This window comes from Panthera pardus, unplaced genomic scaffold (genome assembly GCF_024362965.1).
Source record: "Panthera pardus isolate Hobbes unplaced genomic scaffold, ASM2436296v1 HiC_scaffold_2, whole genome shotgun sequence".
Taxonomy (NCBI): domain Eukaryota; kingdom Metazoa; phylum Chordata; class Mammalia; order Carnivora; family Felidae; genus Panthera; species Panthera pardus.
Genome location: NW_026526765.1, coordinates 43998494 through 44142672, shown reverse-complemented (window position 1 = coordinate 44142672; position 144179 = coordinate 43998494). Strand labels below are relative to the sequence as shown.

The following is a 144179-nucleotide window of genomic DNA, read 5'->3' as shown; positions in this document are numbered from 1 at the left end:
TTACCTTTGCTTTATCTTTATAGGGAAGGAAAGAAATGCTGGCACAGAGACTGGAGGGAGCTTGTCCAAGGTTGCACAGTAAATTGGTACCAAATTGTAACTCAACTCACTGTCTCTGACATCTTATTTAACCTTTCTTTTTCTAAAATTTTCCAAGATTGTTTTCTCAGACCTGCTACTTTCTGAGTTCAGGCAGGCCCTGTGTGTCCACCTTCTTTTGTGTCACCCCCACGGAGAGCCTTTAGCATGGTTTCACTTGGTAGAAATGCACTTGTGACTTGGAATTAACTTTGAACTCTTGAAAACCTTTTCATAAGGACCAGGTGATTTCTTTCCTGTCATTCAAGCCAGAGGCTCTGGAAATAAAAGCAGAGGAGAGACCAAAAGGGCATATGCCTAAATGACCTGCCTGTGACACTCTGACATTCTGATGTGTGTTTGGAGGCTGGGTCAGTGAACTGGCTCTCACTGTACCACTGGGGGAAAGGAAACCCTAGAATGAGTAGGCTAGACATAGCCTTAAAAATCTCCCAGTCCCATGATTCTCCAAAAACTAGTCCTTGAGTCTGCCATAAGGAAATGTTTAATGATGTGTGTGTGTATGTAGACACCTTTCCTGACAAAGACCATCCTTTATTCTGAGACCATGTTCTTCTTTCTTTTCTAGTCACTACGTATCTCTTCTTTTATAAAATGGTGGTGACAGTAGATGGTTTGGGGTTTTGTTTTTAATATTCTTACCATCAAAATGAAAACTGATAATAAAGTTGACAACTCTGTGTTTGGTACCCCAATTTTTTGGAAATTTTAGAAAACCATGAAGTCTAGAAACCACTGACCTAAACCAGCCTTCTCTTTTTGACAGTTGTGGGACCAAAGGGCCATAGAAATATATAAATATTTCGTGTTCTGTGAAATAAAATTCCTAGGGGTCCTGGGTGTCTCAGTTGGTTGAGCATCTGACTCTTGATTTGGGTTCAAGTCTTGATCCTAGGGCTGTGGGATCCCAAACCTGGCCCCGAACCTGGCTCTGCACTGAGCACAGAACCTGCTTAAGACTCTCTCTCTCCCCACCCCCCGCCCCTCTCCCCTGCTCATGCTCTCTCTCTCTCTCCCTCTGCCCCTCTCCCCTGCTCATGCTCTCTCTCTGAAAGAAAGAAAGAAAGAAAGAAAGAAAGAAAGAAAGAAAGAAAGAAAGAAAGAGGAAAGGAAAGGAAAGGAAAGGAAAGGAAAGGAAAGGAAAGGAAAGGAAAGGAAAGGAAAGGAAAGGAAAGGAAATTCCTAAAACGAAGTTAGACATGTTAAGGGGCCATAAAACAGAGCTGGGAGCCATTGGGAAAGTGAGCACATCCTCACCCAGATGGAACCTGAACCTATGGACTGTGCAAACATCATCCTAAAAAACATCCATGCACTTTGGCCACAGGGCCAGAACGCCCCCCCCCCTTTTTTTTATTTGAGAGAGAGCGCATGTGAGAAGGAGAGGGGCAGAGGTAGGGAGCAAGGGGGGGTGGAGAGAGAGAGAGAGAGACAGAGAGAGAGAGAGAGAGAGAGAGAGAGAGAGAATCTTAAGCATGATCCACACCCAGCATGGAGCCCAGCACAGCCCAACACAGGACTCCATCCCACCACCCTGTAATCATGACCTAAGCCGAAATCAAGAATTGGCCACTCAATTGACTAAGCCACCCAGGCGCCTCCTAGAAAAACTCTTCTGCAACCATTGCATTTCACTATCCAATTGCATTTTAACAGCTCAGCATTATTATAACACAGTCACATTTTGTTCAAAACAACTCGCATACATTTCTCCTCTTTCCTCTTTAAAAACTTAACCTCCTTTGTCTTTTCAGAGCACTCTTTGGATTTCGGTTGACTCTGTATCTCCTGGTTTGCAATGCCTAAGACCCCAGGTAAACACATACACTTATTTTCGGTTTTCCCATGGTCAACGGTTTTCATAGTCTCTTACAAACCAAATCCAATCTTGAGCATCCATTAAACTAGTCCTACCTCAGCACTGAAGGGCTAGATGGTCAAGAGGGCAAGTGGCTTAACTTTGGGCCTCTATTTCTCCATCTGGAAAATGGACACAAGTAATTCCTGTCCTGACTTCTTCACAGGTGGAGATCAACATATGTGAAAGTGTTTTGAATGTAAGGGGTTATTATAATGAGCTCTGTGCAAACAGCTACAAACTCCAATACCTGCAGTGCAGGCAGACAGTAGAAACAAGTGAAGGAGGCCAAGTGTGAGTGAACAGATGACCGTTCCGTCTCGGTGTTGGGAATGCAATGAGGCATGGTAGGGAGTGGGGATAATTGGCAAGTTTGGCATCTGAAGGGAGGGGAGTGGCCACCCTAGCTAATTGTTGCTATACAGCAATATAAGCTTAGATTAACCAGATATTCTCATTTTCAAGGACATTGGGACTTAAATTTTTATGCTCTATCTTTTGATTTTTAAATATTGACCACAAATTCAAACTTGGAAAATTGTGAGAGACAAACAAAATAATGTTATATGTGGGCTACTTCTATGTCAACCTCTGGTCTCAATGACTCCATTTCTCCCCTTTTCTGGAAGCCCTGTAGGCAGGTTGTATCAGAGAGTGCCCTTTATTGCCCAATGACAAGAACACAGCTCAAGACAACTTGAACAATACAAACGTGCAGCCAAGACTGGCCCCTGAGGATCTGTATACACGTTTCAGAGTTGGGCAAGAGATAAAGCTGGCTAAGAAAACACCTCATGAATTAGGGTGACACTCTCTGTACAGGCTCTCCTCTCTAATGCTCTGAACCATTTCTCTGAACTCTCTCACCAACTTGAAACACAACTACCTCATCCCCAAAATGGAAGCAATTATACGTGTCTTACCTGCCTAAATAAGATATTGGGCATAATGTGAGTAAAACAAAGAAATATACAGCAAGACTGTTTTGTCCCCAACAGTGAAGATGATGTTGTTAATGAACAGCATGCCAGGCACTGTTGTATATTAGGTATATTAATTAATTTAGTCCCCATGACAATCCAATGAGGTAGGTACTAACAGTATTTTGTGAAACTGAAAACTAAGGCACAGAAAGGTTAAGTCATTGCCCAGTGCCACACAGCTGCATAGCGGCAGAAATGGGAGCCAACTGATTACAATCTTCCTTCCTGCTGAGATTCAGAATCCTTGTTGATAGAGTGACCCAAGAAAGCCTACCAACGGACCAAGCTGGCATGCAGATTTTTTAATTTTTTTAAATATTTGTTTATTTTTGAGAGAGAGAGAGAGCATGCGTATACACAAGCAGGGGAGGAGCAGAGAGAGAAAGAGGGAGGCACAGAATCGGAAGTAGTCTCCAGGCTCTAAGCTGTCAGCACAGAGCCCAACATAGGGCTCGAACCTACTAACAGTGAGATCATGACCTGAGCTGAAGTTGGAAGTTTAACCTACTGAGCCACCCAGGCATCACATGACATGCAGATTAAAATCTATTTTCCCTACTCTCACCTAACTCAATGCCTGGCACAAAAGAGGTCCCATTACCCTTATTATACATCCTTCCTCTCGGACTTCTCAAGTTGTTATGAAGATCAAATCATAGGATGGGTATCAGGAAGGGTATCTCAACCTCAGCGCTACGGACATTTTGGATCAGATAATTCTTTGCTGTGAGGAGCTGCTAGATGCCAGTGGCACACTCAACCGCCCCCCTTTTGCCAGCTGCAACAGCAAAAAAATGTCCTCAGACATTGCCAAATGTCCCCTGGGGGACAAAGCTGTCCCTTTTTGAGCTCTACGTGTGTCAACTATGATCAGTCAAATTCCTCTTCCTGGACCTCTGGTGATTCCCCCTGCTTCCCTGTTGCCTCTCACTTGCGGAGCCCCACCCTATGCCGGGAGGGGTCTCGGCTACTGACTCTGGAATAAGAGACATCTCTCCAGGAGCTGCCTCTCCTCTGTTCTAAAACCCATCCCCAAGAACTTCTCATGTTAAGGGTTTCATTGTTCATTCCTGCAGGAAACAGATGAAGTGTTAGAAGCAACAAACAAGACAGGAATGGGGAATAACAGAAGTTCCAGAGTTCTCCGGACAGTAGAGACATACAGAAAAAGCTTGGATCGCGAGTAACTTGCTCTGCGAGTGTTCCGCAAGACAAGCAAACGTTTCTAATAAATTTTAACTTGATAAACAAGCGATGTCTTGCAATACGAGTAGTACATGATGCTGAATGTCACATGATCACAACTGAGCCAATGGTGGTGGTGGTGGTGGTGGTGGTTCTTCTTCTTCTTCTTCGTCGTCGTTTTCTTCTTCTTCTTCTTCTTCTTCTTCTTCTTCTTCTTCTTCTTCTCTCTCTCTCTCTCTCTCTCTGTCTCTCACTGTGGGATTGTGGGTTATCATCTCCCATGCACAGATGCTGGGTCTCAGGCCACAATGTTTGGCAGAAATCAGTGATTTTTCAGAAGGTTGGAAGGTGCCCCCAACTGGCACTAGTGTGTTTTTTGTCCCTTCAAAGCACCTATGGACAGCCCTCCACTGTTCCATACAAGAGTGAGCTTAGGAATGCTCTGCTTCATTCTGGGTCAGGCTGCCTGCAGATCGAGACCCTCTCCTCGGCTGCCTTGTTGCCAGTTACATTCGATACAGTCTATGACAAGAGTTTATTAATACTGTACTGTAGTCAACATCCCTGCGAGTGTATACAATGGCCCCCATGCAGAAGAAGATTCCACTGAGCCAATAGAGAGCAGTGATTCCGTTAGTGATAGTGAAAGTCGCCCTACACAATAACCTTCCTCTCTCTTGTCTCCCTCACACCGGCCACAAAGGTTTTCAAAGGTAAGTGCAGGTTAATTTATTTGTCTTTATATTTTGTATTTTCTTTATTACTTTGTATTATATTACAGTATTGTAATCATTTTTATATGAATATTTTTGGGTTGTGAAGTGAATCATCTGAGTTACCATCATTTCTTATGGAGAAATTCGCTTTGATACACAAGTGCTTTGGATTACAAGTGTGTTTCCAGAATGAACTATGCTCACAAACCAAGGTTTTACTGTATTACAATACCTACCTCATAGGATTGTCTGGGAGAACTGAGCAGGGCCTGGCCCACAGGAACCACTCAGATAAATAAATGATAAGCACATAATAAGCACCTTACATGATTAGTCCTTCATTCCACAAATACTCTTTTATGCAGACCAGACATTGGCAAGTTTGTTACAGCTTTGCGTACAGGATTCTACCCCTAAAACTTACAAGGAAGGAACTATCACCACACTGGAATTCATGGATCAAAACACTGAGCCTCAGTGCACTCAACAACTTTCCAAGGGCAGGCTAGCGGGTGGAGGGAACACGATCGAAGCCTTCTGCGGCATAGCAAACAAACACAGCTTGGTACAGCAGGAAGAGATTCAGGTCCTGGCGGCTCTGCCATTTACTCTGTGGCAGCCTGGAGTCCATAACTCAACCTCCCTGAGGCCCGATTTCCTCATCTGTAGGACGAGGGGCTGGATGAGAGTCCTGTCTAGCTCTAAAATTCCTTAACACTTACCTGTTACCCCTCTCAAACCTGCCTCTGAGACAAGGGATGGTAATTTGTCATTAAATTAGGATTAAGAAAAAAATGTTTGAGGGGGGAAAGAAAGAAGATTAACTCTCAAAGTGAGTGTTTCCCATTATAAAACCCCATTTTCTCGCTAAACACCGGATTAATGTTGCTGCAATTGTGTTGCTGGAATGAGTGGGGGAGGGGGAGCGGTAATGAACTTCTGCTGAGCAAAAATTTTCATCAGCGGGGGAAGAAGATCTAAATTAATGAGGAAGAAACGCTAAAAAAAAAACAATCACGTCAGGCCAGCTTTCACTGGAATTACATTATTAACAAAATGCAATGAAACAACAATTGGTTCAAAGTGGAGGACAGAGAGGAAGCAGTGGCCTATTTATTCATAGAATCCCAGAATCGTGGAGCAGGAAGGAAGCCCTGGTGAGCACAACATTCTCCACAAGTAACCAAAATCATAGTAACAGCGACTGTTAAGGGCTTTATACATATTATCTCATTTAATCCTCACAATCCAGGAATATAAGTATGATCTCCTCTTTTTTTTTTTTTTCTTTTGCTAAGGAAACTATATCCAGAGAGTCTTATTTCCTTACCCAGCTAATAAATTGCACAGCCACGATTTGAACGCGGATCTGATGCCAAATCTTGTTCTCGAAACTCTACATCATACAGCTTCACTCTGGCTGGCCTCTGCTGGAATGTCTCTGTTGCCTGGGTATGTACCACCTCATAAGGGAGCCGTATTCCACGGCAGACGTCTCTCCACTACAAGGCATCTTCTTAAATTGAGCTGAATATACCTCCTTGTGACTTTGTCCAAAAGACACCGACTCTGCCACCCCCCTCATTCCCAAGCTTGTGACCCGACGTCCCACAGAACCCAACATCTATCCCTTTTCCGCACAGTAGCCCTTCAGAGATTTAAAGTCCATGATCACCCTGACATTTCTCTAGGATAAAAATCCCCAGCTCTTTTCTTCGTACCCCACTTGGCAAGGTCTCCAGACCCTTCCGATCTCAACCACCTTGTGCAGGACAAACTCGAATATGACAAGAGTCTCTCAGAGGGCTAAACCCATATTTCTAAGTGTATCCTAAGTGTATCCAAGTTTATCTCCTCCCTCGTTCTAGGCGTGCTACTTCTGTTAATGTACTCCAAGAGCCTATTATCTGTATTGGCAGCCAGATCACAGATTGGCTCATGATGGGCTTGCTCCCAAAGGGCTAAGATGTCTCTGCGTCTTTTCCAAAATGGCCTTCTTTAGCCAGTGTATGACTCAGCGCCATAGTTCAACAATTAGTTGCTTCATAGGAGAATGCCCAAACAGATCCCACCAGACAAAAACACCAAAAAAGCTCACGTCCCATTCATAATCGCTTTTCCTTTGCGAGGAAACTAATTGGTATCAGTTGGTCCCACAGCAACAGATTATCCTGTTAACCAATAAAATAATCACCACCCCTCATACGCCCTTCAGTCTGTTTTATAAAGCATTTCACCTCAATAACAAAAACTACCATTTTGAGCACTTAGGTGGACACCAGGCAAGTTGAGTATCCTAACACAGGAGAATCTGGAAAGTTTGGCATGATTCTTTCCTTTTTCCAGATGGAGAGACTGGAGCACAGAGTTTAGTGACCTGCCCAAGGTTTTCACAACCACCTTACCACTTTCTCTCCTACAAGTGCCAGGACTGGTGTTCAAATCCAGTCTGCTGCTGGATCCATTTTTTTCCACCACAGCACAATGGCTTCCGAGTTCAAACTTCCTACCTGGTCCATCCCAAGAAGCCGAGTTTGTCTACTTGTCTAACTTCTCAGTTAACCTTAGGATCCTAAGAAGGGAGAGACCAAGGGATTTACCTACATCCCAAAGACTGGTGGTCTTCTTTCTGAGTCTTCAACAGCTAGTCTCTCTGTCCTGGATCCCGGCACAGAGGACGCCCCTTCCACCATCCCGCCTTATTAATCCATGCTCTTCTTTCTAGCTGAGTCTCTCAGATCTCAGAGGACCTCTGCAGGTCAGAAGGTTGGAGAGGACAAAGTCACATCCCCTGCAGAGAAAACCAATCAATCCCATCAGCCCACCTGCTCTCAAAAAGAGCAGCTGATCAGTCACAGCTGATAAGAGAGAGGTAATTTAAAGGTCAAAGGAAGGCTGGATGTCTATCTGTGCTTCCTTCATGACAAATGTGTCTGAGATGTGAGCACAGTGAGATGATGATATTTTAAGATGGGTAGCTTATCAGGAACACTGAATTTACCCAGCCTGTGTCAGTCCCATTTTATAAAATGTAGTGCCTAGGGTTTCAAAAGGCAAAGCAATGGGCTGAAATGAGCACTAGAATAGGGGCAGGGAGCCCAGAATACATATGGAGACTTGGCATCAGCTGCTGGTCTTTGGACCCATTGCTTGAACCCTTTGAGTTTCACTTTGCTCATTTTTCAAATGAGGAATTATCACATGTGGAATTTAAGAAGCAAAACAGATGAACCTATGGGAGAGAGGGGGGAAGAAAAAAGAGGGAAACAAACCATGAGAGACTCTTAGAGAACAAACGGGGGGTTGTGGGAGGGAGATGGGCGGGGGGATAGGCTGGATGGATGATGGGTATGAAGGAGGGCACTTGGGATGAGCACTGAGTGATGAAATCACTGAATTCTACCCCTAAAACCAATATTGTACTGTATGTTAAGTAACTAAACTGAATTAAAATTTAAAAAGAAAAAAATGAATAAAAAATATAAATGAACGAATGAAGGAAATGAGGAGTTTTGTGAGCCACAGTCATAACAACGCTGTAATAAGAATATGTAGCAGGGTGCCTGGGTGGCTCAGTCAGTTAAGCGTCTGACTCTCAGTTTCGGCTCAGGTCATGATCTCACAGTTTCATGGGTTCAAGCCCCACATCAAGCTCTTCACTGATGGTGCAGACCCTGCTTGGGATTCTCTCTCTCTCTCTCTCTCTCTCTCTCTCTCTCTCTCTCTCTCTGCTCCTCTCCCACTCATGCTAGCTCTTTCAAAATAAACAAACTTAAAAAAAAAAAAAAAGATGGAATTTCCTTTACATTTCTAATCTCATGCTGTACAGGGCTAGAGCTCCAAGAACACTCAGAAAGCAATCAGTAACGCAAGTTAGAAGTAGTGGAACCCTATCCTCAAAAGGAATCTTATGTGGAACCCCAATATGTCAAACTGATAAACTTTGGACTACTGCTCTGGTTGTTACTGAGTTTGGGGGCATGGAACTCCCACCCCCAACCCCAGCAATCACCAGTACCTCTCTGAAACCTGGACACACTAGGGAACAATCCCAAGACCAGCCATCTAAGATCCCATTTTACAAATGGGGAGACTGAGGCCCAGAGAAGCCTCAATGTGAGCTTAGGCCAGAATCTCAGCTGAATTCAGAAACCACAAGTTTCAATTGAGTGCAGTTTCTACAGTATGCTGGGATGTTCATTCTTTTGCCTCTGTGTAACCCTATGTGTATCATATTAAACACAATGTTCTAGAAGGTAACAGCTCTTACCTCTGCTTCAGTCAAATTCCACCTTTGTCTCTACTCTCTGTTAATAGCACCAGCTAGTATTTATTGAGCACTTCCTATGTGTCAGGTGCTATGCTAAGCATTTTTATATACATTATCTCATTTAATACTCCCAATGAACCTATAAGACAGCTGTTATTTTCATTTCCAGTTTAGACATGAGGAAACTGGGGATTAAAAACATTAAGTGACTTGTCCAAATACATACAGCCAGCAAGAAGTAAAGCCAAAGTCAAATCCACAGGGCCTCTACTGACAAGCCCTATGCTTTCCTACCCAAGTATAACTTCCTTTGAACAAAGGGACCCACAGTCTGAAGGACCCACAGTCTGAGACAGAGGAGCAGCTGACTTCTCTCCAAGCTTCTCACCTGTGTCTTAGGTGAGTCAGTCAGCTAACAGGTCAACCACTATCTAGAAGTGAAACAAGGGGTCTTTTGCATGGCCACCAGTTGAGGGTCTCACCAAAACTATGCCCGCTATGAGCCTGACCCAAGCTAGTGACCTCATGGGTCTTCCACTGCCACTGAAGCCATCACCAAGTCCGGTCAGAACCCCTGACAGCCTGAAGCAAAAGGTGTTTCCCTTCACTCCCCCATTTCACCCGTAGCTGGTTCATCTGCAATGGTTCTACAAGGCACATGAGACGTGCACGCGACTTCTCTGGGGTCATGCTGAGTTACTGTCAAGCCTAAACCCAACCTCCAGCTTTGGAACAACCTACTTTCCACCAACAAATTCTTCCAGCTTTTACTTGTCCCTGATCTTTCTTGCCTGGACCCCAAAAATGCCAGCTCTGCACGAGGCTGCTGAGACAAAGGCTATATATAAATGCCTGGGCCCTGTCATTCCTATTTCAGAAGTAGTCGATACACTCCTGCTTAAAGGTCCCACTCAACTCACCAAGCTTGCTGGGGACCTGAGTGACTGGGTCCCATTGGGAAGAACCCAAAAAGGAGATGGTAGGTAGACATCTTCTGACCTGAAACACCGGTTAGCAGGGACAGCTGGGCAGCAGATCCCAATGCCAGCTCTATCCATGCTATCCAGCTCTCCAAAAGGAACTCAGGTATCCACTGGCTCATTCTACAACCATATAACTAAATACAGCCCCCAAATATACTTAATGACAAGGAATGGTGTTCATGATTTTTAAAAAAAAGCACATTTCATTATTATACTGTCAAAACATATATATTTGTGCATATGCAGATAAAATATACATATCTTTCAAAAATTAAAAATGGAGTGCTATTGTATGAACTTTTCTATCATGATTTTTTTCACTTGAAGTAGCATAAGCATCTTTCTGCACATGCGTACACATCTGCGTGTGTGAACCTCTTCGGTGTTAATTACCAGTGATTTTTGTTTTTTCTTGTTTCCATAGTTTTGGTGGGCAGCGGTTGGTTTAGCACACTCTCTTTCTCCTTTGGGGAACAACCCATCCTGCCCAAACGGTTGTGGCAGGGCAATCATAGTGCTCTTGTCCCCATGCTCATCACCACCACCCTACCCCCAAGACTGTCACATTAATTTAGGCTAGCCAAGCAGACCACTCTGTCTCCGTGAGCATAGTGAATGGTTCAGAGAAAGCTCATGGCCCAGCCTGAGCCTCTAAGACTTAATATCTGAGCACTGTAAGAGAGGCTTACCTTTCCTCTGGAATTTCAGGCTGAAAAGATCATAATAAGCCAAGAATTGCTGGGAGACGGATTATCCTGCTTTCATGATACGTAAGGCAGAAACCATGTCTTAAAATGAAGGCAAGACAGAGCAGAAAGTAGACCCAGAAAACAGATAAAGAACACTTATGACATGATTTGAGCTTCTGGATCCAATCATGCCTGAAGCTGGACTGATCCCTGAAATTCCTAGCTGTGTCATCTGATAGATCCTTTCTTAAATTAATGTAAACTGGATTTCTGTAATAGACCTAACATGGATGTTTTCTAATATGCAACCATATGTGTGGATATTACCTTTTGTGAACAAGGGTAAGTGAACCCAATCATTCTTGAAGTTATCAGTGTATTACTCAAAGCTCTCTTCTCTCATTTTATATCACCAATTTTGCATACCACATTCCCATATTGTCAATTAGTTCATTTTTCATATGTTAATCTAATTAAAAAGTGAGCAGAGGAACGAAATACACATTTATCCAAAGAAGACATCCAAATGGCTATAGGTACATGAAAAGATGCTCAACATTACTAATTATCAGGGAAATGCAAATCAAAACCACAATGAGATATCACCTCATACCTGTTCAAAAGGTTATCATCAAGGAGACAAAAGAGAAGTTTTGGTGAGGATGTGGAGAAAAGGGAAAACATGTACACAGCTGGTGGAAATGTGTATTAACCCAGCCACAAGGGAAAACAATATGGAGGTTCCTCAAAAAATTAAAAATAGAACTACCATATGGTCCAGCAATATTCAAAGGAAATGAAAACACAATATGGAGGAGATCCTGCATTCCTCCATGTTTACTGCAACATTATTCACAATAGTCAAGGTATGGAAACAACTTAAGTGCCTGAAAATGGATGAATGGATAAATAAGATAAATAAATATGTATACAATGGGATATTATTTAGCCATGAGAAAGACAGACATCCTACCATTTGCAGTAACATGGATGGATTTTGTAGCCATTACGCTAAGTGCTGTTAAGTCAGAGGAAGACAAATACTACGATATCACTTACACGTGGAATCTAAAAAAGCCAAACTTATAAAAACAGGAAGCAAATTGGTAGTTAGCATGAGCTGAGGGACGGGGAAGTGAGGGGGAATTGAGGAGATGTTTAAGGGTATAAACTTGCAATGAATAATAAACAAATCCCAGAAATCTAATGCACTGTAGAGTGAATATAGACAATAATGTATTATAAGCATCAAATGTGCTAAAAGACTAGACCATAATTATTCCAACCACAAAAAAAAAATGATAATTATGTGACATGGTAGAGGTTCTCATTACGCCTAAATGTCAACCATATTACCATACATAAATGTATCAAATCAACATGTTGTACACCTTACATTTTCACAGTATTATATGCCTAATATGTTTCAATCAAAAAAATAAAATGACCTCCCAAAAAAAAGCTCCTCAAAAGAGGGAGCTATGTCTACCTCATTCCATGATGCCAAGCACCACATGTATTGTAGGAATTCAGAAAGCCCTGTCCCTCCCCCCCACCCCTCACCAGCTGAGGAGTGAGCACTGAGGGCATTATCACTCTCTCATGAAGTTCATAAGAGCACTATCTGGGATTTAGGTCAGTGTTCATGTACAGAAGGATCAAATCCAGAATCCCTGAATGTCAGAGCACGAGGAAACCTCAGCCATCACTCAGTCCAGTGGTTTTCAAACTGGATCTACAAAGTCTAGAGCTGTGTGTGGATGTTGGCAGGCAAGAGTCTGAAAGTCTAATGAGAGAATCAGTTGCTTATGCTGAGTGAACTAACCCCTGTTTCCACCATTTAACCCATGGTAATTTTGAGAGTACAAAAACAGTCTAGTGCTTTAAAAAAATTAAATCACAGGTCCAACCAACTCCTTTATTTTACACATGGACAAGTTAGGCATGGGGAGAAGAAGTGCTTGGGATCACTGACAGAGCTAGGTTAGGGCATTGTCTTCTAACGTGCTCTAAATACATGCTCTAAACTTCTCTCTGCTCTTCCAGATGCCTTTGAGTCTCCAGTCTCCAAAGTTTCTTGAGGCCCCTCAAGTCACTGCGATGACTCTCCAAGGTTTGTGAGCCTCAAACATCAAAGTCATCTGGGAGCTTATTAAAAATGCCAACTCCTGGGCTCCACCCCAGACCTACTAACACCTATTATCAGGTGTGAGATCCCAGGATGTGCTTTTTAACAAGCTGGCTCTAAAGTTTAGGCAGCACCATTTCTGGAGGACTCCCTCCAGAAACTTGCTATTCTTATCTGGAAATCCTATCCATCCCTACCAGCTCCCTGCCTGGCTAACCTCTGCCCTCCTGGGGAGTAGTAATTGAATGTCACATGTTGAGCATAATCCTAGAAAATCCTCTGTCATCATGTCCAAGTCCCAGTAGCTCAGAGTAATTAGATCTAGACTGGGGAGAGGCACAAAGGAATCATATTAATGCGGTTTGAAGTTTCTGAGGTTCATGCAATGAGGGAGACCAGGATCAGCAGAGGAAAACACAACCACAGACTTCAAGGGAGAGGCAGCATGGGAGAGCCACAGTACCTCTGGAACTTTCCCAATTCATGTTAGCTTCTCTTGCCCTTTCTGTTCCCAATCTGGTGTCCTATCAAACAAGGGCATGCATACATGGTGGCAAACTTCATCCTTTGTAATGTTAAGTGGTGGTGAATTTAAAGCTCCCCTTCCCTGGACTGGCTACACGTTAACAACTTGGTTTACACATCTCCAAAGGCAAGGGAATAAAAGCAAAAACTATTGGGACCTCATCAAGATAAAAAGCTTCTGCACTGCAAAGGAAACAATCAACAGAACTAAAAGGCAACCAAAGGAATGGGAAAAGATATTTGCAAATGACATATCAGACAAAGGGCTAGTATCCAAAATCTATAAAGAACTTACCAAACTCCACACCTGAAATACAAATAATCCAGTGAAGAAATGGGAAGAAGACATGAATAGACACTTCTCTAAAGAAGACATTCAGATGGCCAACAAGCACATGAAAAGATGCTCAACGTCACTCCTCATCAGGGAAATACAAATCCAAACCACACTGAGATACCACCTCACACTAGTCAGAGTGGCTAAAATGAACAAATCAAGAGACTATAGATGCTGGAGAGGATGTGGAGAAACAGGAACCCTCTTGTACTGTTGGTGGGAATGCAAACTGGTGCAGCCACTCTGGAAAACAGTGTGGAGGTTCCTCAAAAAATTAAAAATAGATCTACCCTATGACCCAACAATAGTGCTGCTAGGAATTTACCCAAGGGATACAGGAGTGCTGATGCATAGGGGCACTTGTACCCCAATGTTTATAGCAGTACTTTCAACAATAGCCAAATTATGGAAAGAGCATAAATGTCCATCAACTGACAAATGGATAAAGAAGATGTGGTTTATATATACAATGGAGTACTACATGGCAATGAGAAAGAATGAAATATGCCTTTTGTAGCAACGTGGATGGAACTGGAGGCTATTATGCAAAGTGAAATACGTCAGGCAGAGAAAGACAGATACCATATGTTTTCACTCATATGTGGATCCTGAAGAAACTTAACAGAGAATCATGGGGGAAGGGAAGAAGGGGGAAAAAGTTACAGAGAGGGAGGGAGGCAAACTATAAGAGACTCTTAAATACTGAGAACAAACTGAGGGTAGATGGGAGTGGGAGAGAGGGGAAAGTGGGTGATGGGCATCGAGGAGGGCACCTGTTGGGATGAGCACTGGGTGTTGTATGGAAACCAATCTGACAATAAATTATATTTAATATTAAAAAAAAGACCTCTGGCCACCATGATAAGGATATTAAGGTTAGAACAGTAAATTGGGGATAGATTTTATTTTTTACTTTTTTTATGGAAAATATTTTTTTCATGTTACATTTGTCCCAACACAACATTCCACTAACATATCTGTATGGGTATGTGCATTTTACACAAGTGTATAAAAATGTATATTTACATTTTCTTATTTAAATTTTGGTTAGGGGGTGCCTGGGTGGCTCAGTAGATTAAGCATCCGACTTCAGCTCAGGTCATGATCTCACCCTTCATGAGTTCAAGCCCCACGTCAGGCTCTGTGCTGACAGCTCAGAGCCTGGAGCCTACTTAAGATTCTGTGACTCCCTCTCTCTCCACCCTCCCCTGCTCACACTCTGTCTCTCTCTCAAAAATAAACATTAAATTTTTTTTTTAACTTTAGTTAGTTAACATACAGAGTAATATTAGTTTCAGCAGTAGAATTCAGTGATTTGTCACTTCATACAACACCCAGTGATCATCCCAACACTTGGGGATAGATTTTAGAGGGGACTTAAAGTTTGAATGTTGTACTGAAAGCCATTTGGAAACACTGAAATAAAAAGCTTAAACAATTAAAATATATAAATAAATAAATGTGTATATAAATAAATAAATACTAAAACTTAAGAACACTTCCTTGTCTTTCTCCAGACCTTTGGAGTCAGAAACTACAGTAGTGGAACAATGGCATTGGCATCTTTATAAAGATCCCCATTGATTTTTACGTAGCCAGCCCAACTCCAACCTATTAACTCAATTCGGGAACTCCACCCCCATCCGTGTCCACATTTGAAGGTTGCTAGATGCACTTGCAAAGATTAGAGTAGGGAAAGGATATAACCAGAGGGTCTACAAGGAATGAAAGAAGTAGAAAGTCACCATTTGCAACCACTAATGAAAAGATGGGGCTAGATAAGATGATCAGTGGATGCTAAACCCACTAGGTGAAAAGTTGATGGACAATGTTGTCATGGTGTGGCCAGGCTGACGTCGTGGGGACTAGGACAGCCCGACATGACACACCCAGGATGTGGCAGAAAAGGGAGGACACTGTCACCATGCCTACAAGGTCATCTAGCCTAAAAAACTGAGCTGAGTATAATTATATTATCGACTTCATATCATTTTACAGGAAATACTAGGGATAAAAGAATAATGTGAACACCACCAAGAAGTAATCAACTGAATCCATAATGTGGGATAATCAACTAAAAACCCAGTTTCTCTAGTAAATGATATTAAAAGTCAGGGAGAAGAGGACCCTATTAGAAAAGAAAAGAGACATAAGAGATGTAATTACCAAATACAAAGTGTGAGCTTTATTTAAATCCTGATTTCAATAAATCAACTATTAAAGGGCAATTTTTGAGACAATCTGTGAAATTTAAATATGATTTCCTATAGGTGATATTAAGGGGTTATTATAAATGTTGCTAGGCACAATAATTAAGTCCTTATCAGTAAAAGCTGGATATGAAGTAATTTACAGCAAAAAAGACATGACTCTGGTGTTTACTTTAAAATGTTCCAGTGTAGGGGCGCCTGGGTGGCTCAGTCGGTTGAGCGACCGACTTCGGCTCAGGTCATGATCTCGCGGTCTGTAAGTTCGAGCCCTGCGTCAGGCTCCGTGCTGACAGCTCAGAGCCTGGAGCCTGTTTCAGAATCTGTGACTCCCTCTCTCTCTGACCCTCCCCCGTTCATGCTGTCTCTCCCTGTCTCAAAAATAAATAAACGTTAAAAATAAATAAATAAATAAATAAATAAATAAATAAATAAATAAAAATAAAATGTTCCAGTGTTAAAAAAAAAAAAAAAAATGGAGGGATAGTTAAAACAAGATTACCAAAATATCACTAACTTCAGAACTGGGTAATGAGTTTATTATATCACTCTCTCCACTTTTTTTCTACTTTTAAACATCTCCATTACAAACAAACAAACAAAAAAAATTTTTAATTCCTGGCAAGTACTATTTGTCCCTGGTAGGAAATGAGTCCATGATTGGTCAGTGGGTGGGTAAAAGTGAAAAAGTGAACAAGCAAATAAAAATATAACTGATTAAAGCATAGAAGGCTAATGGCTAACTGAGTTCCTGCTCAGATTGCCCAATATAAATACAAAAACACCTCTTTAGACATTCACTCATTTCTGCATCATACTGTATTTCAGGCCTGGTATTGGGTTCTGTGAGGTAAGAAGTTCCTTGAAGAGATTAGAGTCTAGTAAAGCCATCAAAATTAAAGCAAAATAGAATGCCCAGAATATTAGTCTAGTAAAGCAACCAAAATTAAAGCAAAATAGAATGCCCAGAATAATAATTAAGCAAAGCTAGCTTGTTTACACTCTTATTCTAGAAACTGTCCACTTAATAATACTTCACTGAATCCTCACAACCTTTAAAGGTAGCTGCTATTACCTCCATTTATAAAGAAACTGAGTCTCAATAAAATCATGCAGATAGCAACTGGGGGAGTCAGGCAACCCAAGGGCCATCACAGGACACAGGGAGAATGTACTTGGGAAGATGGAACCATTTCTTGCCTGTTCCTCTACAGGAATAAGTTTAATGATGGAGAAGTTAATGCCCTTGCTTTGAACAAATGGGCAGCCTGGAAGGCCCAGGCGCCATGAGATTATGTTGGTACCAGTTTTCTTTTATCTTTGGAATACGAAGGAAGCTTGAAACATTTAGGAAAGTACAAACCTCTGAACATGCTTAACCCATGAGAATCCTTCCTCCCTGGCCCTGCCTGGTCTTCAATTTCCAGAAAAGCCAAGTCTTTAAGGATTGAGGCCTTCGAGTCAAGTAGACGTGGCGTTCAGTCTCAGCCCTGCTACATACAAGCAGTGAGCTGTGGGGAAGGGGGAGGGGAGGGTTCTTAGACTCTCTTTGCCTTTGATCCACCTATAAAATGGGATGATAGTTTTCCCCACAGCGTGTTTCACACCATCCAGGTGATGAATTACTATTAGTTGCCATTAGATGATGAGACTTTGTACCCTGCTGAGACTTTTCCTTCTTCCAGATCCCTGGAGCTCATTGACCGGAGAATTTCAACCATAATAAGCCAATGCCTGGCATGTAATAGGCAGTCAGTAAACAGTTACACTATGGAGTGATAGGCTACCTGGTGAGGTCTCTCCCACAGGCTTGTAACATTAACTTTGATACATGCCTCTCAACCAGGATGTAAACGAAGGTCAGAAGTTGTCTTTCAACTCTGTATCCCCCCATTTCATGCAGTAGGAGACTACAGCCTCAACAAATGCTTGCTGCATTAGCTAAATGCACAGCCAAGTGTTGGCTGTGTGCATGGGACAGAGTGTCCAGGGCCCCAGGCATGTTCACAACCCAGCCTCCAGTTGAGTCCATTCCTATAAGAAACGCTGCAAAACCTGACTCCTCTGGGGGGCCATTCAAGCCCCAAGTGACCCGAAGCAATTTCTCCCGACTCTGCAACACCCACCTCTTCTCTCTGCTCTGCCAGGCCAGAGGGTGGACACGTCCCTCTCGGTGATTTGTGACGCCTCCATTGGGACAGAGGGAATGCAGCAGCCGCGACATTGTCTACACGGGGACGCATGCAGCAGGCTGGCCTGCTGGAGAGACGCAGGCTGGCCAAGGAGCTGAGGGCTGACTCCCCTGGGCACAGCGCGCGGCCGCGGCTGACCACGGCAATTCATCATGTTTAAAAACCTGCCCGAGGGAGGGGCCCTGAAAGGAGGCAGGGGAGCCAAAGCCTCGGGTTCTCAGGGAAATTCAGGGCTTGTGATCATTTTTTTTCTTTTTTCCCCAAGCCTAAAAGGCTGGTGAGAAACCTCCAATCCGCAGGAGTCTACCAGCATGATCCGCAAGGAACACCCATTCTAGCCTGAACGTCAAAATAATCCAGGAAAAATTGACCTCACCTCTGTGACAACTTCCTCTTTTTCCTACAAAGCATCTCCTACTACCAAGAGCTTTGGACACCATTCTCTGTGCAATGAGTGGAGCTCAGATTTGAGATCCGAGTGACCTTGGGCAAGTCACCTCTGCCCTCTTAACCTCAGTTTCCTCACCTCTAAAAAGAAAACTATGAGCTAGATCAGGGTGCACGCATTGAAATGGTGTGGTGTAGGGGACTACACCACAGACACATAGACACACAACAAGTGGGCAGATGGCAATGATGTTAAGCAGCTTATACTGTCACCTGACAAAGGGTGAGAGGGGAACAACAAAACACAGCAAAACAAACTCTCACGTGTCCACCTGTTTGTGATCCACACTAAGGAGCCACTTAGGACCTTCCTAATTCTGCAGAATTCTCCTTCCACTGTTGCAGTGGGTATCTGCCACTTTCTCCCACGGCACCATCTTCTTGGCACCCGCCACAGCTGGCAACCAGATGTGCTCACGGGAGGTGCTGTAGCAGCGGTCCCGGAGATTTCCTTCTCCCAGAGAGCGAATGGGGTCGGGGGGAGGGAAGAGATTTCTTCACTTAAGTCATTTCCCAGTATCCCTACAAGTGAGAAAACAGAGACTCGAGGAGGTTAAATAATTCAGCTCAAAGTCCCTCTCCCAGCGAGAAGCAGAGCCAGGATTCAAACCCAGACCCGTGTGAATGAGAAGCCCTTGCCCTCTTCCTCCTCCACATCTCTCACAGTGAGGTCAGGAAGAACCCAGCCCTGACTGAGCAAAACAAAAAGTCACCCCCCACCCCAACACACACACACACACACACACACACACACACACACACACACACACTCACACAGGCTCCAGAAGCAGAGATACACTCAACAACTTAGCATTTCAGAACTAGATTTCCCTCTGGGGCTTCGTCCCCTCTCCACCACCACCGCCATTTCCATTTTTTGGCATTTGGCCTCACCCTTGTCCTCACCCAGAATTGTCCTCTAGCCAGGCTCCAAGAACTGGTGACAGCCTCCCTCCTTCAGGCAGTCTTCCTAAATTCATCCCTCTCTGCCCCCACTTGAATCCACTCTATACATAGTCTGCACCCCCCACTAACAATAGAACTATGAATACAGCCTCGGCAATAATGGGTTTTATGGAATTTTTACTCTATGCCAGGCTCAGCTCTCAATGTTTCACTGACGTGACATGTCATCCTTACAACAGCCCTATGAGCACCAGAAGCACCTCCCTACAACAGCAAGGTCAGGCAACTCTTCCCAGGTCACATGCTCAAGACACAGGGACAGGACCCAAACTCAGGCAGTCAGTCCCAGTCAGTGCCCCATCCCTCACAGCCTACTGCCCTGCCTTATGCTTGCATGCTGCTTTATGAACGGCCTGCTCACCTTCCAGCTCATGTTCAGACCCTCAGATGTAAAGGACGAGTCTTACAAGAGAGCAACAAAGCTGTCAGGGGACTCACCAAAGCAACACACTCAGAATGCGATCACTCCAGCACCCATCTGACACTGGGGCATCTGGGTGGCTCAGTTGGCTAAGCGTCTGACTTTGGCTCAGATCATTATCTCATGGCTTATGACTTCGAGGCCTACATCGGGCTGTCTGCTGTCAGTGTGGAGTCTGCTTCAGACCCTCGGTCCCCCTTTCTCTATGCCCCTCCCCTGTATGCTCACTCGCTCTCTCTCTCTCTCTCTCAAAAATAAACATTTTGGGGCACCTGATTGGCTCAGTTCGTTGAGCATCCAACTTTGGCTCAGGTCATGACCTCACGGTTCATGAATTCAAGCCCCACATTGGGCTCGCTGCTGTTAGCTCAGAGCCCATTTCGGATCCTCTGTCCTCCTCTCTCTGCCCCTCCACGGCTTGCACTCTCTCTCTAAAATAAAAATAAACATTTGAAAATAAACAATCATTTAGAAGGAGGAGGAGGGGGAGAAGAAAAGAAAGGACTCCAGTCAGACAGACCCCTCAGCCAGGCTTGTAAGAGAGACACCAGGATGTCTCCCAGAGGTATGACCAGTACCAAAGAACTGTAGTTATGGGCCATTAGCAGGGACCAGGGAGGAGACCAGAGTGTGCCCGGGAAACTGAAGCCCAAAGTCAGGATCCAGGGAAGGGCAGGTGGCAGGTTCCAGGAGAGCAAACGCTGACAACTCTGTTCACCCCAGGGGAAGGCACGGGGTTGCTGTGCTTAGCTCAGAGCTGTACCTTCTAAGTACCTAATGAAAGACTCAGACTTAGTATGTGTGTTTCTCTTTTTCAGGATACTACGGTCCCAAAGAGCCAGTACAGTCATCCCTTTCTTAGAGAAAATAAAACTAAGGTCCAGAAAGGGGAAGGTGTTGACCAAACAACAGGGTGAATTAGCACCAAAAAAACAAAAAACAAAAAACAAAACAAAACAAACCCCTAAGATCCTCCTGTTAGCCTTTCTTCAGCAGAAACATCTTCTGCAGCACCCAGCAGCCCTGGACAGGGGACCATCGTTCACTGGACAGGCAGCCTGGGAAATCCCAGCCATCTGGCCTCTGCTCCGGCTTGTCCCCAACCTCTGCAGACAAACATGCCACATGCCACCATCTGCATGGAGGCTTGATGAGAGGACTGTGATTTCCTGGTGTCTTGGCCAAGCTGTTTGCCCGTCCCAGCAAGTGATCACCTCTGACCTAACCTAACATAGGCCGTTAGCCCCTGCATGACCTAAATAAATCACCTTGGACTCCTCTCATCTGCTCTGTAATAAATAGCCTCCTTGGTCAGGGAAATACTTTTTTAAAATCCTGACAGCAAGAGAAGAATGAGAGAAATCCTGTAGGGTTTACAAGGAAAACACTCCTAGCTTGGTCTGCCTTTATACAAAATGAGATTCTAAAGTGTCTGGTCTCCTGGGATCCCTTTGCTACAGAAGTTATGGGTGGTAGCCCCACTCTCAGGGTCTTTGATGAGATGTCCATGAAGAATAAGGTGTTTGAGGAAAGCAGAGAAGAGAGACTTCAGTGAAAGCCCACTAACAACTAATGTGCTTTGTCAGTAGAATGGTTTGACTCTACAGGACAAGGAGTCGAGGGGGGAGCTGAATCCATAGGGGACCCTGTAGCAGATCCTATGTGAGTAGAACATTAAACAGAGGCCTTAAAATCCCTTCCAAGTTGCAGGTTCTTTTCCCATGATTTGTGGAGGGCAGCAGTATAAACAGCAAAGATTTTAGAATCAGGACAGTGCAATTCAGTCCCGGCTTTTCTATTTAGAGGCTGGATGACCTTGGGTAAAGCATTCCTGATCGGTAACACATGGCTAACCTTTCCTCTACCTCTTTGGGGTATCACTGCGTGCCCCCTGTGGGGCACATAAGTACTCAGCAAACATTAGTTCCCTCCCTCTCTCCCTCTAAGGGAATATGCAGAATTCCAAGATCCCAACATTCCTAAAATCATTAAAAGTCTGTGATTCCAACAGAAACAGGGCAAACGAAACACGGATGTGCAAACCTCCTCTCCCGCCATTCTGTAACACGAAGGCAAGCTTCTCTCTAACCTTTCAGAGAACGCCCACGTTGATATTTACTTTCAAACTTGCAATTTGGCCCCCTGTTCTCGCCTTTTCCCACCTTTTTCTTCAAGTGACTTAGGCTGAGCTGTTGCTTGAGCCAAAAAGAAAAAGAAAAAAACACCAAGCTGAAGTCTGCACCCTTCCCTCCAGAAGATAAATTATGTTGGTTTTTGCAGTGAGTGAATTGGGGCAGGAGAGAGATTTCACGAGAATAAAATGTTCTGGGCTGAAGTAGATCTGCTTTGTTTGCAGAGGCTCCCGGACCCCCTCGATTTGCAGGCTCCAGCCTCGGATTGCAGCTGTCCCCCAGGCCCTCCCGCAGCGCCTGGGGGTGAGCCTCTGAAGACCTGAAGCACAGGTGGCCTGGGATGGAAGGGCCCTGAACACTGGCAGCCTGCCCTCTACCCTCTTCCCTGCCTTGGGACAGAGCTGTATGTGGAGACAGGAAGAAATAGACCACCCCGATTCTTTTCAGAAGGAAGAGCGCTTTTAGCAGAATCATCTAACATATCCCACTTGAGAAGAGAGAAGGCCTGCTTCCTGATTCAGCATTTCCCAATCAGGGTAACACTAACTTCACACGGTGCAGGAGATGATTTTAGGTAAGACGCAGACACAACATTCAATCACACTGACTCACGTAGTACGGAGGTCATTTCCTTCCCAACTCTCTTTAAATTCTTCTCATTATGAAGAAGAAAGCCTCACTTTGGCACCAGTGGGTCTTTAACCCTATTCTCCCACTCCTAATCTTCCTTTTCAACAAAACACAGGCCCTGCTTCGGGTCCTTCGGCCGACAACAGTACCTGCTAGGTAACTGCTTCTATTTCGGTTGTGTTTATTTTCACATCACCTGCTTTTTAAAGCAGATGGTAATAGCTTCCCATTTATTGGAATAGTATTGAAAACTCCCTTTTAAAAAAAATATATGTATGATTTTTTAAGTGGGCTGATTTGTTTAAATATTAAGCAAATAATATTATGACTGGTACATAGGTATGGCAAAAATCACAAAGATGGCATACAAAGGATTAAAATCGGGGGCGCCTGGAGGGCTCAGATCATGATCTTGCGGTTCGTGGGTTCGAGCCCCACGTCAGGCTCTGTGCTGACAGCTCAGAGTCTGGAGCCTGCTTCGGATTCTGTGTCTCCCTCTCGCTGCCCCTCCCCTGCTCACGTTCTGTCTCCATCTTGCTCTGTCTCCATCTTACTCAAAAAATGAATCAACTTTAAAAAATTTTTTAATTTTTAAAATTTTCAAATTAAAAAAAAACACCAAAAGATTAAGATTGAAAAAGCTCTGGATTAACTGGAAAGAAATACATGACATGAAGACTTTTTCCTCCTTTCTCAAATTAAATAATAATTAAACAATACATCTTGTCGCCTCATTTTTCCAACTGAAATGCAGACTTGGGCTCTCTCACTTCTTTTTTTCCTTTCTTTTCCCAAGGCTTCCTTAGCGACTGCAGAATTTGCAGCTGGTGAGCCCTATGAGTATATCATTTTCCTTCCCCTGAAGTTCCAGGTGAATGCTTCGAGCTATAAAAATGCTCATTATACTCATGTATTCATTCATCCATTTAGTAACCATTTGGGGGGCACCCGCTCTGTACCAGCCCTAGACCAGGTGCCATGATATAACAACGAGGTCTCTGCCTCCCTCAGGCTCATAGGCTAGATGGGCAGACAGAGTACCCCACAGCGACTGCAGTGTAGTGTCACAAGGACTGGAGGGGGACCATGTGACACTGGGAGCACCAATAGGAGTTCGGGGAGCGCTTGCCTGGCCTGCGTGGCAGCTCCCGTGTAGTTAGACGTGGAGACATCCCAGCACCACCTCTTTCCTGCTGGGAGACTTGGGCAAGTGACTTCAACCCTCAGCCTCATTTTCCCAGTCTATTAAGAAGGGATAATAACCTTATCTCCTGCTTAATATTATTGAGAGGATCGAGTGAGACAATGAGCGTAAAATGCTTCACCACGGTGCCCAGCACATAGTAAATGTTCAATAAGTGCCAAATAATTTTTTAGCATCTTTCATCCAAGTCCTATCTCTCTCTCTCTCTCTCTCTCTCTCTCTCTCTCTCTCTCTCTCTCTCACACACACACACACACACACACACACACCTGAAATTTCATTCAAATATCCCTACCTGACCAGAAAAAATTCTATTTGAAAAGCCAAAGAGAAGTCAGCATGCCCTTACAGCACACAGCAGATCTAGGACAATACTGAATAGAAAAATATGTTCTTGCTTCTGATCTGATGGTATTTCCTTAAGTACAGTTTGTTCTGGAGGAAGAATCCTGGGGTTGCAGTGGAATCAATTATAATGGCCAAGATGGGGAAGTTCAAAAGGAAAGGTGGGGAGGGAGGGGCTCCTGGTGGCTCAGGAGGTTGAACATCTGACTGTTGATTTCAGCTCAGGTCGTGATCTTGCAATTCGTGAGCTGAAGCCCCACATCAGGCTCTGCACTACATAGCACAGAGCCCACTTGGGATTTTCTGTCTCCCTCTCTCTCTCCCTCTCTGCCCCTCCCCTGCTCATATTCTCTCACTCTCAAAATAAATAAATAAATAAATAAATAAATAAATAAATGTTGAAGGAAGGAAGGAAGGAAGGAAGGAAGGAAGGAAGGAAGGAAGGAAAAGAAAAAAGGTGGGGGGACAGAATGCTTCTTAGTAACCAGTGGGGGAGGAGTGGAAAGCAATGTGGAAAATAGCAAGATAATGAACTTACGTTAGAAGCAGGAGAGAAAGGAGAGAATAGAAGAGGGACACCTGGGTGGCTCAGTCATTTGAGCATCTGACTCTTGATTTCTGTTCAAGTCATGAATCTCACAGTTCAGAAGTTCAAGCCCCACATCAGGTTCTGTGCTGACAGTGCAGAGCTTGCTTGGGATTCACTCTCTCTCTCTCTCTCTCTCTCTCAAAATAAACAAACTAAAAAAAAAAAAAATAGAAGAGATCTTCAGAATCTGTTAGAAAATATGAGGAACGGAGCTGGCATTTATGAGGCCACACTGTGTCTCACAAAACAAAGGTTAGAACTATTAAGGGAAATAAAAATATCTTGGTTTTCTAATGCTTGCACATTTATAAAGTGCGTTTGCACATATCCAATCCTCACATCAGCCCTATGAGGTAGGTACTATTATTAGCTCCATTTTATAAATGGAGACCTGAAGCTTGGAGAGAAGACTTGACTTGCCCAAGGTCACCGCATGACAGTCAAAAGTGCCAAGGGTGAAGCTCAGGTGTCCTGACTCCAGGCCCAAGGAGCCTCCAGAACAGAGGTCAGCAAGCTTATTTTGCAAAGGGATAACAGTAAACACTTTACTTTGTACGTCTCTGTCACAACCGGTCCACTCTGTCGTTGTGGCGTGAAAGTAGCCACAGACGATACGTAAACAAATGGGCATGGCGGTGTTTACAGAACTTTTTTGACAATGAAATTTGAGTTTCATGTTCATGAAATATTATTCTTTTCATTTCGTTTTCAACCTTTTAAAAATATAAGACCCATTCCTGGGATGGGGGGGCGGGGGGGGGGGCGGGTAGTGGACACCCAGAAATAGGCAGTGGGCCAGATTTGGCTATGGATGTTAGTTTGCCAACTCCTGTTCCAGATATCTCTATGATGAAGGAAGCACAGCGCCTCCCCTCACATACTTGAGAGGGAAAAAAAGGCATAACCAACACTCTTCCTGGAGAATTTGTTTCAGCTCAATTTCAATCACTACAGTACAACTTCAACAATACGGGCCATGTCTGTGAGGAAACTTATTTAATCCTTTTTTCCATCACCAACTCACTTTTTGACTTAAATAATTTTCTTTTTTAATGTTAAAATACTTTTATTAATGTGGGGTGCCTGGGTGGCTCAGTGGGTTAAGCATCTGACTCTTGATTTCAGCTCAGGTCATGAGCTTGTGATTCATAAGTTCGAGCCCCACGTCCGGCTCTGCACTGACAACACAGGATGGAGTCTGCTTGGGATTCTGTCTCCCTCTCTCTCTGCCCTTCCTCTGCTTGTGCTTTCCCTCTCTATATATCTCTCAAAAATAAAATAAACATTAAAAAAATACTTTTATTTGTGGAAAACCCATATTACTTACCAAAAATAGAAAGCAAACATAAACAAAAACAGTATAATTAAATGAACACTATTAATTCTAGCTACCTACAACCACTGTCAAAGACTCTGGGCCTGAGGACTGCTCTGCCCTCCGCCTTTATTTGAAAAAAAGAAAGTAAAACGGGCAAAAAGGTGTGAAAGACATAGCGTCAGCAACATGAGAGGCTCTTCTTGATGAAGTCAGAAATACCAAAAGGAGAACAACTTCTATACCACATTCTTCAATCTCAGATCTCCGTCTCTGTGAGACATCCTCTGGGCTTGTACTCCCATGCTCTGGGAGCTGCTGTAATACAAGCAAAGCGCTACAGGTTTGTACAAACAGGAGATAAACATGCAGGTGAAACACAGGAAAGGTGTTTCATGGTCTTTCAACTGGACTTTGAATAATGCCTGGGACTTCACTAGATCCAAATTCAGGAAGAGCAGTCCAGACTCACTGAATGAAGGAGTGAGTGGAGGAGGCACGTAGACAAGACATGGCTGCTACATTGTGAGTGGTCAGGAGAACCATGCTACGGGCTTTAGATACAACTTGCCTTGTTTCCTAAAATGTTCCCCAAGTCAACGATTGTATTTTTAGGCTCTTCTATGTGAGGGAGATAAAGAGATGTTGACCAGGCCCATGAGCATAGTGGGAATAAATTGGGACTGTTGGCTCTCGACTTTTGTACCCCGGAGGACCCGTTTCACATTCACCCTCGTGCACTCCTGGCTTCAAAATATTCCCATCTCAACAGCATGATTTAAGTCCTGATCATTGTTCTTCTGCATCCTTCACCAAGTCTCCCTAGTTGCCATGAGACTGATATTGACCACACTGAGTTGCTCTAATTCCAGCCAAAGTTAAGGAGGTCCTCTGACAGCAGGATTAACAGGCATGGTCTCCCTTGGGTGACTGTAGTGAAGAATCTCGCTGGTTCCACATCAAGTGCTTTCAACCCTGAACACCACTGCCCTGCTCTGATGCCACATACAGAATATCAATCAGGGCCACCAATTGTACTATAACACACAGAACTGGTTTGGGAACGGGAATGAGACAACCTTAATGGTAATTTTTTAAAAGAAAGAATGCTAAGTGTACATCAAGAGACAAAAGGGTAAAGATGTTTTATAAACACACACATACCTAATGGAATATTACTCGGCCATAAAAAGGAATCTTGCCATTCACAACAACCTGGATGGGTCTAGAGGGTATCACACCAAGTGAAATAAGTCAGAGAAAGTCATACCATATGACTTCACTTCTATGTGGAATCTAAAAATAACAAACAAGCAAACACACACACACACACACACAAATAGTTTCATAAATACATGATGGTCAGAGGGATGGGGGAATTGATGAAGTAGATGAAGGAAATTAAGAAGCACAATCTTCCAGTTATAAAATAAATAAGTCATGGGGATGAAAAGTACAACAATGGGAATGCGGTCAATGATATTGTAGTAACTTTGTATGGTAACTACACCCATCGTGGTAAGCACTGTTTAACTGTTTAATGTACACAATTGTCAAATCGCTAATTTGTCTGCCTGAAACTAATATAACATCGTAGGTCAACTATACTTCAATTTTTTTTAATATTTAATAAGTAGAAAGAGACAAAGAAAGAAAATAGAGCATCGTATGTTCAGTTGCTTGCTTTTACATCCCTCTGGAAACCCATACATAAATATTGGAACTGTCCTTCCTTACAGATGGCACTGTAATCATTGGGAAGCAAATGTAGTTTGTGGGAGCTGCCTCCCACCTGCAGTGCTCCCAGAGTGTTCAATAACTCGATAACCTCCTGATTGGCCGGTGGAATAGCAGCATAAGGCAATGTGGCTGCATTGCAGCTGCAGAAAATGCCCAGCAGGGCCTCTCCCAGGAGCTCTGCTGAGGTGGCCAGACTGGCCTCTGGCAGAATCAGCAGAGAAGCAAGGCCATCCTCACACCTCCTCCTCCCCCGTGAACACAGGGCTTTGGGGCTGGCAAAAAGCTCACCTTATCTCATTGCACACTCGCAATTTCCTGGAGGACAAGTGGGCCAGCTGAGTCCCATTACCTGATGTGAGATGATCCCCAAACTCCCACTGCCTCCAATGATCTTTCTGGCCCTGCCCACCTACCTGGCATGGAAGATCATCTCATAAAAAACAAAAGTGCTACAAATTTATCATAGCCTTCCCATGTTCCGGCAAATGCTTTCTAAGTGTGCAACCTCCCATAGGCCCAGGTCTGTGTTAATCTGTTTCTTTTTTTAAGTTTATTTACTTATTTTGAGAGAGGCAGAGAGAGCACGAGCAAGGGAGGAGCAAGAGAGAAAGAGAAGCTCAAGCAGGCTCTGCAGGGTCATCACAGAGCCTGACATGGGACTCGAATGCACAAAACTGTGAGATCATGACATGACCCCAAACCAAGAGTCAAATACTTAACTGACTGAGCCACCCAGGCACCCCAGGTCTGTGTGAATCTCTAAGGCAACATTGCCTACCTCATCTTCACCATCTTTAAATAGATCTACCCTATGACCCAGCAATAGCACTGCTAGGAATTTACCCAAGGGATAAAGGAGTGCTGATGCATAGGGGCACTTCTACCCCAATGTTTATAGCAGCACTTTCAACAATAGCCAAATTATGGAAAGAGCCTAAATGTCCATCAACTGATGAATGGATAAAGAAATTGTAGTTTATATACACAATGGAGTACTACGTGGCAATGAGAAAGAACGAAATATGGTCCTTTGTAGCAACGTGGATGGAACCGGAGAGAGTGTTATGCTAAGTGAAATAAGTCATACAGAGAAAGACAGATACCATATGTTTTCACTATTATGTGGATCCTGAGAAACTTAACAGAAGACCATGGGGGAAGGGAAAGAAAAAAAAAAAAGGTTAGAGATGGAGGGAGCCAAAACATAAGAGACTCTTAAAAACTGAGAATAAACTGAGGGTTGATGGGGGGTGGGAGTGTGGGGAGGGTGGGTGATGGGCATTGAGGAGGGCACCTGTTGGGATGAGCACTGGGTGTTGTATGGAAACCAATTTGACAATAAACTTCATATTAAAAAAATAATAAAAATAAATAAATAATAATAAAATAAAATAAAATAAAAATAAACTATTCTTCAGTGCTTTCAATTTGGACTCGAGGGTTCTCGTCGGCTTTATTCCCCACTGGTCACCTCCATCTGCTTGGCTGAGTCCACAGGCCATCTTCTTCTCCCACCCTTGTATCCCATTAAGCGTACTCTCTACAACACTCTCCTCTCATTGATCTACCATCGGCCTGCTCCCAAAGTTTGCCGTCCACCTCCTTCAGGAGGCAACAAGTCCCTCTGGAGTGTGTCCACAATCCCTGCATGAGTGCCCTCCCCAGGACTCTTGTCCTCCCCTCCCCATGTTAGAGGGGTCTGTTTCCCAGATGATGAATTCCTCATGGGCAGGAACTATGCCGTCCTCCCCACTTCATTCCCAGCTCTAGATCCGGGACATCCCCCAGTGAAGATACTCAAAGAAGGCTGCCTGAATGAATAAATTACTCATCAAATGAGCAAGTAAACACAGGCTTGGGAGTCAAATATAACCCACCTCAAACTCTGACTCTACTAGTCTTTAGAATAACCCATACGACAGTGGGTGAGCCACTTAAACTCTCCAAGTCTCAACTTCATCATCTGTAACACCTGTAAGAGAACCAGAATACCCTCCCCAGGGGTTGTTGGAAGGAATAAGTGAGGTGATACATGCTACACTCAGCACATGACTAGAGCAAGTAAACCATTCAATAGATGGTACCCACAGGTATAGACCTAGAACCTCGACATTATGCCAAGCCCTGAGATAGGCATTGGGGTTCTGCAGCCATTAAAATACACTCCCTGCTTTGTATTTTAATTCCTTTATTTATATGTTTTATCTACCCATTTATTCAGCACTTACTATACTAATAAAAGAGCACATGCTTTGTGCCAAACGGTTTATATTAATTATATCCTGTGATCTTCACAAGAACCTTATAAATTAGGCTCATTTAACAGATTAGGAAACAAGGCTGAAAAGAGTTAATTAACTTGCCCTAAAGTCACATGGCTAATGAGGGACCAAACAGACCCTTGAACACACATTTTCGGACTGATCTCTCAATACCAAGCTCTCTCTTATCTCCAAGCATTTATCATTGACCTTTTCCCACCCTCGCGCTGACCTCTGTTACACAAAAGTCACACTCAAGGTTACATAAACATCTATGAAATGCAATTTTGTTCTGAAGTCTGAGGTCCCTGGGGGGTAGGATAGGTACCAATAAATGGGGTTGGGGAAGTGAGTGGTGAAGCAGGATGACCGGTTTTCAGGTAAGCTATACCCTTGGCAACTACCTGATGTACGAGTGGACTGAATGCATGACTGGGAAGAGGAGACTCAAAGCAACACCAGACTGGAGCCGCTGAGTGGTCAAGAGAAAGTTCACAACTCAGGGAATTGGGAAGGCAGGCAGGAAAAAAACATGAAATGAAGGGGAACCAAAGCAGAGCTTCCTGTAAGTGTGAACGGCTGGTTCAAACCCATCTTGCTCCCTGGTGTCCTTGTTTGACATCAGGCAAACCTCCTGACCTCAGGCCCATCATTAATGAAACAGGGTACCTAAAGCCTGCCCTGCCAAGCTTGCTGAATCACTGAGGGACTCCAAAAGATTCCTTAATGTGCTTTGAAAAAAATGAAAGAAGGCATATTTGGAGCATGATGTTTTAAATGTATTTCTTATAGGGCGACAACCATGACATGATGGAAGATACATCCCCCAACTGCTCAAGAAGAAGGGTTCACGGGCACCTGGGTGGCTGAGTGGATTGAGCGTCCAACTTTGGCTCAGGTCATGATCTCACAGGTTGTGGGTTTGAGTGCCGCAGTGGGCTCTGTGCTGACAGTTCAGAGTCTGGAGCTTGTTTCGGATTCTGTGTCTCCCTCTCTCTCTCTCTCTCTCCCCCTCCCCTGCTCGTGCTCTGTCTCTCAAAAATAAATAAATGTAAAAGGAGAAGGAGAAGAAGAAGGGTTCGCATCCTAGCTTTGCTTCCTTGGGCAGACCCCATAACTTCTTGGCACCTGTTTTTCCTATCTATAAATCAAGAATAGGAACATCAGGGGCACCTGGGTGCTTCAACTGGTTGAGTGTCCCGCTTTGGCTCAGGTCATAATCTCCCAGTTCATGGGTTCAAGCCCCGCATCGGGCTCTGTGCTGACATCTCAGAGCCTGGAGCCTACTTCAGGTTCTGTGTCTCCCTCTTTCTCTCTCTGCCCCTCCCCCACTCGCGCTCTGTCTCTCTCTTTCTCTCTCTCTCTCTCTCTCAGAAACAAACATTAAAAAAAAGAATTGCTTAAATTTTTAAAAAAGAATTTAAAAAGAATAGAAACATCAAACTCTTGGGGTTGGTCTCACTGCTTAATGTGAAGAAGTACACATCAGCTCGTTGTACATGTTTGTTATCTTGTCTGACAGTTCTACAACTCTTTTGTTACTTTGTTTAATTTATTATACAAACAATTAGCCCTTGCCTGGGGTCCTCCTAGCCAAAGGCAGCATGGGTCACCATGAATGGCCCCAACTTTGGAGTCAAATAGATCTGCCTTAGTGTCTCAATTCTGTCCCTTATTAGCTAAGTGGGGGGGGAGGGGAGCGGGAACATGCCTGTGTTTATTTTAAAGCAGAAGTGAAAACACTACCTCATTTCTCTTCCTTAAAATGGAGATGATATTAAGTAGGTGAAACATACTCAAGTACCTGTGCGTGTAATAATTTATCAAGGAGCTTATACAAAAGAAGAATGTATGTAAGAGTCTTTGAATCCATTTTGTTCCACTTTTATTAAGTCTCAGAACTCGCAGGACAGAGAATTACTCTGGGAACAATTTTGCTCTCAACCAAGGGGTGGGCTGAGGACTTGAGATGTCCTCTTGCCATTCTCTAAAGGACCAAAGGACAAGAACAGATTTTCCATTCCCAGGGCACATGTTTTGTTGATGCACCAATAACCCAGGCACTGGAAATTCAGGTCAGGGGTTTGGGGGAAAACTGAAGAAACTGCCATCAATCTTTTGGGAACCCAGTGTTAGACTCTAAGCTTTTAAAACAAAAAAGGACCCCTTGCTTCTGAAATTCAGGAGAAAACTGCCTTTAATGAGTCCCGGCAGCCAGGATCCCAGAAGAGGTTGGAGAGATGATACCGTGTTTTTAACGTTGGCTTTGGCAAGCGGCCGGAGGACTCACAGGCTCAGCTCTCCAGTCTCACAATCAACTGTCAACTGACTGCTCAAGGGGCACAAACTCTGGGGTCCCTAGAGGACCTGCTCAGCCCTCTTCTGCCTGAGACCTGAGATAGGACCAGGAGGGAAGGACTGAGACAGTCCTTGGCAAGTGCAAGTCACAGACCTAGCCTGGGGATCACCATGGGAGAGGGAGGTGGTGGTAACAGTCACAACCAGGAGAGATGGGCACTTTGCCTGTGCCAGGCTGAATGTACTTTGTGCGTTCCTACACAGCATCCCACTGAGGTAGGTCTGTGCTGTTACCGCCATTTTACAGGTAAGGAAACTGAGGTTCAGAGATGTTAAGTAGTTTCGCCAATGTCACACATTAGTAAGTAGGGGAGCCAGATTTTGAACCCTGGAGCCTACACTCTTAGTCACTGTCACTACTGCCTGTGTGTATAAAATGACTGAGGATCTACCTCCTGAGTGTAAGCTTTGCTCCCAAGAGCATCCCACAGCCAACCATGCTGAAGATCTCTTGAATACTACTGAATGAATAGGGAGGGGGCCTTGAAGCCCAATCCCTCCTAAGATGCTTGGATCTGCTCTGCACTATCCTTGCCAAGTGATCACCCAATACTTGCTTTCATACCCTCAATGTGACAGACTTTAACTTACATGGTAGCCCTTTCACCTTTGAAGAGAGTTGGCTACAGGAAACCCTACATTGAGCTGAAATGCGTCTCACTGAAATCTCTACCCAACTGGTCTTATTTCTGCCCTTTGAGATGTTGCAGAACAAATTCCACTCTTTATCCCCCTAACAGCCCTCTGGGGTTGAAAACAATTCTGGGGGTGCCTGGGTGGCTCAGTTGGTTGAGTGACCGACTTCAGCTCAGGTCATGATCTCGCGGTCTGTGAGTTCGAGTCCCACGGCAGGCTCTGTGCTGATGGCTCAGAGCCTGGAGCCTGCTTCAGATTCTGTGTCTCCCCCTCTCTCTACCCCTCCCCTGCCCACGCTCTGTGTCTCAATAATAAATGTGCTCTCTCTCTCTGTTCTCTCTCTGTCTCTCAATAATAAATAAATGTTCATGAAAACAATTCTGGTTCCTTCAGATATTCCACCCTCCTCTCTCCCTACCACGCAGGGGAAAAAAAAATTAAGGCGTTTATTTACTTGTTCACACTCAGTAAACACTGTTTGAATACCGACCACAGATCAAACACTCTGCTATTTATGTGCCGAGGGAACGACGGAGCTTAAGTTCTAAGAGAGAAGATAAAAATACACACAAATGATTACATTACCAGATAGAAAATTATGAAACTGTAAGAATACCTGAAGGAGCGCTGCACGGATCCAGAAGGGAGATCTCTTCCCATTGAGGATGTGAAGATGGCACAAAGGAGATACTGTTGGAGCCTGGTCTTGAAGAATGAGAAATGTTACTGACCATCTGCTGTTGCAAAGAACTGGGTGGCCTGAGGGTCCTGGGCTGGTGTGAGAGCGAAAACATCGGGCCGGGAACGGATCTGCTACGCTGCGCCTGTCTCTCTGCCCCTCATTCCAGCCAGAATCTGTAAAATGGAAATAACAGCCACCTGCCCTGACTATCCCCAAGAGGCCATGAGTATCAGGTGCAACGGTTTTGAAAGAAGACACTAATGAGAGGAAAATGCTCTGAGTAGGCAAGGAATTAGTAAACCCAATTTTCTCATTTGAAGATTACTCTGACACTTTCACAATTTGGTGAGAGCTGGAAGAATCGGAAGACACATGCTTTGGTGAAAGCCCAAAGGGGGGGCTTCGAATCCAGAACAAGCAGAAGGAGAAGAAAGAAAACTGAAATTCAGAGAGAAGAAATGTGGCCCAAGTGTGAGGCAAGGTAACCAAATAACAGCCTCAGCTCCTCGGTACCATCTCATTACAGAATAATCCTATAAGGCATGATCAAAGAAGGGATCAACAGCTCAAACATATTATCAGCCACCTAAGCCTTGAGAGGAGAAGGCCCACTGAGAGATTAAGACACTTAGGACATGTCTGAGAGGTTTTCCTGCAGTTAGAGCTTCACTAATTGATATCCAAGCCTCGGCACCACTCTGCCTGGCTTGTTATTACCACCACCTGAGAAAGGAGAGCCCGCCCTCACGAAGAGTCAAGGGGCCAAAGCAGAGAGAGGTGCATGGTGAGATTTTCTGCAAGGATCCATGAGAGGCCCTTTGCCTCTAATCAAGCTACACAGATACACACTTGGGTTGGGTACAAGTTGCAAAGGCACATGGTCAATCAAACATCAAGAGGCGTATATTGAGCACTATATAAATCAGGGCTCTTTCAGGTGCAAAGGAAAAAGAAATCCAACTATAACTGGCTTCAAGCACAAAATCAATTAATTGGTCCGTTTAACTAAAAAAGCCAGAGGAGATCATGATTTGAGGCTGGCTGGATCAGGCGATCTAGCAATATCACTGGGAAACTGGCTCTCTCCTACTCTTGATTCTGATTTCCTCAGTATTGGCTTCATCCTTTTTGTTTTGTTTTGGCGAGGGGAAGAGAGTGTGGGCTCTCCTGTTTACATCCTCAAAGCATTAAGACTAAATAGCTGTGATTGGATAAATTTGGGTCATACGTTTATTCCTGAGCAAGTCCACACTCAGGAGCTGGAGTATATTGAGAATACAGTCCTGCCAGGCCCTCTCACCCCTGGATCTTTGGTTAACCCCACCCAAACTACCTGGACTGACAGTGGGTGAGGTAAGGGGTATTGGTATTCCTCAAGGAAAATCTAGGTGCTGTTACCAGAACAATGACAAATGGATGCCAGTTGGGCAAAAACAAAAGACATCTATTCGTAAAACTCTTCTGGTGGAAATCCAAAAAGGAAATCCACAAAAATGCTGTATTTTTTCATCAAGGAAACCATTCTTTAGTTGAGGGAAAGTTGTCACAGGTAAAATTGATAGAAAACCTAACTGATTATAACAAATAACCTAAAGTGCACACTATAGATCACAAGTCTGAAAAATGACATTAGCTGCTATCCTGAGCAAGACGCTTGATCTCTCTGTGCCTTAAACATCATTTCTCTGTAAAATGGGGACAATAATAGACTCTACTTCATAGAGTTATTGTGATAATCCAATAAGAGAGTTCTCAGGAGCATGAAGCACAACGCATGTCACATAGTAAATAAATCTTGTAGGACTTGATTCATTCATTAAATTTTACTATGTGCCAAGAACTACTATGTGTACTGGCAATACAGTGAAGAGGAAAGTTTTTACTATTGTGCTGCTTTAAATGAAATATTAAAATGAAAAAGTAAATGTATACATGAACAAAAACTTTTAGATAAAGATAAATGCTACGAAGAAAAATAAAACAAAATGGATGATAGGGATGGGAAAGAGGTACCTCAGGGAGAATCGTCACACAAGGCTTTGTTGAGAAGCAGCATTTGAACTGATATATGAATGACAAAAAGATCTGGGCTCAAAAACAAGTGAAAATATTCGTAGCTTGGTGAGATAAGGGGGGATGTGGCACAAGGTATGGTCACAGAGGGGAGGTCAGGGCTGATCATCTAAGTCTGTGGCGAGGAACTGTATTGCATTCTAAGTACAAAGGGAATTCAGTGCAAAGTCTTAATATATTAAATGTTTTTTTAATTTTAATTTTTATTTTTGATAGAGAAAGGAAGAGAGAGAATGAGCAGGAGAGGGGCAGAGAAAGAGGAAGAGAGGATCTGAACAGGGCTCTGTGCTGACAGCAAAGAACTCAATGTGGGGCTTGAACTCACAACCTGTGAGATCATGACCTGAGCTGAAGTCGGATGCCCACCCAACTGAGCCACACAGGTGCCCCTGAAAGTTTAATATTTTAAAGATTACTCTGACTCTTGAAGACAGAGAACAAACTGAAGGTTGATGGGGGCTGAGGGAGAGGGGAAAGTGGGTGATGGGCATTGAGGAGGACACTTGTTGGGATGAGCACTGGGTGTTGTATGGAAGCCAATTTGACAATAAATTATATTAAATAAATGAATTAAATAAATAAATAAATATTTAAAAAATAAAATTAAAAAAATTAAGATTACTCTGGCTACTGTGTAAAGAATGGACTATGGGTTGGGTGTAAAAGTAGAAGTGAGAGCTAGAGAAGAAAAAATGCTTGATGGAAGCATAGAAGTAAAAAAGTAACTTTCCCCGAGGAAAGCATAAGGTAAGACAGAGATAAAGAGGGTCCATAAATGAGCTAGCTGAGGGAGACATGAGCATAGTGCAGAGTAGTGGTGAGAACCCTTCAGTGGTTCTCTACTCTCTCCCTACTCCCTCCTTTCTTTACTATGAAGAAGTAATTTGTGCCTGAAAACTATCCCACTGAGAAAAACTATAAAAACTGGGTCAAAAATACAACTGAATGTTAAGTTGGAGCAACCAAGGTGGCCATGACTTGAAGGGCTGAATTAGTGCCTTCTCCACTCGGGGCATTTTCTGAATCTCACTGCAGAACAAAAAGGCAAAACAAAAAACAGTGCTTAGCAGTTCCCATGGGGTACAAGGCCCCTCAAAAATAGTTATAGGCAGCCAGAAATTGAAGAGCCACAACCCTAGAGAAAAAGGAACCACAGAGAAGTGAGACCAACATCCCGCATGCAATTTCTCATCAGTGCATTTGCCAAATTCTCAAATGCAGGTGTAGGTGGCGAGAGTGTAAGAAACCAAGCAAACATAGGGGATAACTTCCTCCAAGAGGTGGAGCTAATTTCCCTCTCCTTAAGTAAAAGCAGGACTTAAAAACACATGGAAAGAACACAGTGTGGGAATGGAAAAATAGTAACTCTGCCATGGAGAAACCTGTCGGACGCCACCTAAACTAAATGATCAAGGTCAACATCAACAGTGGTAAGTCAGGGAATATCATATACCCACTGTTACCACATGACAAGGAGGGCTCCTCACCTCCATGATACTCTTTCAAAAACTCATAACCCCAATCTAATCATGAAAAAAAAAATCAGACACACTAAAAGTGACTGGCATTCTCCAAAATACCTGACCAGCATTCCATGACTGCTCATGGTTAAGGTCATGAAGAACAAGGAAAGACTGAGGATCTGTCACAGTGCAGACGAGACTAAGGAGACGTGACAACTAAATGTCATGTGGTGTTCTGGATCGGAGTCCAGAACAGTAAAGGGACAAAAAAGGAAAAAGGGAGAGAAATTCAAATAAAATTTATAGTTTAACTAATAATAATATGCTAATGTTGCTTCCTTACTTTTGGAAAATATATCATTTTATGTAAAATGTTAACATTAGGGAAAACTAGGTAAAGGGTATTTGGGAACTTTTTTGTAAATTCCAAAATAAAACAAAAGTAATGATAGTGATGAGGGTAGTGCTTCAGGGAGGATGGTCAGGGAGGGATTCACTAAAAAACAGAATTTTAAAAGATGGTTTTTGAAAAAGCTGCTAAGAGGTGAAAATACTAAGTAAGGATTTGGGCAGCCCCAGAGAGGTGTGAAAACAAAAACTGGAGTTCAGGACCCACCAAAAAGAATGTACTGGCCTTTCAGTTGAGACCTGATGGGCCATGCCGAAGGGGCAAGGCAAATCAGAAATAGACCCCCCCTCCTGTGGTGACGGATAGTAACTAGCCCTTTGGTGGTGATTGCTTTATAGTGTATTCTGATGTCAATTACAATGTCGTACACTGAAATTTATACAATGTTACATATAATTTTATGCCCCAAAAAAAGTCACACTGAAAAAAAAAGAGGGGGGTAGGAAATAGACACTCCTTACAAAGCCTGAAACAGAGCTTGAAATCATCTCAATACATGGTTGAATCAAGGTGATCTGTCCACACTCTGCCAACCAGAAGGAAATTTAATCCTTTCTACAAGATAACATGATTCAGAGCCAGTGTAATTTTTCATATACAATTTAAAGTATTTACTACAAAAAATACCAGGCATGACAGTAAACAGAAATGATCAAAATCCAATTTTTAAATATGAGGCAATAGAAAGATACCCATAGATAGCTCAGATTCTAGAATTATCAGGCAGGAATTTTAAGGTAATTATGATGATTATGTTCCAGAAAATAAATGAAAAGATGGATAATTTCTCCAGGGAACTGCAATCTATTTTTTAAAGAAAAAAGGAGTGAAAATGCTAGCCTGGAAATTAAAACAAATGAAATTAATTCAGTATATAAGTGTAAAACTAGATTAAACTCAGCAGAAGAGATGATTATTGAAAAGAGTAGAAAAGATCCAGATAGATGCAGAGAAAGGGGGGGGGGGAGAATAGAAAATGCAGAAATAGGTATAAGTGACATAGAAACATCATGAAAAGGTCTTAGCATATGGATAATTGGGATTCTAGATGGAGAAGAGAAAATGAAGGAGCGATAATGGAAAAAATACTGACGACTGATGAAATACATCAAGACACAAATTCGAGGGAGAGGGGGACAGAGGACCCGAAGAGTTCTGTGAGTCTGAGCAGGATATTCACAAAGAAAACCGAGTCTCACCAGCCACTGTGGCCTGCTGGGGTGGAGGCCACGGTGGGCAAGAGGCACAGTCCACAGTCCGGGTATTGCCAGGACCAGGCAGAGGGTGGCACAGGATGGACTGGGAAGAGAACCTGGCCATATGTCTGCTTCCCTCCGAGTGTGTACTCCAGGAAGGAAAATTCCATCAACAGTGTTTGAAGGAAGGACACTCCAAGCTTTGAAATATTCATTCCTTGCATGTAAAATATCAATGTTGGATGCCAGATCAAGATTCAGAGGAAGAAAAGTTTATTGATACTATTATGTTTTACCAAGGTGAAAACAACAGAGAATTTTCTCTGGTCATTAAAACAGAGAACCAAAATGGAAAACCTATTTTCTACTAATACCTCTTTAGTTGAACCAGTTTCTTCCTCCATGGAACACTGGAGAAAATGGATGAGTTCTGTTTTTCAATACATATAAAGTAAATGATTCTCTTACTCCAAGTTATTTTTAGAAGAAACACTTAATTGAGCAATTATGGGCTGGGAGCAGAATAAATGTGTTTTGAGAATTGTTCTAAAAGCAAAAAGAATGGAAAGATTGTTATTTTCAAACTTGACTCTTCAAGCAAATCACACAATTTGTACATCTTTTGTGAATGGTATGAAGGTGGCTAATGGGACTGGTATAATCCATAACACAGAGCTCAATGAGAAAATGTCTATCAGGAAAGTTCAGCTTACAACTTCATTCAATCTTTCCTATTTAGTTCTAAAATAGTGTTGGATGGGGATGAAAGGCACAACACAGAGAATATAGTCAATGGCATTGTAAGTGTTGTATGGTGACTGATGGTCGCTGCACTTGTGAGCACAGCATAACATATGGACTTGTCGACTCACTCTGTTGTACACTTCAAACCAATGTAACATTGTGTGTCAACTATACTTCAATAATATATATATTGAACACACACACACACACACACACACACGCAAATAATAATTCCTTAAATTGTGTTTGACTCCAAGCAAACGTTCATAGGCACATGATATAAATGGATAAAACCAAAGTCTGTAAAATATTAAAAACTACAGGAAAAAAAATCCATTGCCTTTAAATGACAAAAACTAAGGCCTATAGCTGACTTTTCAAAGATATTATACTAGACAGAAAAGAATAGAGTGATATAATTAACAGTACACTTCCAAATACCTCTAAGGATCAAAATCTAAAGCAGGGAAGATACTAGAAAGTATTTTGAACTGAATAATAATGAAACCATAACTTGTGGGATGCATCTCAACTAAAGCTCAGGAGAAAAGACAAAGTCTTAAATATATATTAGAAAATAAGAAGGAGGGGCGCCTGGGTGGCTCCGTCAGTTAAGTGTCTGACTTCGGCTCAGGTCATGATCTCACGGTACGTGAGTTCCAGCCCCGCATCAGGCTCTGTGCTGACAGCTCAGAGCCTGGAGCCCATTTCGGATTCTGTGTCTCCCTCTCTCTCTCTCTGCCCCTCTCCTGCTCGCACTGTCTCTGTCTCTCTCAAAAATAAATAAAACGTTGAAAATTTTTAAATAAAAAAAAAGAAAAGAAGAGGGTTAAAAGTCAATGAAGCATCCATTTCAAGAAGCCAGAAGAGGGCCAAGCTGGGGCAAGCAGAAGCTGCGTCCAGACATCGGGACTGCACTGATACCTCTTCCAGAAAGCTGGGCCTGGGTACCTGACCCCCAGGAGCAGCCGCTGGCCCCTCAGGATCTCTGGCCTTGGCCCCGTGAGCCACCCCAGGCCTGGGCGAGGGTCCTGGCAGGCTAGCGCTGCCCTCCACTGGGACCCAAGAAATGGCATCCGGGCAATGTCCAGGTCCTCCCAGGCAGGAGTGTGAAGAGACTGCCCCATCTGCTACTTCGGAGGAGTAGGTAGCCTGGGACACCGAGGAGGTTTTCCGCAGCTATGTTTTTCACCGTTGGCAGCAGGAGCAGGAGGCTGAGGGGGCAGCTGTGCCTACTGACCCAGAAATGGTCACCTTGCCCCTAGAACCTAGCAGCACCATGGGGCAGGTGGGTCGGCAGCTCGCCATCACTGGGGACAACATCAACCAGCGCTACGATTCAGAGTTCCAGGCCATGCTACAGCGCCTGCAACCCACAGCAGAGAACGCCTATGATCTTTTCACCAAGATTGCCTCGAGTCGATTTGAGAGCAGCATCAACTGGGGCCGAGTGGTGGCTCTCCTGGGCTTTGGCTACCGCCTGGCCCTCGACATCTACCAGCACAGCCTGACTGGCTTCCTGGGCCGGGTGACCAAACTAGTGGTCGACATCATGCTGCGTCACTGCATTGCCGGGTGGACTGCGCAGAGGGGTGGCTGGGTAAGTGCCCAAGCGTAGGCAGCCTCCTCCCTGCTGCTGGGGCTGCCTCTCTCCCAGCCCCACCCCAGTCCTGGAGTGCCTGTATGTGCCGTCAGCCCCTCTATCTCTGTCTCTTGGCAGGTGACAGCCCTGAACTTGGGAAATGGCCCCATCCTGAAAGTGCTGATAGTTCTGTCTGTGGTTCTGTTGGGCCAGTTCGTGGTACGAAGATTCTTCAAATCATGACTCCCAGAGGGGCCCTTTGGGGTCCTAGCTGAGACCCTTGCCTGGGCTTCAGCCAAGCCTTCTCCCATCACCCCCCCTCCCTTACAGGGGTCCCCCTCAAGAATACAGAAGCTTTAGCAAGTGGGCACTCCAGCTTTGGGAGGGCCCTTGCCTGGGGGTCAGTCAGGCTGCCAGGGGTGCCCCAACATTGCATGGTGCTAATGGGCCCCCTCTCTGGGCCCCATCCTGTCAGAGAGGGGGTATAGCCTTCTTCCTCAGCTCTCTAGGACACCCTCAGCCCTATCTATTGGACACTGGGGAGATTCACAACTTGGGAAAGCAAGAGGCTGAGAGTCACTTCTCCCCTCAAAATTTTTAACGGTTATATCTTTATGTAATACCCTTGGAAGGACCCTCCCCCCACCCATTCCCACTGCTCTGCCCAAGCCAGGAAGTCTGGGGTGTGGGGGTTAGTAGACTACCCTGTGTTCCCCAGGATTCAGCTGTTCTAGAAGATCAGAGCTTGATTGCTAGGCCTGGAGCCCAGTCCTGGCCCTTCCTAAGCTCTCCCCCTGCTCCCACTCCCCCCCCCCACCCCATATCACATTTACAGTGGACTCGCAGGGATTCTGGGCCTCGGTATGGGGTAGAGATGAAGTTGGGGGCACGGACCAGGGCTGTCAGAACCTCATCAGCATCCCCCAAGCCCGCCTCCCAAGATCCTCAGTTCTCTCCCTTCCCCTCATCTATTACCACTTAAACCCAACCTATTCACTACAAGTGAAGCCCACCCTGCCCCCATCACTCCAAATAAGGAAGGAGGGGTCTTGGGTAAGTGGAGTGCTGAGGTTCCCTCCTTGCCCAGGTACAGAGTTTGGTTTGTTATTGTCAGGGAAAGAGGGTAAGGAACTCATCTTGAGGTTTCTGAGAAAAGAGCTGTTAACGCCACTAGGAACCCCAGGGTTGGGATCTTCCCTTACGGCCCGGGTACAGTGTAATCTGGGGGTGTGGATGGGGAAACTGTGAGTACTTGAACTCTACCATGACCCCCACTCTCCACACTCTTCACCTGCCTAAGCCCCTCCTGTGGGTGGGGTGGGAATGCCTTGTCTATCTTGCACAATCTAGAGGTTTGGGGGTAGATTAAGCCACATGCAGGGAGGGGATGCAGACAGAGCCCACTGGCCAGCCCCCACCTTCTGAGTGTGTCTGAAATAAACTGCAATCTCTGAAAAAAAAAAAAAAAAGAAGCCAGAAAAAAAAATTAAACAAACAAAAAAATGCGAGTTGAGAGCAAAAAGAAAAGGAGGGAAAAGAAAGAATAGAAAACAAAGATACATAATATAGAAAACATTTTAAAGCTGGTTATTTGAAGTGACCAAAAAAATGGCTGATCCCCTAGAAAGAACAATCAAGAAAAAAGAAGCACAAATTATTGTATGACAAACAGACAAGAAGACATCACTACAGATTCTAGAGACTAACAAAGTAGGAGGATTATGGCAATTTTATGCAAATAAATGTGAAAAATCATATTAAATGGACAAGTGCCTAGGAAAAAAATGCAACTTACTAAAACCACTACAATAAGTATCAATCTTAACAGCCCTATATCTATTAAATAAATTGAATCTGTAAATAAAAACTTTCCACTAAGAAACCTCCAGAAAAAAAAAAGTTAGAGAGGGGGAGAGCCAAACCATAAGAGACTCTTAAAAGCTGAGAATAAACTGAGGGTTGATGGGGAGTAGGAGGGAGGGAAGGGTGGGTGATGGGCATTGAGGAGGGCACCTGTTAGGATGAGCACTGGGTGTTGTATGGAAACCAATTTGACAATAAATTTCATATATATATAAAAAAGGAAACCTCCAGGCCCGTATGGCTTCATCAATGAACACTTCCAAACATTTAAAAAAGAACTAACACCAAATCTTCTATAGATGTTTCTAAGGAATAGAAAAGAGAAAACATTTGCAACTTGTGAAGAAGCTACCACAATCTTTATACCAAAACCTGAAAAAGACATTTTTAAAAAGGAAAGTTATAGGTTAATGCCCTCTCATGAACGAAGATGACCTCGTTTAGCCAAAAGCAAGCAAAATAAAAGTAATCGAAATTAGAACAGCAGCTACCTTTGGCATGCAATGACTGGGAGGGAATGTGAGGTAGGCTTCGAGGGTGCTGGTACCGTTCTGTATCATTGTATTGATAGCATCCATTTTATGAGTAACTTAACAAAACTTATGCACTAATACATGTGTATTTCCATTTTAAATGGTTTTTAAATACGTAATACAAGAATCACCTTCAACCAACACTGATCATGACCCATTTGCCATAATTCCTAGCACAGAGAAGGTAGTTAATCAATATTTGTTAAAAACCAAATGAACAACTCTTTTAGTAGAGATGCAAAACCTCAGCACAGTGTCTCACACACACAGTTCGTGTGCAAAATATGTGTACTTTTTAAACGAATGAACCTCTGAGTGAAGGTATATCCTCTGCCAAGCCTTTTTCATGCTAAAACTCCTTGTGGAGGCAGTGAGAGACCCAACAAGAGGAACTAACTGGATAAACATGAAATAGGAGTTAAGGACAGACAGAGCAGAAAGTAGGAAAAAAGAGACTGAGAACGTTTGATGGAAAGATAGGAAAACAGCACAAGGAGATGATGAAAAGTCTCACGTGGATGTCAAGCTGCTGGAACCCAGGATATACATATAGACTTGGCTGCAAAACTAAATTGGGGAGTCTCTGGTCAGAAAGCCAGGGGCTGATCAGTCTTGATATGAGGCCTTTCTTCTTCACTGATCCTACCTCCTCTTCCTTTATTTTAGGTCTCCAAATGAAGGGGTTAGGAGCCAGGACATGAGAGATGGGAGTCCTGAGTTCTAGATCCTGCTTTGTGGTGATACTTTAGGCCAGTCATTCCAATTTCCTGGCTTCTGTGTGACTAATCAGAAAAATGGAAGGAAAGGTCTCTCAATATTTTATGCATCCACTCCTTATGACTAAAAAATTCTCCCAGGGCCACTGAGATCTCCCAAGTACTTCTGAGGTCACTTCTTTAAAGCACAGAAAACATACTGTTGCTTTGCAATTCAGAAGAAGAAGAAGAAGAAGAAGAAGAAGAAGAAGAAGAAGAAGGAGGAGGAGGAGGAGGAGGAGGAGGAGGAGGAGGAGGAGGAGAAGGAGGAGGAGGAGGAGAAGGAGGAGGAGGAGGAGAAGGGGAAGAGGAAGAAGAAAAAGAAGGTACTAAGTTCATTCTCTAAGTTGGGTTGGGAAAGGCTGGCAGTAGCCTCCAGCTTCTTGGAGGAAAGGCTTTTCCATAGTACTATTTGAAGACCCATATTCATCATAATACTTCAGCACAATTAGGCAAGCTGCTTAGTTGCTCCAAATATCTGTCTCTCTTTACAAAGTATCATTGAGGCCTGTCAAAGAAGTCTTGAGATGCCCAGCCCTTTCCTCTGTGAATGTCATTATGGTCAGAGACTTGGCACTGTGTTAATTACATTAGCTGGTTCAGGCCTGCGTAATCTCACCTGATTAACACTATTCCTTCCTCTTTCTCTCTTCGGGCCCTCTGCCTAAATCTTTTTGTTCTTCTTTCACTTATTCGCTTATTCATCCTGGCAAGAAATATCTACTGAGCTCCTCCTATGTGCCAGGCACTGTGCAGGTGCTAAACATATCATCAAGAAGCCAGGTAAAGTCCCTTCCTTGTAGATTTCCTTTACCTACCCTTCCCATGCCCTTCATCTTCGTGGGAGCAAAAAATGGTGGAAAGACCCTTCAGCTATAATTAGGTACCTGTATTCTTGTCCTAACTCTGCTACTAGTCTAGGGGGTGAGTCACTGAACCTCTCTGGATATAATTTTCCTCTTCTGTAAATAAAACTGTTGAACAAGAACAGTCTCTAAGACTCTCTCACATGGACTTTTTTCAGTAGCTTCTAACTAGTATCCTTGTTTTCATTTTGCCCCCTCCCTCCCTACACATTTTATTCTAAGCACAGTAGCCAGACTAACCTTGTTAAAATGTTAAGTCAGAACTTGTTACTCCTCTGCTCGAAACCCTCCAATGGGTCTCACTCACAAGTGAACCCAAAGTCCTTACTATGCCCTGAAGGTAGTGTATGCCCCAGCCCCCGAGCCTTCTCTAACCTGGTCCTCTCAACTTCACTCACTCCACCCAGGCACAATGGCCTCCTTGCTATTTCTCGCACACTCTAAGCATATTTCCCTCTCAGACTCTTTACATTTGCTTTCTGCACTGCCTGGAAACCTCTCCTTTCCCTCCCCCCTCCCCGAGGTTCACATGGCTCATTCCCTCACTTCCTTCAGTCACTTGTTCAAATGTTTTTCTTCTTTTCAGAAAGCACGCCCTGGTCTAACCACCCTATATAAAATAGTGCCTCTGTATCACTCTCTGCCCTGAGACCACTTTCTTCTCTTTAATCCTTATGATTGCCTAATACATCATAAATTGCCTTTTTTTATCTTCTGTCTCCCTCCACTGGGAGATACACTCCATTAGAATGGGGGTCTCTACCTGTTTTGTTCCCTGCTATATCCCCATTCCCTAGCACAGTGACTAACACATAGTAAATGCTCAATAAATATTTTGTGTCATTAATGAAAGAATGAATTGACTCTAGTAATAAGTTCAGTATAGGTCAAAATGTATTCATACTTGGAAGGGTTCAAATCTGGCTACCTATAAGGGGCCACTCAAGTATTGGAATTAGGCTACACAGAATACTTATCATAACAAATGGACCATCTGCTGAAGCAAACTCACTCCATTCCATTGAGATCTCTGTTTCATAGCATGGTAGTCACAGTAAGATTAGATCTGAATGCCATTTCTTCTATGCAGTTTCTTGTGATGAGATTAAGGGATGTTACTCTCCCTGTTTGACTTAGGCCCAAAGAGATTTGGTCATTTACCCAACATCATCCAGCCTTTTTGAGGCAGAGATAAAACAAAAACATAAATCTCTGACCTCCAAGCCTGCAGGTAGTTTCGATAGTGACCTACAACAAGAGAGAAAGATCCGAGTATACCGCTTATGGGCATAAGAAATACACGAGATATGGGGTAAAAAGTGTAGATTCGCAACCATGAGGAGCTTTTCCCACTGAACCTCCAAAGTGATTTCATGTTCAGAAGTTCAAAGCACTGTTTCTCTTACATACTGTCATATCCCCAAGGCTCAGCACACTCTTACTTCATGTATGCTGATTAAATAAAAGTAAGGGCCTGCTAGAAAACAGGTGCCCCCAGGTAATAATTACTCTTATCTCCAGAACAGCCCAAAACCTTGGAGCCAGTCACACCCACTACAGCAGCAGCAGCAACAATAACAACAACAACAACAACAACAACAACACACACACACACACACACACACACACACACACACCACATCCCTTCAAGGAAAAGAAAAAGTAACTTCTACATGCTGCATCCCACCTGCCCACACAATCGCTTCCTAGCCAGGTAAGGAACAAGCACAAAGTTGTGACATCACAGTTTGTTTCAGTACCTTCAGGGGTACAAAAATGTCACAGATAGGTGCATACATATATGCCTTTGTGGACAGAGACCATTTACAAACACAAATGTGTAAATACACATATGCACCACACATTTGCTTCAGAATTAGGGTGGCTACGGATCACGAATCAATTTGTACACACAGAAATATACACGTTTGTCTTGCCCAAGCTACTTACAAATGTACACAAATGCATTCACAAGGATAATATTTACGTCAAGGTATTACTGTGAGAAGTAGATGACATTATGGGAAGTGCACACTAGTACCTGATACGTAAAAAGCATGCTAGTAAAGGTTAGTGATAGATATGGGTAGGTAGGTAGATAGATAGATAGATAGATAGATAGATAGATAATATAAATTTTTATCAGACTCCGATGAAAATCCACCTTTAAAGCAAAATTTCCTTTTCAGTCACTACTCAAACTCATGGAAATTCTAAGCAGCCCATTACTGTTCCAGTGTGTGGAAGCCAATAAAAGAGAATAATGTGGGATGTGTAACAGTGGTGTGGGGGATGGGGGTGGGGGAAATCCCTGTTGGTAGGAGGCTGGAGAACAAAGCTTTCCAGGCTTCTTCAGGGAGAAAGCCTGGGCTTGGAGAGACCTGAACTGCTAAGAACTATTCTAGGGAAAATCAACCTCCAAAAACTCAAAAGAAGGCATTCCTAACGCTGCTGAGAAAGAGGGAAGGGTTGTCCCCACTTGGTAGGCTAGGAGGGAGAGACCCCAGAGTCCCAGCCAGTTCAAATCAGCCAGAAAATCCTGCAAGGCTATTAATCCACTAAATTCTGGGAGCTTGGAGAAAATCTGATTAACTCCACCTCCCCAGCTGGGCTCTAGAGTGAACTCTATAGCTAGCTGGTTTCTGAGACTCAAATAAGATGGGAAAGAGAGAAGCAGGAGGAAGAGAAAAAAGGAAGCAGGAGTGGTTAAGTACTAGATACCTGTGTGTATAGCTTGGCTCAATCATTGTTTTGGAACAAGACACAGCTCTCTTAGGCTCTGTTGCCGTAGCTTGTGAAATGTAAACAAAACTGTCTCCTGTCCTGTTGGAAGACTGCATATCTTCCTTATCTCCCCTAAGGGCTCCAACAGTGAGGCCAGGACTGCTCCCTCTTGACGCTGGGAAGTACTCAAGGAATTTCTCCTGTATTTTCCCATTGCAGTGGCCCAGGGGAAGAGAAGCAGTCTTTTATGGACCAGACGTCTTTTTGAAACCTCTCCTTTACTTCTGTACCAAATATTAAAACTTCAGAGCTCTAAAGAAACTCGGGGATCCGGTTCAATTCTTCCCTTTTAAGATGGTATGCTGAGCCCAGAGGCAGGTCCGAACTGGGACCCGTGGTGTTTGTTTTCCTCACATACAACTACATTCTTTAAATATCGAGGCAATATTTTAAGAGACCTCCAGAGATTAACTCCATAATCTCCCCCACCCCACCGCCCGCTTGCAAAGGAAAGGGGAGTCAAGGATCTCGTCCAGCACTTTAAGCGTTAAACTCAACCTAGAGTCTAAAACGCGATTGGCCAAACACTGAGAAAAGATCTGGTTTTCGCAGCCGTGGGCCAATGAGCACCTCGAGTGGGAGGGTTTGAAGATACTAAGGAGTTTTTCCCCCCTTTTTTTCCTCTCCACCCCCTCCCATCGGCCTTCGCCCGCCCCCCTCCCAGCTCCCATGCCGCCAGTTTGTTAAATTAATGCAGTAAGAAAGTCTGAAGATCTGAGGGAGTCCTGGCCAAAGGAAGATGGGCGAGCTCAGAAAATCGAGATGCATCTGAAACCCTGAGCTCCTCAGCCCCGCGGGGTCGCCATGGACCCTGACAGCCCCTGAAACTTGCCCTGAGCTCTCTCATGCCTGCAGCCCTGAGCAATGGGACACCTTTCCTGCAGCGATCATAACTTATTCGGCGGGGACCAGAGAACAGGGATCGCAAGGCGACAACAGACTCGCACGCAGGCAGGGAAACGAGATTCCGGGACTCGGTCGCGATGCGCCAGCCTGGCACATTCTCCGGGATTTAACTGAAGGCAGCACCGTCAATCGCTTCCCCTGGCCCCTAGCCCCCTCAGGCCAGCCCAGGGGCATAAAGCCCTGCTCTCTCTACCCAAGATGCTCGCCCAATCTAACGGTCGGAGGCCAGCGCTCTGATCGCCACAGAAGATTTTTTTCCCTTGCATGGAGCTGGCCGTTTAAACAGAAAAACAGGGGTAAAAAAGAAAATATACCCACCCCCAAACGTGCCTCCCCAGCGCCGCAGGGAGCCAACAGACAAGCTGGAGTTTAACAAACAGCAATACTCTTCGCGCTCCTGAAAAGCAGGGCTGGACGCTCTCCGTGGTGCTGAAACGCTTCACGGCTGCCTCTGTCCGTGGTACCTACAGCCCCCTCGTTCCAATTTCCCCTGGGGCTCTCCCTCCGCGCCCCTGTTCTCCACCTCCCCTTAGCATCTGGATTATTTTTTCAATAGCGCTCGCTGGTTTTGTAAGTGCCAATTTGAAACATTTTTTACCCTCATAACTCGTGGACTACAAAGCACAAGGACCTGAAAAATGTACAGCTTCAATACTCTTCGACTCTACCTTTGGGAGACCATTGTATTCTTCAGGTATGCAATTTTCTACTGACCACATCGCTGTAATGGAAATGGGGGAAAGGAGCACTGAGGCTGACTCTGTCCGTTATCCCTTCATTTTGGGGGGAAGGGGCTGCTGTATACCGCTGCAATCGGGTCCTTCCATCCCCCGCTCCCCCACCCCACCCCTCCCGCAGGGTGTCTGGCTTGTGCGTGGAGGTCTGAGACAGTCGCTGCTCTAGCAGCTGTTTGCCTGTTTTTTTGTGATTTGTTTGTCCTTCCATCTGCTATACCCCCGCCCCATCACTGGCCCCCAGCCCCTCTGCATATTGGCTTTCACTGGGCTGAGGACTTTAAGGGGAAGCTTTTGGAGTTACTCAGTTTAATTAGGACTGCATTCTCTCTAACCGCAGTGCCGAAAACCTCAGCTCTCCCGTCTGGGAGCCAAGTGACAACTAGCGGTGACGGGGAAGGTTGCACTCGAGCTCAATGGACACAGAACATTTAATTTTCTCTCCTTTTTTGTTGTTGTTTTCTTTTTCTGCGTGGGGCGGGGGTGGGGGGGAGTAGGCTGAGGCTTAGTGCTTGGAAACAATAGTGTTATGACCTCAGGTTGTAAAGCCCTGAACTTGGGTGCAGAGTGGATCTACTTAGGAACACATTCTGGGAAAGATTTCCCTTTAGAAACTTTGACTCCCTCCTCTCACCCACTCACCTTTCCAAACTCTTACTTTGTTAGTTGCAGATCCTGAACTGATGGACAATTCTTGTTTGTTTTGTTTAATTTATGTCCGTCCCTGAATCTGTAGCTGAGTTCCCTCATCCGTTATCTCTTCAGGTTAAAATTTTCTGCCTACAGGCTTAGCATTCTATGTTAGTACAAGTGAAAAGTGAAAAATCACCCTCTTCAGGAAGCATTGAAATAGATAGTTCTTTTGTAAGTGGGTGAATCAGCCATCGTCAGAGATGGTTATGATAAATTCCATTTATATGAATTGAAAAAAATTATTCTTCCTCCATGACCCGCAGGGATCATTAATCTTCCTCATTTTAGATACCTGCCTCTCACGTTTTACCATGGCACTGTATTAACAGCCATTTGAAAAGCCCACTCTAAGTTATTTTTAAAAATAAGTAACCACCAAATATTATTCCCATAGTACTCCCATAATAAACCAGCAACTAATTATTGCTTTTCCTTTTAACATTGTGGAGAATTCTGCATATGAATTGTTGGTTTGACTAACCTGTCGGTTGGTTTATTAAATGAATGACTCCTCCCCCAACCCTGGATTATAAGGGTCTATATGTGAACCTCTCTTCATGTCTTTCTCTTGAGATGGAGAAAAGACCCCCTCCTTCCCTGAGATACCCAACGCTAAAGCTTCTAATCTCTAGTTCAAATAATTGTTTGATAGGCCATAGTCCTGCCCACAGCTCAGAATGCAAATAGTCAGGGAGTCAGATAGAATGAAAAAGTGCAACAATCCAGGGCCCTGTGAAATGTAGCTACTTTATGGAGGAAGGGGCAGGAAGTATCCTCTTAATATCAAATCCTTTCTCCCCTACATACATATAGAACTGTAAAATGCCGCGGAGGTGGGGTACTGGGTAACATTTGTATGCAAATTGATTCTCTGTTTGGCTTACCGAGACAGAACTGAACCAGAAAGATTAAAGAGCAAATTAATAGGACCAAGCACATCACCTCCCCCCACCCCGCCACCACACACACACACCCGACTCCTTTTTTATTGATGAACAGTATGTTTGATTTTCTTCTCCCCGACATTGTCTTTCACAAAAGGGAGACACGGTCTAAAAGGTTTGCATTGTAATCATTTCAAGAAGGTGATGAATCCACTGTGCTAATTCTTTAAGTAAACTGGTGGTAGCCCATCAGGAAACATCACTCTACATCTCCTTCCCCTACATGTGTCAAGGCATATCTGAGCTACAATGTGTATGGGATTCTGTGTTTATAAAGAAAGAAAAGTCATGACTCTGGAGAGCTGGGAAGGGATTGGTACCACTGCACTTTCAAAATATAGGAATGACTACATCATCTGAGGAGTCAATGTTGTTTCAGAACTGTTCTGAAACATAAAATAATGAAGCTAGGAATTGAACTCAGGAAATACCCTCAGCAATTTTTCAGAGAGATTGGGGAAAAAAAAGGTCAAAAGGAGGGAAAGTATTATCCTTGTGTCATTGGCACTTTCATTTCTAACTCTCTCATTTTTTAAATTTTAGGTCAAAATACAGAAGCATTAAAATCTGGGGACTCAATAGAATTGTATGTGGGGGTAAATGGAGACTGGCAGCCTAGCAGGTTCCATGTGAATAACCCTTTCTCCCCCAAGGGACAGGCACCGTGTTGGAATGAGCCAATCCAATCATCTCAGGCACCCAGGTACTACTTAGATTAAATGATGCCAGCTGCTCACCTTGTTGGGGGAAATCTGGGGGCTAGAAAAGGAAAGGCCATCAATAACAGAGGTGCTGCTGCATTAGTACATAACCAGCGAAATGGCCATAATGACAGTAAACAGTAAAACAAAACAGCAGTCGAAGTGAGGCAGAAATCTCGTATGGTGCCAACACAGAGAACGCATTCAGGCCTTCAAAAGAGCTGACAGGGAGAGAGACATAGGGTACTGGGACACAAACAGCATTGCAGTGCTCATCAACTGTGACCCCATAAGTAAAATGAGGTGATTTGGCTGAAGTTCCTGCTTTGGTATTTTAAAAGCCTATGGTTCTAAAACCATGAGTGACATCCTAGGATTCGATAACCTAAATTTTGTCTCTTTGTTTGCAGTTGGAGATGGGGCTTTATAGCCAGACTGGCCAAAAATAATAAGCAAAGATATGGTTTTTTGGGGGTTTTTTTAATGGTAGAAGCACATTCCTTTCAACCTCCTTTGCAAGCCAAAGGGAACTTGCTTTGATTCACAGAACGCTTACCTTCTAGCTTATGGCTGGAAAGGCCCAGGAAGACCCCAACATTTTTTATCTTCTGGGTAATTCGTAGCATATAACTGTGTTTCTCAGTCTCGGCACTACTGACATTTTGAACTGGATAATCTTTATTAGGAGGGCTGTCCTGTGCATTGTAAGATGTTCAGCAGTACCGTGGCCTCGGTGACATCCCCTCCCCCCAGTCATGACTATCAAAATGTCTCCAGACCCTGCCAAAAATCCCGGGGTAGGGAGTACAAAAATTGTCTGCAGTTGAGAACCACTGGTATCGAATGACCAAATTCTTAATCTGCTGTTCCGATGTCCTAATTACAATGGGGAGGAAAGTCTAGTTTCCTTGAGAACATGCCCCCCATGAACCACACAAATCACCCCAATGAAGCAAAAAGGGACCTAGCTCATGCTTGCAAAGGGAATAAAGGGAGAGGAGATAAACCAAGTCTAACCCATGGATGGTTTTGCCATGCTTCCTTGCACAGGGCTTTGTGCTGAATATGGCATTCATTTGTTAAGAAAGGTCACTAAAATCTTGAAGGAAAGATGTTTCTATTCACACAAGGGTCAAGAGGAACATGGCGGATAGACTGTTTCATATCTGGGTCCTGGAAACCCATCCAGTTGGAAGGTAAATGAGTTTTCTTTTGAGGTGCCCCCTCTGGATCTCTTCCTCCCAGTAGCATAGCTGTATTTTCCCTCAAATCTTACCCGCTGTGTTTTGGGCACTGCAGAAAGCATTTAAGAGCTTCTGAAATGGGCCAAGGACTTTTTTCCTGAGGAAAGAAGTTCCTTGGGCAAGCTTGCACCAGGCCCAATCAAATTGTCAGTCTACCCTCTTCTGGGGGCTTAGGAACCTTGAGTAAGAGAAAAGAAAACATCACATTTTTTATTCCCGAAGGATAGCTTAGATACGGCCCCTAGGCTGGTAAATAGAGTTATGAATTGGTGCATAACTTCTGTGTATTTGCAAAACTGGTGATGACCTATCAGGGGATATTTAGGGAATTTATCCCTGAGACCAACTTAACTACGAAAGAGGTTGCAAATGTGGTGCAGTGGAGAAAGCAGTTAGGCTAGGATTTGAAAGCCCCCTGTTCTAAAGTGAGATCTGCTCCCATCCTGCAGCATGGCTTTGATAAGACTCTGCATCATGGGGACTCAGTTTGCTTACCAATCAACTCAAATGACTGATTCCAACACCCCTATGTTGCCTCCAGCCCGGGATAAGGTCTTTGTGAAAGACAGAGGCCCACACCCACAAAGGCTCAGAATGAACTTGCTTCAACACTGACGCTGCCTTCATTTCTTCACTAGGCATTTATTTATCATGTATTTATGTGTCCAGTCCCAAACTCTGCACTCTATGGGGGACACGGAGGTAACAGATGCCACAGTCCCTGTCCTTGCAGAAAGAGGAGACACTGCTCCCTTTAAAGCTACATTAAAAACCTCTTTCCTTCTTCAGAGGGCCCGCAGAGCTCCTCTCCCGACAGCCTGTGTACGCGTCCTGCGACAGCATCGCATTTATGTGGGCGTCATTAACTTTATTTCCTTCATCAGCTGGCAGAAGCCAGAATGATTTTTAAGACGGATGGCACTGTCTCCCGCCTGGCCATCTTGACGCTATTCTGCAGGTTTTCTGCTGCTTTAGGCAAAGCGGACTTGGCCCAAAGGGCAGGAGACCTGGGATCCAGAATTTAGCTAGTGGCCTGACCTTGACAGGGTTCCATGACCTTTCTGGCCCTCAGTTTCCCCAGCTGTAAGATGAAGGGAATCAACACATCAATCTCTCTAAAATCATTTTTAACTGTGCCAGTTAAGAATTGTCCTCCTCCAATCTCCATGATAGAATGCTTTTGGTTAAAAATATTGCCTCATATTTCAATTGTTATATGAAGTAGTGACATTGCATTATATGCAGATTCAAAAGTCTGAAAGAACTGAGGACCTCATTAAGCAACTTCACTCTGGAGGGTTATCACATTCTAGATACGATTATTAACAAATTGCATGGCTATGTCTCTCTCCCCCAGGAAGTGCTTTGGACGATGAGAAAACATGGTGTTTGATTACTGTCCCCATAGATCTGAAGAGGAGCATGAAAAGAGACCAAAAGTTTCTATACTTTTACCAGGGATTCTATTTCGGTTTTTTTCCTCGCCCATAAAGTCTACGCTTTTAAAATTTTGTTAACCAAATCCTATACACCATTAACTTATTTTCCCCATTTTTATTAATCAAAGGCATCCATAACTGCCTTTGATAATGTTCAGAAATACTAAACATTTTGGTATAGACAGTGTCGCCACACTGAGTTGACCTAAGAAAAAAAACAAAAGCAAAGACACGTGATGCCTTTTAGTTAGTCCATAGAGCTTTGTCAGAAGTAAATATGCAATTTGTTAGAGTCTCTGAAATGTTTAAAATGGATTCCGAATCCTCATTACTATTTCATGAACCCCATAGGTATCCAGGGACCCCATTTGGGAAACATTAAATTTGATTTATTCTATATAGCTCCAAGAGAAGAACTGGAGCAAATTAATGGGTAATTATTTTACTGTACACACACACAAATTCTAGCTCAATGTAATTTGGAACTTTCTGGCAGATTTGTCAAGTGGTGCAATGGGCTGCCTCAGTGGTAGTAAGGGTCCCTGTCACCGGAGGAATGAAGGCAGAGAAACCCACCTCCCATGAGAGATGTAGAAGAAATCCAAGCTGCTTTTGAGGATTGAGATTTATAATTTACTGCAAAAAAAGTAAATGAATGCAGGTCAGGGACAAATCTTTACAATACTTATATTCCCTCCTTTCCTGATCCCCAAATTACCCTCCGATCTTTGTAAGCTCTCTGGGTACACCCTAAACACACATTCACTCATAACTTTTCCTTCTTTAAAATGGACTGGTGACGAATAAATTGGGCAATGAATACACACACACGATGCAACAAAGGATTATTAAAAGAAACCACCTGGTTATGTAAGAGGCTGGTTTTAAGAAATGAGAAGGACCTCAGACTAAGAAAATGTCAGAGCCAAAAAAAGACCCCTAGAAAATGCACTGGTCTACAGACAAGTCCACAGGCACGGCTCGTGTTCACAGGACCGATGGCCTGTATGGCTGAAGGCCTCTCAGCCCCGAACTCCCGCTGTCCCTTCTGAACCAACCCTCTGGTAAGCCCAACACACAACTAGCAAATGCATTCAGAAAGCACGTTAGAAGGGAACAATGCCCTGAGATGCTGAGGAGACGGACTTATCCGCACAGTGCCTATGTTTTGTAATGCAAGCTCTTATGAGGGGTGCTGAGGCCCCAAAGCCTTTGAAACTCCTTATAAAGGATCACTTTGTGGTTTTCTGAAGTTGATATTGTCCGAGTCTCCCGAGGCTGATTCAGTGCAATTAGATTACCACTCTCCGCCTTTGGATTCAGCTGTTTTTCAGTGTCCGTTGCTAAATGAGTTTACCGTCTTAACAGGAAGCTGCTGACAGTCATTAATCCCAGCCGTGAAATGGGCAGCGTTCTCTCTTGCTTCGGGTACTGGGCAACCCACAGGCACCTAGAGTATAAGCCTCTACTCCCTTCCTGGCAAGGTCCGTCCTCAATTTCCTTCCCATTCACCCCCAGAAAACCACACTTTCCCTTCAGTGAGTCTTAAGTACCAACAGAATCATGGAAACTTAAGGCAATTCTAGAATTCAACAGCTCTCCAATCTAGCAGTGAGGGGCTTGTCAAACGTAGAGTTTCCTACCACCGTACCAGACTACTGAAACAGGATCCTTCAGGCGGGGGACCCAGAAACCTATAATGTTACCAAGAGTCTCAAACTTTAGTGTGTGTATGAATCACCTGAGAATCTCAGTTAGATGCTGATTCAGGCTCAGAAGGTCTGGGCTGGGGGCGGTGAGAGTCTGCATTTCTAAGAACGCCCAGGTGATGCTGATGTTTCCATGGACCAACAGTTTGAGTAGTAAGGTTCTAAATGATCCTGGCTAGGGACCCCTGACATAGATCAACCCTTTTATTTTGCAGATGAAGAGAGGATAAATAACTTTCTTAAGGCTACAGCGTGAATGGCAGAGCTCCCAAGGTCCTGTGGGATTATGTTCATCCCCCAAACTTACTCCCCTGCATGTCATCTCTAAGGGCTGTGTGCCCTCGACTCTGCCACGGCACTTTCCTTCCTTTGGCAGTCTCACACGCCGTCCTCCCTCACAGACACAAACCTCAAACAGCTATCCCCATTCCCTAACTGGTGGGTGGCCTGGGCCCTGAAGTCCTAGCACACCAAAAGCGCCCATTTACGCAGCCGGGCACTCTAGCCATGTGATGCTGGATAAAGAGAAGGGGCACCTGAAGAATGGGCTTTAAATCCGGGCACCGGGGGTGGGGGGTGGGCGGCCTAGGACGTAGCACTGCGAGTCTCTCGGGACTGATAGAGGAAGTAGATCAAGGTGATGAGAGGAAGGAAATCTGGTTTCTTTCTCCAACGATGACCCAACATAACTAGAGTATTGTTTAGGACTCCCAGATGTTCAGACACCATTGCCCCATTCTACCATCTGTCTGACCTCGGGACCACGTCCTTCCTTCTTCTCTACCCACTTTGACCTCTTAACCTTTCCGCAAAGCACATTATGATCGTATACATCAAATAAAGTAACTGCTATGATCTTCGGCCTTTGTGAGCTGCGTGTTGATGGCGGTGTGCTCAGTTCTGCAACACTGCCCGGCTCCAGAGGAATGCGGCAAGTCCGCTGCAACCCTGGCTGCCGGGCAGACGTGCAGCCCTCTCTTACAAGAGCACTTCACAGTTTAAGGAGCGTTTCACGTTCACGATCCCATGGGAGCTTCCCAATCACCTTAAAAAACAGATATGAGACAGATATGGGTTACTATCCCCATTTTAGAGTTAAGAAAACTGAGGTTTGGAGAAGTGACTTGCCAAACACCCTGCTGTTACTCTCAGGGCAAATCCAGGATTCAAATATAGATCTCCTTTCTCCTAGCTCACCACACCGTCATATATATATGCAATATATATATATATATATATATATATATATATATATATATATATTCCTAAGCCACAGCCCTGGGGAGCCGGGGCGTTTATCAGGCTAACAGCCCTCACCCTCTGCCAGTGGGCTGCAGTGGGAGGGTGGCAGGAAGCACCTGACAGGAGAGCTGGGAATTTCCCATCAGGCCTTTAGTTCGACAGTCATATTCTTCTGATTCTGAGCCAGATACGGATTTCCCTTTCTCTGTTTCTGATCATTTTTAAATGTACAATATAGGCATATATTCTCTTTTTAAAAAAATCTAATACTAGACTTAAGCTTAAAACTCCCCCTTTGATATGATCTCCAGGTCCCTCCCAGCTTTATGTTTCCTTAAGGGGTATTGTACTTGATCATTTTTATTCATATATGGGTGTGCATGAGTAGACGTATACATACACACATGTGGGTATAACTATTGAAATATATACGTGTAGACTATCATTTCATGGAATTATATTGCCTATATAATTCTGCAATTCGTCTCGTTCGCATCTCCACAGGTCTTGGGAAGCTTTACCTGTTGAGGCACACAGCTCACCTCATTCTTTTAACTATTGCAAACCATTTCATGTTGTGTGTATTCCATTGTTTTCCAGCCATCCCCCCCACTGATGGGCATTTATACTTTTTTTTCTAAGTTTTCCACTGCCATCAGTGCTGCAATAATCACAGTGTACCTACATCTTTGTGAACACATGTGACATTTTTCCAGGAAGATAACAAGAACAAGCAATGGAACGGCTGGGGCACAGAACATGTGCATCTTTTATGCTAATAGATACTGCAGTCTGCCATTCCTTTCTTCCTGAATCTTCCCTCCTCGCTCTCTGGTGCTGCTCCCTCTCAGCCTGGGCTGTAACAATGCACTAATAATAGTTGTTACTATTTATTGAACATTTATCGAATGCCAGGTACTGTGCTAGCAACATCACGTGCCTCGTCTCGTAAGCCCACAAAAACCCTTAGACAGAAGTACTAGTATATTCCCATTTATAGGTGACAAAACTGAGGCATAAAGAAGTTATGTAATTTTCCCAAGCTAAGACCACTAGCAAGAGGCAAAATCAAGATTCAAAACCAGGCTGACTCCATAAAACACTCTTTTTTTTTTAATTTTTTTTAACGTTTATTTATTTTTGAGACAGGGAGAGACAGAGCATGAACAGGGGAGGGTCAGAGAGAGGGAGACACAGAATATGAAGCAGGCTCCAGGCTCTGAGCTATCAGCACAGAGCCCGACGCGGGGCTAGAACTCACGGACTGCAAGATCATGACCTGAGCCGAAGTCGGCCGCCCAACCGACTGAGCCACCCAGGCGCCCCCATAAAACACTCTTTTAACCACTGCACTGACACTGTTACTCCCAGAATGAACCAGGAGGGGGAGAGAGGGGACTGAACTGGATGAGAAAGACAGAGGTAGAAAAGAGATTAATTTCCCTCTCTAGATGATCAGGAGCTCATCTGTTTCCGAGGGCCCATCTCTTTCTAGATCATAATAAAGTTAACATACATCCGTAAGTAGATGAGTTTTCAATCTCCACCCTTCACACGGGAGGGGAATGGCACTAACTCCCACCCGCGTTCCAGAGGGTCGTGGTTGGGGCTCTAAGGGCAGACAGGTTGCTGCAGCCTTTTCTTCTTTATGCACCTGCACCTGCCTCGTGACAAAAAGCGCTCAGATAAAAGAGCTATCAAGGGTTCTGCGAGAGAATTTCTGACCTGGTGGGGAGGAAAAGGAGAAAGCCAGCACCAATCCTGGCCCTTTTGTTTTTTTTAATTGTTAATTGCTGGCCCTTAGTACTCAGAGCAAAGCCTCACATCCTAACCCACAAACACACAAGACCAAGAACACCAGTTTCCTTTTACCTTCCCTGAAGGAGGTTGGAGATACAGCCCGAGCTCCAGCCCTCACCACAGGCTCCAAATTTGCCTTTCCCAAAGCACACCCAATGATGGGCTTCTCAGAACATCCCTGGGAGGGGAGGGGCTGGGTTGCTCCGTCGGTTAAGTGTCCGACTTCAGCTCAGGTCATGATCTCACAGTTTGTGAGTTCGAGCCCCACATTGGGCTCTGTGCTGATGATTAGAGCCTGGATCCTGCTTCAGATTCTGTGTCTCCCTCTTTCTGCCCCTCCTCCACTCGTGCTCTGTCTCTCTATCTCAAAAATAAATAAACTTAAAAAAAAAAAAAGAATATCCCTAGGCAGGGGAAACCGCACCCAGGGCCACAGGAGGGTGGCGGGTGGTGGGAGCAGAACAGGGCCAGGAGGCAAGGACGGGGCCAGCTCTCCCATCATGAGCTGCACTCCAGACCTGGCCTGTGGGAAGCCCAAAACTGTTGCCTCAGACACCTGTTTTCAACAGCTCTCTGAGTGACACCAGAGACTTCTCCAAATGTATCCCTAGCAGGCCTGCTGCTAATAGCAGAAAAAAACACAATAAAAACAAAGTCTCCAAATATCAACCTTGAAATAAACTTGCTGGTTTGTTTACATTATAAGCATTCCATGTTTGCCATAAAATATTTAAATCACATGGGGAAATATGTTTAAAACTAAAATACACTGAAATCTTACCCCCCAGGGTAAATTACTCAACAGTTTGCTATTCATCCTTCCAGATGATTTTAATAACATAATGACCAAACCATGAGTGCTCGCTTTGTGCCTGACATCTTTCTAAAAGCTGAATATGTATTAACCCATGGAAGCTTCAGAACAATCCTGTAAAGCATTATTCATCCCATTTTATAGATGAGGTTACAGAGGAGGAAACAGAGAGGTTAAATAATTTTCCTAGGGTTACCCAGCTTGGAAACAGCAGTGCAAGATTGAAATCCAAGCAGTCTGGCTTCAGAGAGCCTTCAACTGCCATGTTCCACTAGTGAGCATTTCTGTTCTACAAAAATGGGATTATACTAAACACCGTGTTCTGCAACTTACTTTTTTTCACCCAGCAATAAGTTGTCAGTGTGCACACAGATGCGTCTCATTCCTTTTTGCATTTGCGCTGCCCTTTGCTGAGAATGCCAGGTTTGGGCAGGACATGGCTCTCAGCTTGTCGCTACAGAGCCCCTACCTCCACTTCCAGCTCCTTGCCTTCCCACAAACCAAATTCCAGCCCAAACTGAACTTCTCATTGGTCTCTGTAGTATGCCCACTCTTCTCATCCCTGTACTATTCTCACACTCTTCCCTATCCCTCCATAAATCGAGAAACTCCCCGCCCCCCCACCCTTCATTTCAGCCCTGAAAGGCACACCAGCCAGCCCCAGATTCAAGCTAATTTGATTTTGAATCCTGCCTCTGGCACTTCCTTGCTGTATGATCTTGGCAATTTACCCAACCTTTCTCATCTTAAAACTGTTCCTCATCTTAAAAACTGAAGACACAGTTGAGTGTCTGACTCTTGGTTTCAGGTCAGGTCCATGATCACATGGTTCGAGCCCCACATCAGGCATGGTGTGTTCGAACCCTGCATCTGGGTCTGCATGGACAGCGTGAAGCCTGCTTGGGATTCTCTCTCTCTCTCTCTCTCTCTCTCTCTGCCCTTCCCCTGCTCATGTTCTCTCGCTCTCTCTTGCTCTATGTTTCAAAATAAATAAATAAACTAAAATTAAAAAACTGAAGAGAACAACTTCACCAACAGATAAATGAAGTTACCTTTCAAGCACTTTTTCCGTGCAGAACTTAAGCCTTTAACAAAGGACAATCCCTTTTCCACTTCCCTAAGGTCTTGTCCATGCCTCAAGATCCACCTCTAGCCCCACTGCCTCTGTGAGGCAGCCCCTGGACTGCCACCAGCCCCCTAAATGGGTGTAGACCCTCCTTCCTGAATCCTCTTGGAGAAGTAGGCATTACCCTTGGTGCTCGGTTTACTCAAAGTGCCCTTACATACATTTGGGTGCCCTTCCGACTTCCCTACTGGACTGTGAGCCCTTCAAAGGCTAGGAATTGAATGAATTTTGTGGTACGTGTGGAAAGGGCAGCAAGAAAAAGAACCCATCCCCTGGTGCTTCCCAGAATTTTCACCTTGTTCTCCCTCTTCCTCATAGACAGCATCATCCCAGCGGTTCATATATATTAGGTGTTCGGTGCTTGTTAAGTTGAATTACTTTGTCCCCACGTGCCTGCTCCCATCATCTTCCTGTTGGTTCTACAGAAGCCCAGGACCGGAAGGCTTCCAACCAGCCAACCCCGAAGCACTGCTGTGTCTCACCGTAATCCCTTTTTCCTCTAAGAAATGAGTCACAGTGAGAGGGAGCTGGACTCGGCAGCTCAGCCCTGCCTCAGTAGCCATTGCGGTGAGCTTCTCAGTTTTATCCTCACCGTCTGGCTGAGCAGGTTCTAACTCCAGGCCCCGAAAAACACCTGAGGCACACAGCTAAAGTTGCTTCCCACCATGACCAAGGTCTGCAGAGAGGCCCCTTCCACAGGACAAGGCAAACTTTCTAAAACAGTTTTTAGTTGTGCCAAAAGCATGAACTTCGGTAGAGATAGTTTTCTTGATGTGACCTAAAACACTTAGTAGAAAAGAACAATTCTTGACAGGAGCCAAGAAAGGACTGCATCATATCCAGAGCAAAGGGGCTTGGAGGAATTCGTTGAATAGGCCTTGGAATATAGAAAGCTACACTTCCTGAAGAGGAGGGTGACATGTTTCAATAAAAGGGGTAACCCCATGCTGCCTCAAGTAAGACTGCACTAGGTAAAGACTATGGGTCTTTCCAGCATAATTCTTAAATTTTTTTTAAGTTTTATTTTTATTTTTTTTAGTGTTTATTTTTGAGACAGAGAGAGACAGAGCATGATCAGGGAAGGGGCAGAGAGAAAGGGAGACACAGAATGTGAAGCAGGCTCCAGGCTCTGAGCTGTCAGCACAGAGCCCGACGCAGGGCTCGAACTCATGAACTGTGAGATCATGACCTGAGCCAAAGTCGGATGCTTAACCAACTGAGCCACCCAGGTGCCCCTGCATAATTCTTAAATTAAGTTGGCTCATAGAACACCCAGAAGTTAAAAACTCTTGGGAATCAGTCAGATATATTCTAGAACCCTAGTTATATTACTTGATTCCTGTATGTCCTGGAGAAAGATTGTTTTTAGGACTCCTGAGCCTCAGTTTTCATCATCTGTAAAATGGCAATGATTAGTATCCACCCCCCACACTGAAAAATCACCTGAAGGATTAAATGGGAGAAGGCATGGAGAGTGTTGACGTGTGACACACAGAAATCGTGCAAAGCAGGAAACCATGATTACTATATTACAAGGGGAGAGGTGCAAAGCATTGTGGGAGCATAAAGAAGAGTGTAACTCTGCCTGGAGGTGGGAAGACAGCAAAAAGTCGAAGGAGCCAGGACACTTAAACTGGGCCACAAAAAATGACTAATTCACCAGGTGGCAATGAGTGCCAAGAGAGACTGTTGCAGGCAGAGAGGAAAGGCTTGCCGAACAGGCAGGCTGGAGGATGTGGAGATCAAGGGCACTGGATGGGCCAGCTGTCCACTGTTAACCAGGCTCAGTCCAGTCCTGCAATTCTTTGTTCTCTCCCAGTGGGCCTTTTGTCAACTGGAAGCCCAGCTGAGAGTAGACAATTTGCTCATTATCCAAAAAATATTTCTTGAATTCCTGCTATAAGTCAGTGATTGTTCTAAGTACTGGGGATAGACACAGTGATGAACAGAACAGACGTAGTCCTTACTCTCATGCAGCCTAACGTCTAGACGGGTCTACAAACAAACAGCTTGGGAAACCACAGACTTTCAGATCATGGGCAGTGCTACAAACCCAGTTAGTCAGATGATGGGACAGAGAATAATCCATTGGAGTCCACCCCAGGCTGCCTACACTTGCACACATCACCTCCCTTAAGACTTACATCCTAGGGAGATGGGCAGATGGGAAAAGTCCACTTCCTTTTACTGATGAGGAAACTGAAACCCTGAGAGGAGCAGTGATTCATCCAAAGTCTCGGCCAATAAGTGCCAAAGGCAGGTGACCTCATTCCATGCAGGAAAGTCAAAAATATCCGGGACAAAAGATGAAACGGGGGGCGGGGGGAGAAGTGTAGAGAGAGTAGCAAAATGGTGTTTACGATAAGATCCCATTTTTATTTTTTTAATGTTTTATTGTTCTCATATGGGAAAAAGAAGTCTAGAGAAATGGACCCGAAACTGTTCATAGTTGTTATTATCTCTTGAGAATGAGACTATGGGGGGCTTTTCTTTCCTACATTAAATATTTTGGTAATGCTTGAATGTTTCACAATAATGTATTACTTTTGAAGGCTGAAAAAATAGATTTTCTATAAAGAGATATCAGAGAGAATGGGAACACAATCAAACCTAGAGCCAACCTAAATAAAAGACACATGTACCAGGTAGGGAAAAAAGACTTTTGCAGTGGTCTGAACCAGTGCCCAGTTGATTGGTTTTCTCTGAATAAAAATGAACCTAGAGGCTGAGTCTGTTTGGTGTGTTTGGAAGAATTTTCTGAGCAAACAGAAGTAGGTTTTCCTACCGAAGTCACTGTTCTAGAAGTAAGATGTCATTGGAAAATGGAAGGCCAGAGTTACATTATAGACTTGGGTTTTTAGAACCAGTGATAGATGGAATATATTTTCATCGGCATGATTGAAGCCCTAACCAATTCATTTTGTAATTTCATAAAATCCTCATGGCCTTAAAAAAAAAAAAAGTTAGAGATGGAAAGAATTATCTGACCCAATCCCTTCAATTCCCAGGGAGGAAAAGAGGCCACAGGGAAAAGGATTTGTCTAAAGTCAACAGTGAATTGATGCCCAGCCCAGACAAGGACCAAGGACTCTAAGTCTCTTTTCACTATGACAATTTTCCCTTACACCTAAAGACTGTTCCACTGGTAGTGTGCATGACAAATTTCAGTGGTACAGGATAATTTTCTTTTATTTCACTAATCATGAATTTTATTTTACTAAGTACTAGAATTTATCCGTTTCATTATAATACTAGTAGTTTATATTACTAAAAACTCAAAGGTAAATTAGGGGCGCCTGGGTGGCTCAGTTGGTTAAGCATCTGACTCTTGATTTCGGCTCATGTCATGATCTCACGGTTTGTAAGTTCAAGACCCGCATTGGGCTGTTAGCACAGAGCCTGCTTGGGACTCTCTCTCTCCATGTCTCTCTGCCCCTCCCCACTCACACTCTCTCTCTCTTTCTCTCAAAATAAATAAATAAACTTTTTTTTAATGTTTATTTAAGAGAGGGGGGTAAGGAGCAGAGAGAGAGGGAGACACAGAATCCAAAGCAGGCTCCAGGCTCTGAAGTGTCAGGACAGAGCCCAACATGGGGCTTGAACCCAAGAACTGTGAGATCATGACCTGAGCTGAAGTTGGACACAGCCAACTGAGCCACTCAGGTGCCCCTTCACATGCTATTATTTAATTTACCTTTTTAAAAAGTTTATTTATTTGTTTTGATGGGGTACCTGGGTTATTTTGTTGGAGCGCCTGGGTGGCTCAGTCGGTTAAGCATCTGACTTCAGCTCATGATCTTGCAGTCTGTAGGTTCAAGCCCCACATCGGGCTCTGTGCTGACAGCTCAGAGCCTGGAGTCTGCTTCAGATTCCGTATCTCCCTCTCTCTCTCTCTCTCTCTCTCTCTCTGCTCTCCCCTGCTCAGGCTCTGTCTCTCTCTCTTTCAAACATAAATAAACATTAAAAAATAAAAATAAAATAACAGCATGTGAATTGGGCAAAATTGGTCATGTGCTATGCAAGCCATTTGGGTTTCAAGAATGCTGTTCTCCACCATTCCATCTTAAACACTGCCCTTGGATTGAATGGAAAATGCCAGAAGGACTTGTGAAACCCAGTCAGTTCTGAGCAAAGCCTAACTACCTTTAAGTCTCAAATGGCTTCTCAGTGTGAGTCATGGACATGGGCTGCTATTTGAATTTAAATAGTTGAAGGAAAGATGGCACTTTTGGGTAGTAAGTAGGCACACTCAGCAGACAGCGCATGCATAGCAGGGACAGGGTCACCAACAAGGACCTATTTAAACTACAGTTTTCTATTCCCTTCTCATGTTAAAACATCTGTGCTCCCACCCTTTGCCTTATGAACAGAAATTCCTCTAAATAATGTTTATAATATTATCTGATAACATGAATTTAGAATCTACTATATGCCAAGAACTTTTCTAAAAGCTCCAGATGCATCAACCATTTAATCTTTAAAGCAACTCTATTAGGTCGGTACTGTTACCATCCCCGTTTTGTGGACGAGTACACCAAAGCAGTGATTTTTACCAATCTAGGATACCTTGAGCCCAATCCATTTCAAAGTCTTCATAGGCGGGAAGACATTGCACAAACCTCTCCAGAGAGGTGTAGGGGGAGGGTGGAGAGAGCAGAGGAAGAAAACTGAGAGACTCATCCCAAGTCATAGCCCTTCCCATGAGGAAAGAGGTGGGGAGAACTTGACAACACATTTCCCCTCAGTTCTGCCACCGAAAGTCCTGATTTCCTTTCCATCCGTCACCATTTGTCTCATGAAGAGACAAAAGAGAATAAGAAATAATATGGCGCAAGACATAAAATGTGGGGAGGGGAGGGGTGTCAAAATGAGAGGGTGAAGAAAAGGAGAGACAAACAAAGTGATCAAGAGGGAAGAGCGCTAACTCAGGTCTCCTCCGGGTTCGGCCAAGAACTCCCTGTGTAAGTCTCCCTCCCTTTCTGGTCCACAGTAGTCTCATTTGTAAAATGGACGAGAGGACTGGACTAGCTGACTTTTAAGATCTCTCTCAGCGCCAACAGTCTAGGTTCAGAAACACATGAAGGAAAAGGAAGAAGGCAGAAGGCCAGAAGGGGAGAGAAAGGTAGGTAGGAAAAAGCAAATGCTAAGGAGGAATGATGAAAGGGGAAGGAAACAGGAGAAAGGAGAGAAGGTACTTCCCAAAGCAGATGGAGTCTGCTTTCTTGTTCAAAGAGGAGAAGAAAGACTCTTGTATCAAGAATTAAAGCAATAAAATCTTTATCCTCAGGCAGTCAGCTCCATGCCTCCCCCTGGTGGGGGCCATGACTGATGGTGGTGGAGGGTCTGAAGCAGCCCTGGGAGGCGGGAGGGGGCTGCCTGGTTCTGGACGTCTAGGAAGGAGGACAGCCCCTCCCATGTGGGCCTGACAATGGACAATGATGATTAGCATATTCCCAGGCTCTAGGGCATGTCCTGGGGAAAAGACTAGAGGATGTGCCCAAGGGAGCTACAGCTGCAACATTATCATCTTGTGCCTGCAAGGATGTGATCCTGGGAACCTCCAGAGGATATCCCAGGCCAGCAAGAGATCTTCCAAGGTCATCTTCTCCAACCTCCTGCCTCTAAGCATCTCTTCCCTAATAGCCCCATGCCAAAGAATTTAGCACAGAATGACACTTGGTCCTATTCTCTAGTTTTCATACTTGTCTGAACCATCCCAGGCCTTGAGGCTCTTGAAGACAAAGACATTGTCTCTGGTTGATTAAATGTACCCTTAATCCACAGGGCACAGTGCTGGGCACCCAGTGGGCTCTCCAAACCCGTCTGATAATTGGTCAGTAGGTGAAATGGCTCTAATCTCTCTCTCAACAATATCTAGCCTGCTGCTTAGCATTTCAGTCTAAACATTCTTCCTTTTGTTTATTCAAAAAAAAAGGAAGCATGCTTCAAAGTTCAACCTGTCATTTGCCTGAGAGGACAGAGCTGACAGATACCTGCCTCTGTAGAAGTAAGGTAGAATACCCACTCTGCTGGTGACATCTCCGAATCTGGAACTGACCCCAGTGAAGAAGTGAATAGACAGTGTCACTACATAAATGAGAACCACAGGTGCAAAGACAAAGACCATAGATCATTGTTGGCTTGACATACAATGAGCAACTTGTGTATACCAGGTATTTGGCTAAGCAACTTATCCGAATTTTTTATGCTTCCCAACAATCCTAACATTAGCATGGAATATTCCTAGTTTACAGGGGAAGAAACTAAGGCTCCGGAATGTTACATGACTTTCAAGGTCATAAAGTAAGTAGTGAAGTCACCATTCTAGCCCACTCCTCAGCTGGCTCATTTTCACACATTGCTCAAAGTTCAGCCTATCCAGGAACACTTCCAGCAACAAGAAACCACCTACTTGTGTTGCATCTTCCATTGTTGGGCATTGTTTGACCAGCTGATCAAAACAGCCTTTCCTCACACGTGTCGGGCAGCCACCTCCCTCTCTGAAAGGCCCATCCATCTTCTCTAGCCACCTGGAACAAGTCAGTGGGCTGTACAAGGTGCCTCAGCTATGGAATCAGAAAAATCTGGTTCTGTTCCTACCTACCACCTCCCAGCCACGTGACTTTCAACCAAGTCACTTCTGCCGTCTGGGCCTCGGTCTCTTCATCTGTGCCATAGGAACACAAATAGGTACCTCGCCTAGAGTTTGGGAGAAGAAAAAATAAATAATGCTTGCAAAGGGCTTACCTCAGTGCCAGGCAAACAGTAAATATTCAAGAACATTATTTTACCGAGTCCCTCTTCCCCATGACAACCCAACAGAGATTTGTAAAAAATGATCTCTCTGCCTAAATCTTCTCTGAGCCAAACACCCACAGAGTCTTTAATTATTCCTTACAGGTCAATTTCAAGTTTGTTTACCAGCCCTGTTGTTCCTTTCTGGACCTGCTCCAACCTGTTAATGTCCCTCTTAAAATGCAGGGCCTACAATGGAATATAATAAATTAGCCAAGATTTGAAGCACAACACACATCCCATGTTCCCTGCCATACCTGCCTCTTTTAGTCTTTATATTTTTCTGAAGTTCTTCAGAATGATTAGGTGTAACCTAGACTGGCATAAAAGTTTAGTGAAGAATGTTTGACTCTCACAAACAAAAACTTCAATTTTTATTTGTAATAATGGCTAACACTCGAAGTGGTTTCTATGTGTCTGGCACCACATCAGCATTTGACACACATTTTCTCTTTTAACCCCAACAATCCTAGGAGCACATTATTACCCTCCTTTTTCTGATAAAGAAATAGTTTTGGGGGCACCTGTGTGGCTCAATCGATTAAGCGTCTGACTTCAGCTCAGGTCATGATCTCACAGTTCATGGGATCGAGCCCTGCGTCAGGCTCTGTGCTCACAGCTCAGAGCCTGGAGCCTGCTTCGGATTCTGTGTCTCCCTCTCTCTCTGCTCCTCCCCTGTTTTCACTCTGTCTCTCTGTGTCTCTCAAAAATAATAAATAAACGCTAAAAAAAAAGTGACTAAAAAAAGAGGGAGAAAGAAACCGTTGTGAAGAGGTTAAGTGACTTGCCCAAGATCACACAGCTATGTGGCAGATTGGAATGTACCATGCTATACTACCTCTCATACCAAGCATTTAGGGGATGTTTATTATATATAAGTAGTTTCAGGCATAAAAAAAAAATGGATATGATACAGGCAGAAGACATAGGCCAGGGCAATTTAAATAACTTAAAAAAAAAAAGACATATTACACCTGCAACATGGGACTTCTGAACTATACTATCACAATGGTCTCTCTTCTCCCCTCATACTTGGGCAGTATGAGTATATGGAGAAAAAAGAAAAAGGTAGAAGCAGTCATCTCTCCTCTTTTAACCTTCACTGCCCCACCAATTCCTTCTGCCCTTGACCCTTTACCAGACTCCACCTTGTGAAGAGTTTTCAATGAGGAACATGCTGGTCCTGGGTTTGGAGGAGAAAGGAAGTCCCTTTACACTGGTGTACTCTCTCTGCCTTAGAAATAGTCATATTCTTTGACTCAGCACTTTTGCTTGTAGGACATGAACAGAGGTTTGTGACCAAGGGAGGCTTTCACAGCATAATTTATAACAGCTAAGAAGTGAAAATAATATGAACGCCCATCAATAGAAGGAAAGCTACATGAATGCTAACACAACCACACATCGACATAGGCAGTCATTAATAATAATGTTTCTAGAGGTTTAATAACAAGAGAAAATTTTCATTTAGAATCTTCAGTAAAAAAAAAAAGGCAGGAAACAAAACCAATTATAATCTGTACAGGAAAAAAGAAAACCCAGAAGAAATGTACTGATGTGTTAATAGTAGGTATCTAGATAATGGAATTTCCAGATGGGTTTTGTTTTGTTTTGTTTTTTCCTTGAACCTCATTGTATTATCCCAATGTGCATTTGTTGTTTTAACCATCAGAGAAAAATGTTGTTTTTTTAAATGGTTGAAAGAATCTGGCCTGAGGGCAGCCAGCCAGCTTGTAAAGAACAGTTTTGGCCACTGGACAGTTTCCATCCAAGCAGCACCAATTACTACTCTGTCACCATCAGATCATCTTAATCCCATTGATTGAAATGCCAAAGTAATGCTATTAATTTACCACTTAACAGATAAATTACTAACAGCATAGTAGAAGGATCCCCCGGGAGTGTTCCTTTAGGTGTGACCATGGGCGGTCCTTGAACATTCAAGTGCAAAGCACAAAGAAGCCTCCAGAAGTTCATCTGTTTATCCCTCATGATAGAGGCTAGATCAACCAATTCTCTCTGAATCAATACAAATTGCATTGGACATTCACAGTGTGCCAGGCACTAAAATAAGCATTGCTAAAGAATTATGTATTCTTTACACCCCCCATGAGCAACAATTACTATTACCCCCATTTTACAGATGCAGAAACAAACACAGGATAAGTTACTTGTCCAAGGCCACTCAGCCAGTAAATGGCAGAGCCTGAAATTGATGGCACAGTCCATGGAGCCTGCCCCTGTTTCAGTCCAGAAGTGAGTTTTTATTTGTGGAGTACCTTGTGCTTTCTTCAATGTGACTTCAAATAGTAAATATACAACTTAGCACAGAAGGTGACTATACTCTATGGATGAGTAAACTGATGCTTAAATATGATGCTTAAATATGAAAAAGGGCTTGCCCAAGATCACACAAGAAAGGAACAGGCACAAGTCAAACCCAGGATTTCTGACTCAACATCCACAGCTTACCCCATTTCCCTGAGCTGTTTCTCTTTGCCTCTGAGACACACAGCAAGAAGCAGGAAGCAATGGAATTTGGCCCCCTGTGGGGTCCCCCAATGAGCTACAAAGAGGTGACCCTGCTGCAAGATCCTGCAGGGTAGAATGGAAAGAAACCCCAGAAGGAAAAGAAAGATTCAGCAGCAACCCTCACGTTCCTTCTGCCATTAAACCTCCTTCATCTTAAAACCAGAAAGGACACCTTGTCCTTCCCTCATCATCCATCTACCTTCCTTATGTCTCATCGGGCACCACAGGCTTCACGGACACATCTTGTCCTGACTTCTCCTCAGTGAATATTTCTTACAGAAGCTTATACTAAATGGAACAGGAACTTAACACAGTGCATATTCCAGTGAAGTGAGCTGTTTTAGCACATGTGAACAGCTGCTCCAAAACTTATGCCCAAATCCCACCTCAGTTAGAGTCATGCATCAGTTCTGCCATCAAAGCACCTTGATTAGGTTATTTAGTCTCGCCAAGCCTCTGTTTCCTCATTTGAGAAATGGAGGAGAAACCAGTACCTACTTCATAGAGTTGCTGGATGAATTAGAAAGCACGTATGGAAAAGTTCTTGGCTCTGTGTGTGGCACCTAGAAAGTGTTCAAGCATTGGTGGCGATTGTTATTATTCTTAGCTAACCTCTGAGTCTGTTTCCTCTTCTCTAAGTTGGAGATGATCATCCCTACTGACTTTGCAGAGCCGCAAGATGCAGTCATTAACTTATAGCAGGTGCTCAATAAATAAATGGCTTTTTTTTTTAATGCCCAAGATGACCAGATCTCATAATTCTATGACTCTTTTGCCTTCTTCTTCCCCAAGATTTTGGAACCTGCTGAGTGAGACAAAGATGATCCACCCCACTGAGCATAGCTGCAGCTGTCTGTCTTAGAAGATTGGGGGAGGGGGAGTGGGGAATGAACAAGGGCTATTTAGAGCAGTCTCAGAACCCTGGAGCTTCCTGTAAAACTCTGTATTTACATACAAATACCCACTTCAACTAAACCCTCTCAACTCACAGTTAAGTGCTCTCTTTCTGCAAACCAGTCACTCAGTCTATTAAAAGGCAGCTTCAGATTTGAATCCAAGCTGCTCTTTCTACAATTTGAGGTCATTCTCCCTGAGAGCCCAGTGAGGGTTGTTTATTTTCTCAACATCCTTCTTTGAATCAGTCTCCCGGATGCTTAAGGGCCACACACCTTCAAACTCCCTCCACTCATGAAAACCTCTGTTGAGTCTGGGATAAATAGCTCCCTTTTTGTGGATGCATTTCCTGTGGCTTCATCAAACCTACTTTCCACTGTAGGTTTGAACTAATACGGACTTGGGAGGGAAAAGTGCTGTAGGTTTGAACTAATACGGACTTGGGAGGGAAAAGTGACAAGCTGTTTCTAATAGCCCCGGATATTCAAGCACTTCCGTGTCTTCACGTAGGTTTTCCTCTTTTAGTTTGGGAGTTCATGCAAAGCAAGGGCTATGGCATATTCACTATCTATACAGTTAATAGAGAAATTTGTCAGGTCAGAAGTACCTATAGAAGTTACTTAACCTCTGTGAAACTCAGTTTCCTCACCAGTAAAATGGGAGTCATGACCCCCTACCCATAGGATTATATTAAGGACTAAATATCAAAAGTAAAGCTCTTGGTGTAATGCCTGGCACTTTATAACTGCTCAACACAGGCCAGCTCTTATTATTAGATTATTTCTATTTTGCTTCACCACCCAGTATAATCTCTGATTTACAGTAGGCACTGCATAAATCATTTGATATAAATAAGTAAATAAATGAAGTAATAAATTAATACTATCTCAAATGAGATGATGATTACCTCAAAATGCCTGGTGAATGAAGAAGGCTGACTGACCTGAGAAGGGAAAGAACTTATTTTCACAGCTTCTGTAGAAGCACTGGGACCTTTGGCCATTCACACAACACCTGCAGTTGGTAAAGGCAGATTGTATTTTTTTTATGTTTATTTATTTTTGAGAGAGAGACAAAGCATGAGCGGGGGACCGGCAGAGAGAGAGGGAGACAACAGAAACCGAAGCAGGCTCCAGGCTCCGAGCTGTCAGCACAGACCCCGACGTGGGGCTCCAACTCACAAACTGTGAGATCATGACCTGAGCCGAAGTCAGACGCTCAGTCAACTAAGCCACCCAGGCGCCTCAGTTCATTCATTTTTAAAATACAATCTGCCTTGGGTGTCTGGGTGACTCAGTCAGTTGAGCGGCTGACTTTGACTCAGGTCATGATCTCCCAGCTCGTGGGTTCGAGCCCCACGTCAGGCTCTGTGCTGACAGCTCGGAGCCTGGAGCCTGCTTCAGATTCTCTCTCTCTCTCTCTCTCAAAAACAAATAAACATTAAGAAAATTTTAAGTAAAAGAAGTTTAAAAATGAGTGAACTGAAATGAAAAACATAAATAAAATGAAAACGTTAATGCCAGAAACATTCCGATAGAGAGAGAATTTAATGGTCAGGAAGGGTTTGCCCGTCCCCTTCCTGTCTTTTGGGAATGACCACATAGTCAAGAAGCCCCCAAGCACATCTGGAGATGCCAGTCATATTATGGCTCTGCCATCCGAGACCCAGAGCAGGTCTCTTCTTCTTTCAGTGGAGCCTCAATGTCGTCACCTGTACACAGAGATGCTGTGGCAGGAATGGCACAGGGAGCCAATGCAGTGATGGATTTGGAAGTGCCACGTAAACAGAAAGCATTATTTGTGTGACAGCGATCATCACACTGTTCTCAACCCACACTTTTCCAATTCCCAGAGTTCCAGGAATTCCCACTGGTAGTTCCGAGAGTCATGCAAACATTTCATCACAAAATCACGAACCAGAGCAGGTCCTCAGAGGGACTTTGCAATCGCTATCACTTAGAAGAGTCAACAGAGTACAGCAGTTAATACCACGGGTCTTACAGGCCAGTTGACTGGTGGCCTTGTCCCTCATAAGCCATCCAACCTTGCCTAAGTTTCTGAAATTCAAGCTTCCTCGTCTGTAATGATGTCATCTTCATAGGACTGTTGGGAAGTTAGATACAGCAACACGTGTAAAGTACCCAGCACATAATAAGCATGGAGTGAACGGGAGCTCTTACATGTCTTTGCCCTGAGCTCCGTTCTCTGCAAAGACAGACTTTTCCAGTGAGATTCATCTGATTAAAAAGAAAGCTGCCTCGGAGGTAATGAGAGCTATTTGCTCTCCTGTCCAGCTCGTGGGACGCATGCTGATTACACAGGGCCTGCTAAGAGCTTTCACTCTGGCACAGCAACCCCCATAGGCCTGTTCTCCAGCATCCACGTCTCTGAGGAATCCCCCTGGATTCCTCACACTGCAACTCAACTCGGGGGGACAGGTTGGGGCAGGGGAGTTGGGGGTGCTACTTGATGCACACAGGCTTAAGTCAAGTATTCTTTCACCGTGGAACCAGACAGCAGAATGGCACTGATGGTCAGAGGCGAGGAAAATTTCCCCAAGTGAGACATATAGGAACAGTCAGGGCAAAGTGAGATGGTAGCTGTAGAATTGTGACCAGGGACCTAAGTGGGCAGAAATGTGAGGTTTATGCGTGAACGTAGGTTTGACCTAGGCCCCTGGCCCGAGTCAACCCCGTGGGAGGGATGCTCCCAAAAGAAAAAGAGTGGCTTCTTCCCCTATTTTCCTGCCTTGGATTTTCCCAGAGGACAACAGTATTTTCCCTAGGGACTGACTAAAGGTTTTGGGGCCAGAATTTGGGACTTTTTTACACCATTCAAGTCACATCACAGAGGCCCAGTACCTGCACAGCTAAATTCTGCTCCCCCTGGAAAGCCAGCTGCTGGTCCCCCCATTTAACAAATATCTACTGGGCCCTGACCACATGCCAGGCTCTGTGCTCATGGAAATCATACTTATTAAGAGCGTGGATAGAAACGCGGGGGGAAAAAAAACATTCCTTCAAGGTCTTGCCTACATAACACCTTGATTGCCCCTATCCCGAGGACGAGGAAGGCCAGAGAGTGGAAGGTTGAGCTTGACCCAGAAAGCACCAAGGGCTGCTGTGATTCCAGCCTTAAAACAGACACAGGGAGTCAGGAGAAGAGAGGCAAGAGGAAGGAAAACACTGACGTAAGTTAGGCAAATGCAGCAAGGTGCCCTGCAGCTGGATCACCACGCAGTTCAGCCTTAATTGTCTCTTCTGTAAAATGGGACAGACATCTTACCTCTCAGGCTGTTGGCAGGATAAAATGAGATAAAACATACAGTACCATTTCTTGCCACCAGACAAGAAAAATAAAAACAAAGCTTTTTAGAAATCAAATGAGAGGCTGTCAGAAGTCTAGACTCCCTCTCCAGGTAAATGTATTCAATTACCTATAGGAAACCCTACCCGAGATGGACCGGGTTTGATGTTCTCTGATGCTGTACTGTAGCGGGACCAGGAAAGACTAGGGTGAGGCAAGTGAGACTCCCAAGACACAAAAGTTAAAAAGGTGCTCTGTCTCGGGCCCCTACACGGGCACAGTCGGCAAAGCCCTGACAGTGAGTGCCTCCTTCAGTCTCGCTAGGTGCCTTCTTCCCTGACCCTGCTGCTGCCTGCATTATGGAGATACATAAAATAGAGCAGAAGAGTTAGTGGACGGAAGGTTATTCAGAGGAACAGACCAGAAGCAACGATAAGGAGTATGAAAGATCCCTAGAGATTCCGACTTCCCTAGGGGCAGGGGAAGAGCCAGATGGAATCTCAATGTTCCTTCCAGCTCCAAGGATCCAAGATTTTATCTTACTGCACAAGAGAATCATATTCAAATACATGTGCTTTCTCACCCAGATAAGGGGTTTCGTTTTTGTTTTTTTTCCTAGGAAGCAGGTATAGCTGTGAGAGGTAGGACAGGAAGGGGGAAGGATGTCTTGTGCATCAGACTCTGGGGAGAACTGGGCTCAGAGCATGCCAACTCTGACATTCTGTTCCCAGGGGTGCTTAGCAGATCATGAAGTGAGAGTAATAAAATGTCAGGCACTCTCTGGCCAGCCTAAGCCCCTTACTGCAATCAAATAAAATTGGAATTGCACAGCTGGCCATGAGAAGCCAGATGTTGGCCTAAGGATGCAAGCCAGGAAAGCTGAGGGTGACCGACAGGATCCACGCTGTGCAATGACCCCCAAGTTCCCGGACGTCAGAGACAGGGACACGAAACTGGACCAGTCCATAAGGACAGAAAGTGCCAGCCCCATTTCTTCCCAGGAGCCTAGGACACAGAGCCAACCACACCACCTCTCCCCATTCCTATCCCGAGGAGGGCCCACCGGTGGAAGAAGGCTTTCCTCCACAGGCGCAACATGGGCAATGGCAAATGTTGGAGCTTTCTAAAGGTGCAGAGGCTAAAATTCATAAAACCCAGAAAAATTCTCTGATTCAAGTCCCCACCTCCCTCGAAATACTGCCTTCCTCCTCCGAACCACCACAGCAATCCGATTATGCCACCTACGCTGGGTGGCCACCTTTGATAATTGTTTATGTGCTTAATCTATTCCATCTGCTCAACAATGAACAACAAGAGGGCAAAGGCCAGTCATCAACAAATGATTATTGATTGCTACCACATGCCAAGCACTGAATAAGACAGACACAAACTCTGCCCACGTGGAGTGCTTTATCTGTAGGCAGTGACATGTTCACCTGCACCCCTCCATAGTACCTTACGCATATGGTGGGTGCTCAATTAATCAGAAGGGTCAGAGGAGTTCAGAGCAAGCGGGCCTGCGAAACTAAGACAACCTAGCACTCCACAGTCTAGTCCCTTGGCAGACAGATGACCCATCCTGCTACCTTCCCTGCTGGGTCAAGCCCCAGAGCTGTTCTCTGAGCAGCCACCACCAGTTGGATGGAGTGGGTACTCAACATACAACTGTTCGTTGTGCCTCATCTAATGCAAAACTGCCATTTCACAGATGAAGAAACTGAGGGCCATGTAAGACAAAGAATTAGCCCAAGATAACGTGGTTAGAGACGGAACTACGACTATACCCATGCTCCCCAGCTCTCACCTTACTGTTTTCCTCTGTTCCACAGTAACCTTTAAAACCCTGTAGTAAGTAAATGCCCATGGAAATACAGAACAGACTTTCCAACAACTTTTGATTAGTTGACCAGGTGCTTTCTGCACAGAATAAACAGCAGCTCATTGGTACCCTCCCTGCCAAAGCAAAGGAGATAGAATTCTGATCCAAGTCAGAGGACAAGTTGCCTGGAAACTAAGTCGGACACCCCTCATTCAGAGATGTTTTTGGAGGGCCCATTTCCCAAGCTTGGCCAGGCTGCAATTCAGTATAACCAGCTGAGAAATCAGGATGGATTATTTCTACTATAAAGGGATTAAGGGATGGTAATCTTCCCTAAACTTTTAAATCCACCTGTAAGCACACAGACCAGGGTGTCCAATCCCTACTATTCCCAACCTCCTCACCTCTTATCATTGTTCTCTCTCTCTCTCTCCCTCCCTCTCCCTCCTTCCCTCCCTTTCTCTCTCCCTCCCCCTCATTTCCTCCCTCACACACACTAAATGTCTTTCAGTTCTCCAAGTCCTCTCTCACCTCTAGACTGGATACATTCTGTTCCTTCTACTCAAAACACTCTTCCTCCCGTATTTCTTCTAGGCCAACTCTACACCCAGCCTTCAAGTTCTACTGTAAAAACTGCTTTCCCCAAAAAGCCTCTCGGAAAGCCCTCGCCTTGCATTAAGTGCGGTTGCGCGCCTGTCCCCTGTGTTCACTGAACCCCTCGCTCCTAGCGCTGGCCGCACCTCAGACACCTTTACTTGCACATTCTCCTCTCCCCATTTCACTCTCCTCCCCTCCCAGGCTGCACCTGCAACTTCTCCTCCAGCCCTGAGCACCTCTCCCTTGGCTGTCCTCTGCCCCTCGTCTTGTCCTTCCTCCCCTTATCCCACCCGTGACTTCCCGACCGACTCCTCTGTGCGTGTTGAACCAAGGAGACGGAATCTGTCGAGGGGGCTCCCTCTGCTAACCCAGAATGGTTCTTGGTGCTGTGGTGCCTCACAGGGTGAAATTGAAGTTGTTTCTCCCCAGTATGGCTGCCAACCCCAGCTCATTTGAAATTCAGATTGACAGCTCCCTATGGATTCCCTATGTCCAATTGATGTTGCAACAGGAGGAGGAGAACCTGAACATTGATCTGGCCTTTCTTCCAACAAATCCCTGAAAAATGAATTGTTCCACTGGAGAAAAATCTCGAGACTGGATTGGGAAGAACAAAGACACAAACACACTCATGTTCCCCCAAAAGATTCCAGACAAATGCAGATCCCAAGACCAGATGTGTATAAAAGGGGGGGGGGTGGAGGGAATATGACGGACTAATAAAATGATGCACTAGGGCCAGAAGGACTCTTAGAGATTATTCTAACACCCTTATTTTATAGTTTGGGAAACTGAAAGCCTCAAAGGGAAGTGACACCCTGAAGGTCACAGAGCCCCCACTTCACCGGGTCACTCTGCCTCCATTCCCCCCGACCCCCAGCTTGGACGCCTACTCCTGGATCTTTCCATGGTCCATTTCATTAGGAGTCAAAACTGAGGTCCTTTAAGTACCACAGTCTCCCAGTATGACGAATCCCCTGGCTAAAAGGTGATAGTTTAACGCTCTTTCCAGTCGGTGTGGCTTTTGCCATAAAGCCTTCTCAGAAAGGGGCAGAATACTTGGTCCCAGAAGACCTCACTGTCTTTCTGAAATTACTATTAATCAAATCTGTCTAAACTGAGTCTGATTCACTGCATTACATTGCAGTAAATCCCTGGAACAATTTGCATCATTTCCAAATACTCTTATAGGGTCAGCAAATCCTAACAATCAAATGTTTCATTTCTCGGATTCATTCCCAGCTTCTCTGTTCAGTAGCTCACAGTCTATAAGCAAAGGTTCAAGTTCACCAGGGGTAGTGGTTCTAAAGGTGCACCAAGGGCTTCTTGATGCGTGGATTTACTATACGGGGCCCTTGAACTAATTCTGTGCAAAATGTGCTTTCTAAATATAGACCGAAATGTCCATTGATTATCAAGTGGAGGGCATGGCTATTTTGACATTCAAATGGAGACTTTGTATTTGGAAAAGAATTAGGGAAATTTGGGTCTAGGGCAGTAAGAAAAGGGGGCGGTGCTTGAGGGTGGTTCACACATAATACGGGTGAATTGTTGTTGAGAAATTTTTCTTTCAGTTCTTCTCATTATCTCGAGAAGAAAGTCTCAATCAGGTGTTAACACGTCTCCAACCTTTTCCCAACATTCACTGGTCCTCCCTGAGGCTTGGGGCAAGCTCGGGCTCCGAATGTTGGTAAGCCACAGCATGTAGCTAGAATTTTAGACTTCTCTTTTGGTTTTGTTTTCACTGTTCTCACCATGGTGGTTGCGTCTATTATGGCAAACAATATTGCTTTTTCATCTGTAAGCCATGACTATATAAAGTTCTGTTTTTAAAAAGAGTAAGTTTGAAAGAAGCGAGGCAATTTAAGGAAACATTGTAACTGACTAGCAGAGGTGGTATAGAAACAAGGCAAAAAAAAAACAAACCCATATTTTTGATACCCAAAAGAACCCACTGGTACATGATACATGGTCAAGCTGGGACTCTCAAATCTCAAAATTTCAAAGAATTCCGCTGCGACTCACTTGACAAAACAGATGGTGTGGTGGTAATCCACGACTGTTTCTCCTCCATTTTTCAGTGTGGCAACCTCGGTTGTGGGTATCAGAATGGCTGGAAGTCAGACTCGTGTTTTGAAGTTTCTGCATGTCACAGAACGTAACAAGCTTCAAAAACAAATAGGAGTAATGGCAGCCATCACCCGTGGCACTCCTCCCAATTTATAAGCCTTTCCCATACACTGTAGACTTCAGATGAAGCGACCCTCAAAAAAAAATCTGAGTTCTAAACCCTTCTCTCATTAAAGTGCTGTGTGACCCGGGGCCAGTTACTTAACCTCTCGGAGTCTCCACGCCCTCGAGTTCAGGTCCGCATGCCAGGGCTTTTAGTGAGTCACCTGCCAGGTAGCCAGACTGAAATGCTGTACGGCAGACATGGGAGCTAGGAGAACCAGAAGACTCTTCAGCTTGGGGAGGATTCGGGTATTAAATGGCACATTTTGCTACCAGCAAATGGTAGGGGATAATTTGGGGCGAATCCATTCTTTCACTCTACGGCATAATAGGATTCAGGATTATGAAAGAGGCCTAAGGGCCAAGAGGGGTCTGGTGCTCTAGTAGCTGCTGGGAGGGAGTACTGTGTTCCCAAATCTTATTATCTGAGAGGAGGGGCAGGAGAGAGAACAGGAGCTTATGAAAGCTTCATAACCACCACTCCTAGAGAGGTTCTAGAAGTGAATTATAGCAGCAGAAAAGTCATAAATCACCAGTTGCGCGCCTGTGGTCCCCTTTGCTCACACCACAGCCACAGAGTATCCAGGAGTCTGGTGTTGAACGGAGAAAAGCCTGGGACTGTGGTACTGACCGAGGGCCACGGAAGGCATCTGGCAGGACTTCCCAGCCACGCGGGGCCTGTGGTGCGGCTGAAAGCGGCACTGAGACCAGAAGAAGCCCCTAGACTGACTCTGAACTGCTTCAAACACACACACACACACACACAGAGCAAGGCAAGAACAAGCCAATATATTGAGTGCCCACTATGTTCCAAGAACTGTCCTAGGTGTTTTTGAGCTATGCCTTCTCAGTTACTCCTTGTGTAAAACTAACGTGACCTGAGGCAACTGACTAAAGTTCCGAGAGGTTCAGTAACTTCCTCAAGGCCACACAGCTTATAAATAAGTGAGACAGAATAAATTCCAGTCATACGTTCTTTCCTCTTTTCTTGCACTATTCTGTACTATCTCTCACATTTCAGAAACACATACATGCACTGCACATGCCACATCTCTACATCCACTAAAGCATTCGACACATTCACACCCCATACCCCACATACACACAGACGAACGCCATGCTTAACACACTCTAACATGAACGTCAGTGTTCCTCTGGTTGCACACACATATCCATGTAACACAATCCACTGTGCACACACAGACACTTCTATCACACCCGAACCCCCACACACGTCCATGCACATCTCCCCACTTGTACACATCACATCCAGAAACCTGCCCACATCACACCAACTCACAAACATCCATGCACATAAAACCAGTAAAATGCATTTGTCTCTCACCCTGTCAATCAAAACTAGTTTCTTCAGTATATGGATGAGGGGATCTACTAAATAGGAGTGTCTAAATAATCCAGAAATACCCTCTGAACCTGCAAAGGAATACCAGATTGCTTTCAGTATTCTTCATCGCTGGAGATAATAGTCTAATGATTTTAAAGTTGTTAATCCATATATGAATATTTATGAATACCCTATTAGCCAGAATACTTGATTAATTAAAGTAGCATATTATTCATTCATTCATTCACTGTACAATTACTAGGTACCAATTATGCTTGAGACACCATGGTAGACACAGTAGGGGATTAAAAGAACAAATAAACGATAAATGAAAACACCATGATTCCCCGTCTTCAAAGACAAACACAAGTAACTATATTACAAGGTAACATGGTCCGGAACCTGACAAGGAAGGGGATGTGAGAGGAAAGGGCACAAGGAGATATGATGGCTCTGAAGCTTCTGGACCTGGAGAATGGGGAATTGCTGGTGCCGTCCGGAGAGCAGTGGTCTGGAGGAGCAAGTTCAGAGAGGAAGCTGTGGCATTGAGGTTGGAAGATGAATTTGCGGCACAGGCAGGACAGCTAGGTAGACGAGCCCTGCGGGTGTTTGCAAATGAGGAAAGGGGGCTTCCGGGACCAGCCAGGCAGAGACACAGATGTGAGAATCATCCATTAGAGGTGATCACTTAAACCGTTACAACTGTGAGATCAGAAACAAGCCAAGGCGAAGAACGAGAGAGGTTGAGTGCAGATCCTTGGGGAACGCAATGTCGTACTTGGCTGGGTGACAGAAGCTCCCATCTTACGCCACACACACACACACACACACACACACGTGCGTGCGCACGCTCATCTATGCGTTTACCTCCTCAACATACCTGCTCCCCAGCACTACACGATAGGGCTGCGTTTGCTCCCAGCTCTCTCCTGGTGTAATTTCAAGACTAGGAAAGCTCAGTTGCCCAAAGCAACCCAAGTGATTGTTCTTTAACCCTTCAGTTTCCAATCTTGACTTTTCTAGAAATCTGTACACCTTTGAGTGTGTGGCAGGGGGACAGCAGCCACTGTTGTCAGACGTCAGTAGTTCATGCTATGGCTTGAATGAGAACCTGAAACCACTTTGTCGCATAGGAATGGGGGTGGGGTGGGGACAGAAACACTGTGAAGCATCCCACAGTCTGATCTTAAATCCCCCAGTCTTGAGACACCGAGGCAGACTGACTTACTCTGAGACCTATGTCGGTCTCTTCCAGTAACTGTGCCTCAATTCTCCCAACCGAGCATTTTCTAAGGTGTATGTTTCATGAGATGGTAGTCCCATACGGATAGGCTTCTAAGCTTGTTAAAGCTTCTGAGAAGACTCCAGGTACAGATGCCTGATTATATTTCTGTTCCCAAATGCATTTGACTTGGGCAACATTATTTTTTAATTAGTGACTCTGACTCTGAAGAGAGACGCTGGGGAAAGGCTGGACTATTAGGTCTCTGAGATTCTGTCTGGTGGTGCTATTCCCCAGGAACACCTAGAAGGATGCAGGGGCCTAAAATACAGAGCTGGACCTGGTGGGAAGTTAACCCTTCAGTCTCCTCCCCAGGGAGGCCCGGCAGCCATGACTGCTCAAAACCTCAGCCTGAAGACAAGGCAGCTTCTCAGCAGCAATCAGACACCCAGCTGCCTGCCAGGATCCCACATTGGTGGATATCTGGCCGAGTAAACCACAGAAGCTGGCCTCTCCTCTTTAAGGACCCACACTGCCTATTTCCCAGGCTGAGAACACTCTGGTGGTTCTCGGGTCTGGGCAAGGCGGGGATAGGATCACAGGGCCATCATTAACCCACTGCTTTTCTCTCTCCCTTCTTAGCCTTGCTGCTTCGAAGGAGGCTGACGCTGCCCGCTCCGCGCCCAAGCCTATGTCACCCTCGGATTTCCTGGATAAGCTCATGGGGAGAACCTCTGGATACGATGCCAGGATCAGGCCCAACTTCAAAGGTAGAGAAAACTTTCCGTCCAGATCCTCAGGGGTCTGCTTTCCTAGATTACAGAAGCAAGCAGCATGGTATTATAAGCAGATGGTAAACACATGGTTTGAATCCCACGACTCTTTCCTCTCCCAGAGGCAGACATCATTAGTCAGTTCTGTCTTCTCCCCCCCAGGACCGAACAAAGCTGCAGAGAATCCAGCTCGACAGTACCCTGGTTTCCAGGAGTCAGTATGTGCATGAAAACCTGTTTGCTCCCTCTGGTTATGATGGACAATTGACAAACGCGGAGAAATGGGTTCACGTTTTGTTTCAGGCACAGACTTACACTCTGAACTTGGATAAGCCTCTTCCTGTCCCTGGGCCTCAGTTTCCTCATCTCTGCGGTGATAGAGTTGGCTGGATCTGTGGTTTTTATAAACTACGTTCCACGGAGCCCTCAGGCTTTTCCTGCCATGTGCCCCAAAAAGGAGCAGAGGGCATAGCAAGCAAGCCCACCCTTGCTTCCCCCCACAGGCAGCTCTAGTTTTATTTGTTTCAGAGAAGAAACTTCCAGCTAAAATGCATCTGCTGAAAGTTCCCAGGGATTGCTATATAATTTTGAGACGTTCTAGTCTAACTCAGAGTCATGATTTCAAATGGCCACAGGGACTGGGCAGGTTACTTAAATGAGTGAGGTGAGCCAAGAGGAAGGCCAAAGGGAGTTGTAGCGATTCTGGAGAAATAGAGGTGCAGGCCTCTCTGAAGCGGGCGGCCTCTCCCCAGCCCCAGCCCCAGCCCATAATTACCTGCAGGAATGAGGGAGGGCCCCATGTTGCCAGATCATCCAGTAGTCTAAGAAGAGCCAGAAATCAAGATTTATGCAAAATGTCCTGATTCCTAAAACATGTGAATTCAAACAAAACATGTTTGCAAGCCAGATACGCTTGGGGGGGGGGGGGGGGGGGGCAGGGGAGGGGGGTGTGCAATTTACAAATCCTCACCAAACTGATCTGGAAAGCTTCTTTTAACTCTCAGAGTCCTCTGAGATCTTAACGTCTGTTACAAGAGGAAACCAGCTCCCTTTGTCCATGGATGCCCTGGGAAGTTGTGGCCATCTCAAACTACTGAACAGAGTTCCGCAGGTGTGGTCCTTAAGGGGTTCCCTGTGCATGCCCGCCTTCCTCCCGGTACCCCTGCTGAAATCTTATTTCGAGGACCAACTGCCAGCCTCCTAATCAATTCTTGATTCCAAATGCCCTTCCGCACTGTTCCTTTTGGCTCAAGTGCAAGACCAAACAAGGGATGTGACAGCTGATAACAGCTTCCTAATATTTGCTCACTTCGCTCGCCATTCTCCAAGTACCCTTCTCACAGTGCTCTGCAAGTGGGGTTGGTTGTTTGGGGCCCACCTCCCACTCCTGTTTACCGTGAGGCTCCCCTGGCACCTTCTCTGAGGTCATACCTTCCAGCGTCATTTAGCATGACCTTGCCTCCCTCAGGGACAGGTAAGTCAGGACCAAGGTCGTGGCCACAGGGTCTGGGCCCAAGCCCTTCACCAGGGTCACAATTTCAAACGCCCAGGGGGATCAGGTATGGCACATGAGTAAAGCAGGATGGGGAGAAGGAAAGAAAACCAGTTAGCACAAGTTCACCTAAGAGCAGCCATTTCTCAGGTCCTAACAGTAGCTGCCAGGTAGGATTGCAGGCCCTGGGCAGCGGGCCTTCCAAGAGAAGACTTGAGGCTGGAGTTTGCTGTCAAATTGTCCAAGTTGGCAGCTAAATCACATCTTTTAGGAATACCATTGGCCAAACGGAATACATTACAGACCTGACCACCAGGTTGCCTCCGTCGCCGCTGGTGGTTTTCGGGAATTCCAGCCCAGCATGCCCCCTGGTGGGCTCTCTTGGAACTCCATCCTGAGTGCCCTGGGGTAGCTCTCCTAAGGAGGAAAGCGTGTGTTGGACGTGTATGCATCCAGAGTACAGGTGTTAGCTTTCCTCTATGCATAGCACTGTACGTGGCACGTAGATGGCCCTCGATAAAACTTTCAAAAATGAATGAATGAACTAAAATATATGCTAAGGCTTAGAGCATCCCAAGGGATGCTGTCAAGACTTTAACTCAGCTACGTTTACTCAATTCTTTGTCTAATGCTAGCAATTTATTTGTGTATTCATTCATTTATTTACTTATTTGCCTATCAATGGACATTTTTTTTGAATTTTTTTTAACGTTTATTTATTTTTGAGACAGAGAGAGACAGAGCATGAATGGGGGAGAGTCAGAGAGAGGGAGACACAGATTCCGAAACAGGCTCCAGGCTCTGAGCTGTCGGCACAGAGCCCAACACCAGGCTCAAACTCACGGGCCACAAGATCATGACCTGAGCCAAAGTCGGCCGCTTAACCAACTGAGCCACCCAGGCACCCCTATCAATGGACATTTTTTAAGGAGTAAAATTTCACACAGACTATAAAACTATTGAATCAGCTGAGAACAAACTGAGGGGTGATGGGGGGGAGGGGAAAGTGGGTGATGGGCATTGAGGAGGGCACCTGTTGGGATGAGCACTGGGTGTTGTATGGAAACCAATTTGACAATAGATTATATTAAAAAAAAAATTACTGAATCAAGCAGGGCCCTTCTCCTCCCCAGTCTGAGAACCTTACTTTGAATATCTGGGCCCCAAATCTACAGGACTAGAAAATGCTTTAGACTTTTTCCAAACCTGCAGTGTCTCTCCCCCCTTCAGTCTCCTCCAAGTTGGGCTCTGAGCAAGGTACATCCTTCCAGAACACCCCTCTCCCCACCTCCCCTTCCCAAGAACTAGGAGGCAAGATTTCTCCACTCTCCCTTGTGGTGAGAGCTGAAACATTGGCATGAAGTGTCCCCTGCCCCCGAGCCCCATGGTCCCTTCACACTCCCACTCAGGCACAAAGAAGATTCCCCACAGCCCCATACAAACTGCAGAGCTCCTGAAAAGGCCACGTAGATAAGGCCCCTGTGACCCTAACACAAGAGGAAGAGGCCTGCATTGTTTGAAAACTGCACAGAGTGATTAATCACTCAGCAGTTTCCTTCAAGCACCAGAAATTTTGCCTGCTCCTGAATCTCCTGAAGGCAGGGGTGGCTGGGAACAGCAGGCTGAGTCTGCAGAACACCGTGGCAATGCAAAGCGTTATATGGAAGTACAGAGCACTAATATCGGAATCCAGTCCTCCCACTACCGACCCGATAGCGTGACCCGGAGAAAATCACTTGACATGTCTGGGCCTCTGTTTCTGCATCTGTAAAATGATCCAGTAGGACCTAGGCCTTTCCAGCTCTGATGTTCTGTATCTTCTCTAAGACTCTGTGTAGGATAATGGCTCCCAGGATCAGGGGCACAGCCTAATACAAACACATACACAAAAGCAAAATTAAACTTTAATATTTAATGAAATATATACATTATCCTGCTGCCAAAGGCAGCCAGATCGTAATTTTCTCAAGGATAATTTAATTTCAGATTTATATCAATGAACCGCACCTCCCCCATGGGGTCCCTTCGGCTGGTACCCTCTCACACACATAAATCAGGATCTAATTTGTATGGGAGTCACAGCACCACACACTTGCACGGCCTGGGTGGGGGCTCTGGGTGTGTCATTTCAAGGCATGGGCAGTAACTTTTGGGGGCATCTTAATGGTATGAGACTGAATGAAAAGAAAAGCCCGGTCTGAGTCTAAATGAGGACCAAAAAAAAAAAAAAAAAAAAATTAATGGGTCTTCGTTGAAGTGGTAGTGACAAGGAGGCAGGCTTCCTCTCAGCATAAGGGAAATTTTTTAGCAGACAGAAGTACCCAACTATGGAAAGGGCTGCTCAAGACAAAATGAGTTCCCCAGTACTGGAAGTGTTCAAGTGCTCAGCCTTGAAAGGGTAGCTGGTGCCACCATAGCAATGGTTCCTAACCTTGGCTGTACATGGGAATCACCCAAGTTAGCTTGTTAAACAAGAGTGTCTGGGCTAATCTCCAGGGATTTGGGTTCACTGGATCTGGAGTCGGGCTGAGGAATCTGCAGTTTAACCAGTTCCCCAGGTGATTCTACTGCAGACAGCAGGCTGGGAAGGAATTGATTAGGTGACCTTTAAGAAACCTTCCAGGCCTGAAATCCTGTAACCTTGTCATTCAAATGGAGAGCTTCCTTAAAGGAATTCCAAACCAAACAAGCTCAGAGTGTCTACCCAGGTCAAGAGCTACTGTCCCAGACTGATGGGGAAATTGTTACCCAGAAACAGGAAAAGGCATGCCTAAATAAAGTAGCCAGTGCGTATTGGAGCTTTATCGAAAACCCAGGAGACTGGCACTCCCTTGGAGGGAAAACCTGGATTCCCACAAGACTGAGTCCCTTCCTACACACCGAGATTTCTGAAAAGAAGGAAACTTTGGCTGAGTTTGGGCAAAATGTTTGGGCTACTTTTTAAAGAGGGACAGAAGGGAGGGGGTAACAGAGGACACAAGGATTGTCTGCTTCCTTCTTTCCACAATCAGAAAACTTGGATTTGACCCCTGGCTCCACCACTTGCTGGCTAAATAAACCCAAGGAAGTTTATTAAAACTCTCTGCTCCACAGCAGGGATGATAAATTTTTTCCGGCTCCCACAGGACCTCATGGGGATCAAAAAGAAAGCAGACCTGAAAAAAATTCAAAGATTGCACATTGCAATCTTCACGTGAAGGATTATGAGTTCTCATCCAAGTATTACCATTTTCAAGGTCAGCTCAAGGTTTATCACCTTCCTGAAGTCTTTCCTAATGACTTGCTCCCCAGCACCTCTCTCATACCTAGACCCCTATTGCTTATGGCAATCTTAACCCATAGTCTCACATTCCTCTCTGGTTATTTTATACTGGTCCCCTTGTCAGCTCATGTGGAAGCCCAGTGCTTAAAATCCTGGATTCTGACACTCTGTAACCTTAAGCATGCCCCTTCCTTTCCTTGAACCTCTTTCCTCCAAGTATAGCGAGCCACCAGGTTTGGAATTAGATAAATCTGAACTCAAACCCTGGCTCCACCATTTACTAGCTGTGTGGTCATGAACAAATAACCTCTCTAAGCCTCTGTTTCCTCATCTGCAAAATGGAGGTAATAACCATGTCTTCTTACGGAGTTGTCAAGAGGATGTAATGAGACAATATCAGTAACACTCTTAACACAGCAGCGAACCCTGTAATGCTCAGTAAATGGTAACTGCTACAATTAATACTATAAAATGAAGAGATTGGGCTTCAACTGGACAGAGGTCCCCTAACAATGAGATCCCAAAGAGCAAATATCTCGCCATTTTGTCCTATCCTTTTCAGTAGAATTCAAAAGCTTGCCTAGCAAGTATTTAACAAAGACTTATGGACTTCCCTGGAGGTTCCCTCCGGATTCCTCAGCTGGTAATTCCCATCAACGCCCTTTCAGGCAATCATTCTTGGTTCATAAGTTCAAGGCGAGGAACTTGCTGTTCCTGGCGATTCCCAAGATGGCCTCCAAATGTTGTAGCCGTAAATGCATTTCAGCCACAAATTAGAAGACAGCCGATGGGGTTTGGGGAAGGGATTTCAACCATATGGCAGGATGATGAATCATCCTGTGTTAATGAAAGTACATCTCAGCTCAGCCTCTGGTGTTCTGTACCTGGTGCTCACTTGGGGACCAGGGAATCTGGCATAGCAATGTAGCTGGTAGTCCCAGCTGCTCAGGGGTGGGGTGGAGGGCAAGCAAGGGTCTCCACCACCAAGAGGGATCCATCCCTGGAGTCAGTGTCCCAACAATGTGTCCTATCCTGTGGGTTTCTTCCTGACCATGGAGCTAAGCAGCAATCTTTCTTGATTGGCAGGTCCCCCGGTGAATGTGAGCTGCAACATTTTCATCAACAGCTTCGGCTCCATTGCTGAGACAACCATGGTGAGTGAGTCAGAATACAGGCTGCTATTTCCCGCTGGGGGGTGTATCTCTTCCAGAAATATGTCATCCTCTGCGTTGCGCTTCCCCGAGGAGGCGGGGAATCTGGTGGGGTTTGGGGTTTTTTTGGTTTTTTGTTTTTTTCAGATCTCTAGTGTATATCAGACTTGGACATTTTTACTGTCCTATTCAATGTTTTGGGTGAAGACATGCATCTGAAAATGGTCAAAGAGCCGGCAAGGCTAGAACATGCCAAACACCCAGGATCACAGGAACAACATTATAGCAACAGGCTGAAGTTTTAGATGAAAAGAAAATATAAAGAGCTGCTTATAAGTTTACAGCTCAACTGTACAATAGCAGAAGACAGCTTATAGAAGCTGCAGTGGGTATACTGGGTTGATCTACTCATCTCTCTGCTTTTGTGTGTCTTTCAAAATTCACATGGTAACAAGTTTAGAATAAGTCAACTATAATGGGGTGCCTGGGTGGTTCAGTGGTGTTAAGTGTCCAGCTCTTGATTTCTGCTCAGTTCATAATCTCACAGTTCATAGGTTCGAGCCCCACATCGGGCTCTGCATTGACAGCTGCGGAGGGAATCCCGGCTTGGGATTCTCTCTCTCCCTCTCTCTCTCTGCCCCTCCTCCTTGTGCACACTCTAGCACATGTGCGCTCTCTCTCTCTCTCTCTCTCTCTCTCAAACTAAATAAATAAACAAAAATAAAATAAAACAAAATGAAATAAACCAGCTATACTGGAAAAAAAGACTAGAGGGGAAAATACCAAAATGTTAAGAGCAATTATCCCTGGATTGCAGATTTATGGATAATTTTCAATTTTCTTCTTTCAGTATTTCCCTACTTTCTGAATTTCTGCAAGGAGCAAACATTACATTTGTGATTATAAATAAATGCAGTGATGCTTTAAAAAATTTTTTCTCAATCCTTGGGGAAAAAAATCAATTGCACTTGTTTTGAAAGGAGTGATCTAACTCATGAGAAAAGAATTAAAGCAGCCTGAAGAGTCCTCTCTTTAGGAGCAGACTGAGAGCAGCCAGCCAATCACCAAGTCCTATAGACAGATGTTACTGCCAGGAAATCCTCTCAGCCACCCATTTCTGGACATCCCCATCCCCCTAGTCTCATTCAGGCTTCCATGGGGCTTGCTCACATTACTGCAAAAGAGTTTTAACTCTCATCCTGCCCTACGCCCATCCTTCTTTCTCACACACTGGCCCTTCTAAGACCACAGATTTGACCACACCACTGCCCTACTTCCACACCTCCCCTGTGGCTCCCCCCGGCTTCAGCATTAAGCCCCCTTCCCTTGCTGACTGCTATTCTCCTTTAAGTCTATACTTGAATTACCTGCAGAGGCAGACTTCACATTCTTAACACGGGTGTGCATGTGCAAGTTCACATGTGTGCTTGACCCAAGGCTACATTGAGTTCTTTCCACCCATTCTCGTGACACGTTGACAGTCCCCATACTAGCCCTTACCACTCACGCGTACCACCATTAAGAGTCTGCTTATTCGTCCCTGTTCTCCCTGTAACGCAAGTTATTCCGGGCTGGAAGATTGTCTCGTTTCCTGTGGTAACCTCAGCAGCTGGCACAGTGATTTAATAACGGGTACTCAATAACTTTTCAAAATAAATAAACCAACTCAAATATATTGTCAGTTGATTGACACAGTGATTCAGTCCTAAACATTTAGAGAGATTAGATCTAATCTTTCAGTCCCAGACTGGCAAAAATCACTGAGCTCTATAGATCATGGAGCAAATGGTCCAAAATCTGTCCTTTTGTAAAGAGGCCTGTCTTCATAGGATCACGGAGACCCTGCCCACATCCAAAGGACGAATGATCAAACTCCTTAAAATTGATAGGCGTCTTACCTCCAAATGGAGATGATCCCACCTGTTGACTAGGAACAAATCCAGCTGCTTTTCACTGGGTATCCAGGTCAAAAAGCCAGGTTTTCCCACACTTTGAATGGATGTCTTAAGAGCGCCTAAGGAGCCCCCCTGCTTTTCTTCTTGTCCTTCCCAAATCAGAAGATCATTGACATTTGCATTATTCAGTCTTTGTGTGGTGAGTATTGACACTTCTGCTCTTCTTCTGGAATAGTAAATAGTTATCAGATCAAGTCAGGGACCACCTAGCTATGTAAAGAACTTGGTTATTTGAGGACAGGTATACATATCTGCTCTCTACCCCCACCCCAACTTGTTTCTATATGATGGCCACAGATCTTGACACAGATTCCTAACGGAAGAGCAGTCTGCCTTTATTTTGTGTGGTGGTTAAAAGCCAGACTCCAGTGCCACATAGACCCAGGCTCATTCACTATATGTGAGGAGCTGATTTGTTTCATGTCTTTAAGCTTCAGTTTCCCCGTCTGTAAAATCCCAGTGGTGACTAACATACTGACTTCCTTGAGACATCATGGGTGGAAATTATGTGCAAGAGAGTGTTTAGCACAGTAAAGAGTTTTTGTAAGTGTTTTTCATGTTTCCCATGATAATGCTGATGGTGATGGTGATGATAATGGAGACCCCAAAGCTATCACTGATTAGCTATACGATCTTGAGCCTCAGTTTCCCCCTCCCCATGTCTCCTGTCCACCTTTCCAGACTTCACTCCTGCTGCAATTGGCCCTCTACAGAGACAGTGTAACAATTAGGACACAGCCCTCCATGGCCAGACCAAACCTGAGGTTCAGCTCTGTGACCTCGGGCAGAGTAGCCTGAGTCAGCCTTCCCATCTGTAGAGTGGGGTACCATCCGCCTTGTGACGTGTTATGAGGACTAAGAGACAAAGCATAGAAAATGCTAAGCACAGTGCTTGACACAAAGTACACACAATGAATGTCTGCCATTACTCTTAAACACTCCTCCTAATTTTGAACACATTTCACACTCACTCTCTCTTGTTACATTCCTTCACTAAATACTTGGTCCTGCAACCACTCTCTATACAGTAGACATGGTGGACACTATGTCTCCCAATTTGCAGCTGAGGAAACAGATTTGGGGGCATCACATCACAGAACCAGTGAGCTCCCAGGCAGGGATTAAGATCAGTTCTCGAAAGCCAGAGAAGGTGTCTGCTGTGCATCAAACCACCACAACATCAAAGGGCCAAGACATAGGAAATGGAGGGACCACAGACCCACACAGCACGCTTATGCAACCACCTAAGTGTCGTCAAACGTCGAAATCCAACCTCTTTTAAGTCAGCTATTGTTGAAAGTGCCAAATTAAAAGAGGTGGGATTTCTATGTTTGACAACACTTAGGTGGTTGCATGGAAACCAATTTGACAAGAAATTTCATATTTTAAAAAAATAGTAAAATAAAATAAAATAAAGAAATCCAGCCTCTTATGGTGCCAGGCTCAGTATGCCTCAGGAGGGAACAGTCAATAATGAAAATCGAGATAACCAACAAGGGAGGCCCTGGGGGCCATGGTCCCCTGGGGTGGAGATACATAATCTCTAGACAAAGAATGAGAAACTGGCAATGATGTGCCTCTTTGGGAGTGTTCCACAGGGGACAGAGTTTACTCCTTAGTAATTAACGTTAATCTAAAAGAGGAGTTACCATTTTCAGCTTGTACATTCCACAATACTGTGATTTTCCCCCCACTGGGTCCTTAATTATCTGTATGTGTTTAATTTACTTTGCAGATGAATTAGGAAAAACAAAACATAATACCTCAGAACTAGAAAAAAACCTTAAGAAATTGTCTAAGACAGGCCTTCATTTTACAGAGAGGGGATCTGATGGCTAGAGTGAGGACATCACTTGAGCAAGGTCACACAGCATGGAGCAGGTGGGACAGAAACCCAGGTCTAATGCTGTTTGCAGTAGCCAAGCCCTCCCCTCCCTCGCAACTTCTTTCTAATGTAGATCCCACCAACCAAACCCTTTGGACCACTTTCCCATTCAAGCCTCTCTCCTTGTCACTCAAAATATGTTTGCAGAGCAAGACTGGACCCATATTAACACAATAACAAGAGCAACAACCATGTCTAAATGCTACTATGTGCCAGGCAGTGTGCAGAGCACTTTTGCCAATATCATCTCATTCAGACCTCACAAAAGCCTCTGTGAGGCAGGAAATGTAATCCCCATTTTACAGATAAGTAAGCCAAGGCTCAGAAACATTAAGTCACTTGCATAAAGTCACACAGCAGATCAGTGGCAGAGGTGGAATTTGAACTGAGATCTGTCTCACCCCAAAGGCTGTCTTCTCCTGAGCCAAATATAAATATTTAATCCCTGGATGTTTGGAATTACCCAGCCCTTGCTTGTTTCCTCTCATCATAAGGAAATCAGAGATGAAAGGGAACTTCACTGAATAGACAGGCCCAAGGCCCCAGACTTCCAGCCCAGTACTCTGCCTCACCAAAAGCACACAGAGCTGACTGTGCTTCCTGGGCTCATGGTAATATGAGCATAGTCCCCATGCCAGAAACTTTCCAGCCTGTGTTTGTTCTCCAAGAGCAGCGGGAGTGCATAGCAGCTCTATAAACAGCTGGAGTCCCCAGGCCTGACTGTCTGCCTCCCAGGGCCTGGCTTTATTCACTGGAGCTAGCAGACCTGAGAGCAGAGAGAGGCAGCCAGGAAAGCAACAGGGGTCTCTATCCATTCCCGACGAGGGGAGGGCTGAAGTTGCCAGCCCTTCATCTGACCTTTCCAGGCAGTTTCATTGAGTCTACACAGAAAACGAAGGTAGAGATTGGAACAGGAATGGGAAAGAGAGAAGAGGGAGAGGGGTCCTGAACTAAACAGCCCCTTTGACAAGCCATGAAAGAAAGATCTGGAACTAGAACCCAGAGGGATCCATCCAGCTTGTCTGGACACATGTAAGTCCCTATACTGCAGCATCTATGTGTCCGTGTAGTATTTACACACATGTGTATATTGTGGGATTGTGCATTTGTGCAGATGTACAAAGAGGCATGTGTAAATGTGTATGCTAGCTTACAGAAAATGAAACAGGGAACATCAAAGAGAAATGTGTATGACCAAGCACAGATACGAACATAAGTCTGTTTCTGTGGTGATAAATGTACATGTAAATAAGTGTGGATGTGCACATATCTGTGTGCACACATATATGTAAAAGTACTTAAGAGTGAACACACATGAAGTATATTATCTTCAGCTATGCAATTATATATGGATATCTATGAATATATGAGCACATATTTAAGTACAAATCAGCATCTGAGTGAGCACATTTATGTGTGTATGTATGTACACATGAATATGTGTATGTACAATTACATGTGAATAAGTGAAAGAGAATTTAAATGTGTATCGGTATGTGAGTATGTCCATACACATACATGCGCAGGTACACGTGTGAGTGTGTATATGTGGGGACACATGGATAGCTGGAATTCATGTAGAATATATGTAAACAAACGTGAGAGAGAGAAGAGTGTATGGGTGTGTGTGTGTGTGTGTGTGTGTGTGTGTGTATGAGTATGTGTGTCTGTGTGTATGTGTATTGACACCGTCTGGGCACGAATCCCAGTGTTTCCATTATTAGGACATGTGCTCCAGGCTCTCTTGCCAAGTCTTGGGCTGGCCTGGCATAGAGACAGGCACACTGTGTCCATGACCCCCAGTGACTGGTGAAAGTCTATCCAACTCTAGTCTACAAGTTTGGTCTCCTTTGTAGATATTAAGGAGCAATGGACAGAGTCCTGAACCAGAAATCAAGAGACCAGGAGTTGAGTTCTAGCTCTGCCACAATTTAATGCCACTCAGACTCAGTCCCCTCTAGGTATCTGGCTTTAAGAATGGTGTGTAGGAACACATGAGTAATAGGTATGAAAGCCTTCTATGAATGCTACAGAAATACAAAGGATTATTAACTATTTTTTTAAATTTACTTATTTATTGAGAGAGAGAGAGAGAGAGAGAGAGAAAGCAGGTGAAGGGCAGAGAAAGAGGAAGGGAGGGAATCCCAAGCAGGCTCAAAGCTGTCAGTGCAGAGCCAGTCACAGGGCTAGATCCCACAAACCGTGTGATCATGACCTGAGCTAAAACCAAGAGTCAGACATCTAACCGACTGAGCCACCCAGGCACCCCTAAAGGATTGTTAACTATTGAACCAATCAACCAAGGACTCCAATACATAAGCCTAAGGAAACACCTTCTTAGGTTTATTTCTTCTGTTCCCTATTTTATTCATTTATTCTTTCCACCTCCGTTATTAACCACATCCTATACATGCTGAATATGGCATTAAGCTCTAGGAATAGAGTTCTGTTTTACTCATATTAGGCTAGGCTTTCCTGCAACAACAAACAATCCCCCAAATCTCAATATCTTCAAACAACAAAGATTGATTTATCACTCATCTAAAGTCTGCTATGGATATTTGTGAATATATGAGCGCATACTTAAGTATAAATCAGTATAAAGCAGATGTGGGAGACTCTCTAAGACCACTGCCCTCCATGTGGTGGCCAAGCGTTGCATTTCCACATCAATGTGTGATTTCACACTTGCCATGCAAGGGAAAAAGTCACCGAAGGCTTGAACACCGGCAAGTCGATGCTTTCCTCCCAGAAGTGACACAGACCACTTCCGCTCATATCTCACTATCCAAAGAAAGTCATGTGGCCCTGCCTGAAGAAAAGCATAATCCCCACCGCCCCCCCCCCCGACCCCATAGGTCTCTGCTTTCTCTATGGAGACAGTGAACAACAAAACCAAAGGTAACAACACAGTGTGATGAGTGAGATCACAGAGGTTTGCACAGGATACTATGGGATATAGCAAATAATGACCACCGATAGCAATATTAGCCCTCACTTACTCACACGTCTTATGTGTGGGGTGCTGTGAAAATGCCGCTGTGTGATTCTGAGCAGTTTTTCTAAAGAGGAAATCTGATCGTGGTACTCTCTCTGTTAACACCTTCCAGCAGAGAATGATGTCATGGAATGACCCAAAGGTTGGGAGGTGGGGGGAGAGGTTAAAAAAAACTCATGTATCCAGCAGTGCTAAAAGAGGGGGCAAGTCAAGTAAGAAAAGACAACAGCGTCTGATGGGTTTGGCGATGGTGGATGGGGAAGGGGAGGGTGTGTGAAATTCGGGAATGTGATATCAGGGGCATGAAGAAAGCAGAAGACAAAGTGGAACAAAGACAGTAGGAAGACAGTTCTTCCAATGAAGAGGTGAGGTGGCAGTGACTCTCACGTATTGACTGCTTTACTGAAAACCAGGCATCTGCGGTTGGCAACTTATGGGGATTAGTTCATGTAATCCAACCATCCCATTTCATAGATGAGGAAACTAAAGCTCAGAGGGGCTTAATTCACCCAAGCTTTTCCAACCAATAAATACCCTTGCTGGTTACTATCCCCAGGCTGCCTGACCTCTGGAGCCCTGATCTTGGCCATGTTCATCTGCTCAGCACTGGGCAGGAGGAAAGGTGGTGGAGCCAAGGAGACAATGGGCCATGGGTCTCCTGCACTGTGGTCTGGTTAATCAGTAGGATTTGTGTGATTCTATCAGAACTTTTATCACAGCAAGACCTTGGCCATCCATCCCTTCGGATATTTGCAAATGAGGCCTCAAGACACACGAAAACAGCTACCACTTAAGGAGATGAAATGCCCCTTAGCCCAACCCTAAATGTGACTCCATTGTTTGGGCAGCAGTATTTCACACGGCCAACCTACTTCTGGGGTCAACTGATTGAATGAAGTACATGCTTTGAATCATAGAAGATAAAACTAAATCCATATACTTTTCTCCAACTCTGCTGCTGTCAACTCCAGTTAAACTTGGCATCGTCTCTTTCCTATTTGGCTAAAACTACCTCCTAACTAGCCCCCATGCCTCCCTTTCTCACACCCTACACTGCTTCCCACAGTGGCTAGAGGAATTTTTTTAAGCCCTAAATCAGATCACAGCATCCTCCTGCTTCAAACCCCACAGCAGCTTCTCTTACTCTGTTCTGCTCCCTCTGTCCCCAGAGATCTCTGTGTGAATGACCTCCATCTCACCCTGCAGGTCTCAGCTCAGATAGCTCTTCAGAGGGCTCTTTCCTGACTCCCTATCTAAAAACGTTCCCCTCTCCAGTCACTATCACATCACTAGGTTCCAGTATCCTTGAAGCGATGTCTCAGATGTGAAAATTCACTGTTTGTTTATTGTCTTGTTTGCTCTTGTGTTGGGGGGCTTATCTCTCTCAATCATCTCCATATTTCCAGTGCCCAACACACTGCCTGAACCATAGGAGCCCAATCAATATTGGCGGGAAGAATTAACCTTGGGGCACTCTGGTTGAACCGCCGTCTGTTGTAAGAATCTCAGCCACAAACATTGTGGCCAAGTAGTTTCTGCTTGGATACCTCTAGAGACAGGGAGCTCCCTGTCTCCCAAGACAGCCAATCCCACCTTTGGACAACTCTGAAATCTCCATTTACCCATGGTTTTCATTCTGATTCTAGGGCCACAGAGAATCAATCTATTCACCTGACAGCCCTTCAAATAACTGAGGTCAGTCCTCTTGCCCCTTGCCCACACCTGGCTTCTTCAACCATTCCCCATGGTGCCCAGTCCTTTTACCATCCATGGTGCTCTCTCAGAGTACATCCAGTGCCATTGCCTTCCATCTTGAAATGAAAGGTCAAGAAATGAACCCCGGCCCCCCAGGACTGCTCAGAGCAGACCAAAGTGGAGTCATCACTATCCCACTTCTGGGTTAGTAGGCTTCAAAGCATTGTTTTTAATAGCAGCCCTACCACCACAGTTCATTTTAGGCTAAATCTTATGTAGCACTTTGACAAACTGATTTAAAAAAAAAAAAAAAAGGCTGTTCTGGATGAAGTGGAGCAGAGGCCAGGAATCTTACTCCTTTGGTTTTTCCCTCAATCCCTGCCTTCCCAAGGCGGCCTCAGGCAACCTCCTCAGAACGCTAAAATCACTTCTATGCATGCCACTTCAAAGACTTTCAGTTTGGGCATGCTGGGTGACTCAGTCAGCTGAGCGTCTGACTCTTGATTTCGGCTCAGGTCATGATCTCAGGTTTGGGGGTCAAGCCCTGCATTGGACTCCACACTGAGCATGGAGCCTGCTTAAGATTCTCTCTCACGCGCGCTCTCTCTCTCTCTCCCTCTGTCCCTCCCCCAGTCACATCCTCTCTCTCTCTCTCTCTCTCTCTCTCTCTCTCTAAAAAAAAGAGGCATTTCAGTTTAAGTAATCATGTCACAGTGTTCACTCACACTATGCCACAGACAAGAAAACACTGGAACATCTTTTTACGTACATGAGTAACAGATGAAAACAAGCTTTTGTAGTAAGTCCAATAAAAAAGAAAAGACAGAGGAAGAAAACAGGAATGCCCCTGAGTCCCACTGTCCTAGCCTGTGTTAACCACTACAGACGAGCAAGTTAGTGTATGTCCTACTACCTTCCCTGACCACACATACATGTATGCACATCGACGCGACCTTCATTTAAATAGGACTGTGCTCTTGTCATTTCCACTAACCCTTGGAATCTCTCCCATCACTGCATATGGGTCTAACTCATTCTTAGCTCTCTGCACACCACCAATGTGGAATATAAGAAGTGGCTTATTATTACTATATTCAAGATACGACAAATAGGGCACCTGTGTGGCTCAGTCAGTTTAGCGTCCAGTTTCGGCTCTGGTCATGATCTCACACTTTGTGAGTTGTAGCCCTAAACTGGGCTCACTGCTGTGAGCACGGAGCCTGTTTGGGATCATCTGTCCATCCCCCACCCCCCGCCCCACCCTGCTCTGCTCCTCCCCTGCTTGCGCTCTCTTTCTCAAAAATAAATATTTTAAAAAAGATATGACAAATAATTTTAATCTGTGTCCAAGCTTTATGGCCTGCCTAAACAATCCCATGCCATCATTTCATGGTATCGATCCACTCTTTTCGTGATGGATCGCGTAGCTTTTCACTAATACAAACAACACCCCAAAGGATAGTCGTGTCTACAACTCTGTGTGTTTCCTCAGGATATATTCCAGAAGTGGAATGCCTTTATCAAAGGACATGCACCTTTCTTGTTATTTCAACAGATGTTATTGTCCAGCTCACTTCCAAAACAGCTCCCAGTTTACTGTCCCCATAACAGTGTTCATTTCCCCTTATCCTTGCCAACCCACGATACTATCAAGCCTTTTCATTTTACCAAACGGGATTTTTTAAAATGGTACCTCATTGTCAGTTTTAATTTTCATTCCAGATTCCTAGTGAATTTGAGTATCTTTGCATATTTTTTTTTTTTTTGCATACTGGGCATTTTCAATAATAGTCTAGATTTCTCTTTTTACCTATACCTCCTTAATACAGTTAGGGTTTAGTCTTCTGCATAGTATTTGGTGGTGGTTTAACTCTATATTTCTCTGATTAGATAGTAATTTTTCTATCATCATGCCTAGGTCTGTTTCTAGTCTCAGTTTATTATTCCATTGCTCCTTTTGTCTGTTTCTGCACCAATACCACACTATTTTAATTACTAAGGCTTAACATTTTATTTCTACCTCTGCTAGAAAAGTTCTCTGTTGTTCTTCTTCTATAGGTTTTCCTAATGTTTCCAGTCCATTTTCTCTTCCATATAAACTTTAGAATCCATTTGTTGAGGCTGATAAAAATGGCCTCAAGTTTTTATTGACATTGCATTGAGTTTATAGATTAATTTGGTAAGAATTGACATCTTTACAATATTATGTAAACACGGTACATCCCTCCGTTTATCTAGGTATTCCTTTATGCCTTTTCAGTAAAGTTTTAGAATTGTTGGTGGTGGTGGTGGTGGTGGTGGTGGTGGTTTTTTGCTTTTTTTTTTTTTATTGTCTACAAGTCACACATTTCTTGTTAGGTTTATTCCTAGATATTTTGTGTGGTTTGTTGCTATTTGGGATGAAATCTTTTCTGTTGTTGCTTTTTTCCATTATACTTTCAGTCTTTCTACACAGCTAATGCTCGGTCGTTTTTTATACTCTTGGGTTTGGGGGATCCAAGAGAAAGTCTATTAAATGTCATCCAATTAGATACGGCTCAACACTCCACAAAGCCTTGGTAAACTGAATACTTAAAGAAGGCCAAGGATAGAACACTCAGAAATGCCATTAGAGTCTGTTACAGGCAGGAAATGGGGCTTCAGGCAGCTTTGGTATCCTCTGCTGAATGCTTCTCTCCCAGCACCCCACTGAGGGAGGCATCGCAATCGTGAATTTATGACAGCTCAGAGTTGGCTCTCCATCAGATCAGATTCAGGAAGGCTGACTCATGACAGTCAAACCCAGAAAAGACTAAAGTGGGTAAATAAGACTGCCAAGTTATTTAATTTACAGTGGGGCTCTCCATTTGAATAATAGGAATGCTCTTGTCCTCCGTGAAAACATTCCCTTGCTATTCTCTGAATACCAGGGAAGCCAATCAAAAGTTGCATTTGACATACGTGGAACTGGACAAAAAAGAAGGAAGAAGACCGACAGTCCTGAGGGAAATTTTGTCCATGCCAGAGAGAGGTCTAAGAAACCATCCCTGCCTTACCATTCAGAAACCCTCTTTCCAGGAATGAAAATGTTGATGTTCCCCCATCCCGATGATGCTAGATTACCAATTGCCAAATTCTTGTTCCTCAAATACCCTTTTCTCATACTACTGAGTGAATGTCTCCCATATGTTTATAAAATAGTTCTCTAAATGAGACACGATACAGTAAATTAGGGTTCCAGTTATTAAATTACAAGCACAGGCCTGTTCTAAATCATTGGGATTACATGTGGGACTTTGTGATTGATTCTGGGCGTTGCCAAGCTCTTCTGCTGCATATTCTTCTCTGCTGTAGTTTAACCCACACAGAGCAACCGGTTTTCCATTTTTCCAAATGGGCTAATGGCATGTCTCACTACTGTGCCCTGTACTGACAACACTGTCCTCTTGCCTTTTTCCAGGGTAACATCCGCCCTTCAATTTGCACTCCTTGACAACCAGTTATGAATCCACCTCACTGTTTAATATCCCAAACCAAAGTTCTCCACCTGATAATTGACTATAAAGGCATGTATGAGCCAACCAGTCACATAGGCTTAGTGGGGTCCCAGTATACTATATCTACCATATTTCTTTCACCTACCCACGTAGGAACTTGGTTTTTTAAAAAAAGGAAATAAAGAGGCCACATGTAATTGTCAAAATAATGTGAAATTGAGAGCCAGATAGTCCTGGGTTCGTGTCCATGCTCTAGTACCTACTAGCCATGGGAGTTTGGGCAAGACACTTGACCTCTACTGAATAATAGAATTATTATCAAATAATTTCTGAATTTCAGTCTCCTTCCCTGTAAAATGAATATAATACCCAGTGTGCTAGGTTGATGAAAGGCTAAGAGATACAATGCATATAATATTCTAGCAAATGCCAGAATCCCAATAAAAGCAGCTGCTATTAGCATTTTTATGTAATTATTAAACTCATGCTGTGTTTTAGTGATCCCCTAAAGATAAACAAAGATGCTCAGTTCCACTGGTCCAACCCACCTACAGTTCTTTACAACAAATGTATCTCTGATTGTGTGAGATCCAAATCAGAATGCACCAAGCAGGGTGGTGACTTGGGAGAGGTTCGAGGCACAGAGCAGGCATCTGGAACCAAGAAGACAATGGGTCAAGATCTGGGGATTCTGCCAGCACTGGACTTGAGTGTGGCACAGACAATGGGTCAAATTCAAGGGTCAGATCAGCAATGAAGTAGGAGCACTGGTGGACTGCGGGACCTGGGGCAGAAGCTTTTTGTTTCTTGCCCCTTTTAATACGTCCTGATAATTGTGGGTATCTACAAACCTACAGCTACATAACCACAGCCAGAGATAGTATCAGGTGGCATTAAAGTGTCATGAAACTGTCACTTGGGGCAATTCTAGGAGATCCTGGGCAGTGTAGTCTAGGAGTTAATTGCTTGGCATGAACATCTTAGGTCCAAATGTCAACTTTGGGACTTGCTAGATGTGTGATGTAGGAACAGTACTTTAACCTCTGTGTGCCTTGATGTAACTAACCATAACATGGGAATGAAAATAGAACCTACATCGCAAGATTACCATGAAGATAAAATAACACACATCATGCTCTTGGCATCATTCCTTACACGTGGTCAAGTCTCAAGCCTACATATCAGTATCATCAATCCTGGATCTACCAATAACTAGTGGTGGGAACTCAAGATTTTAGGGCTTTAGATTCCACATCTGTCCAAGGCAGAGAAGAATCTTCTCTTCATGCCAAACTTCACAGAACAAAATTAACATAAGGGTGCCCTGAAAACTAAAAAGCAGCAACCCCAAATCACGCATCATCAATAAAAGAAGCCAGTGCAGCATACTACTTAAAAGCAGACTTTGGAGTCAGCCAGTCATGGATTCAAGCTTCAGCCCTGTCACTAACTTTAGATGAAGCACGAGATAGCCCCCGGCCTCAGTTTATCTATAAAATGGTGTCACTGCGAGAATTTGGTGAGAGGGCTCACTAAAGCTCTTAGCACAGTCCCTGGCACTCAGTCAGGATTTAGTAAACTCTACGTGTGCCAATGAGCAAGGTCCTTACTGTGAAGAGCTGGGGCTGACTCATCTCACATTTGGAGACTTCATCTATGACTCTGGTTCCACGGTGCTTTTCAGAGGGCTGGGGAGGGCAGCTCCCTCCTGGGGTGGGAGAGGAAGAGGCAGCTCATATAGCAAGGCTAAGCGCCCTCTACTCAGATTCCAATCCTCCTGATTACTGTGTAAATTTGAACAAATTACTTAATCTCTCTGCCTCTCCTTCACCTATAACTTAGGTTGGCTATATCTATGCTATAGGGTTGTTTTAAAGATAAAACGAGCTGAGGGGTATCTGGGTGGCTTAGATGGCTAAGCATCCAACTCTTGATTTTGGCTCAGGTCATGATCTCACAGTTCATGGGATGGGGCCCCATATTGGGCTCTACACTAACAGCACAGATCCTGTTTGAGATTCTCTCTCCGCCCCTCTCCTGATCACACTTCTCTCTCTCTCTCAAAAAATACATAAATAATTTTTTTTTAATTTTTCATGTTTATTTTTAAGAGAGAAAGAGTGTGATCAGGGGAGGGGCAGAGAGAGAGGAAGACACAGAATCTGACGCAGGCGCCAGGCTCCGAGCTGTCACCACAGAGCCCGACGCAGGGTTCAAACTCATGAACCATGAGATCATGACCTGAGCCAAAGTTGAATGCTTAACCGACTGAGCCTCTCAGGTGACCCTAAATAAACATTAAAAAAGAAAAAAAAAAGATAAAAAGAGCCAAAATGCATGGCATGCTTAGCACAACACCTGGAACATAGTAGGTCCTCAGTAAGGGGGACCTTTTATTACTTATATGGCTAGTGGTTAAGCTAAGCTGAATGGTTTGAATGCCCCTACCTACACACCTCTGCTATTCCTTCTACACGAGATTCCTTTGACCTGCAGCTATATATATATATCCTAATCTAAATACACTGAGGCCACACCCTAGTCCTCAAGCCCTGTCCTGCTCTAAGCCTGACTCCCCACCCCTGGACTTCCTCCTCACACATCAGTGGCCTCCTTTCCAGCTGAAACTAGATATTGTTCCCATCTCAGAACAACACCAGACCTGGAGGTGCTAACATCGGGAGGCTGGAACAGACTGAAAGGGGCTATTTCCAAAGTCACCTTCCCTCTGAAAGCTTTTCCTGATTCACCCAAGCTGGCTGGAAGTCATCTCAAAGACTCGAGAGCAATATCTAATAGCAATTTTTTAGAACCTCTTTGACATTTGTCACTGCCAGTGTTGTGTGGTAGTTTTTGTGTCCATATCTTGCATCACCTGCCAGATAATTTGAACTCTCTGAGGGTAGAAACCAAGACCTTATGCCTCCACCCTCACTGTTCTTCCTCTAAGCCTAGCAAATATTTATAGAGTAGAATTGAGTTTAGACAGAAGACACCCCTTTGAGAGCTGGATACGGAGACCTAGGAAGGTATGAGAATCTGGCCTTTGTCCATGCCTTGGACACTGTCTCTTGGCTCTGATTGCAACAGGAGCACATCCTGTCTACCACATTCCCTTCTCACCACCACATTCATCCAGGCCCCTTCCTATTAAGATACTTCATGCTTCCTAATTGACCACAGTGCTGAGTTTAGGAGAGTTTAGTGGGAAAAATTGGAGCGTGAAGTTAGACACAGCGGGGATGGCAGTGGGGGGCAGATCCCACTGCAGTGGCACACAGGAAGCCCTCAATAGATGTTTGTTGAGTGATAGAATGAGTGAATGAAGGAATGAATGCTCTACCTTGGTCTTATAAGCAAGGTAGTTGCCCCATTACCAGAAAACAGACCATCAGCGACTCTCGGAGGCAGGATGGGTGAATTGATCCTAGAGACTACGGAGCGAGAGCTCAGGAAATCCCTCCCACCCCAGACTTAGATGGGCCAGCCATGAGAGCTCGAGACCTGGAAGCCAACTACCAGAGGCTTGCTACAGGTTTGCTTCCGGAGGCTTGCTCCAAGCCAACTACTGGAGGCCAACTACAGGTTCCTCAGGTAGAACCTGAGGTTCTAGGGTGGAGAATTCAAGTGTTGCTCCTCTGGCCCCTGACCCTGAACGGAGACCCCAAGCATGTCGAACGCTGACCATTGTGGTTGCAGGGCTAAGTAAGCAAAACAGCATCTAGCTTTCAGCCTATTACACCAATTACATTGATCTCTTCTGAACTGCATTTCCCACTGCTGTTTACCAACTAAGGAGGAGAAAATCAATGGCAACAGCTTGTTTGGGTAGCAGCCTCTGAAGGGAGGAGCAGGGGGCTGCTGGGAGGAGTCATGCTGCTTGCGGACACCAGATACATTCTCCAGGTCTCCCGCTTTCCCTTTGCACTGGTCATTTCCTAATGAGGCCCCACCGCTCTTGTTTTCTTTTCCTACTTTTAAGTGATGTACCTTTATCTTTTTTATGATCAACATGCATTTACTTTTCTTATAAGAAAAACTAACATATCTTTTTAAATATCAGTAATAACATGCAAATGTCATAATGCCCTCCCCTACTTAAAATTTTTCAAAGGCTCCGCATGACTCTCGGGATGAAGTCCAAATCCCTCAGGAGAGTTTGCAAGGCCCTGCAAGCACCTTCCCCTTAACACATCTACTTGCTGTTTTTTCCAAAGGACCATACCCTTCTTTTTTTTTTTTTTTTTAATGTTTACTTATTTTTGAGACAGAGACAGACCATGAGTGAGGGAAGGGCAGAGAGAGAGGGAGACACAGAATCCAAAGCAGGCAGGCTCTGATTTGTTAGCACAGAGCCCGATGCGGGGCTCAAACTCATGAACTGTGAGATCGTGACCTGAGCCAAAGTTGGACGCTTAACCGATGGAGCCACCCAGACGCCCCTAAAGTACCACATCCTTCCTTTGCCTCAAGACCTCCCCGTATGTGGCGACTACTGCCCAAAGTGCTTTTCCTCTCTGGCTCAATCTTATTTGGCCTCACCTTAAATATCGCTTCTTCTGGAGCCTTCCCTGACCAGATTTAGCCTCCTGCCCTAAATCTGGCTGGAGGGCCTGTCTTCTACATCTCCGTGGCACCCTGTATTTCATCCCCATCACAGCCCTTGTCTCCGTGTGGTGTAAACATTACACTTAGGCTCTGGGACTGCAAGAATATGTCTGTCTTTCTTGTTCTTGGTAGATTCTCCAGTGCCTAGAACTGTGCCTGGTCCTTAATAGAGGCTCAGTTAAATGGAAAAATAAAAATAAAATAAAACTAGTAACAATTAGCTGTTCGATTTGGAAGGGTTCTTAGAGACCATCTATCCTAACTTTTTTTTTTAGAGAGACATTGACAGTGCAAGTGGGGGGAGGGGCAGAGAGAGAGGGAGAGAGAATCCTAAGCAGGTGAGGTAGGCACTGTCAGCGCAGAGCCCGACGCAGGGCCTGAACCCATGAAACCATGAGATCGTGACCTGAGCCAAAACCAAGAGTCAGACGCTTAACTGACTGAGCCACCCAGGCTCCCCTATCCTAACTCGTGTTAACACTGAGGCCTAGAGAAGCAATTAGGTCCTTTACTGAACTGCTATGTGATCTTAGAAAAATGCCTTCCCTCTCAGGGTCTCAGTCTCTCCACTATAAAATGAGGAAAGCTCTTCCTACTCTAACTTTTTCTGGCTTTGCTTCCTCCTCCTTCTGGGTATTGGGTAGCTTGTAGGTGCACTGACTGCATGGGTAGGTGGGATGGTGCAGGAGAAATATAAGGTCAGACTCATCCTCTCAACTTGCTGCCAATCAAGTTGAGAAGATAAGGTGCACCCAGTGCTAAATGCAATGTTCCTGGTGATTCCGTCTTGCCAAGGAGATCAGAAAAGGAAGAGATGGTGGAAGTCTGGAGGCATCGAGACTCCTGCAGGAGACAGCACCTAAGCTGAGCAGACAGAATTTACCGAGGCAGTGAGGATGACAGAGCAGTATCTCTGGCACAGAACTGGCTAGTCACACCTGTGGGACATAACAAAGGGCTGGGCTGACGCATTCAGAGCCCAGCTCTGCCACTTGCTAGCTCTGGGCCTTGGGCAAGTTTCATAACCTTTACAAGCCTCAGTTTCTTTCCCCTCACTAAAGGAACTTGAATGTCTGGTGTGCAGGGGTTTCGTGAGGATTAAGTGTGTGTGACAGTACCTGGAACAGCACCTGGTGCCTAACAGACCATTTTAAGAAATGCCACTTTGTTTTCTTCCTTCCGGTCACGTCAACAGGCGTGACGTATCACTGGCAAGAACATCAAAAGTGCAGCTGGGGTTTGGGGACTGAAGGCTCTTCCTGCCCAACCACTCATAGTCTCGTTTACTCTGACACGACTTGTCCAGTGCCCCGTTGCACACACAAACACATGCGCGTGCGCACTTCACGTAAAATCCAAGAGAGAAAGAGAGGCTAGTTCTAATTCCCCAATCAGATGGGGCAGATTGGGAGCCGTCCATTACTGTCAGCAGGAAAAACAAAGTATCAACATCCAGGTCTGGCCTAGAGGTCTCCCTCCACCACGGGACTTATAAGACATGAGATTATGAGACCAAATGTCATTTTCTATAGGGCTGGAGGGAGAGGCCTCAATGAAATTATAGAACAATCCTATATAATACCTTGGAACATTTTATGAAGCTATGGATATTTCTGAAGGAGAACAGAATGGGGCATGTGCTGTGGGGGATGCTGGCAGGGGTGAGGGTGAGGGTGGGGAGGAGGATTGTTTTAGTCCATCCCTGCTGATGACAGACCCAGAGTGATTAGGAAAAGAAAATGTAGCATGATCTCATTTATCCAGCACGTTCAGGGAAAGCAGCAGGTGCTCCTGTGTGGAGACTATTGGTGAAGGAGAGCATTCAGAGTTGGACTTGAACTGAGGTCATTAATCTTTTAAGGAACTATAGACCCTTTTGAGAATCCAACATAGAGAGCCATGTTCTTCTTCCCGGAAAGCACAAATATGTCCCAAATTCTAGTTGCAGTGACATAATATTCATAGATCACATATTTACAATGCCTCCCTAACAAAACTGAAAACGTTTCTTCATGAAAATATTTCTTAACTTCATTACCCACTTTCCTGGCACAGAGACCCACCACCCCACTAACTGCTTCTCAGGCTGTGAATGGAAACTAAATGGACTCTTTCGGCTCCTCTAGAACCAATTGATCAAATCCTCTGCTAGGAGTCAGGACTCTTGTGTTCCAGGATCAACTCTGACCTGCCTTTTCAGAGTGATACCGGGTCGGTCTTAACTCTGGACTTCATTTTGTCCATCTGGAAAGAAAAAAAAAAAAAAAAAAAAAACAAAGGTGGGGGGTGGGGGAGAGAGTTTCGACTAGGACCGTACTTCTTCACGTAGGTTCTATAGAAGGCAAGCATCATGTACAAACACAAGAGCTCTATGGCCAAAATAAATCGGGGAAATAATGCATATTCTATTCCCTTCTTGGAGATACGTACAAATAGTCAGCATATTAAGGTCTCTGAGAAGTCCTACAATAAAAATTCCGTTGCATTTGGTTTAGTCCAACATTTCCCTCTTGGGTTTGATCGTGACTTTTTCAGCCACATAACTCCACTACAGTCCCATCAGAGAAGCCCTTAATCAAGCACTGAGTTGAGAACCCAAGAAGGTATAACTCCACAACATCTATGCATTCTCCCCAGGGGTGGCTGGGTCAGTTGGAAGAGCACGCAACTCTTGATCTTGGGGTCGTGAGTTCAAGCCCCACATTGGGTGTAGAGCTTACATTTAAAAAAAATTTTTTTTGAGAAAATTCTCCCCAAAGAAATAAAGCAACATATATGATAGAAGGTGGCAGAAGGCTGGTATTGAAACAGAGAGATGTGAAGCCTACGACCATTGAATTCACCCATCCTTCCTTTGCTGCTTGGGAATCAATTGCTCTCTTTAGACAGAATAGTGTGAATGCTCAGGCATCAGCTTTTGGCCTTTCCTTTTGCTCCCTCAATCCATCTACAGCAGTGACTCTCAAACCTCAGTGTGCATGGGAATTACTGCCCTGATGGCATCGATAATAAAAGGGAGACTTCAACCTTATCAGTGATGGACTATTTCTCTCGCCTAAAAAAATGAAGAAACAGGGCAAAATGTCAACAGGATGAAAACAGGTGTTTATTACATCAGTCAGTACTTTATTTTTTGTTTGTTTGTTTTTATTTTTTAAGTAGGCTCCACACCCAGCAGGGAGCCCAGTGTGGGATCTGAACTCACAACCCTGAGATCAAGACCTGAACTGAGATCAAGAGTCAGATGCATAACCTACTGAGCCACCCAGGTGCCCCAGTTGGAACTTTATTATTTTTTTTAAGTTTTCAAAAGAAAACATTTAAATAACTCAGTTCAGAAATAAATGTACTTACTTTAAGAGGATTTCTAGGAACGACTCCCCTGACTTTTTCCTGATGCACAGACTTTACGTCTCACCCCACATTAGGCGCAACCACACTCATAACTCTCCAGAAGGGACTTTGGGGAATGCTGAACAAAAGCACCAGGGGTCCTCTGAGAGTTGACATCCCAGGGCCTGACCCTGACTCTACCTCCTTGTCTCCTGGCTCTAGGACTATAGGGTCAACATCTTCCTGCGGCAGCAGTGGAACGACCCCCGGCTGGCCTACAATGAGTACCCGGATGACTCTCTGGACCTGGACCCATCCATGTTGGATTCCATCTGGAAACCCGACCTGTTCTTCGCCAACGAGAAGGGGGCCCACTTCCACGAGATTACCACAGACAACAAACTGCTGAGGATCTCCCGGAACGGAAATGTCCTCTATAGCATCAGGTGAGTTCCACACAGGTTCGCCCCCACCCTCCTCCTCAGAACACACCTTGTCCCGTTGCCTTCTGGGAGCAGATACTAAGAAGTGAACCAACCAGGCGTGAACAGGCCCTGGCAACCCAGCTCCTTTGCACAATACACAGAGCCAGCTCTGTAAATGACACTCAGCGACTGAGAATCCAATACCTTGAGAAATCCTAGGAGTGAGTGGTTCATTATAACCAGGGGAACCGAGGAAGCATCCTAAAGAGCGGGAGGGGTGTTAAGGTTAGGCCCCCTAAGCTCACCCACCATTTCAATAAAACAAAAATGGAAAAGAGTATTCAAAGGCAGCACTCAGTGACAGGGCTGTTCAGTTACTCAAAATGAAGAAGTTCTAGAGAGATGCCATTCAACATTATGCCTACAGATAACAATGCTGTAGTGTACACATAAACATTTGTTAAGAGGTTGGATCTCACATTAAATGTTCTTATTAGAATTAAAAAAAAAAAATAGCAGGAGCAAAGGCACAAAGCCTGAAAAGTCATAGCCACTTGAACAGCCAACGAAAGGTGGATGGTGCTACTCACAGATACGAGCCAGGGCTGCCCCAAACCCTTTCTATCTTCCATACCTTGCACTGGGTCTAGGAAGCTAGGACCCCCTTCCCAGCTGGGAGGTATCCTGCAGATGCTGTTTAGGGGCAAGCTTTCAGAGTCTCCTGCCAACTCTCCCCACCTCATTCCCAACTTCTTCCCTCGAGCCATGGAGAAAATGACCAATGTCCATGTTAGCTTCTTACATACCTGGCATCCACTGAGAATTTATTTATTAAGCTGGGTATTTTACATAAATTATTTGTAATCCTATCAATCCCATGAAGTATTTTTTTATTATGCCCACTTTGCAGATTAGGCAGGTGACGATCTTAAAGTTTAAGTCATTTGCCAAAGTTCCCACAGTCAGCCTAGATTCTCATCTGTTAGCATGGATCTGATGCCTGCTCAGGACCTGGAACAGTGTAGGGCATTCGATAGGTACTCATTTGATGAATGAATGAATATGTTTTTATTTCAAAGAGCTTAAAAGGGACCCTGGGCCTAAATGACTCCTCCTCCCCCTCCAGTTCTTTGGCGGAAGAAATCTTCCTGTTTCCATTAGCAGATGAGCTTTAAATGTCCAGGACTATAGGGGAGTCTGCATACACATCCTAACCCTCAGATGTGACTGGACTCAGGGTGTCTCCTGAGAGCAGGCCAGGTAGGAGGGGGGTACTTAAGAACCTCAGCAGGGAAAGGAGGCACTAAGGAGGGGATGGCTGGGTACAGCCAGAGGTCAATGTGGCCTTCCTCACCCCGGAGCCTGTCCTGCAAGTGCACATCCAGATGGAAGGGTGATGGGCTCATGATAGCCACCAAGTGCCCTGACTGGCTGGGGCAGAAGAGGTTACCCTGCTTGGATTTTGCTGCTGCCAGGCTAGTTTTGTATCTCTACAAAGCTAAGCCCCATGCAGCATGACAGAAGGACAAATCAGCAAAAAGTGATGTTCCCAAGGTCATTCAACTTCAGGAAATTAACCTAGTGTGACAGCTGCCCCACTTTGGAGCTTTTATCTGCAGAAATTCAACTGTGTTCACTTTCTCTTCACCTTCCCCTTCCCTCTCCCACCCCATGCTTCCCTTCCTTCTCACCTCCCTTTCCCCCCTCTCGCTTCTTACCTTGTGCTTAAATGGGACCCAAATCCAGAGCAGTTGGAAGTGAGCTGGAGGGAGGAAGTGGACACAGGGCCATGTGCTCACCGTCTGCAGCTAAGATGCCAGCAGCTAAGTGTCACTAGACCACCACCAGTGAGATGCCTTTCAGGCTGGCAGTGTTGGAAAGCAAACACATGAGCTCAGAATCCAGTGGCCAGGAGACAAAGTTTTGAATCCTGCCTTTGAGCCATCACTTGCTGTGTGACCTTGCATGAGTCCCTACCAATTCTTCTCTGTACCTCAGTTTTCTCACCTGTCAAATGAGGGAGTTGGCCTGATGATCTAAGGCTCTTGGGGGCTGCGAGAGCCTTTCTTCTCCATTCTCTGCAGCAGGTGCTCAGATGTTGGCACAGCCTTTTAACCTGAAGCCTTGCATCCTAACCTGAGCTGCAGACTTCAGCTCTGTTAGGGGGACTCCCTCTGGGTCTAAGTCTGAGCCTCTTCAAGGGTCTAACAACCCAAAATAAACGGCTATCCCAGAAGCCTGGGGGCACCCACCACTTCCCAACTGACTCCAGCGTGAGCCCACAGGTGTGAGCCAGCTCTGTTTGGACACCCAGAAGGGCCTCTTTGAAATGGCTTTTGATAAGTCCAGTGTATGAAGGGAGGCAGCAAAGAACCACTTGAAGCACCTGACAGGTGCACCTGGGAAACCTGAGGCCTGGGGCTACTCAACTTAAAATCCAGACTCTGCAGAAGACAGCCCCTGGCCTCCAGGCCTTCAGGCAGCTTGCTACAGGCAGATGTCTAGAAGCCAGATAGTCTCCAAAGAAACCCATGAATTCCACTGACTGTGTGACTTTAGGCAACCTACTGTATCTCTCTGAGCCTCCACTTCATAGCTGAATATAGAAATAGACATGTATTATTTCAATACACGCCAGTTCCCTGCCCTCCTTGACTTGTCCAAGTTAACTGATTAACTGGTAATCACTAGCACAGAGGCACAGCTTCCCTGGTCTGTGGGTCTACCATCATCCAATTCTTTTCTCTTCCCAGAATCACCCTGACACTGGCCTGCCCCATGGACTTAAAGAATTTCCCCATGGATGTCCAGACGTGTATCATGCAACTGGAAAGCTGTGAGTCCCTTGCCTGAGGGCTTTAGAAAAAACCAGACTCCCCTTTACCCAGGGGACGAGCAGAACTTCCCATACAGCTACTCCTAACTGCTGGACCCCAGGGGATTACTGCACTAGCCCAAAATACCAGATGAGGGGCTTTGCTTTAGAAAATGCATTAGAAATATAACCCCCCTTCCATTGTCTGGCTGAGGCCCAACTTTGAAGCCAGCAGTATTTTCCCAAGACTCTGTTCCATGTCCCTTGCGGACATGCTCTCCAGGAGTGCAGCAGGAAGAGTTTGAACAAGCCATAGTCCTTGAACTCACAGGAAAATAGACAACTAGATGCACAAGTAACTCTAACACAGGGCGGCAAGCGGTAAGCGTGTTGTGAGAAGTACAAATGCTGTGGCCTCATGGCAGAAGAGTGCTTCCTTCTGGTTGGGAAAGAGAAGGGGTGCTAGGGAAGGCTTTATGTAGGAGGTCACAAGTGAACCTACCAGAGGAGGTAGCTGCCTTCTTTGATTGCAGACAGAAACCAATCCAATTTAAAAGATGGAAAGAAATGGAAGGACGTAGGGAGTCCTCATGGACTTGAAAGAGAAGCTGAAAGCACAGGAACCAGGGCAGAGGATTTAGGCAGCGGGAACCAATGGGGCAGCCCCTTGGAGCACCACCTCTGAGTGGAAATGGCACCAGCCAACTCTGAACCTTTTGTCACTTGACTCAAGAATCAAATCAGGAGATTATAAATGCTGGAGAGAATGTGGAGAAACGGGAACCCTCTTGTACTGTTGGTGGGAATGCAAACTGGTGCAGCCACTCTGGAAAACAGTGTGGAGGTTCCTCAAAAAATTAAAAATAGATCTACCCTATGACCCAGCAATAGCACTGCTAGGAATTTACCCAAGGGATACAGGAGTGCTGATGCATAGGGGCACTTGTACCCCAATGTTTATAGCAGTACTTTCAACAATAGCCAAATTATGGAAAGAGCATAAATGTCCATCAACTGACGAATGGATAAAGAAGATGTGGTTTATATATACAATGGAGTACTACGTGGCAATGAGAAAGAATGAAATCTGGCCATTTGTAGCAACATGGATGGAACTGGAGGGTATTATGCTAAGTGAAATAAGTCAGGCAGAGAAAGACAGATACCATATGTTTTCACTCATACGTGGATCCTGAGAAACTTAACAGAAGACCAGGGAGGAGGGGGAGGGGGAAAAAAAGTTACAGAGAGAGAAGGAGGAAAACCATTAGAGACTCTTAAATTCTGAGAACAAGCTGAGGGTTGGTGGGGGTTGGGGGAGAGGGGAAAGTGGGTGATGGGCATTGAGGAGGGCACCTGTTGGGATGAGCACTGGGTGTTGTGTGGAAACCATTTTGACAATAAATGTTAGATAGATAGATAGATAGAATCAAAGTCCTGCCATAGAGGATCTGATTGATATAGTTGAGTCATTAACTCACACCTTGGCCCCCAACTGATAGTCCTACAACAGTATTCTATAGAATCATTCCCCAGAGGAAAAGAGGGAGCTTGCAAGGATGGTGTGCAGGCAAAGTAGCAGATGTGAGCTGAATATGACCATGGGGGTAAGTATTGGGGACAAAAGGACAAGCCAGTGTCAGATGGTGGGAGGGGTAAGAAGCACAGTAGAAGGGCAGGGGGCTAGAAATAATTAAACCAGTTTTAACCTCTTTTGTTGCAAGTGGGCTGGGAGAGGGTGGCATCAAGACAACATGGTCTCATGAGTTCCATCTAGTGCCCAATGCCTCTTAGTCTCTAACCCAAACCAACTCTGACATGCTTCAAATAAATGCTTCTGGGTGGTGACTGCTCCTTCTTCTGAACCCCCATCCCAGTTGGCTATACCATGAATGACCTGATCTTCGAGTGGCAGGAGCAGGGAGCTGTGCAGGTGGCAGATGGACTAACTCTACCCCAGTTTATCCTGAAAGAAGAGAAGGACTTGAGATATTGCACGAAGCATTACAACACAGGTAGGTGCAAGGATGTCCTCCTCAGGTCCCACCCCCAATCAGGGCCAGAGATCATTTCAAACATTCATTCAATCAAGAGGCGTTCTTGATGGACATAGCTTTGTGTTAATTACCTCATGGTTAAGAGAATAGGCTTTGAAACCAGAAAAGTGGCTCTGACCCTTTCTTCCTGGATGTCCTGGGGCAAGTCACTGAAGCTTAGGCCACACTTCATTGCAAGGGAGTCTGGGAGATACGGTCTCCATCCCAGGTAGCAGCATGCCCAGTCAAAATGAATCCTACGCCTAAGGCAGAAGGGCAGAGCTGATATTAGGAGGACATCTAGCAGAGTCTGTCACGGGGGAGCTGTCATTTCTGACAGAGCACAAGTACACAGACTTCAGCAGGAGGGAGCTGAGAGGTGGCACTGAGGTTATAAATAAGTGTGGTTGGAAAGCGTCCCCTAGATTGTGAGCTGCAAGAGGGCGAAGAAACCACCACTGTTTTGCTCAGGTCTCTGTTTCCCAGGCACAGCACAGCCTTCGTTGGAAGATCAGACACAGGAATGAACTGGAGTCAAACCAGGACTGGCCTTCCCTGCCCTGCCTCAGGCTGGGAAGGAGCTTCATGGAGGCACAGTGGAAGAAAGACAGTCAATATGCCAGCTGGAGGGCTGGGTAGGAGGCTGCTGTGTGAGCCCAGCTGAGAAGAGTAAAGGCATGAAATAGGCTGATGACAGATGCCAGAGAGAGGAGGAGGTGAAGCAGGGGTGTTGAGAGAAATCACTATGTGCTCTAGTGCAAGGAGAAGGCCCAGAGCAAGGGCCGGTGGCATGAGCTCTGGGCTCTCTGGGACAGCTGCACCTTCCTATGTAACCACCGAGGTGTCTCAGAACCTCAAAAGATACTCTCTTGATCCCTGGGCACGCTGAGCCTTAGAGAGGTAATGGTACTCCCATTGGCAGCCATGAGAACAGTGACTTCCCATGAATCACATAACCACACTGACTCTCACATACCACAGCCCATCACCGTTTACACCGCGCTTTCTCATTCACTACCTCATTTGTTCTTGACTATTCCTATTGAAGTGAGAGCAGAGTTCTGTGCTTGTGCTAGGCCCTGTGGTTACAAGCGAGAAAGGCTGATAAGGCCCTGCTCCATGGAGCAGACAGTCCAGAGAGCTCTAGGAAATCACCTAGTAACTGTGCTGCAGTGGACTGGAGCTGAGAACACCCCCATGGGACTGGCTCTGTCTCAGTTCCAGGGATGCACAGGTAGGGAGGAGACCAGCTACCCACAGTCCAGTGCAGAGAACAGAGAGAGCACGATGTGCCTATACACTCACTGTATTGTGCCTTAAAGGCCCTGATGACCGTGTGAACAGAACTGAACTGAAGGAATCTAGGGGTTGGGGGGGTGTTGAGCCTAGGGCAGACCACATTCAAAGCATCACAGAGGAGCAGGGTGCTTGCTTTGTCTGGTTGTGGGAAGGAGTCTGGGCATTCCAGGCAGAGGCCTTAGCAGGAGCCAAAGCTCAGAAGTGGCAAAGTGCAGGACATGCTCAAGGCAAGGGATAGAATAGAGGGGGTCATGATTAGGGTGAAGAAAGAAGGGAAGAAGGATGGAAAAGCAGGCCAGAGCATGTCTGTGAAGAGTGGACTAAAAACTTTGAACTTTTCCCTGTAGGTAAAGGAGACTTTCTGGTCTGAGGAGAGAAGGAAGGAAAGAAAGGTTTTATAAGAGGAAGTAAGAGGGGCCACCTGGGTGGCTCAGTCGGTTGAGCGTCCAACTCTTGATTTGGGTTCAGGTCATGATCTCACGGGTGAGTGAGATTGAGCCCCACGTTGTCAGCCGCACTGTTAGCATAGAGCCTGCTTGAGATTCTTCCTCTCCCTTTCCCTCTGCTCCTCCCCTCACCCTCTCTCTTTCAAAATAAATAAATAAATATTAAAAAAAAAAAAGAATGGTCTACTTAGGCCCACTCTTAGCAACACAATAAGGCTGATGAGGATGATGGCAACTGACATTCCTGAGCATTAATGATGTGAGGACCATACTAAGTTCTTTATAGGCATCATCATAGTAACCAAATGAGGTAGGTACCATCACGACCACCACCACCATCATCATCATCATCACCATCCCTACTTTACCATAGATAAGGAAACTGAGACACAGAGCGATTCACTTGTCTTGTCTGAGGACACTTGTCTGAGGACACAGCTAGTGTGAGCCTGAACCAGGCCCCAGCTGACCTCAAAGCCTTGGTTGTTTTGACCTCAAAGCCTTGTTTCAACCCACCAGGCGACTTTGCCTTCTCACTATAATTTCTCGCAGGGAAATTCACCTGCATTGAGGCCCGGTTCCACCTGGAGCGACAGATGGGCTACTACCTGATCCAGATGTACATTCCCAGCCTACTCATTGTCATCCTTTCATGGATATCCTTCTGGATCAACATGGATGCAGCGCCAGCCCGTGTGGGCCTGGGCATCACCACTGTGCTCACCATGACCACCCAGAGCTCAGGCTCCCGAGCATCCCTGCCCAAGGTAAGTCCTACTGCCCAAGAGCACAGAACACCTGGACAAAGGACTCTCATCTCCCCACCTTGCCTGAGATAAAGAGAGCGCAAGGAATTAGTCACTATGTATCTACTACACTTGGCAGGATCCAGCACTCTGGGGGTGTTTTTGTTTGTGTTTTGGAGTTATTGCACACAGTAAACTTATTTGCAGCAAATAAGGAGATCATGGGGAATAACTTCCAAAGCCATGAGTCCCTGAGTGAGGGTGAATGGGTTCCTTTTATTTAGGGTCAGGATGCATATAGAAAGGGGAGCCTCATCATTGTATGTAGAGGCAGGCGTAAGGTTGCGCATGTGCCTTAAGGAAACATGCCAATATGTATATTATGTGAATGAGGCTTGTGCTCCCCCTTGGGTGGAGATTCTAGTATTAAAATGAGGGAAAGGTAATGGTAGGTCATTCCACAGGTCACTCCATGGTCCATCTCCACAGACATGAATCAGGGGTTGAAGCCCAACTAGGATCCAGCATTCTGATCCAGCACACCTCTCCTCCAGATGTGCATTATGTCATATACAGTTACCAGACAACACAGTTTGCTCCATTTCCTGCCAACATTGCACACACGTCCTGCTTCACTTACTACTAACGCTCAACTCCACTTCCTCCTCCATTCACTTTTAGTGCTAAATGCAACACCCCGCTTCTTTCACCAGTAACAGTAGATACTTGGTGTTGGGTGTCTCCAAGACCATCCCTACATTCAGAGATTTGATACGACTCACAGGACTCAGCATAGCACTGTACTCACAACTAAGATTTCTTACGGTGACGTATTAAGGACATAAGCTAGGTGATAAAGGGAAAAGACACAGGCAGAGTCTGGAGGAATCCATGTGCAAGCTTCCTTGTTTTCTCCCTCCCACGAGAGGGACCACACGGTGTACATTCTTACCCCAACAATACAAAAGCAGTCACGCGTGTGAGATGTTTCTGCCCAGAGAGGCAGAGAAATTGCTTTGAGATTCTTTTAAGATTCTGTATCAGTGTTTTTTCTTGGGTGCTCGTCACATGCTCTGCCTAGCACATACGAAAATTCCAGACTCCTAGGAGGAAAGTAAATTTTCAGCATAAACCATATCGTCTGTACAGGCATTCTCTGCACAGCAAGGCCCCCTGATCAGTTAAGGGAAGTGGGAACATTCCCCAAATCCAAGTTCCCAGATGTCAACCAAGGGCCAATCTTACAAGCACGTCTTTCGAAGGATAGCAACGTCATCTTAAAACTCATACGTTAACACTTTTCTGCCCCTATTTCTTACATTTCTAATGTGCAACAACACATCCCGTCACTTTCACTGTTCACGCTTGAGCCACAGTCTGCTCCGTTCACTATTACCACTAGACACAGCATTTCACTCCATTCACCATTAAAGCCGGATACACGTTCTGCTCCATTCACTCTGTACTAGACACAACATTCTGCTCCATTCTTCTAACACCAGACGCGGCATTCCACTTCATTCATTACCGACACCACACACTAATTCTCCTCCAGTCACCCTTACAATAAATGCAACATTCTGTTCCTTTCACTGCTAACACCAGACCTCACATTCTGCTTAATTCACTTTTAACACTAGACATAATGTTCTGCTTCATTTACAATTAACGCCAGACACCACATACTCCTCCAGTCACCCATTCGTGAGGTACAACATTCTGCTGCCTTCACTATGAATGCTTGATGCCTCATTCTGCTTTACTCTCTTTTAATGCCTAGACACTGCATTCTACTCCGTTCACTACTACGTTTGTGCTGCGTTCTGCCTTAATCACTCAACAGCAGACAAAACATTCAGCTCCACCGTTAATGCCAGACTCCATGTTTGGCTCCCTTCAGCCTTATGCTAAATGCAACACTGCACCATTTCCAATTAAGTCCACATTTAGCATTCTGTTTTGATATAGAAAGGTTGAAAGACCATACAATGAGCGCTTGAATACCCTTCACCTGGATTCCAACTGTTTTCATCTTGCCACATTTACTTTGGCTCTCTCTATACACAGGTAGGTGGGTAGGTAGGTAGGTAGGTGGGTAGGTAGGAAGGTTGGTGGGTAGGTAGGTAGGTGGGTGGGTAGGTAGGTAGGTGGGTGGGTAGGTAGGTGGGTGGGTAGGTAGGTGGGTGGGTAGGTAGGTAGGTGGTAGGTAGGTGGGTGGGTAGGTAGGTAGGTGGGTGGGTAGGTAGGTAGGTGGGTGGGTAGGTAGGTTGGTGGGTAGGTAGGTAGGTGGGTAGGTAGGTAGGTGGGTGGGTAGGTAGGTAGGTGGGTGGGTAGGTAGGTGGGTGGGTAGGTAGGTAGGTGGGTAGGTAGGTAGGTGGTAGGTAGGTAGGTGGGTGGGTAGGTAGGTAGGTGGGTGGGTGGGTAGGTGGGTGGGTGGGTAGGTGGGTGGGTGGGTAGGTAGGTGGGTGGGTAGGTAGGTGGGTGGGTAGGTAGGTAGGTGGGTAGGTAGGTAGGTGGTAGGTAGGTAGGTGGGTGGGTAGGTAGGTGGGTGGGTAGGTAGGTGGGTGGGTAGGTAGGTAGGTGGGTAGGTAGGTGGGTGGGTAGGTAGGTAGGTGGGTGGGTAGGTAGGTAGGTGGGTGGGTGGGTAGGTAGATAGGTGGGTGGGTAGGTAGGTGGGTGGGTGGGTAGGTAGGTGGGTGGGTAGGTAGGTAGGTGGGTAGGTAGGTAGGTGGTAGGTAGGTAGGTGGGTGGGTAGGTAGGTAGGTGGGTAGGTAGGTAGGTAGGTGGGTAGGTAGGTAGGTGGGTGGATAGGTAGGTGGGTGGGTAGGTAGGTGGGTGGGTAGGTAGGTAGGTGGGTAGGTAGATAGGTGGGTAGGTAAGTAGGTGGGTGGGTAGGTGGGTAGGTAGGTGGGTAGGTAGGTAGGTAGGTGGGTAGGTAGATAGGTGGGTAGGTAGGTAGGTGGGTGGGTAGGTAGGTAGGTAGGTGGGTAGGTAGGTAGGTAGGTGGGTAGGTAGGTAGGTAGGTGGGTAGGTAGGTGGGTGGGTAGGTAGGTGGGTGGGTAGGTAGGTAGGTGGGTAGGTAGGTAGGTAGGTGGGTAAGTAGGTGGGTGGGTAGGTAGGTAGGTAGGTGGGTAGGTAGGTAGGTAGGTGGGTAAGTAGGTAGGTAGGTAGGTAAGTAAGTAGACAAATCTTTGCTGAGTCATTTGATGATTACACACATCATGATAAGCTATCTCTAAGTAAGGAATAAGGATCGTGATACTTGTCACATCTGAAAAAATTAGCATTAATTCAATAATAATTATCTTTATATAAATTATATATATTTACCAATTTTATATCAATAATTATTGAATTAGAAATAATTCTGTAGTGTCATCTAATACAGAAACTTTATCTAAATTTCCCCAGTTGTCAAAAAGCATCATCAGTAAATATGGCGAGGGATCCAATCACAGATCCAATAAAGATTCATGTTGTTCGTGGTTTCCCTTTTAATCTAGAACATTCTCCCTACTGTTGTTTGGTTCTATGACCAAGCTGCTCTACCGTTCTACTAACTCTCAATGTGAGAGAAGACATTCTGCTTCATTTGCCATCCACAGTAGACACCACTGTCTCCTCTCTTCACTCTTACACAAAGCTTCCTAATCTGCCCTTTGTGCTATTAACACCAAACTTTGCATTCTGCTCGATTCACCATAGATGCTTGAGACCAAATTCCATTTCCTGTTACCACTTGACAACACACTGTGCTCTGTGCAACTGTAACAGCAGATATATCTGCTTTCTTTTCCTTATGTTAGACTCAACATCCTGCTCCACTGTCTACTCATAGTCGATGCCACATTGTCTTTCACTTATAATTTACGCTAGACTCAACATTCTGTTCCACTCACTGTAAACACCAGACTCAATATTTGACTCCATTTGCTATTATAGTAATACTCAACTTCACATTATTCCTCCATTCACTTTTTTTAAAGCATAAAATTCAGTGACTATATGTTCACAAAGGTGCACATCCTCACCACTATCTAATTCTAGGACATTTTCATCACCCCAAAAAGAAACCCCTATGTTCATCAACAGTCATTCTTCATTCCGCCCTCTGACCGGCCTCTGGCAAACACTACTCCACTTTTTACTTCTGTGAATTTGCTTCTTCTAGACGTTTCATATAAATGGAATAAGATAAAACGTGCACTTTCACTTAGCATAATGTTTTCAAGATCCATCTGTGTTGTACATTCTACCAGTATTTCTTTCTCTTTGGTGGCTGAATAATATTTCCCTTGTATGGGTCTATCACATTTTGCTTATCTATTCATCGGCTGAGGGATGTTTGGGTTATTTCCACTTTTTGGCTATTTTAAATAATGCTACTATGAACCTCCACGTACAAGTTTTGTGTGGACAAATATTTTCAACCCTCACAGGGTGTATATCTAGGAGTAGAATTGTTGGGTCATGTGGCAACTATATGCTTAACTTTCTTAGGAACTGCCAAACTATTTTCCAAAGTGGCTACACCATGTGATAATCTCCCCAGGGTTCCAATTTCTCCACTTCCTCACCAATGCGTATTATCATCTGTCTTTTGGATTACAGACATCTTAGTGGATGTGAGGTTGTATCTCACTGTGGTTTTGGTTTGTGTTTTCCTAATAATAATGTTGAGCATCTTTTCATGTGCTTATCGGCCTATTCTAGATCTTAGGAGAAATGTCTATTCAAATCTTGTGCCCAGTTTATAATAGAGGTATTTCTTTTTGTTGTTGAGCTGTAGCAGTTCTTTGCGCATTGTGGATTTTAATCCCTTATCGTATATGTGATTTGCAAATATCTTCTCCTAATTTGGGGGTTATCTTTTCACTTGATTGGTAGGGTCCATTATACACTAAAGGTTTTAATTTTGATGAAGTAAAATGTATCTATTTTTTCTTTTGTTGGTTGGCCTTTGCTATCATGTTTAAGAAACTAATGCCTAATCCAAAGTCACAAAGATTTCTATCTATGTTTTTTTCTAAGAGTTTTATAGTTTAACCCTGAATTTAGGTTTTAATCCGTTTTGATTTTTTCATATGGTGTATGGGAGGGATATCACTCTTTTTCATGTGGATACCCAGTTTTTACAGCACCATTTGTTGGGAAGACTATCTTTTTCCCTCCGTTGAATTTATATCCTTGTCAAAAATCCATTGACCATAAACGTATGGGTTTATTTCTGGACTCTCAGTTCTGTTCCGTTGATCTGTATATGTATCCTTATGCCAGTACCACACAGTTGATTACTGTTGCTTTGTGGTTAGTTTTAAAATTGGGAAGGGTGAGTCCCCCACCTTGGTCCTTTTTAAAGATTGGTTTGGCTATTCCGGGTCCCTTGCCTTTCCATTAGAATCTGAATATGAACTTTAAGCTCAGTTTTGTCAATTTCTGCAACAACAATAAAAAAGGAAGTGAGACTGAAAATGCACTGAGTCTGGAGATGAATTTGGAGAGTACTGCCATCTTAACGATATCATGTCTTCCAGTCTATAAACAACAGATGTCTTCTCATTGACTTAGGTCATTCCACTGCCTTCTAGACTGCTTAGTTTCTGATGAGACATCTCGTTCCTCAGAATCACAGTGCAGCTCTTTCTGCCCACAGGTCTTGTCCCCATGCTTTAATAATCTCAAGCTGCCTCCCCCAACTTAAAAGTATATAATCAATCTAACGAGGAATCAGCTGTTATTGAGGATCTCTTGTACATGATGAGTTGCGTCTCTCTTGTGGCTTTCAAGATTCTTTGTCTTCTGACAGTTTGTGAAGTGTGCAGGCGTGGATCCCTTTGAGTTTATTTTGCTTGAAGTTCATGAACTTCTTAGACGTGTACATTAGTGTTTTTCTTCAAATTTGGGGAAATTTTGGCCATTACTTCAAATATTCTTTCTGCTTCTTTCTCTCCTCTCCTTCAGGCACACTCATTAGACACATGTTAGTATACTTAATGGTTCCTCACAGATCTCTGAGTCTCTTTTCATTCTTCTTCATTCTGTCCCTCAGACAAGATAACCTCAAGCTCATGGAATCTTTCTTCTGTCTGCTCAAATATGCTATTTATCCTCTCTAGTGAACTCCTCAGTTCAGCTATTTAATTTTCAACTCCAGAATTCCTATTTTGTTCTTTTTATCATTTCTATCTCACGTTCTATGTGGTGAGATTTTGTTCTCATGCTTTTCTTTAGTCATTTATACTAAAGGTTTAAGCTAAAGGTTTCCTTTAGCTCTTAGAACATGCTGAAAATAACTGATTTAAAGCTTTGATTAAGTCCAACATTTGGGCTTCCCCAGGGGCAGCTTCTTTTGACCGCCTTTTTTTTTTTTCCTATGGATGGACCTGTCTTAGTCAATTCAGGCTGCTGTAACAAAGTACCAGAGACTGGGTGGCTTATAAATAACAGAAATGTATTTCTCTCAGTTCTGGAGCCTGGAAGTCAGGTGCCAGCATGGCAGGGCTCTGGTGAGGACCTTCGTCCAGTTGCAAACTGCCAGCTTATTATTATATCCTCATATGGTGGAAAGACAGCTAGCTATCTGGCCTCTTTTTAAAAAGCCATTAATCCCTTTATGAGGGCTCCATTCTTATGATCTAATTACTTCCCAAAGGCCCCACCTCCAAATACCATCACATTAGAATTAGGATTTCAACCTATGACAGGGAGACGGGACACAAACATCTAGTCCACTGCAAGGCTAGCCTTTATTTCTTTGCGTATCTTATAATTTAGGGTTGAAAATTACACACTTAACATAATGTGATGTGGCATCTGTGGAAATCAGATTGCACTCCCTCCTCAGGATTTGTTGTTTTTGCTGTTTGTTTAGTAACTTTTGTGAACCAATTCTGTAACATCTGTATTCTTTGTTGTGTGGGGCCACTGAAGTCTCTGCTCAGTTAGCTTGGCCATTACCTAAAGTTGGACAGAAATTTCCTTAAATGCCTGGAACCTATAAATCTCCTGGCCTTTTCCTAGGGGCTGTACATATATATTCAAACACACCTTCATCACTCAGCCAGGCAGTTTACAGTTTTGCCTTACCCTTCACCTGCAGCTTGCTCAGTGTGTCAAGGTTAGCCAGAGTTGAGAGCTAAGGGGCCTTCCCAGTCAGTTCTTCCCTGAGTACCCACACAGGCCTGTGCATGCACACAGATTCCCATGTATATGTCAGAGCTTTTTCTAAAGCTCCCGTGTACATCGCATTCCCAGATTTTCCTTTTAAGCTTTTTTAATTTTTTTTTTTTTTTAACATTTTATTTATTTTTGAGACAGAGAGAGACAGAACATGAACAGGGGAGGGGCAGAGAGAGAGGGAGACACAGAATCGGAAGCAGGCTCCAGGCTCTGAGCCATCAGCCCAGAGCCCGATGCGGGGCTCGAACTCACGGACCGCGAGATCGTGACCGGAGCCGAAGTCGGACGCTTAACCGACTGAGCCACCCAGGCGCCCCTCCTTTTAAGCTTTTTGATCAACCTATTGTTTGCCTGAACTGTTACCTACTACCTCAGGAGGATGTGATGTTCAACAATTGCCACTGACTCTTTTCAACAAATGCCCCCAGGGAAAAGGCCGTTCACACTGGGCCAGTTCCAAGTCAGCTCAAATAAAAGACTGCCTAGTGAGTGAGGTCTTTCAGTGAACCACAAGACAGGTCAAATAATGACAGTTCTCTGGGAATGAAGCTTTAAAGAAGCTCTAACTCTGTTCTGCCCCGGCCACTGATTGCCTGGATACTGGTTTTCACTGTGCTTGCAGGCTGTTGGTTTTCAAGTCTAGCACAGAGCTGGGAATAGGAGGATGCGAATATGGCAAGTTGAAACACCACAAGGCCCCAAGAGAAATAAATACACATGTCCACACAAAAACTTGTACATAGATGTTCATAGCAGCATTATTCATAATAGCCAAAAGGTAGACACAACCCTAATGTCCATCAACTGATGACTGGATCAACAAAACGTAGTATATCCATACAAGGAGATATTATTTGGCCATGAAAAAGAATGAAATATGCTACAACATGGATGAATCTTGAAAACATTATGTCAAGTAAAAGGAGCTAGTCATAAAAGACCACATGGTGTATGATTCCATTTATATGAAACGTCCGGAAGGGGGAAATCTGTAGAAACAAAAAGTAGATTAATGGTTGCTTAGGACTGGGGGGAGAGGACTTGGAGGAATAGGGAAAAGAATGATGGCTAAAAGGTATTAGGTTTCTTTTAGAGGTGCTGAAAATATTCCAAAAGTGACCGTGATGATGGTTGCACATATCTGGAATGTATTAAAAACGATTGAAATACACACTGTAAGTGTGTAATATCTCAATGAAGCTGTTTTCTTTCTTTTTTTTTTTTTTTTTATGGCACCAAGTTTGATGCTCTTGCTGGCATTCAGCTGACTTTTTAAGTAAATGCTTTCAAGATTGCTGTTAGCCTTTGGTTAAGAGGGCTTCTGAGAAAGTTGATTCTGACCATTTTTGCTGTTGTCCTTGTTGCTTTTATACAGGAGAGTGTTTTTGAAGATCTTATCCTGTTGCTTTTGCTAACATCCTCTGTTTACTTTTAATGTTAGGTACACCGTTCTGTTCCTATCACCCTTAGCTAAGCACAACATTCCGTTTTGCTCAGTGATGATGCTCGATACACCATCCTCCTCTCTCCTCTCTCTAGTACTCGTCTAGGTACCATATTTTATTTTCTCCAATGTTTCATGCCGTCTTCCTGATGCATTTTTCTTCTCTTTTCCTCTGCACCTTCCTAATAACCCAGCTGAGGAAGGGGATAGCAGTGGGTAATTGCAGAGTTACTGAGGAGCAGAAATACTTAGATATTTCATTCTCCTCTGCCCTCACCCTCCTGTGTTCGTTCCCGCCCCCACTCCAGGTGTCCTATGTGAAAGCCATTGACATTTGGATGGCGGTGTGCCTGCTCTTCGTGTTCTCAGCCCTGCTTGAGTATGCCGCTGTCAACTTTGTGTCTCGGCAGCACAAAGAGCTGCTCCGATTCAGGAGGAAGCGAAGACATCACAAGGTAGGCCTTTGGATCACTGCCTAAGGAGGGACAGCTGGTGATAAACACAAAAGTTTCAGGCAGCCTTGTCTCATGATAGTTGTTTCGCTGGACCATCCTTCTCAGGGGGTAAGGCAGACACAAAATAGGGATTAAACTCCTGGAAGCCCTAACTTCCCCTCCCATAAACAATGCCTTGATTGAGTCTGTGGGCAAGTTATTCTTCTAATCGTAATAACAGTATAGAAATGATCAGGTTACACCTGAAGACAGAACTGATGGAACACTGATGGGGTTACGATAATAACTAGCTGTGACCTTGAAGCTTGGCAGGCTAAAAGATGATTATTGGTGCCTTCTTCAAGGCTGCATTATTTCCAGGGGTTTGGTTTCAGATGGAATTGCACCACAAAAGGTAAAGATCTTTGAGTAGAATGTCCAGGTGCCAGGTCTTTGCTTCCTACTTCCAAGAAAGGGGCATCGAGCAAAATGCTCCCCCAAAGTGGGTTCTCTCACTTTATGACAGCTTGAATAAAGAAATACTTGGCAGTCCATCTCTGCAAAGTCACCAGCCTCTGCCAACTCAGAGACTGTGTCCCAAAACCAGCAAAGGCCATTGGGGAGTGTGCAGTCTCTGGGAGCAAACTGGCTGCATACCTTGGTCTAGAACTACTTTTCCAAAAGAAGTTTCCCATGGAGACCAGAAATCCTACTTTTCTCTCCAGCCTCATCTTTACACTGCTTTCTCCTTTTTTCTCTGAGCACCAACCACCCTAGTTTTTCCCTAGTTGCTCAAGCATTTACATGGGACTTGTTCTCTCCGGAAATGCCCTCCCAGCGCACTTTGCTTAATGTTAACCAAGCGCTCGCTTTCCAGCTCTCAGCCGAGGCATCTTCCCCGAAACCTGAGTCAAAGTCAAGGTCCTGTATTGAAGTTCTCATGCAACAGTCGAGTATGGCAGCACAGATTGTATCCTACACGGGCCCCTAGGCCACGAGACACTTTTCTCTGAAGTCCTGCCTCAGTATGGACTGAACAAATGGACAAATGGATAAACTAAAGAACCAAGAGGAGCCTTTCCAGTCAGAGAGCCTACCAAGAAGTTTTTCCAGCAACAGATTAGGTCCAACACTATGAGCTGTCAGGCCACACCACAAACCTGCCGCACACCAAGGCCCTCCAAGTTTCAGACTGACCCACTTCGAATAGCTGTCTACTCAGCTACAATGTGTTGTGGCAGAGGACTCTGTTTCTTTATCACTGTTTGGTACGTGACTTCAAGCTAGCCTTTTTCTGGGCCCGTTTTCTCCATCTGTAAAATGGACCAAATTGGCACAATTGGGGACTGTGATGAGGATTAAATCAGATTACAAAGCAGCTTTAAGTTTTTGTTCCTGCCACACAAATGCCAGGGAATAATGATTACACACGCACAGGTTTCCATCAGTATGTTTCTTGAACATCAGCAATCTGATTCAATTAACTTCTAGCAGGTTACCATAGGCAGGAGGTAGACGTTTCAAGACAGAAGATGTCCGTGGGAGTTAAGGTATAACCACCCTTTTAACTCTGCATTAGAAGAGAAAACTATCTTAGGTGCAGTAAGCCAGACAGGATTTCTTTCTTTCTTTTTTTTTTTTTTTTAAGTTTATTTATATTGAGAAAGAAAGTGAGCCTGAGCAGGGAAGGGGCAGAGAGAGAGAGGGAACAAAACCCCAAGCAGGCTCCATACAATCAGCACAGAGCCCAATGCGGGGCTCAAACCCACAGACTGTGAGATTCTGACCTGGGCCAAAATCAAGAGTCAGACACTTAACCAACTTAGCCACCGAGGCACCCCAATAGGATTTCTTTAAAGACCTCTAGTCTTAGTCCTTACTGCTCATTGGATACTGAGCCCCTGACTATTACACTAATCTAAGCAAAAACTGGCCAAACACAACTATCTTTGGAATTTATTATTTTTCCTTTTTTTCCCACTGGCTAACTGCTTTGCATTTTCCTCTGCTAAAAGAGGGTTAATACATTTGTTGAAGAGACACTTATTTGGGGAGACTATGTCTGAAATATTTGACTAGCTCCAGGCCACTAGACTATGCATGGCACAACCCCAGGGGGCACTATGCGCATAGACTAAAATATAAATGGAGCCCCCTGCAGATATGTAGCATGACAGGCCTGGAGGACCTCCAAAGGCTGCCTCTGCTGTCACCAAATCCTTACCAGTTGTACGCACTAGAGGAAAACAAAACTTTCTCTTGGGCCGGGGGAAGTGTAAATAAAGCCACAATCAGATTTGATCAGATAACCCTGCTCAGTTCCTTCCTCATTCTCTCACAGCTTGTTAGTGCTAGAAGAGCCTTAGAGGGCATCTTGTCCACTCTTCCCATGCAAATGACAACAGTGAGGAGGGGCAAAGTGATCACTAGGATCACAGAGGCACTGGTGGCAAAAGCAGGGTAGGTGCTGAAGGTCCCATGGCTTTTCTCAAAAATACTGACCACACACAGTATTCATCAATGGTTTCCATCCCGAAGTGGATAAAATAGCCCTGTATTTATTAGATGACAAATAAGAACTAAGACTTACCCAAAGGCAGAGGTCAAAAACCAGTAGCCAGAGATCAAATTCAACATGCAACTGTCCCTAATTTCACTAGCAGTGTCTTAAAAGTCTTGAATAAGGGGCCAGCATTTAAAAATCACACTTCTATCTTCAGTTAAAAAGTCACAGCCTCTGATCCCACTGCAGTCCCATCCCACCTCATACTGGGGCACAGGAACTGCCGTTAGGTAGGGAACACATTCTCCACTTTGCCACGGTCCCTTCTGACCGGAGATTTTTTTCAGCTCTGGTTCATTTCTTCCCTTACATTTCTCCTGCGTGGCCCCTGTGTGTGGTTGAATCAGCGTGACCTTGTTCCTAAGGGCTCTGAAATTGACTCAAATGTCAGAAACTACAAGGATGCAGAACTGGGCTCACCATAGAGCAGCACTTCCTCTGGAGTAATCCCCTCTGGATGTGGCTTGTACGTTGGCAATGTACGAGCCTGGGATGCAGAAACCTCCCTTCAGCCAGATGTTTGCAGAGGGGGTTTTCAGCCCCAGATGGTGAGTGAAAAGGAACTAGCTCCATGCCTGAGTTTCTCAGAGCCTGTGATCTTGGCCGGGCTTCTCAACTCCCACCATCCTCCCATGTTACCTCATTTGTTGGGCACAAAGCATCTGGTCCTCAAATTCCCTGGCCGGCCTCATTAGTCAGATTATTAGGAAACCTGCGAGCCCGGCTGGGCAGACACACTCCCAACCTCCCTGGGTTCTAGATCACACCTGCTGGATTTCCCCTGCTCCATCCCCAAGCTTTCATTTCCTGCCATCTGCTGGGGAGAACAGGAATAGCAAGCCTTTCTCCAGTCATTCCCAGGGAATTTCCTTTCTCCGGGCTACAATGTGAAATTGATGATCATCTAACTAGATGGGGCCTCCAGGCCACACCTCCACCCCTTCCACTCCTATGTTTAACTGATGAGGAAGGCAGAGAATAATTTGCCCAAAGCTGTATATAAAATTAATTTGGTGCTTCCCCTGCATAACTAGAGCCCAGTGAGAAAACACTTTCAAGCACCCTATCCTACGGCAAGGGCAGATTTACACTGATAAGCAATAGAGTTGGGTATCCCTTCCAGGCACTAGGTCCAGTAATTTGGCCAGTTCTCCCAACTCCTTTCCTTGGCCCTGGCACAAACACCCTATAGTCAGCCGCCCTACTCACAGACAAAAATTTATTGAGATCTATCTGCTAGGCACTATACATGTTCTTTCCCCATTTCCGCAGTAAGGGTGTTGGACCAGATTCATCCATTTGCCAAAGATTTCTTGAGCATTTTTCATGTCTCAAATCCTCCTAAGTGCTAGGAATAAAATCCCATTTAAAAAAGGGTGGGGGAGCACCTGGGTGGCTCAGGCGGTTAAGCATCTGACTTCGGCTCAGGTCATGATCTCACAGTTTGTGGGTCTGAGCCCCGCATGAGGCTCTGTGCTGACAGTTCAGAGCCTGGAGCCTGCTTCGGATTCTGTGTCTCCCTCTCTCTCTTCCCCTCCCCTGCTTGCGCTCTCTCTGTCTCTCAAAAATAAATAAATGTTAAAAAAATTTTTTTAAAAAAAGGGAAGCTAGGAGTAGTGAAGCTATACTGGTAAACATTTACTTATTCAACAAATATTTGCTGAGTTTTGAGCTTATGTTCAGGAACTCTTCATATATTCAGTGGTGCAGGTACAATGAACATGAATGACTGCCTTCATGGAGCTTAGAGTCTAATGGGAGGACAGACATTAATCAAGAGCTTTAAAAAAATAGAGAGGGATGGGGCGCCTGGGTGGCTCAGTTAGTTAAGCATGCAACTTCAACTCAGGTCATGAACTCACGGTTTGTGAGTTCGAGCTCTGCGTCAGGTTCTGTGCTGACAACTCAGAGCCTGGAGCCTGCTTCAGAGCCCGTCTCCCTCCCTTTGCCCCTCCCCTGCTCGCACTCCATTTCTATCAAAAATAAATAAACATTAAAAAAAAATTTTTTTAAATAGAGAGGGATGTACGGGGAGCTATGGAGCACACAGCAGGGACACCTAGTCTATCCTTGCCCTCAGGGAAGGCTTCTGAGTCAGACATTAGTTCAGTGGAAGAGGAGTCAGGAGCAGAGGTGGGGGTAGGAGTATGTTCCAAGGAAGAGAGAACAACTTGAGCAGGGGCCCAGAGTTAAAAAGAAGGAACATGACCCTTTTGAATATATGTAAACATTTCAGGGTCACTGGTGTACAGAATGCCAGATGGAGGATGGTGCAAGATGAGATGACGCTGGAGAGGCAGGCAGGGCTCGGGTCATCTACAGCCTTGTTTACCATGCAAGGATTTTAATCATCCTGAAGCCAGTGGCAGCCCATTAAAAAGTTCAAGCGAGGGACACCTGGGTGGCTCAGTCGGTTAAGTAAGCGTCTGACTTTGGTTCAGGTCAAGATCTCATGGTTTGTGAGTTCCAGCCCCACACCAGGCTCTGTGTGGACAGCTCGGAGCCTGAAGCCTGCTTCAGCTTCTGTGTCTTCCTCTCTCTCTGCCCTCCCCGGCTCACACTCTCCCTCTATCAGAAATAAATATTTTTAAAAAACAGCTCGAGCGAAAGATGACCAATCAGATCTGTGTTATGACAACTCAGGTGGCTTGGGAGGGCCAGACCGGAGGCGGTAGGAAGACCGGGCTGGAAGTCATCGCAACAAGCTTGTCTGGTGGCCCACGTGAGCTTGGCAAGAACGGAGCCGGACAGGGGTTCTTATGCTGTGTTTCCTGCTGTCTGCCAGCCCTGTCCTGCACAGGAACAAACAGAAGATAGACTTTCTTCTCTAAAAGCCCTCACTACCTAGGAGGGCAACGTGAGCTGGTAAAAATTCCCCAGAGCCACACGCTGAATCAACAGCTCCGCTGAGACTCTCAGTGCCACCACAGAGCTCACACGGGAAGATAACGAAGCCAGACATGATGCAAGCGGACAACAGTGTCTCCATGAGTCAGATCAGGAAAAGATCCCCGTGAGCTGGGAAAGGGAGAAATTAGAAGAATAAGGGCAGCAGGCATGTTGGTGGTGAGCATAAGGCAGGGAGGGAGAAATGCACAAGGGATGGCTGGCAAAGGGCAACCCAACTGGCAGGTGTGCAAAGCAGAAGGTAAGGGGAGGGGCAAAAGCCTGTAAGGTAAGTTGGAGCCAATTGATGAAGGGCTTTGAACAATAACTTAACCCGGAGGTATGTCTGAGGTCACAACTGCCAGGGATATGGGAACACGGAGGCAGAAAGGAGCTGCAGCTTCCCCGGCTTGTGAAAAGGAAGTAAGGCTCTTGCTGTCTCCTGGACCATTCACCCCCTCCCCCCCAACCCACTCGAGGAAACATCACCTGGGGGATGGGGTGGGTAAAGAGGGCAAGGAGGCAACAGAGGCAAAGCAGGGGATCTCTCCAAATTGTCTCCTCGATTTCTAACCAAACAGCATTCAGAGTATCTGCTCATCTGTAATCTCTGATGGTCAAAAGAACCTTTTGATGTAGCGGGGTGAATCTTCTCCCCCACTTATAGGAAAATATGAAATAAAAAACCTGAGACTCAAATAAAGAAGTGACTTGCCTCAGGTCACACAGCCAGCAAGTGACAGAGCCAAGACTTGAACACAGGTGTCCAGACTCTATGCCACATTCCTATCCCCTGGTTTGTATCTGTTTCGGCAAGCAAGCGGCGCCCCTCTATAAGGCATTACTCCCCAGCCAGCCTGAAAGCCTTCAGAAACCTGGAATGGCAGAGTCCAAGAGGCAGGGAGAACCAGATGGGCGAGGCCAGGCCCCCAGGGGAGTGCCTTGCAGGGAGGGTGCCCAGCCCCTGTCTTATTTTAAGTAGAGCCCCATGCTGAATCTGTTCCAGGAGGATGAGGCCGGAGAAGGCCGCTTCAACTTCTCTGCTTATGGGATGGGCCCAGCCTGTCTGCAGGCCAAGGATGGCATCTCAGTCAAAGGCGCCAATAACAACAATACCACCAACCCCCCTCCCGCACCGTCTAAGTCCCCAGAGGAGATGCGAAAACTCTTCATCCAGAGGGCCAAGAAGATTGACAAAATATCCCGCATTGGCTTCCCCATGGCCTTCCTCATCTTCAACATGTTCTACTGGATCATCTACAAGATTGTCCGCAGGGAGGACGTCCACAACCAGTGACGGGTCTGGGATGGGGCGGGAGTGGGGGAGGCTGGGAGAGGGCAGAATGGAAATAGCACAGGAATCTGAGAGCCTAAGGAAGAGAAGGGGAAGAGAGGGAGGGGGCACACATACACAACTCCCTCTTTCTCTGAAAAATGTGCAATAGCAAAATGCAGTGATGCATGAATCTTAGAATGTGGCACTATCTATTTAACCTCGGGTGGGCTGGTGGGGGGGGGGGAGGGAGGGGCTTTTCTAATACAGGAGCGGAGGGGTCGGGAGGAAGGGGAGGGCTGGGTGGGGGTTAGGGAGTGAGGAAAAACAGCTTTCAAAAACTTGAGTCCATGGGCTGTGCAGTTTTCCTATTTGGAAGGAGAGTGCAGTCTGCCTCAGAGCAGAAGGAAAGCCATGTAATATATGATATATATTCATGCTTAATATTAATGCAAAATCACAAGAACAAAGGATTTGTTTCTTAACCCATCAGCCTAGTAACTGCTTAAGTTTTTCAAGTCACAGAAGTGATGGACAATTTTTCCCAGAGTGGAAACAGTCACAAATAAGCTTTTGCTCTGGTGTGTGTCCTATACCATGGCCTTCCAAATGCCATGCCTGTTTTCACACTGGCCTGGGTGGACACATGCCAAAAAGGCAGTCCACCTCTGCTTCAAGAGGGTTGTGCAGCCTGGGCATGGGCAGTGGAAATGGGGCAAAGTGGAGAGAAGAGAGGGAATGACTAAGGAGATGGGGCATTTTCAGAGGCCCAAGGATTGATAACCAAGAGAACTGCACCTCAATCCTCACGTCTCAAGGCTAAGGACCACACCCGCCCCTCTCTGAGCCCCCTCGCTTCTGTGCTTCAACGCCCACCCCACTTACCCTCCACTGCCACCCAGAAATGGCTGCCATGATTTCTCATTATATTGCCAATATGCAATCTTTTTTATGGTGACAAAAAAAAAGTAATAATCTCAAGAAATAATATGCAGATAGACTGAGTATAAACCGATGCACTTTTTTCAAATGTCTATTTTTTTGGAGAGTCTCTTTGGAATTGCAAGTGGGTATGTATTTGGGAAGGTGGGGTCAGTGGGATGAAATGGACTTCTTACAGAGTGGTTCTACAGAGTGAAGTTTTAAGAGGTTAAAGGGTAGTAATGAGGCTGCCGCAGCTGAGATATATACGGGTGGAAAGAGATGGTATGTTTAGAAAGTCTGTTCATTATATTTTGACATTTCCTATGCCACAACGAATGTGGGAAGCATGGGGAGATGACCCCATTATATTTTTATAAGTCTTTTGTTTGTTTTCCTTTTTGGTGCTTTGCTTAGCTTTAACATTTAGGCAAGTTAGACAAATATTTCTTTCCCTCTAACTCTGATGTGCCGGAACTATCCCAGGTTGTCTAGGGCACTCCAGGAAAAAAAAAAAAAAAAGGAGAGGGATTAGGAAATGAATCATGAAAGGTGGGGGACCCTGCTGAAGGACACAGAGGCTCACAGTTGGGAAGTCTGCAATGTGGACCATGGGATTAAAGACGGGAGTTGCCTCTGTCCTCTCTGCCAACAACGCCACGCCTGTAATGATGGCACGACTCTCTGGGGCATGCTTCCCGCTGTGGCCTGTGACCACTGTCCTGGGGTACATTTCTTCCTTTGCGCTTCAGTGTCTTGGCTTTGAATCAAAGTAGCGGTAGATGGTGGGACACAGTGGCCAATCGGTTTGCCCTGAGGCTTGGGGTTTTACATGTGTCTTTCAAGTATCCCCAGCGTGGGGCAGGAGAGAGGGGAGATGTTGGGAGCCTAACTCTTCCCTAAAGCCCCTTCTTCCGGAGAAACTTCTCCCATTTCCTGTGGCACAATTGCTAATACCTCTAGAAGCCCTCCCCGCCCCCCCCCCCCACCCCAGAAAAGCAAGTCAAGACAATGATCTAAGGTGTTTAGGTAAAGAAAATGCACTAAGCAGCCAAAAAAGGATCTGGCTTTGAGGCTTGAATGATCAAACTGTTTACATCCAGGTTCAAGGTTTGTAAGTCATTGCCTTCCTTTCTCTTGGCCTGTGTAGACCAGGAAGTTAAATTGTATTCTAGCCTTGGATGATGTGGGATGGAACCCGGCTCCTGAGGGATGGGAGCCATTTGGGTAGGAATCTCTCTTCTAAGACTATCCTGTTATACTTTTCCCAACCACAAACTGTCTAAAGGAAGAAAAGGGAACCAGAGGGATTTGAACAAGTACAACCAGTTCAAGACTGGAATATCAGTGTTTGAACTGCTATCGGCACTATGTTCACTTTATTTAAGGGAGGGAATCCTCAGCCCTGCAGTGATGCGTGAGTCGCTGGAGAGGCTATTTGCCCCTTTTACTAGCATTTTACTCACTTTATTTAAGGGGAAAATCATTTTTTTCATAAAAAAAATTTAAGAAGCCCTTTTCCCTAGTTCGCTCATGACGGGACTAAATTCAGAACGTCTTAAAGTCTAGGTGATCGGGCAGCGAAGGCATCAGGCCTCTATCAGGGACTAAAGACAGTATCAATTGTTCCAAGGCATTCTGCCTCTGCTTGAATGGCAATATCTACAGATTTCAAACTGGGCTCCTTGTATGAGGTGTCTGGAATCTCTCCGAAACAAAGACATCACTGGGCTGTTTGCCCAACCTCTGCTGGGTCCTTGAACTTCTGCCACCATATTCAACCAGTGGCCCCACTGGGAATGGCCAGGTCTAGCTGACAAGATCTAGCAGACAATAGAATCATCCTTTTGAGACACAGAGGGGGAATGTCGCTGAAATCTTCTCTCCGACTGTTCCAAATTTGGTATCCCTCATAGAGAATAAATGTGAGTGAATGCATTACAGCAGTGAAAGGAAGAACCTGAATTTTAGTCCTAGCACTAATATGTTGGGGAAACTTGGATAAATGCTTTAGCTTTAGTTCCTCTACAAACACAGTGGGGAAAGGGGTATAAACCTCTAACCTCTTCTAGCTCTAACTGTTCTGTGTGCTTGAACCGATCTATGGGAGGTTTACATAACGAAAGGCTTAATGCCGCTTTTGTTTCCGAACCCTCTCGATAGATCTAGATAGATCCACACATACATGGATCCACACAATCCTCATGGCCTTTCTTCTTTGGGAAATTTGTGGAATCGTTTTTCCTTTCGCTCCACTTTATCAAAGATGAGCAGTGGCGGGAAAAGAACATCCATCACTGTAAAGTCAAAAATACCGTCATGAATTAGAATGGAGCATGCTCAAAGAGAAGGCATTGTCATTAATGTATAATGTAGTGAGGATTTAGCAATAAACTACATGGATTTTATCATTTAAAAAAAATCAAACTAGATAATTCAGGCCAAAAATGTTTTGTAGGTGGCTCCAAGAAATAGGACAATACTTTCTCAATTTCCTCTTCAGTCTGTACACAGAGGATATCATACCTTGGGACTACATACACCAAATGCTATGGTAGGGGGAAAACTGACTAAGGTATAATGGGTGGCTTACTGGTCTTCCAACCTCTACATGGTTAGACCAGTATTTATGCATGGAGGTAGAACTAGACAGGGCATAGAGCGGATGGTGATTTCCCGCACCTCCAAAACTGCAGCTATTCCTAGGAATCCAATTTGAGAAATATCAATTAAGCAGACAGATAATGCCAATAACTTCTCACCTTAGTCTACAACTTACCTTGATTAGTTTCAAGAGCAGCCAAAAGAAATGGCTCATCTCTGCCAACCTCTGGTCTTTTCAAACTTTCAAGAGTCCGTGCTGGGCTAAGGCTATAGAGAGTAACCCAAGGACAGGAGTGAATATAAAGATGTGGTAGGGTGTGTGTGTGTGTGTGTGTGTGTGTGAGAGAGAGAGGGGGAGAGAGAGAGGGAGAGGGAGAGGGAGAGGGAGAGGGAGAGAGAGAGAGAGAGAGATAAAAGACAGTCATTTAATCCAGATTATTTCTTCTTCTAAACTGTCAATAAATAAGAAATGTATCCCTCTAAGAAGCCTATCAATATTTTTCATAGACTATGTTTTCATACTAGGGAGAAAACAAATGAATATGACAGGAGTTGGTTACTTTCCTTCAAAGTACACATTTTTATGGGCATCATTAAAAAGAGATTTTGTTTTGTGGGCCTCCATGATATTAGATTGCAGAGCAGATTAGGGTCCCAGCTAAGCTGTTACCATCACTGATAAATCAGTCTTTTGTGAAAATTACATTCCTTAGTTAATTGCAACACACTGAAATTGAAGGGAGCCATCCTTCTGTCTGCGGCAACTGCCTCCTCAGTAGAAGAAGCTCGTAGGCAAAGGGCTTGGTGGTGGTACCATTTGTGTCAGCTGGAGGACTGGGGTCGAGAGCTGAGGTCTACTTGTCCCCATTCTGGCTGGAATCCCGGCCCGGGGACAATGAATACCACTCTGGAAGCTATCGGGTTTATTCAAAAACAAGCACCTTCTGCACATTCTGCCTGCCCTCTGCCCCAACTCTGAAGAGGTGGGCAAGATGGGGTTTTCTCTACAGGCTAGGTTTCCCAGATTGACTAGAAAGCTTGCATTGAGGGGCTGGTAAGATCTGCTGAGGAAGGCTGAATGGCCCTCTACCCTCCAAGATAAAGCATCCTTAATTCAGGAACCGATGACACCAAAACAAGCTTACTATAAACAAGCAAGTAGAAACCATGTTCTTAAAATATAATTTATCTTTTTTTCCTCCACTAAGCCCTTTCTCTGAGAAACCAGCTTCAGAAATTTGAATTGAGAACCCTTCTGTTTTCCTGTAGCTCTACAAAGCCAGAAATAGGAGCTCACGCTGACCAAAGGAAGGATTAAAAGAAACGTGCTTTGTTTTGTTTGAGCTGGCTTGCCCAACGACTTGTATCTGTGTAAGGAACAGTACACGTTGGAAAGGCTTTGGTTTCACAGTATCCTGAAATCCCAATGAATAAGGAATATCGTTAGATAGGTTGAAATTCAAATAAAGAACTTGGAAAAATCCTGAAATGCTGCCGTCCCCACCTAAGTAATCTAGAGTCTTGGGGGCCCAGACTAGATGATGCCACTACCAAATTATTATCCCGTTGCTTCCTTTGGGATTTCTCAAGCTGTAAAGACAGCAATGGCAGAAGACAGGTTTGTTCATACGTGGGTGCTATTACATGCTGTTCTGATGGAGCTGTGTGGTTATTTAAAGCAATAATTAAGGTGCTTTATCATTCTTTAGAAAAGCAAAATGAGTTCCGAAGTAGATATTATTGCCCAATAATTTCTAGGATCATTAAGGCTTCTTCAGTTAGCATCCAGACCATTACTTCTCCCTCTCGCACTCTCTCTCTGCCTCCTCCCACAGCCTCCCTGTCAGCATCTCCTCTGCTTCATCATCTGTGCCTCTCATTTGGTGAAACCAAACTCTTCTAGAAGATGCTGGTTTATTTCTGAGGGGGTGGGGGTGGGGAGGACTAGAATGGACGTAGCAGCTCCTGTCTCATTTGTTTTAAGGCTGCGATTTCTATTCTTCCTCTTCCCTGTGCGTTTTGAAATTTCACTGCTCTGGAAAATTTCCATTGGAACATTGGGTCGAGAAGTCAGAGTCTAGAGAATGGCGAGCCAAAAATATACCCAGTGATGAAAATTATGTTCTACATAAGGCCATTAACCGGCTACAGAGCAGCACCAGGTAACTAATGTGGGGAGGAAAGACATTTGCTGGATGCACATGGATGCAAACACAGTGGGTCTCCCATTCCCACACTTCCCCTGCTCCACGCTTCCCTGCGTTGCCTTGTGTCTGGCTTGCCTTTCTTCAGATTCCACTGTTTTCTTAAGCAACTTCAGAAACCCTGTACCCTCTTTAAACACACCTGCCTTCTGAGGCGGACAGAGGCCGGTAGGAAGTGGGTCCTTGTTCTGGCATCACCTCAGGCTCACCATGGAAACTGCAGGTAAGCTACTTCATCTTTCTAGGCCTGCTCACTACCCTGTAAAAAGAGGGAGTTGAAGGAGATTGCTCAAAGGCAAACCCTGGATACTTTCATGGGTTAAAGAAAAGAAGAAAGGGTATACCATGTGTTAGAGAAGATTTCATTATTCCCCCCTTTTCGGTCAGGCTTGGAATCCCATGCCAGGCCTTTTGGTGGACAGGTGGGGAGAGGTTAAGAGGAGAGTCTTGGCCCTCAAGGAGGTTGCAATCTTAGTTTTTTGGTGGCTCGTTGTGGTGGTTGTTGTTGTTTGCCACGAAAGTGAAGGTATTTCACGGCACTGATGGACTTGCCTCTAAGACTGGCTTCTCACCGGAGAATCCCATCAAATGCCAGGACAACATTCTACTCTGGTATTTTAGCATGTGTGTCCTATGAAGACTGTAACCCATTTCCCATGGCAGGTGAGCTCTGTCCGCCAGAGCCTCTGGAAGAATCAAAGAGAAACACAATCAGAGCAGAACTCGTGAAATGCCCCAAGGGAAATACTGCAATGACTCCAAGTCCCCTCTCAGCCTGTTCCCTGCACACACAATTTAATCATAACAAGAAACTTCCAGCAAGATTTAAGAATATTTTCCCATTTGTACATTATGCTAGCCGCAGTTACAGGCAGAAAAAAGTGGGATTGTTCCAGGCCACTAGAGACATTCATCTAAATTCATACCATTAGCTAGGCTACCCTAACAAAAAAGAAAAAATATTACAGCAGGTGTGGCTGAAGTTGGGCAAGCTCACTGCACATCCCCCCGCGCCCCACCCCCGCCGCCAAACAAAACCTCACCCTGGCAATGATGTTTCTGAAATTGCTTCCACACTCCCATAGCTCCAACAAACACTGCTTATAATCAGAAAACACTGCCCCTATCTTTCCCACCAAGGACATATTTATGCTTTCTATCAGTGGAATCGCTTCGAAACATTAATAGGTTGACATTATAACAAATGATCTCTATTCTGTCTTCATCTGGCCCTGGAATTAATGGGAATATTGCAGACTGAAACGTTTTCCTTGTTCCCAAGGTTAAGAGTTAACAGGCTTTTTAAAAAAGATAATTTTAGATTTCCCATAATAAAATAGAAACCATATGGTAACCCAATCACTTCCTACACTTGGCCCCCATCACCATAAAGCCACTTCTTTGCCCCCGAAAGACTCAAATAAGGGATTTTAAAAGACCTCTAAAATGGAAGTGTGATAGCACAAATACAGGGAAATGGTAATTGTATAGTCTAGGTGGTTAATATATAGTCCCTATAAAATTCTTACATGTTTTCCCCTCCGACCCTCAGTTTTCCTATCTGTACAACAGGAGTACTGAATTTCCCACTCTTCATCTTACCCTCTCAGTTTTCCTCTCTATACCCATTTGTGGTTTTCTGGTGCAGGGGAAAGGGTACTCGCTTCCAAGAAGGCTGAGATGCAACTACCACAGGCACCTGATCTTGAGCAAGACCATTATCTCTCTGCCCCTCAGCTCCTTTATGTATTTGGAGACAATAATGCCCCCCTCACACGTCCATCTTCTAGATAAAATGAGATAGTACACATTATTAACTCCACCCCCACTGTAAACAATGTAAAGCACTGTCACTATCTCCGTCTCTCCCAAATTCCTATTTCTTCCTCTTTTTGCCAGAAGAGGGCAGCCAAGAGCTTTCTTTTAGAATTGAAGCTGGCTCCCAAAAGGCCAAATCCACCTGCCCTAACAGAGCAGCCTATGACCCTTCTGGACTGGCCCCTCTGTGCTTCCTCTAGCTTATACACCCACTGAAGGGACCTACACTCTAGTGCTGATCTCACTTATCAAGAATCTGCATCCCTTTTGCCCAAGTATCATTTGAATATTACCTAAATAGAAAGCACACCATAGCTCTGCAAATAGCTGTCACTCATGTAAACTAGTAAGATTGTGAATGAACCCTACAAATCCCAATACTGCTACTGAGCACCTACTCTAGGTCAGTCTCTTTAAATTACATGATCTAGTTTCAACAATGGCCCTGATCTTCTCAATTTGTACATTAGGAAACCGAGGCTTGGAAAGTTTACCATATTAGCCCAAGTCAAAGTCTTGCCAAAGTTTGGACCTGATTCTATAGACAACAGGAAGCTAAGTTTTGGAAACAGGCATGATGTGTTTACCTCTTCCACTTACCTGTTTTTGACCTTCAAGAAATTATTTGGCCTTATTGATGACCTTAGTCCCCACCCCCCTCCCCATAAAACACTCTATCTTCCCAAATTATTGAATATAAAATCAAGACATTGATGTGGTAACTTACTTTGTCATTAAAAAAAAAAAAGTATACAGGTGTTTATTAGTTCATTTTAACTTAAATGAATCTTATAACTGCTGCTAAAAAAGTATGGACCCTTTTACTTTGGTAACATTCTACTACACAAAAATTTAAGCTCCTGTAATGTGTTGAATGCCAAGGAATACTACCTTTACTAGGCTAGAAATCAAACATCTTGATTAAGAACCAAGCAGACAATCCTTGGCCACCTTCTTTTCAGAACTTGGGTAGAAACAATATAAATCTATCAGCCCACCTTAAGAGGTTGAGAGTCTACTAATCAATCCAGTTTGGGGCATATGAGGGATTTAGACTTGATATGGTACCATTTTCTGGGTATAGCATTGTGGAATAGAATAAAATGAGTAAGCAACAAGGCAGGGTGGGAATATATGACATTTGGAAGAGAGTGAAAACACCCTCGTTTGTAGTCCTGCATGAGAGACCACTTGTGTGCTGGAATGGCCTGGATTTGGCCAGCATCAAGAGTTAAGGACTAGACTTATTCTGGAAGTCTTTCCTAAGTCTAGAATCCCTCTAAAATATTCACTCAACTAAGAGCCTACTACAAACATTGCCAAGGCATAGGAACGAAAGGTAAACACCATCCCTAACTACAGAACTTACAATTCAGAGCAGTGAGATGTGATATGGATATGAATACATAATTTTCAAAGGATGATATGGTGACGGAGGAGGCAGAGACAGAATTCAGAGAAATGGTACCTCACAGGGACAATCCAAGGTCTCCTGGAGAACAGAACATTTGAGCTCAGACTCTAAAGCAAAAGAATATTTTCCACAGCAGTTTACTATCTGGATTTATGTAATTGCGGTCTCATCCACCTTTCAAAGGGTTAACACAGGTAACCATTTCCTCCAGGCAGGTATTCAGGTAAAGTGGGAGCATCTCTCCATATGAGATACCATTGCAACAAATGTATTAAAAATGGCAGGCTGACCAACGTCCCAGTAAAGGAGGGCCTCCTAATGGTCCTTTACCCCCATCCAGGCTCTGGAAATAAAGTGTGACAATGGAATTACAGGGAAATGTATGAACATACCCTGCCCCCCACCCCCCTACCCTCCCCCCCCCCCCCCCCACACACAAAAAGTACTCTTAGAGAAGCTGCAGCTTGTCTCCAAGTCCTTTTGTTCCTGACTTAAGAATCCCCTGGGTGATGTGTAGGAATTAGCCAGACCAGTTCATGGGACAAGGCCTCTGCTTACTACATTTCCTAGGTTGCACTTGCATCATCCACATCTCTTCAGTTGTATCCAGAAGCTTGGGCTTTGGCATAACAGAACCATGAGCTATAGGGGAGTGATGCCAGGAATGTCTTAGTGCTCTGTGGACTAGGACAGCTCCCTCTGTGCAGCTCCGAATGCTGGTGAGGATAGGAACATTTTGAATGGACCCTAGTGACATCCAGTCAGATTCAGCGGGTGTCCAGGTCAACTGCAACAGACTTGCCTTTAGATGATTTTTTGCAATGTCCCAGCCTGGAGGAAGCAGTTCAGCCTTTCAAAGTTTGAGTTACACATGGAAGGTCAGGGAACGGGTCTCAAAAATTGTCAGTCAGGACTAGAAAATGTACGCTCTTTCACTTTTCTATCAGCTTTGTTTTTAACCTCCCTTGCATTTGCCTGTCATCCATCCACCTGTTTATTAAATCTATTATGGCAAGGGCAGTGTACCTTGAAAGCAGGGCATCAGAAGGAAATACGGCCCCTTTTCTTACAATATAGGAGGGGATGCTACAAGTGCCAAAATAATCACTGATGTGGAATGCAGAAAATATGTTAACGGAGAAAGGAGGGCGCCGCAGAGCAGGCAGAGAATAAACCATAACATGTTTCCAGGCTTACAGGCCATTTGAACAGTGGTACCTTAGAGATGAGGCTTTGATGGATGGGGAGAGTCTTCCAGCAAAAGGAACAACATGAGTAAAAATATGGAGGTAAAAACCAAGGGGCATATACGAGGTATAGCGATTATCTGTTTGGCTGAAGTGTAATGAATGGAGACATGTTTGGAAAGATGATTTGGAGTATATCGTAACCACCTTAAATATAGAATAAGGGATCAGGACTCTTGAGTATGGCAATTCTCAAAGACCAATCAATAAGGTATTCATTCCTTCATGGGCAGAACAGCTGGTTCTGTCTCCTTTCCATTAGCTGACATTTCCAGCCTAAGTCAGATTTTCCTGTACTTATTTCGGGAGAACTTACCTTTTCCTCCATCTCAGAAGCAGTTATTGTACCCACTAGAAATTCACATCTTCAAGGGCATCAATTCAACCCAACAAGTATTAAGCATTTAGTTGTGCTGGGTAGGCACTAGAAGGGGGATAACAAAGGTATAGTAAAGTCATGGTTCTACAGTGAGCTCACTATTCTACAGCGATTCTGAAAAAGTTACTTAATCCAGTGCAGGTATTTCTAAAGGAGTGCTTGTGGTCCAAATATCATAACCTTTATGTTGGTCTGAAATATTAAGCAGAGCTGACCTAGAAGGAAAATATAGTCTAGTGTATCCTTTTTATTCTCAGCTGCACCTGAAATGACTTCTAACCTGGAGAGCACTTCTCTGTTCAAACCATGAGATCATGTCCATAAAGAAAAAAGGGTATAGAGGTGGGGGAAAGCCAAATATGAACAGAAAGAAAAAAAAAAAAGTAACTGGTTTTTAATCAAGTCATTGCTACTGGAAGTATGTAAAAAGAATAGTTTGTGGGATTTTTTTTTTTTTTTCAGAACAATTTTTCTTAGGCAAATTCATTAGAAAAAATATTGTGGGCAAATAGATTAGTATAACCTACCCTAGTAAATCAAAGACTACCCTCTAAGTCTTCAAAAGTATTACTATCAAGTAAGTAGTTTGCTAAACTCAATTTTTTCCACATTAGGTGTATTTCTACCTCATTTAAAAGTGTACCATGCTCAACATGCCTGAATGCTATGTAAAAAGCTGAAACATTGATGTTCCCACAATTAATCTCAGAACATTTAAAATTCATATTATTTCATACTTTCACGGTTCAACCTTCCAATACTTAATCCATTATTTTCAGCACTAATGGTAAAGTGAGAGGAGTGAATTAAACCCCAATGGGTGCATCTTGCTTAATTAGTCTATTGAATGCAGATAAAATGCCTACCTGAAGGAAAAAAAAAAAAGCTAAACAGCCAAGTTCTACTTTCAAGACAAATACACCAGGTACCTCAGCAGCCTCCAAGTAAGTTTTAAAAACTGGACACGATACAGGTCTTCAACTGCTGTAATTAGACCTGAAATGCACAAAATGAACCACAAAGTGACCAAGACGCTTAATACTTTTCAGCCCTCTAGGTAAGAGTGACAAAGGATGTCCATGTCTCAGTGTGTAGGTCGGCATCATAACTGACCAGTTGGCTAAAATCACTTTGTCTAGAACTGATGCAAAGTATCAG

At 44.7% G+C, this 144179-nt stretch overlaps 1 protein-coding gene and 1 pseudogene across 2 annotated transcripts; both read left to right on the top strand.

Moving 5' to 3' along the window:
• The first annotated feature begins 40659 nt into the window (after window positions 1-40659).
• Window positions 40660-41608, top strand: LOC109275814 (bcl-2 homologous antagonist/killer-like; annotated as a pseudogene).
• A 7213-nt stretch (window positions 41609-48821) lies between these two features.
• GLRA1 (glycine receptor alpha 1) lies at window positions 48822-132635 on the top strand. Of its 2 annotated transcripts, none has more exons than XM_019464481.2 (9): window positions 48822-49766; window positions 82903-83030; window positions 88874-88941; window positions 109111-109334; window positions 112067-112149; window positions 114006-114143; window positions 116462-116676; window positions 125587-125733; window positions 132168-132635. In XM_019464481.2, exons 1-9 carry the CDS (start codon window positions 49711-49713, stop codon window positions 132456-132458), a joined length of 1350 nt encoding a protein of 449 aa, XP_019320026.1. In that variant the 5' UTR covers window positions 48822-49710; the 3' UTR covers window positions 132459-132635. The 2 variants fall into 2 exon arrangements, with proteins under 2 accessions (XP_019320026.1, XP_019320025.1); XM_019464480.2 differs by having other exon boundaries at window positions 132144-132635.
• The last annotated feature ends 11544 nt before the right edge of the window (window positions 132636-144179 follow it).

Coding starts and splice junctions, on each gene's coding strand:
- GLRA1 (XM_019464480.2), top strand. CDS start 49,711: ATGTACAGCTTCAATACTCTTCGACTCTACCTTTGGGAGACCATTGTA. Junction 49,767..82,902: donor GAGACCATTGTATTCTTCAG/GTATGCAATTTT, acceptor CTCCCTTCTTAG/CCTTGCTGCTTCGAAGGAGG. Junction 125,734..132,143: donor GGAAGCGAAGACATCACAAG/GTAGGCCTTTGG, acceptor TATTTTAAGTAG/AGCCCCATGCTGAATCTGTT.